Source organism: Macaca mulatta, chromosome 1, assembly GCF_049350105.2.
Source record: "Macaca mulatta isolate MMU2019108-1 chromosome 1, T2T-MMU8v2.0, whole genome shotgun sequence".
NCBI classification, from domain to species: Eukaryota; Metazoa; Chordata; class Mammalia; order Primates; family Cercopithecidae; genus Macaca; species Macaca mulatta.
The window spans coordinates 176,309,221-176,453,399 of record NC_133406.1 but is presented as its reverse complement, the minus strand read 5'-3'; the positions used below and the strand labels follow the sequence as shown (position 1 = coordinate 176,453,399).

The 144,179-nt window shown below is 40.6% G+C and overlaps 1 protein-coding gene across 5 annotated transcripts; it reads left to right on the top strand.

Moving 5' to 3' along the window:
* The first annotated feature begins 25,340 nt into the window (after positions 1 to 25,340).
* Positions 25,341 to 87,996, top strand: UBE2U (ubiquitin conjugating enzyme E2 U). 5 transcript variants are annotated; one of them, XM_077985305.1, is made up of 10 exons: positions 25,341 to 25,832; positions 27,349 to 27,430; positions 28,489 to 28,581; positions 32,445 to 32,539; positions 36,514 to 36,631; positions 42,252 to 42,300; positions 53,959 to 54,047; positions 62,652 to 62,733; positions 81,205 to 81,299; positions 87,642 to 87,996. In XM_077985305.1, exons 1-10 carry the CDS (start codon positions 25,767 to 25,769, stop codon positions 87,824 to 87,826), a joined length of 954 nt encoding a protein of 317 aa, XP_077841431.1. In that variant the 5' UTR covers positions 25,341 to 25,766; the 3' UTR covers positions 87,827 to 87,996. The 5 variants fall into 5 exon arrangements, 4 of the variants coding, with proteins under 4 accessions (XP_077841431.1, XP_077841421.1, XP_077841434.1 ...); XM_077985295.1 differs by having other exon boundaries at positions 32,442 to 32,539; XR_013411398.1 differs by lacking the exon at positions 53,959 to 54,047 and having other exon boundaries at positions 32,442 to 32,539.
* The last annotated feature ends 56,183 nt before the right edge of the window (positions 87,997 to 144,179 follow it).

Below are 144,179 nucleotides of genomic sequence, written 5' to 3'. Positions count from 1 at the left end.
AATAGTTATTGCCTGCTTTTTTGCCTATTTGGTCTATCAAGATTGTGAGAAATAAATTATAGTCCTCAATTAGAAGAGTATGTTCACAAAACTCACTCATAGTTCTGAAGGTTTTTACTTTCTATATTTAAATGCTATGTAACTTGGTACATAAAATGTCATGACAGTTTGGTTCTCCTTATCCCATGCCATGCTTTTTGTCTTATATGCTACTGAATCTGAAATTAATATTTGGCCCATGCTCTCCTTCTGATTTTATGTTCTGGTATGCTTTTTTTTTTTTTTTTTTTTTTGAGATGGAGTCTTGCTCTGTCACCCAGGCTGGAGTGCAGTGGTGTGATCCCGGTTCACTGCAACCTCTGCCTCCCCAGTTTAAGGGATTCTCCTTCTGCCTCAGCCTCCTGAGTAGCTGGGATTACAGGTGCCCACTATCCTGTCTGGATAATTTTTGTATTTTTAGTAGAGGCAGGGTTTCACCATGTTGGCCAGGCTGGTCTCGAACTCTTGACCTCAAGTGATCCACCCGTCTTGGCCTCCCAAAGTGCTAGGATTACAGGCGTGAGCCATTGCACCCAGCCATATTCTGGTATACTTTGATTTTTTAGAACTTTGCTTCAGAACATCTCTTACGAATAGTATTCGGCTTGATTTTGTTTTACTCAATATGAAAAGATGGACGTTAATAGGGCTTGCTTTAGACTTACTGTTAAACAAAAAGTTAAAAAACTATTGTAGTTAATAATTTCAAGCTTCCTTCTCTCATCTTTTCTGATTTTCTGCTTTTTGCCCCCTTCAGATTCTGTTGCCATTTCACCAGATTTTTATGTACGTCAAGGTTTTAGAAAGGTCGTGTATTCTATTCTTAGCTTTAACTAATTTCAGCTTTTTGGACACATTCTAACCCTTATGTTTCTGGCTGCCAGATTCAAGAGTAAAACATGGCATATATTGAAGTCCTCCTGTTTAAGACTACTATTAGGATATTTTGGTTGCAAGAGACAGAAGTTCCCGATGAAATGGCCTTAATTCCAAGTGGAATGCATCAGCTCCCTTAAGTGCCGAACCCAGGAGTATGTCAGCTTCTGACAAGGCCACTCTCGGGCTCACCTTTAGTGACGTGCATTTGTGATCGTATAATTATCTGCTTGGCTGTCTGTCCCCCACCGGTGGTGGGCTTGCTTGGTGAGCCTGTCAGGAATGCTTCTGGCTGACCAGCAGTGCACTCAGGTGTAGGCATATTTGATGGTCGTGTAATAGCTGTAAATCAGGAGCCAGGCAGTTGTGTGGGCCTGAGTGAAGGAACTGTTTACAGAGGCCTGGACAAGATGCCAAGGACTCACCAGGGACAAGGAGGCACCCAGAAGTTAGCAATGCTGCGAGCTGTTGCCACTCCAGGCCTGAAGGTCTAGGAAGGAAACAGTGTTGCCAGAGCTCAGGGGAGGGGCCTCAGACAGAAGGTGCCGCTAGGAGGGAGGGGTGCAGCCTCTCCAGATAAGGGTGCCCAGAGCAGGGAGGGATGCGAGCCAACACCCAAGCCTCTTTTACTTCCCTCCAATCTCTCTCCAGCACCCGCACTGGCCAGTGTCGCTGCGAGGCAGCCAAACTGGTTGGAGTCTGCAGGGGTCGGCCTTCTAAGCCCTGGGTGTCTGGATGGGTTATGGAGAGTAACCAGCCGGGGTGGCTTCAGAGAGCTGACAATATCAGAGTGCATGTGCCGGGTATGGTGGCTCATGCCAGCACTATGGGAGGCTGAGGTGGCCAGATCACTTGCGGCCAGGAGTTCAAGACCAGCCTGGCCAACATGGGGAGACCCCATCGCTACTAAAAATACAAAAATTAGCCAGGTACGATGGCACATGATTGTAATCCCATCTACTTGGGAGGCTGAAGTGGGAGGATCCCTTGAACCCAGGGGGCAGAGGTTGCATTGAGCCAAGATTGTGCTATTGCACTCCAGCTTGGGTGACAGAGCGAGACTCTATCCCTCCAGCACCCCTCTAAAAAAACCAGGGTCCATGTGAGTGTCTCTGCCTTCTCCTGCCTTCTCTCCATTGTGGGGGGAATGCCTGTCGCAGCTCCAAGCCTCCCACACTCCTGTGACACACTCGCACCCAGGGAGACGTAGGGTGGGCACGAAGTCCTGCCTGTGTTATTGTGTGTTGCACTAGGGGAGAAGCTTTCCCTGAGACCCCCAGCCAACTTCTCCAGGTAGCGTTGGCCACAGCTGGGTCACAAGCCCGCCACACTTTCCCAACTACAGGTCAATATGATGGAGTGCCCTGATCACCTTAGACCATGGTGATCCACACCAGGGCTCTTAAGCCACCCTCTCTGGCCCAGGCCCACCGAAGGGTGCTGCAGGGTTAGCAATTCTCAGGCCCCATCCCTTACTTGCCTGCAGGAGTTGACATGATCACTCTTGTCTGTTGTTTTTCTTAAATTGGTTTTATTGAGGTATAATTTACATACAGTAAAATGCTCTCATTGGAAATGTGCAATTTAATGAGTTTTTACAAAAGCACTCATACTTGTAACGACCACCATGGAGCCACAGAACACTCGCATCAGCCCAAAAAGTCCCCTAGAGCCCACCTGCAGTCAGTTCCCACCCCAAAACCACAGCCCTGGGGAACCAAAGATCTGCTTTCTGTCACTAGGATTATTTTGCATTTTCCAGAATTGCATATAAATGGAATCCTACGGTCTGTATTCTTTTGTGTAGAGCTTCTTTTGTCAGCACGATGGTGTGAGAGTCACTGGTGTTGTGGCTCGTATCAGTAGCTAATCCCTTCTTACTGCAGAGTGGTTTTCCACTGCACGAACCTGTCACTGTTGTTTATCCACTTCTTCCATTTTGATGCAGTTTCTTGGCTTCCAGAGAAACCCTCCTTTTCTCGTTTATCTCCTCTCCCTTACCTCTTAACTTGGGGGCTCCCAGGGTTCAGGCAGGTCCTTTTCTTGTACTCACCCAGTTTCAGGGCTTCACATGCCTCCTAGAGGCAGACCGCCAAATCTCAGCCTGCCACCGGTCCTCATAACTTGTGCACACAGATATCTTCTAACAGCTCCCACTGTACACGCCTGCATGAGTTTCTTCTCCCTGCTGTGACAAACGACCACAAATTTCACTGCTGAAGCAAAACAAATGTGTCCTTTCATAGTTCTGGAGGCCAGAAGTAGTGGCGTCAGGGTGTTGGCAGCTGGTTATTCTGGAGGGAGGACGAGCTTCTAGAGGCCTCCTCCGTCCTTGGCTTGTGGCCCCTGCCTCTTTCTTCAAAGCCAGCAGCGTAGGTCCCTTTCTGACTCTGACCCTCTGGCCTCCCTCTTATAAGGACCCACTTTGTAATCACATTGGGCCACCTGGATAATCTAGTTTAATTTCCCAATCTCAAGATCCGTAACTTTAAAAACCTGCAAAATCCCATCCCATTTGCCACAGAGGTGATATATTCTGGGGACTGGGATAGGGGTATCACTGGGACTTATGATTCCACCTGCAACCAGATAAAACCCTAGAAATCTGACCTTCCCTCCACCGTTTCTTCCCATCTAAGATATTGCCCCGGGCTGGCCTGACCTCCCCTCACCCTCACCAGCCCATCAGTGACATCTATTGGTCCTCTCTCTGAAATATACCCAGGACCCAGACACTCACTCCTCTCACTGGCGCTGGCCCAGGCCTGCACAACTTTCTCCTGGGCTAACGCGCTAGCCTTCGTTGGCCTCCCTGCATTCCACCTCCTGTCTCACTCAGGGTCAATGCCAGGGCCTCAGAGTGGCCTGTCCAGCCTCACAGGGGTGGCCTTTGCGCCTTTGGGGCCTTCTTTTCAGCTCCCTCCCATCCCCCACTGAACGGGGCAGGTGGCCCCTTGCTCCTGTCACATGGTGCTCCTTCTGCCTGGAGCCCCTCACCTCCTCTCAAAGGGGCCTTCCTACTCCACCCCCACCCCTGCCTGCTGGCGCTGGTCCCTCCCCTGCTCTGGACTGCTTTCCCCAGCACCAAGCTTCTCATGCACATGTCCTCTGCTCACTGCCCATCTTTCCCATTAGAAGGAAAGTCTCATGAAGGTGGGCTCTCCACCCGTGTTGTTCACCCATGTATCCTGAGTGGCCTGCAGCTCTACAACATGACAGGGGCTCAGCACACGTTCACTGAACCAGTGAACCAGGGGAGCCAGATCTCAGGGGAAGGCGGGCGGCACAGGCTTGCCTTCCTGGTAGGTGGGGTGAGGACAGGGCTTCCTGTGGGGAGGAGCTCAGTGAGTGGGACGGTGGTCCTCAGAGCTGGGCTTCTGCTGGGGTGGGGTCTGGATGGGAATGAGGTGAGACTGGAAGCAGGAGCTGGGAGAGGGAGGCTGCCCTAGGCAGCTGAGGAGGAGGGAGAACATGCTACAGGGCTGGGATATTGGGGGCTGGGGAGGGATCTCTTCACGACAGCTGTGCTGCCCACGGTGTGTGTGTGAATGGGTGCCTGTGGGTGCCTGTGTGGACATGCCTGTGGCGGGGGAGCGTCTGCTCACGGTGCCCTGAGGTGTGCTTCTGGCAGTGTGTGTCTGGAGGTATGATTTGTGTGCATGTGTGTGTCCTTGTATATTTATATGAGTATCTGTGTGTGTGAATGTGTGTCTATGTCCATGTTCATACGTGCATTCATACATGAATGTGTCTGAGTGTGCCTTCGTGTCTGGGAGTGAGTGCGTCACCATGCATCTTTCCATCTGGATATCTGTGCACATGTATAAATGTGTGTCTGTCTGCAAGTGAGCGTGTGAGCGGGTATGGCTCTGATTATCAGGTGTGCATGTCCTGCTGTGTCCCCGGGCTGGGCATCTGTATATGATGTGGTGGCTAGCCGTGCATGGTCATGTCTGGCCCCACGCGTGGCCCCGGAGGGTGCACACTTGTATCCATGCACGCGGTGCCTCTGCAGCCAGGCCCTGCCAGCCCGCTCCCCTCCCCCGTCGGGCTGACGGCTGCCTGGGGCGGGTCTGAGGAGCCAGAGAGCTCTTCGCCCTGTCAGTGTTAGGGAAATCTGCGTCATCAGGCGCAGGATTGGAAAACAGCCAGCGCAGGGGGGCCCTTGAGCCCGAGCCCGAGCCCTCCCCTCCCGCGCTGTCACCAGGGCCACTGGGCTCGGGTTAACTGATCGCAGGGAAAAACCCATTAAGCGCCTGCCTCTCCCAGTCATCCGTTATCGCGCGGACGGTCGCCGTCCCGGCTGGCACGCGCTCGCTCCCATTACCCGCTGTCTCTGCAAGGCGGCTCTCCCGCCCCCGCACCCTCCCCGCGGCCCCTTTGCCGTCACGCGGGTTCTTTTCCTCCTCCTTAAGAGGCTGACCTAATTTCCACTCTTTGTCATTTTCTCCCGACCAAACTCGGAGTCGGCTTTCTCCAGGAGCTGCTGGGAGCCTGGGCTCCCACCGAGCAATCCGGAGCAGGATCAGTTCGTCCGAGGTGCATACAAGATGAGAAACAGAGCGCCGGGTGCAGCGCCAGGCACCGAACTGGGCTCCTCAAAGGCAGGCTCCAGTCCCTCTTCCCTGCTTCTTTCCGTGGGAAGGCAGAGGTGACTGTGGTTTCCAGAGGGGCAGCAGCAAAAACGAAAACCTACTGTCCTCCTCCAGCGGCTGGGTCCTACCTGGGGAGGGCCTGTGCTCTTCATCAGCTCGGCCCCCAACCCCAGAGGGGAGCCCGGCTGGAGGTTTTCTCTTGCTGCCTGGGTGCCTGAAGTTGGCAGATTGGCCTCCCAGGTACCTTGCTGCACCCTCACCCTGCCTTGAGTCAGCCTCTGCACCTCTTAGCGTGCCTGAGAGGATCCCCCTTCCTGGCACCCATCGTGCACACCACAAACTGGACAATGTCCCAGCCACCCTCAGCTCTGCTCCCTGTGAAAGGCACGGAGCAGGCGCGGTCCTGACTGGGGCTGGGTTCCCTGGGGTATGCGAGTGCCCGTGGGGCCTGTGGGAGGGGGTGTCTCACCCAGTGCTTCAGGCCCAGAAGCCAGGGTAGAGCCTCAGTGGACACAGCCTCATGGCAGAGGAGCTGCAGGAATGCCCTTGGACCTTTCTGCTTCCCGAGGCAGGCAGACTTAAGGGGAACTGAGCTGGAGAAGGCCTCCATAGCTCAGTTCACCCCCTGATGCCAGCCTCCCAGGAGGCCCTGGTGGGTGAGACCCGAGAGTGCAGGTTGCCAGCAATTTGGGAGCTTTCTTGGGATTTCATTCCGCTTCCCCCTGACCTCCTAACCTTCTGATTCCCTGACCCTCTGACCCCTACCTCCTGGACCTTGGGTAACCATTGCCACAATCCCTGCCCTGCAGACCTCCACACCAGCCTCTTTCCACCCCTGTGCCCCGCTTCCCTGCACTGCCAGAATGATGCTCCTCGCCCTGGGCCAGGAGATGGCTTTGGCCATGTCCACTTGTGACTGGACTTGCTAGTGCCCCTGGATTCTGTCCCTCTGGGGAGGGTTAGTCACGGTTCCTCTGTCCCCCAGCTCATCCTCACCTGGTGCCACCTCATGCCCATTGGCACCCACAGTTTCATTCCTAAACTTGGAGCAGGAGGGCAAGCTGCCCCCTGTGGGTCCCAGCCCATTTGCAGATCACTTATTCTCTTTGGAGAATTGGTTTCAGCTTTGCTTTTTGACGTTTCTAAGTTCCATGTACTAAGCCTGCAATTTTTCATGCACATATCCACATGAGTGACATCATCCAGGCCCAGAGAGAGAACACTGTCTGCACCTGGGAGGTCACTTGTGGCACCGCTAGGGAAATATCTGCCCCTACAGGCCAACCACTATTCTGATTGGAGATTAGTGCTGCCTACCCTTGACTTTCATAGATGCGGAAGCAGCCAATAGAAGCTCATTTGTATCTGGCCCCTCTCACCACACCTCTTGCCTGTGAGCATCCCTTCTGGGTCGGTGCGTCAGCCATTGTGTGCTATGGTATTGTTATACAATATTGCAAGGTAAGCATACGCTCTGTAGCATTGTGGAAAATTTTAATTAGTTGACAACGCTTAAAATTCAAGAGATTTTACACAAAAATACAGATATCTGACTTCTATGGAAATATTAAGAGCTCTGGCATCAGGGTCTGCATTTCTGTGCTACGGCAGATGGTGGTGCTCAGTAGGGTGGCCTCCCAGGTGAGCCACAGTCCCCACCTTGCCCTATGGTGGGCCACAGCTGGGAAGGCTCACCCACATGCATTGCCAGTCCAGGCTCTAGTAAGCATCAAACAGGAAGCTGCTGCAAGGGCTCCCTTCCCTCCCTTGCACTTCCTGTGATGCCCTGACCCAGCTGGCTGGATGCAGACACCTGTGGCTTGTTCTGCTGTTTTCCTTGGCCAGCTGCAATCCATTATCAGTCCCTGGCTGGCCATGAGTGCTCCTCTGCTCGGACTTTGCTCTCCTCTGCCTTTAAAGGGCTGAAAGCTCTGAGGAAGGACAGAAAGAGGGATCCAAGTGAGGTTCTGGGGTGCAGTTCATACTCTTCTTAATTTATACGCATTTTTTTCAGCCAATAGCTCTAATGCTAAAGAGGAAATGCCAGATTAGAGGAGAAGGAACAAGGGAGCACACACAAGAAAGGGTTTTTGCAGCCAAAATATGACTGCACTGAAGTTTGTTACCATAAATGCCAATGGAATTAGGACACTGTTAGCTCAAGAAAAGGAGAGTCTTACAAACCATCAAATCATCAAGGTCAATGTAATCCTCTGGGAAATTAGGCTGGGAAGGCTTAAAAATATAGACATATAGAGGGAGAAGGTCTGCTGACATATTTATGGCTAGTTGAATCTTAAGCACATATGAATTGCTTACTCACAAATGAGTACCATAACATTTGCTGACCAGGATTGGCAAGATACCTTACCAAATGACTATGTTAGTAAATACAGTCATGCATTACTTAACGAAGGGGATACATTCTGAGAAATGTCTTTAGGTGATTTTGTCCCTGTACAAACATTATGGTGTACAATTACACACATTTAAATAGTACAGCCTACTACAAACCTAGGCTATATAGAGTATGGCCTACTGCTCCCAAGCTACAAACCTGTACAGCATGTTATAGTACTGAATACTGTAGGCAATTGTAATGCAATGGCAAGTATTTGTGAATCTAAGCACTTATCATGAATGGAGCTTGTAAAACTGGAAGTTGCTCTGGGTGAGTCAGTGAGTCAGTGGTGGGTGAAGTGATGGGTATTGTACGCTATAGTAGACTTTATAAACAGTGTACACTTAAACTACACTAAATTTATTTTAAAATCTTCATAAATTAACCTTTAGATTTATGAACTTTTTAACGTTTTGACTCTTGTAATAACACTTAGCTTCAAACACGCACAGCTGCACAAAAATATTTTCTTTATATCTTTATAAGCTTTTTTCTATTTTTGATTTTTGTAATTTACTTTTTAAACTTTTTTGTTAAAAACTGAGATACAAACAGACACTAGCCTAGGCCTACACAGGATTAGGATCATCAGTATTGCTGTCTTCCACCCCTACATCTTGTCCCACTGGAAGGTCTTCAAGGACAATAGCACACATGGAGCTGTCATCTCCTACAGCAGTGCCTTCTTCTGGAATGCCTCCTGAGGGATCTGCGTGAGGCTGTTTACAGTTAACTTTTTTTTTAATAACTAGAAGAAGTACAATCTAAAATGACAAAAGGATAGTACAGCAAGTACATAGTTGTTTATTATTATCAAGTATTATGTACTGTACATAATTGTATGTGCTATACTTTTATGCGACTGGCAGCACAGTACATTTGTTTACACCAGCATCACCACAAACGTGAGTAATGCGTTGCACTCACAATGTTATGATGGCTATGACATTACTAGGTGATAGGAATTCTTCAGCTCCATTAATATCTTTTGGGACCACTGTTTTAATTGTGGCCTGTTGTTGACTGGAATGTCATTATGCTGTGTGTTACTGAACTGAATTCTTACCTAACAATGCTTAAGAGAAAGGCCTCTCTTTAAAATTAGATGGGATGTTACTTACACTTTGAAAAAGGACACTATCTTGACATCCTGAAATAAAGATAATGCAGAGAATATTCAATTTGAAGGAAAGCAGTTTTAAATGTTTCATGGACTTGTGCTCCCAATTGTAAATCCAAACACACACAAAACAACAGAACTACCTACACAAAGCCATAGATTAATGCTTACGTTCTGCCCAACCTTATAGGCATAAGGGCCTTGCATCAGAAATAGGTCCAGGACAGACCCCATCCTATGGCAGGTGCTCCTTACCTACTGCAATCCTTGGGCATTAGAAAAAAATCAGTCCGGTTACCATTTGGGCCCATTTTAACACAATTCCCTGAAGGGCTTCTTTTGGGTCTACATGCATTAAAATCACTTAAAAGGGACTGGAACTCCCTAATGGCATAACCTAGGTAGTTTACCAACAGTCAGTCTAATAAGACTAAAACTAATATTCAGACAAAATGACAGTTTAGGACTTATTTTTTCTTTCCAGAGTTCACTGGAATTGATTTTAACTGATCGATTTCAGACAGATCAATTCCAAATTGGCCAACATTGATTGTATTGGTCAGCTTGGCTGCAGTAATAAACAACTCCAAAATCTCAGTGGCTTGCCTTTCAAGAGCAAATGTTTCTTTCTCACTCACGTCTATCAGCAGAGGTAGGTCTGCTGCAGTGGCCCTGTCTCCAGGTGTCTGAAGGACAAAGTGTTCTCATGACAGAGGGACACAGCAAGAGGCAGAACTGAAACACAATCATTCAAAAACTTCTGTGCATACAAGTCAGCTGTCACATCCTTTCAGTCAACACAAATTCTGAGGCCAAACCTGACTGCAGGACATGGACATATCTCCACCTGCGGAGAGGTGCAGCAAGTTGCATAGTCATAAGCAGGAATATAGAATCTTCTTGCAGGGAAGGAAGTGAATAGTTGGGAACAAGAATAAGATCCCCCAGGCAGCTGAATCCCTAAGTGAATAGAGGCTGTGTAGCAAACCCAGATGGAAGGGAAATGGCTGTGCTTTGGTCAGGAGTAGGCTAAGGCGGCCTTCCGGTGCAGCGTGAATCAGCAGGTTTGGAGCCCAGGTGCACAATCCCGCATGTCATGTAACCATGCCATGTGAGGCACATAAGATGATCACCCATGTGAGCTCGCACTTGGCTCAGAGCTGCTATTGTCTGTAAAACGTATAATTACCCTGCTAACGCTGTACATACAGCTCACTCGTGCCCAGAGAGAGAGTAAAGTCATGTCGAAACTGTCTAAAATTCCTCGAGTGTTTTTCCAGCTACCTGCCACTCACCCACCAACTCCCCTCGCACTTCAGTTAGAATGTGACAATTGGCATCACAAACAGGATCCTGAGGTGAGTGAGCCTTTGGTCCCCTCTGATTCTGGGTTGGCCATGTGGCCGCAACATGGGTTGTGGTAGCCGGTGGCAGCTGTGCTGCTCAGACAGGTTCCAGTGGAAACCTGGGAGGCAGTAGATGGGTCTGCCATGAGCATGGAAAAGGCACTGAAGCAGTGAAAGAGCAGAGCACCAAGAGGGAGCAAGCTTTTGCCTGCAGAGTTGGATGGGCATTTTTGACTGTGCTACGAGAAGTACACACCCAGTCCCTGAGGGATACAGCACTGGTAAGGGCCCTCCAGGCACAGGCAGGGCACCTAACACCTGGCTACACAGCTCAGAAAAAGAGTTAGAAGCTGCCATGAATAGGGACTTCCAGGTGCAGATGGAGCACTTGGAGGCCGGCTACAGAGCTTGGAAAAGTAATTAGAGGCTGCTGTGAATCCCCGCCTGGGTCTGTTGTCTTGGCTGAAGACCCCCCACTGAGTCTGATACTGAGGAGGAAGAATCCCCGTTGTGGGCTTGCCCAGTGGTTCATTAGAAGGTAGATCATGAAGAGCCGTTGCGGCCCCAAGGGCAGGCTCAGGGACCCCCCGCCATAACACAACATACTTCATATGCTGCCTGTACCCCAACTGAGTTGCAGGAATTAGGCAAGCAGTGTCACAGCATCCAGGGGAAACTGCCCACATGGATGCTTTGTTTGTGGAACGAGGGAGCAGATAGTATCTCCTATTCCACGTCTGAGATGGAAAAGCTGGTCTTTATCATTATTCACTCCTCTCTTTGTCAGCAGCTGCAAGCGAATAGGTGGTTGGCACAAGGGCAAGGTGGCCGCACCCTGACTGAGCAGCTAAGGGCAGCCATATGGACTGTGTGGAATGATGCCCGTGAAATACCCCAAACCAGGAGTAAATGGCAGTTGTATACCGATTTGGTGCAAGTCAACTGGGAGATGGGTGTGCGGCAGGCTGTGTTTGGCCTGAATGCTCAGGGGCCAGATGATGAATGTTTCACCTCCCACATGAGGGATCTCATATTGGGTTCTGCCCCCCTGAGTGCCTTTGGCTTCCTAGCTGCTGTCCTCACCCGGTACATAGGGCACAGCATACATGAAGTGACCACTGCTATGGCAGCTCTCAGGGAAGCTGAAGGCCATCCACAGGACTAAGGGGTCTGTGCCATAAAGAAGGGGAAGATGCTCCACCTGAAAGGCACCCCCCATAGGAGAAAAGGGGACCCCAATGAGCAACACACTCAGGGATGTGGATAGATTTGATTTTGGCCAGGGTTGACTGAGGGAAAATCCATAAGCAGCCCAATGAAGGACTCTTAACTTTGTGGAGACAGTTGTCTCCAGAGCAGCAATTCCAGAAAATGTCCAAGGGAGAGAAGGACATTGCTGTGTGACCCAGTCCCACCAGGTGCTTCAGCTTAAAGACTACTTGCTGCAGCCAGGCAGACATGTAGAGCCTTTTCTCTTCGACTAGGGAACCGGCCAAGGTGCCCAGCCTGGGGGGACACCAAACAACCGGAGGCCACATGTGGAATTAGTGATCCAATGTACAGCGGGTGCCAGCACTGGTGGATACTGGCGCAGATGGCAGCCTTGTTTATGGGAACCCGAATAAGTCTCTGGGCAAACCTGCTTACATTGATGGTTATGGAGGCTGGTCAGTGGCAGTGAAACCTGTATCTCTGTACCTTGGTGTTGGCCGTTTGGCTTTCCGTTTACATACTGTGTATGTCTCTCCCATACTTGAATACATTGTGGGGGTGGACATTTTACATGGCCTGGTGTTACAAAGTATGGCCGTGGAATTCAGACTCCGAGTGCATGTGGTGAAGCCAGTGCTGCATGGACATACGCATCACCAGCCTCAGGTCCTGCCACAACCCTGATGGGTTACTTCCACCTGTCAATACCATTTGCTGTGTGGGCATACAGAGATAACTGAGACAATTAAAATGCTGGAGGAGGTGCAGATAGTGTGTGGCACCCACAGCCCCTAGAATTGTCCAGTGTGGCCAGTTAGAAAGCCTGATGGAACTTGGCAGATGGCGGTGGACTATCAGGAACTGAATAAATTAACACCCCCTTTGCATGCAGCTGTACCATCAATCATGGATTTGATGGACCATTTGACAATGGAACTGGGACAGTACCACTAAGTAGTGGACTTGGCCAATGCATTTTTCTCCATAGAAATCTCTCCAGAGAACCAGGAACAGTTTGCCTTCACGTGGGAAGGGCAACAGTGGACTTTTACAGTGTTGCCACAGGGCCATGTGCACAGCCCCACCATATGTCATGGTCTAATTGCCACAGATTTAGCCACCTGACAATGTCCAGAGGAGGTCTGCCTATTACTGATATTAGGTTAACCTCTGATTCTCTTGCAGATTTACAAGTGGTGACGCCCCTCTTGCAGCAACATTTGGCAGCGTGCAGTTGGGCTGTCAATGAATCCAATGTCCAAGGGCCTGGATTATCTGCCAAATTCTAGGGAGTTATCTGGTTGGGTAAGACAAAGGCCATCCCAGAGGCTACTAGTGATAAGATTCAGGCATATCCCCGGCCCACCACGGTGAAGCAGCTGTAAACTTTTGTGGGTCTCCTAGGATATTGTTGGACATCTGTGCCCCATTCAGCTCAAATGACAAAACTGTTGCATGGTTAAAAAAAAAGAAACCTACTTGGGATTGGGATGATGCAGCTGAGACAGCCTTCCTGGCAGCCAAATGGGCTATTCAGCAAGCACAAGCCCTATGGGTAGTTGACCAGGGGTGCCTGTTTGAGCTGGATGTGCATGTGACCACAGATGGCTTCGACTGGGGCCTCTGGCAGCGCACGGAGTGCTTGAGAATGCCAGCAGGCTTTTAGTCCCAACTATGGAAGGGAGTTAAGCTCTGGTATTCCTTGATAAAGAAACAGCTAGCAGCTGTGTATGCCGTCCTTCAGGTTTGTGAGAATATGACAGGGCAGACTGCAGTCATCATGCAGATGACTTACCCAATAGCAGAATGGGTACGTTCATGGGTAATGACCTCCTGGACTGGGATGGCACAGATATCCACTTTGCCAAAGTGGGGTGCATACTTAGAGCAGTGGAGTACATTGAGTACAAGTCCCTTAGTAGCAGAGTTGCAAGAGGTCTTGGAAACTGTAGTCCTAATGTAAGATAAGGCCATGGGGCCTAAGGCGCCCCTAGACCCTGAGCCTTCACTATTTAGGGAAGGGTGTCCCCCTATTCCCAATGGGGCATGGTACACAGGTGGGCCTAGTCGAGGTGCTACTGCTGCTTGGACTGCTGTTGCAATTCAACCTAGTACTGACACCATATGGTTTGAAACCAGGTATGGACAAAGTAACCAATGGGCTGAACTTAGAGTGGTATGGATGGTGATCACCAGGGAGGTCACACCTGTAGTAATCTGTGTCAGTAGCTGGGCAGTCTATCAAGGCTTAACCTTATGGTTAACTACCTGGAAAATACAGAAAGGGTTAGTCAGCCACTGACCCATTTGGGGCCAAGTCATGTGGCAAGACCTTTGGGAAATGGGTCATCAGAAAGAGGTAACTATTGATCATACATCAGGCCATACGCCTTTGGCTACCCCTGCAATGATGAGGCAGATGCCTTGGTTAACGTCCGATGGTTAGTCGGCACCTACATGAGATGTAGCCTTGTGGCTACACTGGAAACTAGGACATGCGGGAGGTAAACTGATGCAATGGGTCAATAAGCATTGGAGTCTATTCCTGCCCAAGCAAGACATTTGGGAGGTTTGTCAGAAATGCCCAGCATGTGCTCATAATACCCTAAATGGAGGTAGCTACCCAATGTTACACAACAAGCGACGATAGGGTGACTGCCCACAAGTAGATTACATTAGGTGGCTGCTGAAGTTGCAAGGGTATACACATGTGTTAACAGCTGTGGACACAGTCATGAGCCTGTTGTTCACCTACCCTTGCAAGTGGCCAACCAACAGAACACCATCCATGCCTTGCAACACTTATGGGCCCTGTATGGTCACCCTCTGGCTGCTGAGAGTGATAAGGGAACACGTTTCACTGGACAACAGGCACAGAAATGGGCATAATAAATGGACATAAAGTGGGGATTCCATGTACTATACAACCCGCAAGCTGCACATATAATTGAGTGGTATAAGAGGCTCTTAAAGAATGGGTTACGCTTGCATGTCACACCCCCGTCTTTGTGGGGCTGGAGTTCCAGGCTGGACCTGGTACTTCAAATCTTGAATGAACAGTCACAGAAAGTTGACCCGGCCCTAGTGGAGGCTTTGTTACACTGGGCCGCCATCCCCATCCAGTTGCAGGTACATACCAAGGATGACCTCCTCCAACCAGGTATGGGGATGAATGGTAAACTGTTGTTACCAGCCCCAACGCCCTTGAAGGCAAGGCAACAGAAAACCTGGCTGTGGCCATGGACCCTCCAAGCCCCCTACTGCCAGTGGTTGGCCAGCGTGACTCCCTGGGGGTAGGGCATACACCATGACTTGCATGTCACTCCCTGGGTATTCAATACATGGCCCCCACGGTTGACTGTTTTGTAGGGGAATGGCCAGGGAAGGAACCCTCCTCCAGGGAATATATGTATTGCTTGTGTGACCTATTATGAGTTCCCCCATGACTTTGGCACAGATACAGGACTCAAAAGAACCATGGGGAGCTGAGAAGATGTGGTATTATTGCCCAGGGCAAAATCCCTTGATGGTTGCATTGTTATCCAGGGATGAAAGGTTAGCCTGTATTTTGCTTGAGAGATGTGATTTACCTCTGTTAGTACCTGTGCGTGCTCTGTCATTTCAACCATAGGTTAACATGCTCCAACTGCATCGTGAACTGGGCCCACACCTATGCTGTGGTGACCAATATTTCCAACTGTTGGATCTGCACCACCCTTCCAGCAGCAGTTGCAGACAACTTGCTTGGCACATGCATTCAGCATCTGCAGAGAACTGTACATGGCTGGAGACTTGGGGTCCCATGGATGACACCTGGAACGCCGTGTGGCAAGCTTCAGACAAAAGACACTACAAGACCCACGGCGCACCTACCTCTGGCTGGCCCATAGCATTTACGATGAGTGGGGCTAGCTAGTGGGGGAACATGTAGTACCCCTAGCCCAGGCGCCACGGTGCATGGAGCAACATTGGGATAACACCACTGTGGGATGGGTACCTGTCATGGCCTGTGTAAACATAACACATGTCATCCCACTGAAGTTATGGTGGGCATTCCTGGGCTCTGGCCTATGCTGGGCCCTAACAGTCATAAGTAGCATAACTGGGATTCTAGTAGTGAGCTGTTGCTCTCTGTATTGTTGCTGTGGGCTATGGATTCAGGGCTCTGCCCTATGGGCATGTGTCCCTGCCCAGAGGATGCCCTCAGCCTAGGGGGTGGAGTGTAAGGGAAATGGCTGCGCTTTACTCAGAAGTAGGCCGGGGTGGCCTTCCAGTGCCGCATGACTCATGGGTTTGGAGCACAGGCGTACAACCCTGCACATTATGTGATCACACCACATGAGGCATATTAGGTGATCACCCATGTGAGCTTGTGCTTGGCTTGGAGTGACTATTGTCTGTAAAACATATAATTACCCTGTTAATGCTGTATATATGGCTCGCTTCTGCCTAGAGAGAGAGTAAAGCCATATCAAAACTGTCTAAAATTCCTCAAGTGTTTTTCCAACTACCCACCACTCACCCACTGACTGCCCTTGGACCTCAGTTAGAACCTGACACTAGGGCACCCATGTCCTTCTCTTTCCTCAAATTCATGTCAGACATCACTAATTGGTACTCTTCCAAGCTGAACTCAGATTTAGCCTTAAAATTTTCAACATATTTGCCTATATAACCTACCACTCAGAAATGGCACTAGAAATAAAACTTGTTAGCCATCCCTGGGCTGGAGCAATAGTTGTCAAACCAGGTTATTATCACAATTGTCTGGGGGAGAACCTAAAAATCATAACTTCTCAGGACCATTCCAGAAAGTACCAGAAAACCTTAAAAATCTCCTATAAATCCCTGACAGATAGCATGTAGCACTGTAAAATCTAGTTCTTCCTCCTTCCTGGAACTTGGACAAAGAGAATGTGCGCGTACAGCATGTGTTTTTCAACTGCACTGGCAGACAAACTAGCTGACCTTGAGCAAGTAAGGCAATCTCTATTATCTTATGCGTCAAATGGGGTAAATATAGCATTTACACTATTCTGAACACCAAGGGTTCTGACGTCAGCCTGGCTTAAATCTCCCCTTCACCCTTTGGTAAACATGTGAACTCAGACAAGTTACTGAACTACTGTTTCTTCACCTGAAGTATCTATTTTACAGAGTTGTTATGAGATTTAAACAAGATAATTCATGTAATCTGAATAGAAGAGCACCTGACATAAAGTCCTCAAAAAACACAGTCTATCTAATTTTATCATTTTTTCTATAATACTTATCTCTCAGAATTGGTATGAGCATTTAATGAGAATATATGTGAGTATATGAGAGGTATCTGGGCACATAGTAGATGCTCAAAGAGTGGTAAGATTGTTATTATTCAATGTGTTTTAAACAACTTTTACCAAGGGATATATTATTTTCTAGTATGGTAAACAGAGCACAAAATATTCCATTTAATTATTCATGTATATGGCATCACATAGAACACCCAGAGGACTGGTGCTAAGGAGGTGCAGGGTGGGCTTAGCGAGCTCCTCATTCAGCTCTATTATCTCCCTTCAAACCACCCCTAATAAACATACGCTAACTAAAAACAGCTTCCAGACACATCCCTAAGCCATCCCTAAACCATATGTCATCCCTTAACCCCCTCTTCCAAGCTGATTGCCACCTCAAAGTCTCTCCATCGTCCAATTCCATAATTACCCTTGGGGGCAACTGAGAGCACTATAAAAAGTATATTAAATTGATATATATGAAAAGAACCTAGAATAATTACATCTTTTAAACACCTGTATACACACACTGAATAGTCACAATTAGATGTTATTGAATGCAGTATCCCTCAACCATTGAAATTCTCATGTGGGGAAATGAATGGAGAACTGATTTTTCTAAAACACTTCAGTGCATGTAAAGTACGCAAGCTGGTACTGCTTTCCTTCATCACAGACACCTTTAAAGGTGAATCATCTCGTAACACAATTCTGAGCAAGACTTTTTATAACTTTGATCACGGGCTTTGGGCACCAGCCTGCCATGGAAACCAAACTGGGTGCCTTTAAACACCAAGAACCCAAAACAAGTAAACAGCTCTTGCCAAGTTGTTTACACAATTCCCACCCTAGAAAGGTCCTTGATGCCCAAGTTAGTCCCAGCCAGTTTGCCAGGGACTGTCCCAGTTTCAGCACTGAAAAGTTCTTTGTCTCAGGCAAACCAAGACTGTTGGTCCCCCTAGCTAAAGCAGAGACAGCAAAGTAAAAGCCAGTAAGTATGATTCTGAATTCCTCCCCGTAAACACAAACACAGACACAAATAATGATTAAGTGGCCTCTGCATGTCAGGTGCCTTACAGAGAAAGGCCTAATTATTTTGTAATTAACATACTTCCGAAATGTGGGGGAGTATACAACTCCAACTTTAAAAAGAGGAACCAAGTATTTCTTGAGCCAAGGCTTTTATAAGCTAAAATAAAATTTTTAAATGAGAAATTTCAGGAATTCAAGTTACTGAACTATGCTGCCCACCTCTTTCTTCCTGTTTGATCTTTGAAGATTAGCGTTCAGTATTTTTCATGACATTTATATTGAGGAAGGAATATAAGATTATTAAAAGCAGAGAAACTCAATATTGGGAACTCACATCAAAAGGTCTTCAAGACAAAGAAGAGATCATAGGATTTGAAACCAGAGTTACTAGAAGCATGTGTGCTGCACTTCATTTTCTAGTTAACAACATAACCTACGTCAAAATATGATTTAAAACACTTCTCACAGCTGAGTTGACATTTGGCAATCCCCAGCCTTCTTTTGCTCTCGAGGATGGGGGTTCAAATCCACACGACGTTAGCACTTTGTACTGCTACATATTCCTGGTGAAGGAGGAAAACAGTTTTTTAGTTTAAGTAAAATGAAAACATCTGTTTGAGTCCTGAGGGAAAGAATTATTTTTACATAGTGGAGAGAGGATGCCTGGTTGTTAAAGCTGGAGTCAGCCTCAGTAACATTACAAAAGGGAAATAGTTACACTGTTAGTTGCCTTCCCTTACTCACTTGCCTTGCTCACTCTGTCCGTCTGAACCGGGCATGGCTTGACTAGATTCTCTGTACAGGGTCTTACAAGGTATTGGCTGGGTTCTGCTGTGATCTGGAATTCAGGTACCTTTTCCCGCTCATGTCGTTGTGGCAAAATTCAGTTCCTTAGAATTCTAGGACTAAGGCCCCAATTCTCTTGCTGGCTGTCAGCCAGTGGTCACTCTCAGCGCTTGGAGGCTACCGACATTCCTTGCCATGTGGCCCCTTCCATTTCCAAAGGTAGCAACAGAGAGTCTCCCTTACATAGAATCCCTCTCATGCTTTGAGTCACTGATTTCAGGAAGGGTCTAGTCCCATTTAAGGGCTCACCCGATTAGGTCAGACTTACCCAGAATAACCTCCCTTTCTTCAAGTCGAATGTGCTACATATAACTTAACCACAGCAGTAAAATCCATCATCTTCACAGTCCTAAGGATTGTACAGGGAGTAGGGATCCTGGAGGTCATCTTAGAATCCTGCCTACCATAAAAATACAATGCAAGATTTTTCTTTTCAAACTTGTAGTTCTATTTTTAGGGGGAAGAACTGGGAGAGAAAGTCCAAGAAAGCATATAGTAAGACTTAATTAAATCTACTTTCCCTTAAGGGTACAAATTTACTAAAAGTTAACATTTTAAAATTATTTTTATAAATAATAATAGTGGTATTTTCTGAGCTACATAGAGAGTACTATAAGTGTATTCATAAGTTGCAGAGGTCAAACTCAGTTCTCAAGATATTTACAATCTAAAAGAGAAGATAGGATACACGTTTAGTTAACAGATATGTATTTGGGCACTGTTTTTATTTTTTAAGTTTTCAGACTTTATTTCACAGGGTTCAACACAGAAATGTACTGGAGTTAGTAATGCGGTGCCCAGCCTTCCCGCCGCCTGCTTTATCTGATCCTGCTCCTAAGGTGACCGGGCTGGGCCTGGAGATGGGATGGGGCATTGCAGTTTAAGGCATTTCTGGCTCAGGAGCCATCCCTGTCACCCCTGCACCTGCCCCTTGACCTTGGTCAGACACGGGCTGGCCCTTGGTTATTCTGAGACAAGGACGACCATCACTGACACTGGAGGAGGGTTTGCAGTGAGGCAGCTCTCTGCCGCTCTTGGCCAAGACGGGAGAGATGAGACCCACCACTCCAGGGGTCAAATAAAATCAACACATGAAGAACACGGCTAGTGGCCAGGCCCAGATACCCAGGCAGGCAGCAGAGGTTAACGCCATGGTATAGTGGGCTCTTCTTGGGGACTCCTCACAGGGCCTGGGGTGTGACAGAGGGACAGAGCCGTGTCCAGGGTGGCTGGGTGGTTGGGCAGGGCCAGCTGAGGGTCAGGGTACCCAGACTGGCCCTGATGTGGCCTCTGTTCCCCAGCAGCCTGGGGCTGGCACAGGCAGCACGGGGAGGAACATAGAGCTGCCCAGCAGTAACATTGTTTCTAAGTCACAGTATTGGCATAGGAGGCTCAGCCAGGCCCCAGGGTCCAGCCAGCCTAGGAGAAGGCCGGCCAAGGATGGGCGCTATTTTATACAGCAGTGGTCTGGCTTTCTTGGGTTTACATTTTAACGGCAGGTAGAAATGCAGTCACAATAGTCAACAAAAACAAAAATAACAGCTGGACAAAAATATTCTCACAACTATTGAGAGCAGCAATAATTTACTGAAGAAGACCAGAGAGCTCACTTAGTAGAACATGAGTTCTACTCGTGAGGCAGGGTAGCTTAGTGGCTAAAAGTATGGACTCAGGTTTGCATCCTGGCTCTGTTGCATTCCAGCTGTGTAACCTTGGGCAAATCATCTAGTGTCTCTGTGCCTTGGTTTTCCTCATCTGTAAATTAGAATCCCAAGAGTGCCTACTGTACAGAGCTATTAGTGAGGATGAAATTAATTCCCATACAGCACTTAGAACAGCATGCTCAGCATGTGGAAAGTGCAGGTGTTGGCTATTACTTACTCTATGCCAGGTGTGACTGAGTCATTGGCAGGGATTATATCTTTTAATCCTCATATGATCCTGCAAAGTAAGTATTACTATTGGCTCCAAATTACAGATGAGAACATTTGTAGGTACAGGGAAGCTAAGTAACTTCTTCAAGATTATCTTTATAGGTTAATAAGACACAGAACAGAACTCAGGTCTGCCTGCAAGGCACATTCTATTTATCAACAGACTTACTAATAAATTAAAGCAGTAGAAGGACTGAAGATGGGAAGTTATTTTCCCATTTGAGTTGGTTTGTCTAACCTACAACCAAACACAACAAAGCTGATGAACAAGGCAGAGAAAGACAGGGCTCAGGAGTGAGAAGTGACAAGAAGATCATGACAGCAATGATATCATGTATGTGAAAAGTTTACTAAAACTAACATTTGTTGTAATAAATGGAAGGTGATACCATGCAGAGAAAATATTTTCAGATGGGCCTCTCCTTATAAATTTCCAATTTTGAGTGACTCAGATGGCTGAACAGCTGATGCTATTAGTCTTCAGCTCCTGCTGCTATAATATTAATTGTAGGAGGCAAAGCTGGCTGGTTGCTACACAGATGCTAGGCACACACACACATGCACACATAGGATAAGATATGCTATGATTGCGCCAAGGCACTCCAGCCTGAGCAACAGAGGAAAACTCTCTAAAAAACAAAAAGAGAGAGAGAGAGAAATACAAGATGCTGGCCAGCCAGTAAGTACATCTGTGATCTTGTTTAGTTAGCATCTCCAAACACAACAGTGCCAAACCCCCACATTGGCAGGAAGCTATTTATTTCTCAAAAAATCCATTCCCAAAATATTTCTGGAAACCTTAACCTGTTTGTCCCCTCAGCCCCTCCGGGTGCGGGACCTTCGTAAGTGTCTTTCCCTTCCTTTTTGGCGACCTGGGGATTTTGCTTATAATCTGTGTCCTGGCTGCAGCTCTGCAGCCCCTTCTGCTCTGGTGGCTCTTGCTCTCAAGGGTGCTTCTGCTTCACTGTCTACTCTGTCACTGTCCTCCAGATTTTAGCCTCCTATGTGTCATGGAGCTGGCTGAGCTTCTCTATATCACCCAGCTCTTCACATCTCTGCAACCCTCTTTCTTGGCTTATGCCTAGTTCTTTCATGGAAGGTCACTCTCCTGGCCTCAAAACTTTCTATTCTGCTAAGTTCAATTCAATCAGAATATACTGATACCGCCTCTGAGCCAGGTGCTTGGTGCTGGGAATGCAGCGATGAATAAACAGGTCTCCATGGCCTTAAGAAATGATATTCTAGTGAGGGAGAAAATCCCATAAACAAATAGTTTCAAAATAATGTGGTGATAATATACAAAGATGAACCCAGGTCAAATGAGAACACAACCCATTCTGGCAGTTCAGGATGGCTCCAAGGAGGCATTTATGTCTTTCAGGATGTGTTAACAGTTTTTAATTAGATTTAAAAAGAGGAAGAAAGGTCAGGGAGAAAAGATGATGAGCCTAGGCAAGATGGGTACATACAGGAAAAAAGATACACAGTTTAATGGAGTGAGTACCTCAAGTATGAAGCAGAATGAGTGTCAATAAAAGTAGGGATAAATAGGAAAATATTATGGAATGCTCTGCTTTGCCATGTTAAGAAACTTATATTTAATTCTGTAGTGTGTGGTTTATCAAGCAAAAAAAAAAAAAAAAAAAGTCCATTTGCATACACATACAAATGTACAGACAGACACATATAAAGTTGCCCGTGAGGCGGATCACGAGGTCAGGAGATCGAGACCATCCTGGTTAACACGGTGAAACCCCGTCTCTACTAAAAAATACAAAAAAAAAAACTAGCCGGGCGAGGTGGCGGGCGCCTGTAGTCCCAGCTACTCGGGAGGCTGAGGCAGGAGAATGGTCTAAACCCGGGAGGCAGAGCTTGCAGTGAGCTGAGATCCGGCCACTGCACCCCAGCCTGGGCGACAGAGCAAGACTCTGTCTCAAAAAAAAAAAAAAAAAAAAAAAAGTTGCCCGTGATTTCAGCCATCCCACCTACACCCCTGGAAGTAAATCCACATGTTGAAGATGGGATAAGCTGGGATGAAGGGAATCCCTTGAAGTATTTTAAGTAGAGAATTTCATGATCACATGTTAGTTTAAATACATTACCATCAAGTTTCATGACAGGCAAGTCTGGAGTCAGGGAGTACAATACAAAGATGTTCTGTATCTAGGCAAGAGATGACAAGGTTATGAAATTGTGCATTAGTGGTAAGGCTTGAGAAGAAGCTATGACAACAGCATGTCTTGTGAGTCATGGGGAAGAGGAGGAGTCAGAGATGACTTCAAATTTCCAACTGGGACAGAAGCTTGGTTGGGAGAAACAGTAATTAGTTGATTTCAAACGTTTGAGTTTGAAATGTCTTTGGGACAAGACAGCTGGGTGATAACCAGGCAATTGGATATAAATTAGGAGGCATACTAGTCAGAAGTCCCAAGAAGAGGTCAAAGCTATTAATATAGGTTTGTTGTGGGGAGAGACATATGAATATCTTCCAACTTGATTTTCATTGTGCTAAAGTATCATATAAATGCCATCTTCTAAAAATTCACAACAAAGAATGTTTTTCTTTACCTTAATTTTCTTTTCCTTTACTTACTTTTATCTTTCTCTTACTTTAACATAATTTTCCCTAGAATGAAATTTTAAACAAAAATGGAGGATTCTTATTGTATGACATGATGGCTACAGTTAATAAAAATGTGTTGTATCCTTGAAAATAGATGAAAATAGATTTTAGGTTTCCTCAGCATATGAGGTAATGCTTATGTTAGTTAGCTCAATTTAGCCATTCCATAATGTGTACATATTTCAAAATATCATATTTTCCATGATAAATAAATATATATATATATTTTTTTAAAAAATACAAAAGATTCTGAATTCATTATCACAATAATCCATTAGGGTGGAAGAAAGGACTGTGGGACCACAGTGATATGGACAAACCTAGTTAGGATCTCCAAACTGGGTCTATTCCCTTCTCACTGAAGATCTATTCCCTTTACTCACGTTCACCTGACATTTCCAGTCCTACACAAGACCATGTTAAAATCTGATGGGATGGAAAGAAGAGCCAAAAAATTCAATCCCAGATACTAGTTGATGTTTTCACAGGAAAAAATCCTTTACATTTAGTTATATGAAACATAGAATAATAGCATTTTATTGTGCCAACATTTTAGTACAGTTAACATGTTTTTGGTGATTTCTAAGCTACCATACCTGGAGATGAAATTTACTGTGGGATCCTTCCAGGTGGTCTCCCCAAAATTCATTCTTCGTAGAGCAGCCAGAGTAATCATGTAAATATAAATCAGGGCATGACACTCTCCTGTTTAAACCCATCCAATGGAATCCCATAGCTATTCAAATAAAGCCCAAACTTCCCACTGTGTAGTCCCCCAACTTTATCACACCCCTCCCAGGCTCCTCCACAACCTCCCCGACCTTCCTTTGTTCCCTTTTCAAGACAAGATCTTTCCTGACTCAAAAATATCCTGTTTTCCTCTTCCTAGAGCTCTCTGCCCTCAATATTTCATGTAACAGGCTCCTTCTCATCTTTCATGTATGAGTTCAAAACTCCATTCCTTACAGAGGCCTTCCCTGACCACCATTTCTAACCCTTAATGACCTACCCCACTCTCTATCATGTTACTGTTTTATTATTGTCCACATAACGTTTATCACGATCTGAAATCATGACTTTTGTTTTGTATACTTGTTTATTGTATATCGGAGCCATAAAGACAGTTACTTCATTTGAATCTTTCACGTAAAAGAAAGTATTTAATAAATATTTGTAAAATGAATGGACTAAAGGAACATCCGGATTCCATAAAATTATAAGTAAATAGTAAGTAAAAAAAGAAAGCACTCTGAACCAAGATGCCAGGCTCTGTAGTTGGCGCTGGCAATGGAACCGTGTCTTACAGTAGTTCTCACTTTGGTGAAAACAATAGACAATTGTGATGCCGTATGACAAATGCTAACTAGGAGGCAAATAGAAGGTCCTGTGGGATCACAAAAGAAAGGATCCCTTAAAGAGTCGTTAAAATCTGAAAGATGAGTGAGTGAAGGGGAAATGAGTGCTGAAGGAGTAGAAGGAATGTGGTAAAGGCCTAGGTAGCAGGAACAGCAAGTGCGAAACTCTGTGGGAAGAGATGGGAATCTGAGAAATTTTAAGGAGTTCCCTGTTTCTGGAGCACTTTCCTAGGATGATCGTAAGATTTGATGACATAATAGCATGCACCACTACTGTGAATGGTAACTCGCCATGTAAGTTAAGATATTGTTATGAATAAGGGCAGACCTGTACCTGCCAGACTGAATTCTGTAGACCTTCAATTTCGACTTCCCATTTCTTTTGATATTCAAAGAAAAAGGAAGGATAATTTCGAAGGGGGACATTGTGTGATGGCTTCTGTGACTTACACGCTGGGTCCTGGGAACTCAGCCCATCCTCTACATTAGTTGTGTAGAGTGCATGTTGGTGGGCTGAGAAGGCGTGGTGTCGCCCTGACCACGAATCTCATTGGCCTTTCAAAGGGGAAACTGTTGTAGGATTGGCTGTGGAGAAATCAAGAGGCCTGCCCCCTGCCGCTGATTGGGTGACAGCGGCCAACCCCCTGCCTCTGTCTCGCGGCTGCCCCACGGGGGCTCGTTGCTTGGCAACCGATTTGCTTCCTCCTGTGAGTGGCTGCGGGATTGCACCTGTGAAGCGGAGACAACCTGCTAGGATCTTGGTAGGCGTACACCTCTCACTCCCACTCAGGCGCCGACGACTCGGGCTTGTCTCCGTTGCTCATCCAAGTTTGTCTTGAGACTGGGCTTTGAGCTGGCACTGCAGTGAAACGCCGCAGATGAGGAAGTGCCCAAGTTTTCCTTCGGGAACTGCTCGTTTAGAGGAGTCAGGAGTAGAAGTCATCGTTATATCCCAAATTTAGAAGCCACTTATCTTGGGAGCGTTCCGAGTCTAAAAAGCAAGTAACTTATGTCAATTTACTAAGTGTGGGAAAGTGACCCATAACTTCAAATATCCGCCTCAGAGTAAACCTGAGGCATTTGGGGACAAGTGCCAGACACTCCGCTGCCTGTCATGCACGGCAGAGCTTACCTCTTGCTGCAAAGAGACTTCTATGATCTCAAGGAGAACAATTATAAGGTAAGTACTGGGCACGTAGAGGAATGTGTTTCATTGTGCAACAATTTTTAAGAGGCAGTTTAACCAATGTTTATTCTATAAGTGATAATTTAGTTAAACCTGATTTGCAACTACAGTATTGTTATTTAATGAATCCATTTCACTAAAGTAATGTATTTCATATTAATAACAATTATTATTACTTCAAAATAAGAATGCTTAACTTTATTGAACATATTTTGCGGAGTAATTTAGGTGGATCTAGGCACTGAATATCAGGGTCTGTCATGTAGCTAGTGACTAGTAGGTGCAGGCTTATGCTCATTGATTCTAATACTATACAATAAGTAGTATTTCATTTTACCTACCAAAAACCTAAGCCTCAGAAACATTCTGTAAAGATTTGACCCCATGATTCCATTATAGGGTTTTCGGACTTCAAAGCCCTAGTTCTTAATTCTTGTGTTCCACTACTTACTGTCTAGTGCACTTTTACCAGCATGACACATAAATGCCTTCCCTTTATAGTTTTAACACAAAAGAAGCAATGTCCTTGGCCTTAATGCCACCAATGAGGTTATCAATGTCCATGGGTGCCACAGGCTGATTTACGGAAAATGAAAAATGGAAGAGGGGGCGAAGAGGGAGTGCTTAAGGGAAATAATAGAAAGAAAGCTGTCCATGGAAGGTATAGAGTGCTTCCCACAGTTGCTTCAGATGTAGTTCAGTGGCATTGTTCAGTTTTTACCTTTGCTATAAAAGTACTGCCTTCACTGGAGATTTTAGGAACAATTATGGAGTCCAACAGCAAACATTCCAGGGGCATGGACCTAACATTTGATATTGTTTCTGCTCATCCTGAGCTTTGTAGTTCTTTGTTGAAAGAGAATCCAATGAAGGAATATGTAAATGTAGATAATAGAGAGACAGTGCTCACCCAGACAAGCACTAACATACTTAATAACTATGTGGGTGCTCAGAAGTGTTTTTGTGTGTATGTAAATGTGTTACTTAACATAGTTCATAAGGTTTTCTATGAAATACATTCTTGTCCCTCCATTGGAACAATTCCTCAAGTATAGTAAAACTTTGCTTTTATATACAAGTGTAATTTTGGATTTTTTCTTAATGAAAATGTTCCCACTTCATGCCTTTCATATAGCATTCATATAGCTATAAAATGTTTTGAAGAAACATGCACTTTCCAACTATTTCTTTCTTTTAAAATTTGAATCTTAAGTTGGTTATTGATTTATACAAACAGTATATAAGCCACACATCCTATTCTTGACTTTCTAGTCCCACTTGTGATTTCCACACTTATGATTTATTTTTATTTACTATTGTATATGTTTTCTTGGATCTATATTAACTTCTGTGTAATAAGACATATAACACTTCCCCAGAGCAGCAAATAAATAAAGTTATCAAGAAAATTAGAGTTTTTAGAATTCAGTGTGGCCTGGTATATGATTTTCAAAACTTCAATAAATACTTAATAAGTTTTACCTGATTTAATTTTGTTTTTAACTTCAAGGGCATCACTGCTAGGCCTGTAAGTGAAGACATGATGGAATGGGAAGTCGAAATTGAAGGTCTACAGAATTCAGTCTGGCAGGGTTTGTATTTTCAAAACCAATCTATTTTTTTAAAAGTCTTTATACCATTATTAGCCCATCCTCTTTTTATGTAAGATAAGATTGCATTATATAAATTTCCTGAAATTCTTCTTTGTATGCATAATAAGTTTGTATTATACCAGTTATCTAAAATTCTAAAAATATTCCCATTATTTTTTCATTATGTGACTTTTTTTTGCCATGTGTCAACATAGATGGAAATTTGGGGTATTTTTCTTTATGCCAAATCTTAATTTTATTACATTTTTAAGAAGCAGACACAATAAAACATATCAATTGAGAATATCTTCTGTCTTCCATTAGCTCAGGTACTAACTATCAAAATTCCTATTGGCTTCGAAACCCCGCAGTTACTTCTCATTTTTTCCTTTATGACTTTCCCCCAAATTTTCATAAATCGAAAAATCTCAAGAACACTAAGCCACTATAAACTTTAATGATCATGTTTTCTTTCAATCATGGATTAATAAGATAGATTCCTTGAGTGAGGTAGGGGAGAGAAGCACATCAGCTGATAATTACAATAAAATATACATTTTATGGATTTTGAACAGAATGCCAAAGAGGAAGAGGATTAGCTAATTATGCCTGAGGGAGTCAGGAATGTCTTCCCAAGGAGATCACATTTGAGTTGAGTCCTGAAGAATGTGTAAGAGTCTGCCAGGTTCAGAAGAAGGAAAAGGAAATTCGGGCAGAGTAAACAGCACAGCAAAGACTTGTAGACAAGAAAGGGTGTAGCAGATTCTGGGAATGTGAGTTCAGTCAATACGAGATACAATAGAAGGGGTGGATGTTAGAGGGACAAAGGTAGTAAATGGAAAGGACTAGTGGGAAAGAGACTGAAAACATATGATTATAATAGATTGTGAATTGTCTGTTATACTATCCAGAGGAGTCTGTGCACTCTATGAATCAATTTACTTAAAAATAAAACTGTGCAAAGACTAAACCATATGGAGAAACTCCAGTGTTAATCAGGTTACAGTTAATCAGTACAACATGACACTTTATTAAAAATGTTTATTTCTATATTATAGGTTTAGTCTTCCAACTGACAATACATTTTACATCGGAGTACAACTATGCTCCTCCAGTTGTGAAATTTGTAACAATTCCTTTTCACCCAAATGGTAAGAACTAAATGACATTTTTATCATTAGAGGCTTTGTCCCTATTATCCTTGTTTCTTATAATAATCATGTTTCTTTTTAAGAACTTTATTATGATTCTTAAAGTAACAACTCTCTTTGGGGAAAATATGAAAAGGCTGGAAAAAATTAACGATCACCTTAAATCCTAATGCAAACAGAAAATACTGTCAACATTCTGCCAAATTTATTTTCTTTTTTTCTATGTATGAGTTTTTTCTATACAGTTGAGGTATTACACATGAATTTTTGCCTCTAGGTTTTTAATTTTATTTATTTTATGATTTTTTTTGAGACAGAGTCTTGCTCTGTCGCCCAGGCTGGAATGCAGTAGTGTGATCTTGGCTCACTGCAACCTCCACCTCCCAGGTTCAATTGATTCTCCTGCCTCAGCCTCCCCAGTAGCTGGGACTACAGGCATGCACCACCACACCCGGATAGTTTTTGTATTTTTAGTAGAGACAGGGTTTCACCATGTTGGCCAAGCTGGTCTTGAACTCCTGACCATCCTCCCGCTTTGGCCTCCCAAAGTGCTGGGATTACAGCCATGAGCCACTTCACCTGGCCTAGGTTTTTAATTTTAAAACTACATGTCTTTTTGCTGCACTATTAAACATTCTTCAAAAGATCATCTTAAATGGTTCAACAATACACTTCACCATTCCTGTACTGTTCAATATTTTAGCTGGATCTAGTTTTTCATCATTATAAAAAAATGATGCACTGGATAGATTAACTTTTTTTTTTTTTTTAAAGGTAAGTTAGATTGCTACTTAAAGTTATACACAAAATGAATTCCTGAAGGATCAAAAATCTAAAAATTTTAAATGCTGGAAAAGAAGGAAATCTAATAGAATTTTTATGGGCTTGGTGAGGAAGACCTTTCTCTGCATGATAAAACCCAGTAACTGTTTGGAAAATATGACACATTAAACTGCAAAACCTGTTAAAACTTCTCTACAGCCCAGGACATTATACTCAGAGGTCAAAGACACTGACTTTTGCAAACTGAGGGAAAATATTTGCAATGCATATAACAGAATATGTATATCATATGAAGAACACTTGTCAATCAATAAAAAACATAAAGCAATAAAAAAATGGATAAAGGCTATAAACAAACACTGGATAGAATAAACAACAAAAATAAACATAAAAAGATTATCAGTCTCACTAGTAAGAAAATAAAAGCAAATTAAAACTAAAAATATTGTTATTTACCACATATTCCTAAAATGTCAAAAGATAACATACATATTTAGTAGGCATGGGTAGACATTGTTCCTCTGATATAATCATGACCTTTTGAGGAAGTAGTGTGACAGTTTCGAATCAGATACAAAATGCATATATCCCTAAATTCCCATAATACCATGTTTATAAACTGTTCTGTAGAAATATTGGCACAAGTGTGCAAGAGTATGTTATATTTAAAGATGTTTATTCCCACCAGGCTCAGTGGCTTATGCCTGTTATCCCAGTACTTTGGGTGGCCGGTGGGGAGTATTGCTTGGTGCCAGGAGTTTGACACCAGCCTGGGCAACATAGTGAGACCTGTCTCTGCAGAACATAAAAAAGTTAGCTTGGCATGGTAGCATGTGCCTGTAGTCCCAGCTACCTGGGGGGCTAAGGTAGGAGAATTGCTTGAGCCCACGAGGTCAAGGCTGCAGTGAACCATGATTGTCCCATTGCACTCCAGCCTGGGCAAGAGAGCAAGACCCTGTCTCAAAAAAAAAAATGTTGATTCTCAATAGCAATATGAGAAAAATGGAAATAACTTCAATCTCCATTAACATAGGAATTTTAAGTGAAATATCCTACAGTTACATGTATTGCTTCTAAACAGAATGAGGAAGGTCTACGAACCTTTTAGGTCTAGGTCATTGCTATATCTTTAGAATCTTCACTGCCTGGCATATAGTAGGTATTCAGATATTTTTTGAATAAATATTTATGTCCAGAAATATGTTGAAAATACATTGTTAAGTGAAGAAAGACTTTGAACAATAAAATTTAAAATATGCTTCCATTTAATAAACACACACATAAGGTTGTGTATACATATATATGTTTGTGTGTATATTTGTATAGACCAACTGGTAATATTGGTCTTAAATAGTAGAATTAGTAGGCAGGGGAACATTCACATTTTACATTAGATTTTTTATGTTATTTTTTCCCAAGTACATTATTTTATTGTAATTAAAACCTATTTTTGGCATCTACAACACAAAATTAATTACATACATGTGCTTTTATTTGTTTAAAATAGTTAGAATTATTGGATTAAATTTAATGCGGGGGATATTCTTATCCCCTAGTCCTCATCCCTCCCACTTCCATAAAGTAGAGGGAACTTTAGTCTCTAGGAGGGAAGGTATAGGAAACTTGTGACTGCTCTTTTTTTCCTCCATCACTCCTCCCAGAAGTCACTTATCTGATTAGGGAGATGAAGGAAAGAATTGAGCATGCGCGGCCCAGAATTTTCTCAACACTCTCTCTTTCTAACCATCCTGGGTACGGTCTCTTTTTCTCCAGGCAGGAAACTTAGGCAGGCCTTCGGTTTGGGAGTTAGGTTCAAATCAGGGGGACTTTTGTGGCACCTGATTAAAGCCATTCATCAAGTGCATTCTCCATTTCAGTCTTATGTACGATGTAGCTGATGTTTTTACTTCCACCTTTCAATACTTTGATCTATTTTATAATTACATATGAACTTGTGGGGAGAGAGGGGTTAGTTACTAGCTTTCAAACACCCCCCCCACCCCGCAAAAAAAGATGGCTATGTACAGTTTTAAGTCTTTATATAAAAAGCTAAATTGCCTTTCAGTGGTATTTATACTCCCACCAAAAACTATATTAAAGTTCTCATTTTAGCACCTTCCAATTCTGGCCATTGAAACTTTGAAGAACATTTGTTTGCCAATTTGATAAGAGTCTTGCTATTATTTTAATAAGCACTTCTTTGAATACTTGAGACGTAAACATTCCCCACATTTGTTGATTCTTATTTTGTGACTTATATGATACAGTTGACAATGTTACCACATTGTCCTAGATGTTGCAAATTTTCCTGTAATTTGTCATTAGAGATTTCCTCAAAATTGTCATTAATTTTCAATTTTGTTTATGCTGTTTTTTCACATCTGGGATTTAGAGACTTTTGTGATTTAAAATAAATTTATATTTAAGATATATTAGTCTTGTCCTTTGAGGTTTTTGCAATTGTCTTTCATCTTAGATGATCCTTTCCCAAAAGAAAATAAAAGTCATTTTAAGTTTCTTCATTCTAGAGTTTTTATTTTTCTTATTTAACTCTATTCTTTTATTTTTTCAAACACTAAATTGATTAACTGTGTTAGGGCATAAGTCAAGCTGCTGTATATCTTTCCAACTTAATATAACAGGCCAAGGCTGGAGGGAAGTTGTGCCCATCCTCAACGTGAGGATTTCATTTCTGGGACTAAGGCATTTACTGTTTGTCACCATTTTCAGTCAGGGGGAAGGGGGGAAAAAAGAAGGAAAACCAGCTTTCTTTAAAAAATGACTCAGAAATTGCACAATTATCCTTATATCCCACAACAAAAACTTAGTGCCACAAGGCCACATCTTGCTAGAGCAGAGGATAGGAAAAACAGTAGGGGCACATATGTATTCAGCTAAAACAACATGGTAATGGGTGGGAACCAAGGATGGGTATAGTGCTTCTCATTACAGAGAGAAGAACTAGGAAAAAGGAAGAGTAAATGCAGATAAATTTTCTGGCTTATCATTTTGATGTTTGTAAGTTTTAAATAATAATTTATTTTATATGCCAATATTAATGTATTATTTTAATACAGTAGACCCACACACTGGTCAGCCCTGTATAGACTTTTTGGACAACCCTAAGAAGTGGAATACAAACTATACATTGAGCAGCATCTTACTTGCCCTACAGGTAAGGATGGATTTCATATAATCCTCGCTTTAATACTTTTAATTACCCTAATTATTCAAACTATAAGGATTAAAATATACAATGAATATTTAAGTGTTTAAAGAATTTGAGACGCTTATTTAAATCCATACTTCTATATGAAGGCTACAAAGTGGAACTTACTTAAATTATAAAGACTATTATTTTAAAATGAAATAGATAATTAAGGTCCCTCAAGACCAAAGAATACATATCTTATAAAAGAAGAAAATAATTATTTAGATGGTTTCAATTCTGAAAAATATAACCTTAGGTTTTCTTTTGGCTCCTAACTTCACTTACTGGTGTTGAACAAGCCTCTTAGATTGTTCTTCATTTACAGGCCTTGCCTTCCTGAGAGAGGTGGATCCAGTGACTACAACTTAAAACGTTCACTTTTGTTTTTAGTTTCTGACAGCGCTAGTTAGCTACTTTCTGTCTCATTAGTGCTCATATCAAACCCAGTGAACAATTATACTAAGGATTTTCTCCTCTTCTCAGATGCCTGTTTCTCAAATGCCACATTTACCCACTGGACCCATGGTCCTTAAAAGCATACCTCAGTGTTGTACTATTTCTTTTCTTTTTCTTTCTTTCTTTTTTTTTTTTTTTTTTTGAGACAGGATCTTGCTCTGTCACCCAGGTTAGAGTACAGTGGCACAATCATGGCTCACTGCAGCCTCAACCTCCTGGGCTCAAGCGATTCTCCCACCTCAGCCTCTCAAGTAGCTGGGACCACAGGCATGTCCTACCATGGATGGCTAATTTTTTAAATTTTCTCTAGAGACAGGATCTCACTATGTTGCTCAGGCTGGCCCTGAACTCCTGGGCTCAAGTGATCTTCCCACCTCAGCCTCCCACAATGCTGGAATTACAGGCAGGAGCTACCACATCCACCCAGTGTTGTGTTGTTTCTGATCCTTAAAAAACTCTTCTTTCTCATCTGATGCTAAAATGAATTATTTCAGTGACACTTGCTTTGACCACTTAGATCTAGTGTAGCAATAATCTATCCATGGAACTACTTATCACTAATAATATCTGGAGATAGATAATTGCATTTTGATTATCTAGAATACTTGGAATATAAAATATTCTGGCATCATTGAAATTTTTAATATGGAATTATAATATAAATTGCATTTCTTCTATTTCTTATATTTGAAAATAAATAAAATAAAACTTTTCTGGCTAGTCATCTTAGCATACTAAGTAAAATATAATCTTTAGGAAAGATTCAATGTTCAGTTCATTCCTTCATTCTACAAATATGTATTGAGGATCTACTTGTGTGAGGCTGTGTTCTAGGAAAGAGACATTTGAGCAAAAGCTTTAAGGGAGTGAGTGAGTGTGATATGCAGAAATCTGGGGTTAATCCTTTGAATGCCTTTAAACTGAGACATACTCTGATTTCATCCACCTAAACTAGAGTCTGCCCTAAGAATAGCAAAATGATCCCAAAATGTAATGAGTAAGGGCAAACTAGAATGAGCTGGTGAAAATTTTGAATTGAAGAATATTTGATAAAAAGAAAGTGTGGGGCTCTGAGTTAAGATTGCCTGGCTTCACATCCTGGTTCTGTCACTTGATACCTTTGTACCATTGGACAAATTTTCCCACTTCTCAATGCCTCAATTTATTCATCAGTAAAACGGGGCTGTTGTTACCTCATGTAACCTGTGATGAGGAAATCAATTAATGCATGTAAAGAATTCGGAACTGTGACTGGTCCAAGAAAATAACTCAATACAGGTTGAGTATTTCTTATCTGAAATGCTTAGGAATTGGGAATTTTTCCAATTTTTGAATATTTGCATTATATATACTTACCATTTGAGCATCCCAAATTTGAAATTTTGACATCTGAAATGCTGCAGTGAGCATTTCCTTTGCACATCATGTCAGTGCTCAAAAAGTTTTGAATTTGGGAGTATTTAGGATTTCAGATTTTCAGATTTAGGATGCTGAACCTCTAGTTAGTTAATATTATGATTGTTCTTACTATTAAACAGTAATGCAAAGTGACACCAAAGGGTTACCAAATATATCATGGAAAGCCAGTACAGTTTTGTCTTTTTATTTTTCAGAAACATTAATAAAACAAATATGCCCACATTACAAAAGATTTTTAAGATAATGGGAAGGAAAGGAAAATCACTGATAATTATAAAGAAAACCCTTAACTCTACTGTTACTAGGAAAGAGCTTTCTGCTCTTTTCTCCTGTGTTTCTGTCTGAAATCTTTTGGTGGATCCCACCTTCTCCACAGGTGTAAGCTCTAGTTCTGTTGCACATCTAATCCTCACACCTAGACTCTCCCTAACACACCAGGAAATCCTGCTCATACTTATATCTTCATGCATTTCTGCACTCACATTGCTTGGTTCAATTCAGATCAAAAAACATCCATAGAATTCTAAAGTTACCTTAGAAATGGCCAGTCTCCAGCTCCTCTCTGCCTGGCAACTCATTTTCTCCTCCCCTCTTCCTCAGTCTGTTCAGCAAGCAGCTGTTCATGTTGTTGTGAGAGTTAGATCAAATGAGTCTTCCTCTAGGATACCTTTTCTGATTTATTTTCCTAGGCAGAATTAATAGCTTTGGTTTTGAGGGAGCTTCCTTTGCCACACACCCAACAGTACCCTAAGCAGATTTCTGTTAGAATGCTAATACTATAATGCACACACTGCTTACATATATGTCTTCCCCATTGGACTACAAGCTTCCCCAAATCAGGAAACAGGTCTAATTCATCCTTGATTTCCCAGAGCATACCAAGGACAATGCTGACATTTGGTAGATATTAAATAAAATGAATGAATGAATGAATGAATGGATGAACCTGAATTTTTACATCGTTGTGATTATGGTGTGGATATTGCCACATACTTAACAATAAGAATACATTCTGAGAAATGAGTTGTTAAACATTTAATCATTGTTTGAAAATCATGGAGTGTACTTACACGAACCAAGATGGTATCCCCTGATACATACCTAGGCTATGTTATAGCCTGTTGCTCCTAGGCTACAAACCTATATACAACATGTTACTGTACTAAACACTATAGGCCATGGTAACACAATGGTAAATATTTGCGTATCTAAATGTAGAAAAGGTACGGTAAAAATTTGGTATTATTATCTTACAGGACCACCATGATATATGCCGTCTGTTGTTGAGTGAAACATTATTATGTGGCACATGGCTATATAAACCATTTTTTTCACTTAACATTGTCTCTCAAGTAACTTCCATATGGTTATAATCAATACTTTAATATTGACCTTCAATATTCCTTTGAAGGTCATTGCTGCACAGTAGAACTTTCTGCATTGATGGAAATGTCCAATATATCTGCACTGTTCAATACAGTAGCCATTAGTCATATGTGGCTACTGAGCACTTGAAATATTGCTACAATGACTAAGGAACTGAATTTTTAATTTTATTTAATTTTAATTATTCTAAATTTAAATAGCCACCTGTGACTGTACCTACGGTGATGGGCAATGCAAGTTGAGACCATAATTACTAATTACTTCTTTCTCAATAACAAATGAGATACATTTTCAATTATCACAGTTATTCAAGGGGAATGTACTTGAAATGTTGTTTAAAATATTTTGAAGTTTAAGTACACTAACCACCATCAACTAAAATTTTTATAATCTTAATTTAAATTCAATTTAAATGTATATGATAGGAAGGAATAAGTTACAGAAAGGAGCTTGTAACTTTTTTTTGATCTATCATAGTTTTATACAGTACATTCATGAACCTAATGTTAGGTTTCTTGAGAGTACAGACTATGTCTCATGTTATTTTTTAATCTATCTCCAGATCCATACTAGTAAGCATTTAATAAATGCTTATTGAAAGTTGTATATATTGGTTTGTCTTTTTGCTCTAAAAAAGTTTACTTTTGAAATTATATGTTGTCTGTGTTTTCCTATAGGTTATGCTTTCCAATCCGGTGCTAGAGAATCCAGTGAATTTGGAAGCAGCCAGAATACTGACTAAAGATGAATCTCTGTACAGAACAATTCTAAAACTTTTCAACCGGCCATTACAAAGTAAGAAGTACCTACTTTGTCAGGTGCAGTGGCTCACGCCTGTAATCCCAACACTTTGGGAGGTCGAGGTGGGTGGATCACCTGAGGTCAGGAGTTTGAGACCAGCCTGACCAACATGGAGAAACCCTGTCTCTACTAAAATACAGAATTAGCCGGGCGTAGTGGCGCATGCCAGTAATCCCAGCTACTCAGGAGGCTGAGGCAGGAGAATCGCTTGAACCTGGGAGGCAGAGGTTGCGGTGAGCCCAGATCATGCCATTGCACTCCAGCCTGGGCAACAAGAGTGAAACTCCATCTCAAAAAAAAAAAAAAAAAAAAAAGTAACTAGTTTTTGTTATTTGGCAATTATCAATTATACATCAAACATTTATAGCATAGTGATCTAGGAAATAGTTGTTATATAAGGGAATATTTGAAATATTTTCTGTATCCATTTTCAGTAATGAAATGGTATTAAGATCTCTCGTACTGTAACTCTTTGTCAAACCAACCAATGCGATCCTTTTTTAAAGATCATCAAAGATCTTAAGCTGAGTGTCTTTGACTGCTATGGTCATATGTATGGATGGTGCCAAATGAAACTAGTCTACCCATCATAAAGATATGACATCTAATTTTAACTCTTCAATCTGTAATGAGCCTTTCCCAGACTTCACCTACAGTACTCCAGATCCTACTGATTTGCACCACTTTTCTTCTTGGTTAGCAAGATGTCAACTTTTTTTCTCCAGAGAGTTCCCTCCCCAGGAATTCCTTCTAAGAGTCCACGTGGAAATAGAGCCTGAAGCTCTTCAGTCTTTCCGCTCTACTGGGCAGTGTTTTCCTGATACCCTTGGTGTCCTGCCAGCAGCTTCGTTGTGACTCTTAACTCCATTGCCTCCATGGCCCCTGTGCTCTCTCTGTCTCTCTCTCCAGGTAGTAGAGCACTGCTTCTGGCTTCTTGTGCACAGAAGGGTTTCCCACAAATGAGAGCTGGGGCCCTAGTGACATAGTTATTTCCTTTATATCCTGCCCCATCTTCTTCTGGTAGCACACAGCAACCTTGCAGAGTAGCTGGTATCATTACCTTCCCAATCAACAGGACTTGATTTCTTACAGTACTTTTTCTCTCAGATTTCCATTGTTTCTTTTTCTATTTCCCTTCCAGGACTCCCAATCCATTAGCTAGGTCTGTATAATAGTGACCGAGCTCATTTGCTCCTCCTCCTCAAGGTTTTTGGGTCTGATACAAATCAAATGGTGTTGACCAAGCATCTTTCCAGTACCACAGAACTTTATTCTATGACAAAGTTCTTGAGGGAGCTATTTGATCACAAGCTTAATGCAAAGCAGTAATAGAAAATTCCTTTCTTCTAACTATGTGTTATATAATAATTTAACCCTTCTCTGACTTGGTAGGCTTTCATCTGGAATACAGTAGGCTCCACTTGGAGCCTCGCATTTCTAAAGGCTGAAGAAACTGTATATGTTTAGCCAATGGAAGAAAAGATAAAGGGCAGTTGTAAAAGCTGTTTTCAAATATTTGAAGGGATTTCCTATGGAAAAAGGAGACTTCTTTTGGGTTGCTTGAGAAAACTAACACAGGACAAACACTAGAGCTACAAGTCAGTCCATACTTTCCCAGGCCTGCTGGGATGTAGCAGAACTGAAGTTCAGAATACGCAGGCTTGGCCCTGCCTTGTGTCAGAACATACCTTAAATATATCAGGGACTTTACTACATAATCAGTTGTCTGGAATTAATTTTATTGTCCTATGTCTAAGCCTGGTATGTGATATGTAGACATGTAAATGTTGCTCATTACCCAAACTTTTCCCCAACATTTGTTATGTTTGCCTACCCTGAACAGCTAGGTCTTTGCCTCGGTGTGTTGGCAAGAAGACCAAGTTCTAAGCTCAAACCCAGTGTGGAGGTCCAATGACCTTCCCGTTTCCTGACAGCCTCCTTTCCTTGTGGCCTGGCCCCTTTTCCTTTCTTAGGGTGCTCACATACCCCAGACTGCCTGAGAACAGTCCTGGTATAATTATTTCCAGTATCTCCTTTCACTTACAATGTACCGGTTTGAACAAACAATTATATAGCCAGTTGGGTGCCCAGCTGATCTTTCCTAAAGGCAAATGACTCTATAGTTGTGCCATTCTCAATGGTAAAGTCCATCCAGGTCCCCAGTTGGCCAAATATGAGGAAGAATTGTTTTAAACAATTCAAGTTGCTTAAAAGAACGGACAAGGCCAGACTGGCAGTTAGTAAACTCTCTATTACTAAAGGTGTTCTTTTGTAACTAGTGTTTATTTGATAGAGCTAAATGACCATTTTTCAGAGATGTTATCAAAGGGCTCTGGTGCCAAGAATTGGATAAGGGGACCTTTTAAATACCTTCCAAAGTATTGTTCAACTAGTTTATGAAAACTCAGAGGAGGAAGGTCTGGAGACAATGTATAACAACTGTTTACCTCATAGATTCTGAGTATTGCTACTTACTTTCTAATTTGTTATGAGCTTTCATATGAGGTTTCATGTGAGCAATTATCTGCCCCTTTTTTCAGTTCATCCTTGTGAATTTTGATTTCTGTATAGTTGTATTATCAAGTAATATTTACCTTCTGTTTGTCATAGTTGTTTCCATAGTTTAAAACAGAAGTTTCATATAATTTTTAAAACCTTTGGTTGAAGAAAAATACAATAGTATAAAAAGAGTAAAGCTGAGTGATGGTAGCTAAGCCTGAGGTAATTTTTTCCTAGCCAAGTATATTCCTATAGTTTTTCATAAAAAGGAGGATCATCTAATATATTTCAGATGCTTATCTAAATAAGCTATAATTGACATGAGTCATAATACTACAATAAAGGAGAATATAGAAATATTAGGGAGATTATAATACTAATTTGTGTGATATACTTTTTAAAAACCTGATAATTCTACAAATACATCACCTTCTGCTTGTGATTAGGAGAATGTTATGACAGACATTTGATTCTTTTCCAATTCAAGCTCCCAATTCGTTCACTGGGTTTTAAAAAATCCTTTTAATAATAGAGCAATTTTAAAGCAAGTTGTCCCTACAATTGAAGCAGGTGGTGTCTCATAGGATTCCAGGCTGCCATTTCTTTTTAAAGTGAGTATATTTCTTTGGTTAGGTGTAGGAATACCCTTCCCCCGAGAAATACACTTTCTGGGTGTCAGGGGAAGACAAAATTTAGTCCAGTAGCATTGCTCACTTGTTACAGAACATGAGCTTTAGCACCACCATTCAGAACCAGTTTTGTTGTTGATGATTACAGTTTTGTTACAGATACTCTGTTACTTACAAATGTCATAAGATACTGAAAAACTGAGTTTAACAGCGTGGCAGAGTGTGGATCTATTTGCTTGGGTTACATACCTCTTTTTTCCTGTTGCATTTCGCTATACCAGATAGTCCAGTCACTTTTCAGCAACGTTTCTAAGTTGCTAGTTTTAACGAGAAATGTTAAGTATTTATTTTCTATCAAAAAATATATGTTTATAGTTTTAGAGGACACATAATAGGAATCGGTTTTTAATGAAATATGTCCTCTATCCCTGACTGTTGCCTGCCAGAGGCAACAATAGCTTTCAACACATTTAGCTGTTTGGTCTGGCATTTACCACCACATTTCTAAGTTGATTCTATACTAATATTTGTAGGCTTTTCGGTTTTAGATATTATTTATAGACTTCATCTTATAAAATACAAAGATTTTGCTTTTATACTACCATTCCTACGCACATTTCCTCTCCCCCATTCTCCTAATATGAGTTGGCTACATTAATATGACTTTATAAATACTTGTCACAGATGAACCATAAATGGTTATCTTTCTTTTCTTGTACAAAAGGTCTGATTTTACATTCCTTTGTTTTTTTGTGTATACACTATCTTCTCTTCTTCTAAACTTCCTGAGAAAGCTGGAACACAGCTCCTAGGCATTCAATCAGCATCGAGTCTGTTTTGTTTTTGGAGCCCTCTTTCCTGTGGCACTCCATCCTTCCTCTTCTTTTCTGAATTGGCAGTTCTCTTGCAGGTGTGCTGGGATGGCCTTTTTGGTGCCTGCTGGGTAGGAGCTCCTGCTGGCTGCTCAATCCCACATTTTCCTTGTGGTTGGTTTTGCTCCTTCGTTTTGTTGGAGCACATTTTCTAGGAGCTTCCTAGTACGTGGAAGCTTAACCTTTTATAACTTCACATGCCTAAAAATGTAATTACGTTACTCTCATATACTCATAGTTTGGTTAAATTTTAGTTTGGAAATAGTTTTCTTTCCAAATTGTAAATACTTTACTACATTTTAGTTTCTAGTGTTGCTCTTGAGAAGTCTAATTTCATTCCAATGTCCAATTTTTCACCTGTGATTTATTCTTTTTTTCTGGAAGCTTTTTAAACCTTCTTTTTATTCCCAGTGATTTGAAATTTTGGATAATATTTCTTTTTGTATTCTCCCCTTCCCTGCCTCCACATTACATAGGGCATTTGATAAACTATTGAAATCTCAATCTCTAATCGTTCAGTTCTGGAAAACTTTCTTATGTGATTTCTTTTATAATTTCTTCTCTCTTCATTTTCCCTATTGTCTCTTCTAGATCTGCTCTGATTTGAATGTTGGGTCTATTGATCTGATCCTCTAATTTTTTGAAACCAAATTTCTCCTATTATCCATCTCTTTGTTCATTGTATATTCTGGAAGATTTTAAGAAAAATGTTTCTGTTTCCTATTTTTCTCTTTTTTGTGGTTAGGATTGTTCCCTTTTATGGTATTGACCTTGCTCAAAATATCTAGTGATCTTTAACTATTCATTCTTATGATGGACATGTGATGAATGGACTATTAGAAAGACTGAAAGTTCTGAATACAGGCTGGGCTTGTTGACAGTTTTATTTCATTGTAGAATTATTCAGTGAGAACCTGGCCATTTCATTAGACTTAACTATTTCTCCTGAGAGGAATCTGTCAGTCCTGTGGGGGGAGGGAGAGAGAGAGAGAGAGAGAGAGAGAGAGAGCACAAGTACAAGCGAGAGAGAGAGAGAGCACTGCTAATACACTGACAGCTGGACAAGGGGAGAGAATTAGGAGTCTTGTCTGTTCAATATGATTTATTCCATTTTCGGTTTCTTATCATACTCCTGTCCTGTTTTGTTGCTACTGTCCTCCAGTCCTGAGTCTCTCTGGCCCAGTTTTTCCAGAGGTTAAATATCTTCCTTCCTGCCTGAGCAGTGGTCATCATCTGGTCGCACAGGATGAGGGTATAAGTCTTTGGTGTCTGTGCTCTGCCTCTCACCCCTCCTTCCAGAGGTATCTGGCACCTTCAATTCATGTACTGTTTCTCAGGTTCTGAAGTGTGAATCCATTTACTTTTTATTGGTCTCTTCTCATCATGCAGTTTTTTGTTTTCAAATTTCTATGGCCTGCTAAGACAGTTACCACTTGACATCTGCTTTCTATCTTGAAAAATTTTCTTGTCATCTTTCTTTTGCTCTCCTTGAGATTTTATACCTTATTTTTATTCCTTTATTACCATTTTACTGAGGCTTTGGAAATAGTGCACATAAAGCCATATATTCCATCTCCAAGTAAACCAGAATCTTTTCATATTTTTTCTTTACAGTGAAAGATGACAGCCAGGAGTTACCTAAAGACCCACATAAATGTATCGGGTAAGTTTTTCTTTATACAATTTTATGTTGCTTTATTTACCAAAAGGACTATGTAAACTATGTTTTTCATCATAATTAAATCTTTGTTTTTTAACTTAGAAATATCTTACAATATCTTTTTAAAATATTGTTTTCAGAAAGAATGTGGAAAATTTTGAATTCTTTCTAGTTGAATTAAAATTAAATGTAACTATATGATATATGATCTCACCTTTTTTTTTTTGAGATGGAGTTTTGCTCTTGTCGCCCAGGCTGGAGTGCAATGGCTCAATCTCAGCTCACTGCAACCTCGGCCTCCAGGGTTCAAGTGATTCTCCTGCCTCAGCCTCCCAAGTAGCTGGGATTATAGGCACACACCACCATACCTGGCTAATTTTTTGTATTTTTAGTAGAGACGGGGTTTCACCACGTTGATCAGGCTAGCCTTGAACTCCTGACCTCAGGTGATCCACCCGCCTCAGCCTCCCAAAGTGCTAGGATTATAGACATGAGCCACCGTGTATGGTCAATCTTGCCTTTTTTTTATTTTTGAAAAGAGAAGAATGTATTGTTAAGAAAATCAGCACAGATCATTATAGATCACAAAAATTCAAGCAGTTTAGGAGAAGATAAGGTCTAGATAAAAATGGTAAGAGTTAGGGCTGAAGCCATTGTACCTTTTGGGAGACAGCCTATAAATATGACATCGGTTCACCTTGAACACCTGAACAAGGTATAGGCCTAGAAACACACATATGGTTCTGCGGCATTTAATTTCTTGAGCATTTCCATCAGCTTTATCTTGATAGTTAATCAGATTTAGACAACAGCCAATTAACTAGTGTTGTAACAGTGTTTACTTTAGCTCCTATTTCCTTGACTAGCTCTGTATAAAAGTTGAGTAAAATTAGATAACATGGCCGGGAGTGGTTGCTCACGCCTGTAATCCCAGCACTTTGGGAAGCCAAGGTGGGCGGATCACGAGGTGAGGAGATCAAGACCATCCTGGCTAAAACGGTGAAACCCTGTCTCCACTAAAAATACAAAAAATTAGCCGGGCGTGGTGGCGGGCGCCTGTAGTCCCAGCTACTTGGGAGGTTGAGACAGGAGACTGGCATGAACCCAGGAGGCAGAGCTTACAGTGAGCTGAGATCACGCCACTGCACTCCAGCTTGGGTCACAGAGCGAGACTCCCTCTCAAACAAACAAACAAACAAAAACTTAAGTGGCTTATCTTCATGAAAATATGTTGAAAAATTGCAGAAAGGTAAGCATAATCTAGTTACTGGTACACTAAGTTGGTATTCAATAGAGGGCATTGCTGCCCCTTAAATGCTTCAATGTGTTTGACCATCCTGGCACAAAATAGGCCTATGATAAATAATCATTCAATGCATAAAGGCGGGTTTATCACCTAAAACATGAATGTCCCTAGATATCAAAAGTTATTACTCTTTTACTGCAAAAAGTTATTACTATTTGCAGTTCATAAAGATACAGTGCCTGTGTTTACTAATAAGGCAGCAAGAACACAGCAGAAGACCTTCTGTGGTCTCAGCTTCAGCAGGTCCTCTGAGCCAAACCAAGGATAAATGGTGCTAGAGTCAGGTCCGATTTGTGGTATTCACCTTGTGCCAGCCTGAACTTCCTAGAGAAGACTTACTAGTAGTACTTACTTGAGGCAATGCAGCCTAGATTTCAATGATGCTCTAGACTCATGCTGTGTATCAGGCTGCACTTTATTGTGTGTCCGTGAATTCTAATGTTTACCCCTGGTACATTTGCTCTGAAATAGAGCTCAGCTATGTCTCGTTCTCAGTTTTTAAATAATGCATTCACAATGAGGTCTTGCAGAAATTATTCAAAGAAAGATGCTGCTGTTAATATTGTGTATCTAGTGCCATATGCTTAGAACTTTGCGTTACTTCATTGGCTGGAAGAACTGGCATGGCTGTAGAAATGTATTCCAAAGATATATCCAGGCAGTTGGACGCCCTGTTTCTAAAAGACATAGTAAAACTCAGGCAAGGTCTATTCAACTGGGTGCAATATAGTTGGGGGAATCTAGTTGATGTTCAGGAATTCAGGGTGACTTGAATTTGTGCTAGTCATCTGGGATATTTGCAGGGTCTATAGGATACCACTTATAAGCAGGTTTTCAGTCCTTGGGAGAACAGCTACTTATCCATGTACTTAGAATGAATTCACTGAGCATATGCTGTATGCCGGGGACTGTGCCCCAGTGTGAGGATACACACCTGATTAATATGTTATCCCTAACCTCACAAGATTTATATTCTAGCATTGGAAGGCCTCTTCTTTTTTCCCCATTCCATAAATGCAAATTATTTGTTTTATTTTGTATTAATTGTTGCATGGTATAAGAAGATGTTCCTCTTCTGAAAGGGAGTCAGTGCAAGAAGTAGGCCTGTCGATCCATTAGGTCAATGTAGACAGTATTTGCCACCAGAGAATGTAGTTGGAAGACCACAGGGAAGGTATCAAGATCGTGGCTAAGGGAAGAATGCTGAGGGCAGATCGAATCATATCTAAAATGAGTCATATTTAGCAGAAACCTTTTCCCATGTGGCTTTTATTTTTTCTAGGCTTCCTTCAGAGGCCTTCAGTTTTTCACTAAGTCATCCATCTCTGGAACCACCTCTAATAAATAACAGCCTCTTTTCAATGCAATCAACATTTTATTGGGTCATGACTGTTTATTGTTGTGGTACATAAATATAATATAGTAAGTGCTGTGATAGAGGTAAGATCAAGATGCTGGGGGAGCACAGAGGAAGAAACATCTTACTCAGGCTTCCCAGGGATTGGGAGAGGAATACATAAAGACAAGCTTTCAGAGGAGGTCATGCCAAAGTGACTTCCAAAGGCAGAATAGGGATTCACCTATGCACTGTGAGGCCAGGGGATCCTAGACGGAGGGAACAGTACATTCAACAGGAATGGAACTACAACAGGACACCTTCCCAACAGCCTGACCCAGGGGAATGCACTTTGACAACCTCAATAAAAAGTTAAAATGAATCATGAATGCCAGGGGCAACCAAAATAAGATCATCAGGACCTGAGATAAAAACTAGAAGAGGAGAGGGAGGGGAGGATTGGTTGCTCGATAATCAAGAGAGGAGACGAAAATGAAACATAGCTGGTGAACATGCTAAATATACAACTGTGTGAGAGTGGCTAAATCATTTAAAGGGGCAGGCACAAGGCAAAACTTGAGGGACACAGACAGAAGAGTGTAACATTTGCATTTCCTATTAAAAATCCTAAGACAAATGTGTGCCTTCAACACAGCATTTCCACTTCTAGAAACTTTTCTTTAAAGATATATTTAAACAAATATAGAGATTCCAAAAATGTTCATCATACAATTACATATCATGAGAAATTGAAAACGAAATGTCCAACAAAACTGACTGATTAAATAAATATTGGTTTAGGCAATAATGTCCAAAAAGCAGCCTTTGGATATGATTCTGGAGACATATTTGCTAACATTAAAAGTAAGCGGGCCGGGTGCAGTGGCTCATGCCTGTAATCCCAGCACTTTGGGAGGCCAAGGCAGGCGGATCACCTGAGGTCAGCAGTTTAAAACCAGCATGGCCAACGTGATGAAACCCTGTCTCTACTAAAAATACAAAAATTATCTGGGCATGGTGGCGCATGCCAGTAATTCCAGCTATTAGGGAGGCTGAGTCAGGAGAATCGCTTGAACCCAGGAGACAGAGGTTGCAGTGAGATTTCGCCATTGCACTCCAGCCTGGGCAACAGAGCCAGACTCTGTCTCAAAAAAAAAAAAAAAAAAAAAAAGTAAGTGAAAAGTTGGACACAGAAATTCAGTGTTGCAAGATGAAAAAGTTCTAGAGATCTCTTGCACAATAACGTAACTACACTTAACACTACTATACACTTAGAAATGGTTAAGAGGATAAAGTTATGTGTTTTGCCACAATAAAAAAGTAAATGAAAAGAGTGCATTATAAAATACCGTATATGATATTATCTCTCTCTCTCTCACACACACACACACACACACACACAACTGAAAGGCATTTCTAGAATAACAAGCAAGAGAATCCCAATTCTTCCATTCACTATGTAACTAAGAAAAGTTAATTTCTCTGTGTCTCAATTTCTTTATATATTAAATGCTGGTAATAATAGTAGTGATTTCATAGAATTGCTATGAAGATTAAATTAGTTAAGTACATAGAAAGTAATTATAATAACTTCAGTCAAAGATAAGTCAAGAACCATTATGAAGTAAACTTGTAAATGGTATTATCTTGAAAAATCAAGTTTTGTGAAATTGAAAGGAAAAAGGAGTAAAAAATTGGGAGAGTAATGTGAAGACCCTAACTTGAGTATTTGCATGGTGTGGTAGAGAATCAGTAAGAAGGCTGCTGTTGCTAGAACACAGCAAGGGGGAAAAGAGAAGAGAGGTAGATGGAGGTAAGAGAAGTAGGCTGGGCCAAATCACTTAGGATTTTATAAACTGTGTAAGGAATTTAGATTAATTTTATTATACCAGGTAAGGAAATTGGGACACTCTTGAACAACTTTTAGGAAAGGGAGAGACAGAATCAAATTTAACTTTTAAAGGGAGTACTTTTAACTGCTATGAGAGCAATGGTTTGTGAAGGATCTAAGGTGGAAGCAAAGAGAAGAGTTATTAGGTTATTTTGGTTGATCAGGGGCAAGACAGTGGTGGTTTGGTCAAGAGTTTGGGCGTAGGTATGGAGGAGAAGAAATGAGTGGATTCAAGGCTTGCGGTGAAGGAGAATTACTGATTCAATGTGGGGTGTGAGAAAAAGTGGGACCAAGGATAATTACTAGATTTGGGGTTGAACTGGGTGGATTCTGCTGTTATTTACTGAGATGGAGAAGACTGAAAGAAGACACCATTGACTCAAATTAAGATGAATAATTCCATTTGTTGGTAAAGATATGGAGTCATTGGAGCTTTCATACATTGTTGCATATCTTGTTTTATCACTTTACATGCCCACAACCAGTTTGAAACACAGTTTAAGTTTCTTATAATGTCAAACATTACCTTTCCTATAATCCAGTAATTCTACTCCTATTTACCTAAAAGAAATGAAAAATATATGTTCATAAGAAGACTTGAACACAAATGTTCATAGCAGCTTTATTTATAATATCTCAAACTAGAAACAACCAAAATGTCCATCAACAGTAGAATGCATAAATAAATTGTGCTGTATTAATATATAGAATACTATCAACAAATAAAAATGAATTAATTATTGATGCATGCAACAATCAGGAATAAGTATGCAGGCATTAAGCTGAGTGGAAAAAAAACCCACAGTAACAAAAGAGTATATACTGTATGATTCAATTTATATGAAGTTCTAGGACAGGAAAAACTAATCTGTCAGACTAATCAGATCAGTGATTGCCCAGAATGTCAAGGGAGATTGACTGGGAAGGGGCAGTAGGAAACTTTCTGGAATAATGAAAATATTCTACATCTTATATGAGGTAATGGTTATGCAGATGTACACTTTCATATCAAAACTCATCAATCTGTACACTTAAAACATGTGTATTTTATTGAGTGTAAATTATGCTGCAATAACATTTATTTTAAAAAGCTATTCAAGCCAGGTGAGATGGCTTGGGCCTGTAATCCCAGCTATTTGGCCAAGGTAGAAGGATTGCTTGAGCCCAGGATTTCAAGACCAGCCTGGGCAATGTGGTGAAACCCATCTCTTAGAAAAAGAAGAAGATATTCAATTATCTTTAAAACTGTCTTATATTTCTAAAGTTGTTTCAAAATAAAACTTTTTTTTTTTTTTAAAAGGTATTCAAACCTTTTCAGTGAGTAGAGAAAATGACTATATTTCCAAACCTCCAAACTCAGATTCTAAAATCTGAGATTACTACAAGAAAGGAAATTATAGGTCAATACCTTTTATTAGCATAGGTGCATAAATTCTAATCAAAATATTAGTGAATTGAATTCACTGATAAAATGGGATAACAATGACCAAATGGGTCTGATTATAAGAAAGCAAGGTTGGTTTAATATTCAAAAATCAATTTGTGTAACACATTTACTAGCCAAATAAAGGGAAAAGCCATAAAATTATTTCAGTGAATCCGGTAAAAGTATTTGTTAAAATTTAACACCCATTCATGATAAAAATTCTTAGGAAACTGAAATAGAAATTCCCTTATTGCAGTAATAAGAATCTACAAAAGTCCAACAGCCAACCCCCTAAAATGTGAAATGTTGAATGCTTTTCTCCTCAGTTTAGGAATAAGGTAAGTATGTCTACTACCACCACTTCTATTCAACATTGTACTGGAGGTCCTAGCCAGTGCAATGAAGCAAGGAAAAGAAATAAAAATTTTAAAGTTTGAAAAGGATGAAGCAAATTATCTTTATTCATAGATAACATGCTTATGTGCATAGTGAAATCCAAATGAATATTTAAAAACTTGAAAATTCATTAGTGAATTTAGCAAAGACTCATGGTATAAGATTAAAGTTAAGATTAAAAATTAACTATGTTTCTATATACTCATAATCAATAGATAGAAACTGAAATTTAAAAAATACCACTTACGGCCGGGCGCCGTGGCTCATACCTGTAATCCCACCACTTTGGGAGGCCAAAGTGGGCAGATCTTCTGAGGTCAGGAGTTCGAGACCAGCCTGACCAACATGGAGAAACCCTGTCTCTACTAAAAATATAAAATTAGCCAGGCATGGGTGGTGCATGCCTGTGGTCCCAGCTACTCAGGAGACTGAGGCAGGAGAATCGCTTGAACCTGGGAGGCAGAGGTTGCTGCAGTGAGCCAAGATCGTGCCATTGCACTCTAGCCTGGGCAACAAGAGCGAAACTTCATCTCAAAAAAAAAAAAAAAAAAAAAAAAAACCATTTACAACAGCATCAAAATGTAACGAAACATGTACAAGACATCTATACTGAAAACCACAAATATTTCTGAGAGAAAATTTAAAAGACCTAAAGAAGTAGAAATATCCAATGTTTGTGGCTTGGGAAAAACTCAATATTATTATATTGTCAGTTCTTCCCAAATTAAACTGTAGATTAAATTCAATCTCAATCAAAATCTCAGCAGTTTTTTTTTTTCTGGAAATTTGTAAGCGGGCTCTAAATATATATCTAAAAGTGCAAAGGACATAGAAAAAGAAGGCAATTTTGAAGAACAAAGTTAGGGCATTGATGCCCCTAGATATTAAGATGTACTAGAAAACGACTATAGCTTTGCTCTAATTGGATCTTTTTAGGCCAAGTTCCTGTTCCTGAATTAGGCACCATGGTCAGACAGCCCTGAACCCATCAGGCTCTAATTTGGAGCCAGAGGTGGGGTCAGTCCCATCAGAGTGTATGGTATCTACATAATGGGGGAAGAATGCAAGAGCTGTTGAGGAGGCAACCACAGTGTCCACTATGACAACCTTCAGATGCAAAATATTTTTACTGGACCCAAACTTTGATGAATAAGAGTTTGACAGGCACAGAGGAGACGAGTCTCTAGAACAGCTTTCACGGAAAGAGGAGTGTAATACCATGGTATGCTTGGATTAGTAGGAAATTCTGTGTGATGGAGCCTCTGGATGTGGGGATGGATAACAGAAGAAAAGGATGGAAATGGCCAGATGGTGAAGAGCCTCAAGTTCTATTTGAAAGTATTTAGATGTTTTCATATAGAATTACATAACCAAATATGGTTTTCTTTTTCTCTCTCTCTTTTTTTAAGACAGAGTCTTGCTCTGTCGCCCAGGCTGGAGTGCAGTGGCATAATCTCAGCTCACGGCAACCTCCACCTCCCAGGTTCAAGCAATTCTCCTGCCTCAGCCTCCTGAGTAGCTGGGATTACAGGCATGTGCCACCATGCCCAGTTATTCTCTCTCTCTCTCTCTCTCTCTTTCTCTCTCTCTCTATCTCTCTTTCTGTTTGAGTCGGAATATCACTCTATCTCCAGGCTGGATTGCAGTGGCGCCATCTCGGCTCACTCCAAACTCTGACTCCCTGGTTCAAGCAATTCTCCTTCCTCAGCCTCCCAAGTACCTGGGATTACAGGCACATGCCACCATGCTCAGCTTATTTTTGTATTTTTAGAAGAGATGGGGTTTCCCCATGTTGGCCAGGATGGTCGCGATCTCCTGACCTCGTGATCCGCCCACCTCAGCTTCCCAAAGTGCTCAGCCTACAGGCGTGAGCCACCACACCCGGCCTAATTTTTGTGTTTTTAATAGAGACGGGATTTCACCATGTTGGCCAGGCTGGTCTCGAACTCCTGACCTCAGGTAATCCTCTCACCTCAGTACCAAATGTGGTTTTCAAGCAGAGGTATGATAACCTAGAATAGGGAGAGTCAGGGGTAGAAAAACTACAAGGAAGCCGTTTAGAGTTAACAGAGAAATGATGAGGTACTTATCAAGGCAATGGAGACCAGCTGACACTTAAGTGCTGAAGAGGCGCTAAACTTGGCTCTTTTCATGCATGATTTCATCGAATGCTCACAACAAGCACTTGAGAATGTTTTATCTCCTGATTTTATAGATGGGGAAACAGACCTTGAGAGTTTAGGTAACTTGCTCCAGACCCACACACCTAACAAGTCGAAGCGCCAGAGGGTTTTAACCCAGGCCAGCTGATTCCAGACCCTGCACTCTTATCCATGATACTAAACAACTAGGTCATGATAGACAGGAAGGTTCCAACCACAGATATTTAGGCGTTTAATTGTTAGGCTTTGGTTGTGGCTGGGATGTTGCTTCCATGAAATAGTACTGCCATGATTTTCTTCTTCCCCTAATGAACCTTTCTCTTTCCTTCACTGGCTCCTCTTAATTATAAGTTGGTTTCTGCTCTTTCTTTTCAAAATACTCACTAACTTTTTTGCAGGTGGATTTCTCTAGTAGCTTCCTCTATCAGTGATTTTGTTGATTTGACCCAAATCTCTTATTTCTAATCTCAGGTTCTTAATCACACTCCTGAAGATCATTTTGACTTGTCTGTACTATCATCACCTGAAATCTAGAGCTAAAATTAAACTCATCTTTTACTTCAGTTTCTCTTGATGCTTTCTATTAACAGCAAAACTAATCAGACTTCTGGGCTTTAGAAGAATATTTGACTGTAATATTCCTTCACTTTTTACACACTGTCAGGCAACCAACCAGTCCAGTCAATTTTTTAGCATTGCCTTCAACTCATCTCCTCCCTTTCATAACCTTTGCTGCCACTCTGCTATTAGCTCTCAGTAGCTCATCCCTGAATTACTGCGTTTGCTTCCTATCTGGTCCCCTGGCATTTAATCTTCCTTCTATACTCCACCCTGCGTATTACTTCCAAGGAAAAGTCTTGCTCCAACATAGATTTCATAATTTACTTGCCTTATTTGAGAATTCCTGATGGCTGTCTATTACCCAACAAATCAAGATCAAGATTACTAAATCAACTCTAACCCGTTCTCTGCCTAAATTTGTGGACCCTGCACTGCTCAGTTTCACTTATTTTATCAATTCCAACTCCTGTGAATTTGAAGTCTCCATTCTAGTCAATTGTCCTTTTACTATAATTTCTTCCCCCAACATCCTCTGTATGTACATACGCACACGCCATGCTCTCTCCCATCTGAACAATTACTAATACTCTTCCCATGGCCTACAGTGCCCCCTTATTTTTTTTTCCAGACCTGTATCCCAAATGACTGTTTCCCTGACGACTTAAAAAAAATTACATCTCCCTCCTCTGACTTCTTTGCTTATTACCACTGCCAGAGGAGAGAAGTATCTGTTCTTGTATTCTCCAAATGTCTCCATTAAACCATATGACACTTTATCGTGTTAATAAAGTTGTTTAATTCACTAGTCCAGGTATATATCTTATTTTTTCCAACAAGATAACAAATTCTAATGTTCATTTTAAACTTATGTCTTCTACCTTTTTGTATTCATAATGTCAATGATAATACTCAGTAAATTCCCATCACTGGTTGAAACTATAAACACATGTATTTTTATGCTGCATGTATCCCTGTAAGCTTACTTTATCTGAATAATAGTAAAATGTAGTTACTGTTCTCTTTTTTTAAGGGGCTGTTTCCTTTATAGAATTGAAAATTCAAATACTCCCAAATGTGTAAGACATTTTGCTTTGTATATTCAAACCGCACTAAAGTTATACCTTTTAGGGTAATATTTTTAATTATTATGGAGGAAAAAACAGAAAGCCCCTGAAGGCTAACAGTTTGAAATTGAACAGGACACCCTGGGAAGGGAAAAGGTCATGGGCCGTGGTCAAACAGACAAAAAACAATGGAGATGATTGTGCCTGAAGATGGTGTATTTTTTTTCACAAGACAGTGTGTTGACAGTTTCCTTCCTCTTGAGTCATTGTTGTCTGCTAAATGATCTGTGACAGCAAATTGATCACAAGCTTTTTCATGCAGGAGATATAATGCAGCCTTTCATTTTGTTACCTCTGTTGCCAAATGCTGAGACATTTCATTGGCAAATTCATGTTAGTTTAGTATATCATTTAGTCGTCTACAGCACAGCATGCGGCTCCGGAAACAATAATAGTAATGATTAATTTATCTTCCTCAAGTTTCAAATTTCTACTTAAGTGTGATTGTAAAAGTAATAATACATTCGAAAAATGTTAGTCTTAAAATTAGGTGTGCATAATTGTTATTTAAATAAATTAGTGAATTAACACATTTAGATAATGCCTCATTAATTTAAAAGTTGAGTCAAATAGTTAATTTAAGGTACCTATGATTTACCTATAAAAACTAATGCTAATATACTTGTTCTGACTGAAAACTTGCTCCTTCTTCCAAAGAGCTAAGAACTTAAATTGGAAAACAGGCATAAGGCATATTGCACTGGATGTTTAAGCATCTGTTACAGCCAGTTAATTAGTGATTTCACATGTCTGAAAAAATACGCTAAGTAATGTTTTGTTTATAGAGTGTTGAGAATCTCTGCATTTTAAAAGTTTGTGGGAAAAATGCTTGGAAATGCAGTTATTTAAGGGACTGCTTTATAGTTTTCATTTAACACCTTATAACAACCTTTGCTCTCCATTAGGACATAGTAATATTAGCACAGGGAGGGGAAAGTAGCAGCCAGGAGTATTAGAAAAGAGCTGTTTTTCTCCTCTTTGAAAATAGCCAGATTCTCTGTAAAAACTAAACTAATCTCAATTCTAATACTTGTATTCTGTCCTCATTATAAGAAATAAGGGTTTTTTTACTAGAATTTGGCATTGAATTTCAAGAAAAATGTTTATTGTTTCTTATAGAATGAGAAATTGAAAGGTATAATGCTTTGCTTAAAGTTCTTTTTTAATGTTAGTCATGAAAGGCAGATGTCTTAAACCCATATTTTTCTTTTTATAATATGCACATGGGTCCATATTTACATTTATTATTGAAAAGTGGTTGGGACATTTTCTTTTTCGTTATTTGTATTCATTATTGGTGGAATTAATATACTGGATACAATTGTTAAAAATACATGTTACGATTTGCAAGTCAGTTTAATATCTTGTGACAAGATGTTATGTGAACAGTCGGTATAGCAATACAATAATTTTAAAATTTACAAACTGCCCATTGTCTGATTTTTATTTGTATTTTCAGACCAACTAAAACAACCTCATTTAGTGATTACTACCAGGCATGGTCCAGAATAGCTACATCAAAAGCCACAGAATACTACAGAACTGCATGTAAGGTGAACTATCCTTATCCTATGTCCCTTTGGTATATGTTAATCTGTTAACATTTATCTTGCTTTCAAAGACTAATTGACACACATCTGCTATGTAAGAGTGATAAATTTCTCTGTAGGCTCTATATACTATTCATTCAACAACTATTACTTTAGTTCTTTTTTAAAAAATAATTTAATTTTAATTTTTTGTCTTAGAGACAGGGTCTAACTCCATCATCTGGGCTGGAGTGCAGTGGCACGATAATAGCTAACTACAGCCTCAAACTCCTGAACTCAAGTGATCTTCCTGCTTCAGCCTCCTAAGTAGCTAGGATTATAGGCAAAAGCCACCATGCATGGCTAATTTTTTTATTTTTACTTTTTAGAGATAGTGGTCTCACTATGTTGTCCAGGCTGGTTTGGAACTCTTGGCCTCAAGCAATCCTCCCGCCTCAGCCTCTCAAAGAAGAATACAAAGTTCTTTTGTATAGAGCCCTGGACTGAAGTCTGATTAAAAGCCAGAAAGAAAGATATTCAATTGGAAGAATAACAGAAAAGTTCTCAATCTTATGAGGTTCACTTTACTTCCTTTACCCTACAGAAAAGCTTTCACACCAGAAAGAACCTTTTTATTTCTCCTCTAAGCCACAGGAAATATTAGGTAGAAATTCAGCAAGAAAACCTAAGAACATAGGGCTGTTCAATTATACCCATCGAAAAGGAAAAATCATCTGTTACCATCATACATCAGGAACTAGAAAGACAGAATGAGAGAGCTGGACAACTTTCTGGCTCCATTTAATTGGATCTTTAGAGTACTATTTCATTATCTGGATGAAAGTAGGTTGTCCAGTCTGCATACACTTACTGAAATATGACTTTGCTTCAGCCATCCTTCTAAAATGGTGCATCCTGTAGTAGCAGAGACTTCTGAATTCCCAGATGCAGTGATTACGTTTTAGTCCTCTTCTTACTTGCACTCTCATTAACTGTGCTCTCCTTGATTTACATGATACCATACATCCATGGCTTTTCATTTCTCTTCCTAAGCACTCTGCTGCCTCTTCCCTTGGCAATATCTTCTTCCTTCAGTCCTCTCTACCTACTCTTTCTGAAAGACCTCTTCCACTACCATGGTTTTCATTTGCCTACAGGCCAGTGATTCCTAAAGCTGCATCTCTAGCCAGACCCCTCTTTTGAATTTTACATGCATATTTATAACTGTGCAGGGGACATCTCACCTATTTGTATTATAGGCTTCTCGTATTCAAGATGTCTCAAAGTGAATTCATCATCTTGCCCCCGAATCTATCCTTCTTCTTTTATTCCCTCTCTTGGTTAGTGGTAGATCACCATTTTTACATTTTCTTACTGAAACCAGAATCTTAGATGTTTCCTACATCTCTTTATCTCTCTCATTAAACTTTATTGATTTTATCTCCTGCAACATTATGAATGCTTCCACTCTACTACACCCCCATGACCACTGCCTTAATTTGAGGTCTCATTATATTTCATCTCATCATTATGATAGTTTCCTATCATGAAAAATAGTGTCAACTTTTAAGGTACAAATGAGGGCAAAAAATAGTACTAAGCTTAATAAATATCCTTAAAAGGTAAATTCAATCAATAACTTTTAAGAAATCACATGTTCTTTCAGGAGGTTGGCTATTAATTATTTTGTGATTATATATTACCATCCTAACTCACAGGTCAAAACAATTTAAGGTACATCGAGATCTACAATCTTTAGCAGCTCTCTCAGTATAAAATATTAATTATTTTTGATACCAGAGTATTTGAATGGTTAATTCAGATCAAAGATTTGTTGTTGAATGCTGCCTAGTCAATTCAGCAAACACATCTGCTATGTGTACCTACTATGTATGAGGCACCGAGCAGCTCATACAGGCTGCAGGGGCAATAACCCTTAATTACACAAACACTGCGTTGAGAGACATTAATTGGCACACTCTAGGGAACCACTCAGAATCAAACTCCTTCCACCAAAAAACAGATTGTTACAGGATGGTGCTTTCTAGAATAACATGTAAATATATAGGGCCACTTGGAAACTCCAAACTGCTAGAGGAAAAAAAAACAGAAGCATGTGCCAAAACTTAAAGAGATTTGGAAATAACTGTCTTGCAATAAAGAATAATTTTAAAATGGAAGGAAATAATAAGGCACCACTGACCACAGTTTCTTCCTCAAAAAGAGTTTGGCCCCCAAATGTTTAATTTTGTTGTTTCTACATCTTTCACTAACCTTGTATGTAATTCATCCCTGTTTGTAAAGGCAATAACTAGTCATCGTTATCTCTAGCCCAAATGAATTTCTGAGACTTTGAATCTAGCACTTGGTGAATGATTTCACAATTACCCTGCCTCTTCTTCCCCTAGGCAATTGTTATAAGAATGTTTCCAGAGCTTTCCTTGAATAATAACCAGCACTTAATTTTAAAAAATTAAATGTAAACTTTTACATGTGCTGCTGGCCATTTTATCTTTTGATAGTTCAGCTGGATGAGATCCAACACTATCTTTTTTAATGGCCTAATTTCCGGGCAATAATAAAGATGAAGCTTTTAGATTATAGAATGCTTCTTCAACAACTCAGAAATAAAAGAGAAACTTCTAATAACTTCATTTTCTACAGTTACATTCTTAGCATTGGAAAGATTATTAAACTCTTGTACATATTTTTAAGAGCTTTATCTTTTATGAGTAGTGGTAAGTAGTTAAATTTTGATTTGGGGCATTAACTCTTTTCCCTATCTTGTGCCACAAATCTATACATAGTCATTGGCATCATCATAATAGTAAGTTTATTCTTGTATAATGCAGTTTATGAAGTATGCTCATATATACTTTTAGGCATTCCAATCTATCATTGTTTTATTCATTTATTCAACCAATATTATTAAACACCTAATATATGTTGTGCACGGTGGTATGTCAACCCTACGTGCCAGGCACTATTGTTATTATCACTTTGTTTTAAGATGAGAAAACTAAGACCAAAAAAGCTAAGTAATTTGCCTAAGGTTACACATGTGAGGGGAATATCATATGTTGGTAAAGAATATACATCCTGGAGTCAGATTGACCAGAGTTTCATCCTGGCTCTGCCATTTACTAGCTGTGTGACTTTGGTTAAGTTTCTTAACCTCTCTGTGTCCCAGTTTTCTCATCCATAAAATGAGAATAATCATAGCACATGCTTTATAGGGTTGAAGCACTGTAGTGAGTTCTCAATAAGTGAACAATAAGTTCTCAATAAGTGTGTTATCAATTAATTCGGTAGGCTGTGGTCCAGAGACTTGAATCACATCCTCTCACTGCACGTTTGTTGCTCTTTCGCTGATACTCTACTGCCTCCATAATATGACATCAAATTGTTATCTCTGTATGTATGGGATTTAAATTCAAACTTGGAAGTACAGGCAGCATATTTGTAAATAATTATAATTTTTAGTTCATAAGCATAGGCAATCGTATGGAAAATGTACCAAGAATCCACTGTTCTCTCTCCATTGCTATAGAATGGCAAGTAAAATGTTTGGCAGAGAACAAGCCAATACATATGGTTGTGGGCAACAGAGCCTTAATGACAGAATATGATCCCCATAAGGAAATGTTTATGTTAGAGGAAAAGAATTCCTCCAGACCAGTGTACTTTGTAGTACTGAGCCTAGGCTTCCTGATGTTTGTTTGCTGTCATCAAGACAGACCAAACAGCCTGAAGCATGATGGGGATGTTTTCTTCACCCTAGGAGACTTTTATTCTTTGAGTCTTTAAGCCAGCAGTAAAGGCAAGTGTCTCCAAAACACATTTAGATGCAAGAAGCAGTATCATCTGACTCTAATGCAGTGGTTCTCAGTCTTGACTGCTCATTAGAACCACCTGAGGAGCCTGTAAAACTTTCAATATAGAGGGCTGACCCAAGACCAATTACATCAGGATCTCTGGGAGTAGGACCAGGCAGTAGTAGTTTTTAAAGCTCCCCAGGTGACTACAATGTGCAACCAAGGCTGGGAAGGTCCTAGTGGGAAGAGCATGATGTCAGAAGTTAGAAACTCCTTAGCCCTGTATCAGTTTTGCCACATGAAGATAAGTGAATTTAAGGTAGTCACCTAACCCTTTGTACTTTGGTTTTCATTTCTATTGATTGACAAAAATATTCCATCCTACTGTACGTTGCTCTGTGGTTAGCATGAGATAGCATGTGTGAAAATAGAACATGCTGAGGCAAGTTGGTGCTATTAATTTTTTTGGATGTGACCATCCTAGCAGTGGAAAAAAAAAATTCAGCGCAACCTCTACAGATGTTGGATGAGAGGTGTATCACAGGAAAAAAGAAGCAGAGTAGAAGCAATGCCCTGGAATCTGCAGATGGCACAACAGAAAAGGAAGAACTATATTGTGGATGCAATAGAGGATGCTTTCCTACCACAGATTACAAAACTGCCACGAATGCAAGATATCATCGTGATGAAGGAATTTCAGCATGCAAAACTTCTGCTAAAATTACATGATTCCTTTCTTCCCTCTGTCTCTCTCATGTCCCATTCTTTCATTGTTTCTCTCCAATCAGTGTCATTCGTTGAGCACCTTCTATATCTAGAGAATTGGCTGTGTGTGGGAGACAAGAAGACACATTGTGGTAAGCTCTTCAAGGAGTTTACGGACAAGTGATAAGAGAAGATGAGTGAAAAAAAATCATAGGGATAAAATATGAGAAGTGTTAAAAGTTTGTACAAAGTACTGTGGCATTTTCATCTCTCGGATGATGGAGAAAGCAATGAAGAAAATGAGTCCATGATATAAAACTAATGGGACTATTCAGGAAAGATGACCGTGTCATTTGGGGTTTCATAATGTATAAGGAAGAGACAGCCATACATATTCAAATGTAAAATGAGGAAAGGCAATCTCAAAAAGTTTAAGAAAAGATGTGAATTATCCTTAAATAGAAACCTCAAAAGGAAATAGCATTTGTGAGAGATTAAATTTTAAATTTTGGCTAAGAGTAATGAAGAGTCCCAATGAGAAGACATTACTCAACCTCTCTATGTCTGCTTGACCATCTGTACAGTGGGTATTCTAACAGTAACCATATCTATTTTACGTGTGCCCAGCGTATAAAAAAAATTCTGGCTGGACACAGCAGGCTCACGCCTGTAATCCCAGCACTTTGGGAGGCCAAGGCAGGTGGATCAATTGAGGCCAGGAGTTCGAGACCAGCCTGGCCCACATGGCAAAACCCCATCTCTACTGAAAATACAAAAATTAGCCTGGCATGATGGCGCATGCCTGTAATTCCAGCTACTCGCTGGTTGAGGCATGAGAATCACTTGAACCTGGAAGGTGGAGGTTGCAGTGAGCCAAGATTGCACCACTGCACTCCAGCCTGGGTGACAGAGTGAGACTATCTAAAAAAAAAAAAAAAAAAAAAAAAAAGAAAGAAAGAAAAGAAAAATCTGCTAATGTTAATTATTATAATAATCTAAAGGGCATAATAAGGCCTCACAAGAACTCTGGGGAGCTAAGATTTACTTTTTTAGTGGAAGGGAGGAGCATATATCCAAATACCAATAAAAAGTATTAATAAAGTCTATAAGAATATGTATGTATATATATGTGCTTACATGTGTTTGAAGCAAGAAAATTAAGGAACAGACAAAAACATTGCTGGTGAAAATCATGTAAAAAAGGAAACTATTCAGTTAAAAAAATTTTTTTCTATCAATGGCAAATGTCATCAAGCTAAAAGGGGTAAATTCATCATTATTAAGAAGAAACCCCAGGCTGGGCACAGTGGTTCACGTCTGTAATCCCAACACTCTGGGAGGCCAAAGCAGGAGGATTTCTTGAGCCCAGGAGTTTGAGACCAGCCTGGGCAAAATGGCGAGACCCTATCTCTACAAAAAAATTTAAAATTAGCCAGGCATGGTGTTGTTTGCCCATAGTCCCAGCTACTTGGGAGGCTTGAGTGGGAAGATCCCTTGAACTCAGGAACTGGAGGTGGCAGTGAGCTATGATCATGCCACTGCACTCCAGCCTAGGTGACAAAGTGAGACCCCCATCTCAAAAAAAAAAAAAAAAAAAAAGAAGAAGAAGAAAAAGAAGAAAGCCCCAGACAAGGGCAAGACTGGTGGACAGCATCTAGCTGGTTAAATAGTTCAAGACTATAAGCTAAGCCCAGAACAATAATAAGAAATAGGAAAATAGATAAAGTATGTATGGGCATATGATCTGGCTTAATAATATTTCATGTAAAAATTACCAGTGCCTTAAACATAGTATGTTTTTATAAATTATTATACTTTAAGTTCTAGGGTACATGTGCACAACGTGCCGGTTAGTTACATATGTATACATGTGCCATGTTGGTGTGCTACACCTATTAACTCGTCATTTACATTAGGTATATCTCCTAATGCTATCCCTCCCCCCTCCCCCCTCCCCCCACCCCTCGACAGGCCCCCATGTGTGATGTTCCCCACCCTGTGTCCAAGTGTTCTCATTGTTCAATTCCAACCTATGAGTGAGAACATGCGGTGTTTGGTTTTCTGTCCTTGTGATAGTTTGCTCAGAATGATTGTTTCCAGCTTCATCCATGTCCCTACAAAGGACATGAACTCATCCTTTTTTATGGCTGCATAGTATTCCGTGTTGTATATGTGCCACATTTTCTTAATCCAATCTATCATTGATGGACATTTGGGTTGGTTCCAAGTCTTTGCTATTGTGAATAGTGCCGCAATAAACACATGTGTGCATGTGTCTTTGTAGCAGCAGGATTTATAATCCTTTGGGTGTATACCCAGCAATGGGATGGCTGGGTCAAATGGTATTTCTAGTTCTGGATCCTTGAGGAATCGCCACAGTGTTTTCCACAGTGGTTGAACTAGTTTACAGTCCCACCAACAGTGTAAAAGTGTTCCTATTTCTCCACATCCTCTCCAGCACCTGTTGTTAAACATAGTAGATTTTTAATAAATCTTACGTGAATTTGATTGAAGGTGTAGGCTTGTAATTAACCACAAAGTTAAGAGCCAGTGGTGATGTAATGTGAGTTCCAGAAAATACTAATGCAGGTCTGAGCTGAATTGATAGTGCACAGAGCAAGGGAGGTAGTAAGCCCATTTGCATCTTTGCTTCAAACCAATTCAAGGTCCTGATGCAGTTCTGGACACAAACTTTTATAGGAACATCAAAACAGTTTATCACCAGGACATTAAGGATGGTTAAGTATCTAGAAAATCATATCCTAAGAAAAAGTTGAAAGAACTGAGGCTTCCCCATGAGCTGTTAGAGGGCTCTCTCTCGTGGGAAAGGGATGAACTTAATATTGCTCCAAAGGTTAGAACTAAGGCCAGTGGAAACTCACAGCAATCAGATTAAGGAAGGACAATGTAACCCTTATCTGCCAATGGAATGGGCAGTCTCCCAACTACAAAGTGGTGCATTTTCTGTAGTTGGCAAGTAATTGGATGATCATCTATTGGAGATTCTTGCTTTGTGGAGGATCAAGCAAGGTCTTTAATGTCATTTCCAACTTCAAAATTTCAATTTTCTACTTGAAAAGTGCTGAATTAGAATTTTGTTAAACTATGATGTCTGGGTTTTATATGAGTTATTTCAATACTTTCTTCATTATTGTTGCTAAAAACAAAATTTCTCTTTTTAAATTTTTATTTATTTATTTTTGAGACAGGGTCTTACTCTGTCACCCAGGCTGGAGTGCAGTGGCGCAATCTCAGCTCACTGCAACCTCTGACTCCTGGGTTCAGATAACCCTTGTGCCTCAGCCACCTGAGTAGCTGGGATTACAGGCATGTGCCACCATGCCTAGCTAATTTTTGTAATTTTAGTGGAGATGGAGTTTCACCATGTTGGCCAGGCTATGTTTCAACAAATTTAAAGATCTAATTGGCTTGCATTAGTGATTCATGAATCAGGCAGCATGTCATCTTAAAAATAGATAAGTGGTCTACTGAGCATGGCAGAACAGTTAGTTTTTATAAGGTAGCTAGAGCAGGAATAAGAAAACAGAATAATACAAAAAATGGACTGGTTAACATAAGGTACTTCAGTTACTTTCCTTGTAAGGGTTAAAGCACAGGGGACTTCCTTATCATGCCACTTCAGGTTGACTGGGCCCCTTCTGACTGGTGGCTGTGAATCTCTTCTTTTGAAAAAACTGATCTGTTTAAGATTGTCCTGCTTCCTTAAAGTTTCAATTTTATTGCATGCCACTTAGCATGACTGACTCCATTTTGGTTTGGTCTGTTAATGCCTAGGGTAGGCGCTCAGTCCAAAACAATGGTCTCCTATAAATTTTATTTAACATGATAAAGGATATATAATGTTTTTCATTATAATGAAAATAACTTCCAAGTCACAATCTACTGTTTCAAACAATATCTAATATTATGATGTTCCAATAAAAGCAAGTAATTTGGAAAGTTTCTAAGCATTGTAATAGGACTTGAATTATATAGTGTATGTTATTGCCACATATCAACTTAGTGAGAAGTGAATGATTTTTAACTTTTAACTATTATTAAAGAATGTATGCATAGCTTCTTTTTTAATATTCTAATTTCAGTGCTCAAAGATCCAAATTTCATTGGACAGTATTACAAATGGAAGAAAATGGATCTACAGCATCATAAAGAATGGAATTTAAAGTAAGAAACATTAAGTGCCTTGAATGTGTACATTAACTTGAATTGTCTATTATTGCACTTTCTACTATCCAACTTGGAAATAACAGAAGAAACCCTTGGAAATAACAACTTACACCCTTTTATCAGTATAAGAACAAGAACAAAAGAAACGATCATTCCTTGCTTTCACATGAACCCAGGTAGGCAATATCTCTGCTACATATTTGCTGCCAAAGATGGAGATAGAACATGATCCACAGTGGAGAAATCTCATAATGTCCTCCCCATTATTTCTCTTACTCTCGTTTCCATCATCCTTATCAACATGTGACTTAGAAATGGCTTTCTTTAAAAAAGAAAAAAAGCAGTAAACTATATATCATCAATTAGCTTTTCATCCTTTTTTTTTCATCCTTTTTGTAGCTCCAAACATTGTTTCTTCTCCCACAGATTTCTCATTCAAGAACCAAATATATTAAATGTAATGAGGAAGGATATAGTAAAATACAAACAAAAATTAGTATATCTTTAGAAGTCATTGAGTCTTAGACTACATTAAGGAAGGAACCTTAATCTCATCTTTGGTCTCTTGACCCCTGAAGGCAGTTTTTCTGCTTCATCATGTTAGAGCAAAGATGCCATTTCAGTTCTGTGGTATTGGCTGTGTTGTGCTAGTCATTTGTTCTGGTGTGCTTATTCCAAGGTACTCAATGAGTGTGCTACCATAAAGATAGGGGAATTAAAGATCCTATTCTTTGCATTTGTCTCATTTATCTCAATTTTTAACTCTTCAATTTACTGTTAACCATGTGCCCTCTTTTCTAGATGGAAATACATGATGAATAAAGATAATGTGCTGTATTTTGAATTTGTGAAGCAATTGAGGAATTGATATATTACTTTCACTGAGTATATTAAAATATACTTCCCTATCCTTTAACATCATATAGTTCAGGCTGAGTTTTTCAGTTGTATTTTCTTTCTTCTGTTGATTCTGTAACAACTTTCAAGCTAAAGTAGAGAAGAGCTTTTGCATTGGATATACTTTTCTGCTTTCAGGGTAAATTACAGGGAGTAGGAAGTTTTTATCAAGCAAAATTTGAAGGAGTATAAGCATTTTTTTTCTTGAAGGCATGTTTTAAGTTTCTTTTAGAGTTGAAGAAACCTACTTAGAATATAAGGTTAATTTTGCTTTGACGTGACTTTCTTTTTTATTTCCTTTAACAGAACTGTTTTATTTGTTTGATCATCGATTCATTATGTAATGCCAACATCCCGCAGAACCCCAAAATTTAGAAAAAGTAGAATCATGTCATTTTCAATTTATCCATCCACTTCTACATATGGCTAAAATAATTGTGAGCTGTTTGAGTGCTGGAACATTTTTCCAAATACATTATTTCAAAGTTACAGGTCAAATTATCATGTGCATAGTGACCCTGTCAAAATAAAACCCTCACACCTTATGCCATCTGGTGGTTGATGAGAATATATTTAGATCAAATGGTATTTGCTGCTTCAAAACGCTGGTGTTGATTAGTCAAAAACCCCACTATTTAAATAGTTTTAAATTTATATTACATGTATCTGCATTTTATTGTGGCACAAATATTGACTATGCAAATGTTAGAGGTATAGTAAAATCTAAAAAAATCTAAAGAATGGCAAAATTAAACTTCTTTTCAAATTATCAAAAGTCGTGTTTGTCAAAATACATGGGATATGATAAAGAGGACAATTCATAGAGAATCAAGTAGAAAATGTCTAGGGATCTATGCACATGAGTAATACTCTGCATGCCATATTATGCATCTCTCAGTTTTTAATCTTTGAAAATGCTTTTCTGATGCTGCAATTTCCTATTTCACAAAAACAGGAAATGTAAATTGAGAACCCTTTCTTTGCATAGCATTGAAGAAAAAGAGAAACCTGTCTCTCCTGCTACTTCCTTCCCTACCCTCATCAATCAATACCCTGTTCTTGAGCCGCACTGAATTCTCTTTTCTCACAATTACTTGGGGACCTAACACGTCTTTACCACTTTGTACCTTCTGCCTCGGATCAGCGAGGTCTTTGCTGCTGGTCTAGAGCTAGGATTTGGTTAGTTAAAAGGTGGAATGTGGAGCTCTTAAGCGCAGGGGCACTGGAGCCAGACTGTCTGGATTTGAATTTTGGCTCTGCCAATTACCAGCTCTGTGACCTTGAGCAAGGTCACTGATTTTTTTGTGCCCCAGATTTATCTGTTAAGTGGCAGTAATAAGTGTACCTACCTCCCAGGGAAGGTGTGAGGATTAAATAAATTAATATATGTAAAATGCATCAAACAGTATCTGGTGCACGGTAAGCACTCATAAAGTTCGTTATTATTCATGCTTTTAAAACTTTACTGTGGCCCTCATTCAATTTTCAGATGAAAAATCTTTCTTTGGAAGTAGGATAGGGGAAGAGCATGAGCTTCAGAGTCAGACAGATCTTGGAGAAATTCTTTCCCAATCTGTTTTCTTATCTGTTAAATGGAGATAACCTTACCTACCTTGCAAAGTTGTTTTGCATTTGACACTTATTATTTTATATATAGATTTCATTCAAGAGATATAAATATGTGATTTCATTCAAGAGATATAAATAAAAAATTATATATAAATATATAGAATATATAGAATATATAAGTTATATATATAAAATAAAAATTAATATAGCATCACACATAGGCATTCGATACATTTTAGTTCCTAGGAAGAGGAGATGAAAGTTCATGCCACCCAACTTTTCAGAGAATAAAAACAATCTGTTGGAAACATGTAAAATTTGTCTTTTGTCAGGTTAGAAAACAACACCTATCATAACCACGTTTATTGTAGTTCCTATGTGCCTCTGGTTCTTTTTCCTTCTCTACTCCACCTCCATCATTTCTTCTGCCTGGTGAAATACTTCACAAAGGTGGTGTGAAGAGCTGAACCAAATGTCTTTCTGTGGAGACAGTCACTGACAAGCTCAGGCATTCACAGTTACCCCATCCTCTCTCTCCATATTCTCTGTTCCCACGTCTTTCAGCATGTGTGATGTGGAAATTCATCTGTTCATGAAGAGGGACCAGGGCAAGGATGTTAGTGTCCCTTTGCATTCTCTGTACCTAGCATGGTGCCTGGCAAATAGTAGGCACTCAATTAATGTTAGTCGAAAGATGCGTCCTCACCCTGTTTTTTCAATTAGTATTAGGATTAAATGTGAAGGCAGTTAATTTTAGTAAAACAAAATTTAGTTGCAGACTTTTAAGGTTTATCATAATGTAAAGATTTAGGGTTCTATTTTGGGAGTTCTAAGGTGTAATTGGAAACAGCGATTGAAAACTGCAAATGTAAATGGCTGTCATGAATGTTTTATGCAAAATCTCTAATTTGGCAAGTGTTTGTTACTATTAATAGAAACTGTCATTATAAGCAGCTCATAAATATTCATTAATCAATTATTTGGTTTGGTGTTCCTTTCTAAGGCCTTTTTTCTTTCCTATTGCCTTGAGGGTCTTTTGTATTTATGAAAATGCTTTATTTCCGCTAAAGGATATGAATCTGTAATCTAATCAGTAGTTTGTATTTAAGTTCTCCAGAGAAATAGTAAAAGATATAAAATCAGAAAGCAATGAAGCTGTTCTTTTGAGTGTTCTTGGTTATGCACATATAAAACTATGTTTGTGCCATACTCTAGCTAATGATTGCTTCTGTGACAACAGAAAAATCTTTATCAGTATTCTAAGCTTTGGCAGCTAGCAAGTTGTTTAAATAAAACTTATCAGTTCTGGTGGTGGTTTACATTCGGTGTCGCTTTAGAAAAGAATATTGATTCTTGTTTATACCGAGGAGGTATGGAAGGAACCGGAACTAATATGGCTGAGCACTTCCTGTTTGCCAGGTATTCTCCCTTCATTTCGTAATTCATGCTGGCCATCCTGTGGAGTTGACAGTCACGTGTGTAAGTGTAACCCACAATAATACCCATCAGCCTCCTTCAAAGCCACAACAAATCAACCTGTACTCCAAGTCAGACCACTTTGCTTGCCTTGCTGACAGCCCAAGACCTGATTCCTAACCTCCTTTTCAATGGATGACCGCCCCTAAGACCATCCCCCAACCCCTGATGCCCCAGACATTCTGTAAAGGTAGAGACAGATATTATCCCCTGTTTACCAGGAGAGAAATGGAGGCACAGAGATTAGCGAGTTTTCCTCAGGTTATTGATAAACATAAATTTTATTTGCAAATTTAAACTGTTTCTTACTTGCCTCCTAATATATACTTATTAAAAGTTTAAATTGTTCAGGTAAGTGTAAAAATATTGCGTACCCAATTGCAAGTACAATCAAGTCTACCTTTTGTGAAAAAGTCGTGTTTTTTCTCAATATTAAATTCTATTATGAAATAATGTTAGTTCTTTTTTTCTTATATGTAAAAAAAGAACATCTGTGCAATATCAAATACCAATAAAAAACTTTCTTATATTTGTAAATAATACTCTGGACTTAGTTGTCCTGTCTTTTAAATTAAGGGGCTATTCCATATTTTTTCTACATTTCTTTGGTGTCTGATTTTGTGAGCATGTTTTAATTCACAAAAGATAAGTAATCTTTCTTTTGGTATACCTATGTTTGATCCCCTTTATATGGAAAACATTCATGCTGAGTAGATTCTTTTAATATATGTTTGTGTTGTCCTTTCTGGGTTATTGAATTTAAACATGGTTTTTGTAAGTTTACATAATTATATATTTAATGCATTTTTAAGTAGTGCTCCTTGTTTTATTCCCCAAAATTAAACCTTGACTGCCATCTTGTGGTTAACAAGTGAATTAGCATTAGAATGGACATTGCCTGTATTTTTAAATACAGACGTGGGAAAAATTATAAACAAAGCGGGGAAAATCCTTTAGGAAAAAATGACTTTTGCCAAGCAACTATTTAGTCTCTGCTTGGATGTTTTTAAAGATAGGAAGCTTGGTAATTCAAGAAGCATTAAATAGCTCTAATCCTCTTCAGTTCTAGCTTCTAACACCTTTTGATAGTCAACCATTCCAGAAATGAGAAATTATCTCCATTTCATAAAGAAGGTGTGCAGAAAAGGTTAAAGAAAATTCCCTAAGGTTATATATTTAGTAACAAAGCTGAAATTCAAAGGCAGGCCTGCCATATACCACAAGCCACGCTTTTTTCCTTAAATCAAGCTGGCATTAGTATACCAGTCACCATATCAGACACTGAGGACCTGGAGATGGCTTTGGGGATTGGTGGAAGGCAGGATTCAAAGGAGGCTATTAAGGCAGAAAAGAAAATATTGCCACTTTTCCTTGGAAACAACACAAATAAGGCCATTTCTGCTTTGTGAAAATGCCCTGGAAGCCTCAGAAGATAGTTATCGTGTCTTTCTCCTACCTCCTCTTCCATCTCTTTTTTAGAATAAACACACTCCGTTCTTTCAGCTGATTTTTATGAATTCAATATTCTTTATTGGTTCCCTCTTATGGATATAATTCATTCCATCAATTTCTCTCTCCAGTGTAGCCTCAAAATGTTACCACCGATTTCTGGTTGTAGCACAAAATCCAGTGGAACCACCCCTACTATAAACACCGTGGCTTAGGGCTTCTCCCTTCCTCGCTCCTTAAAAAGAGGAATTTTAGTATGAGTCACAAACATATATGGTGCTAGTTTAGATGTTCCCCAAATCTCATGTTGATATTTGATCACCAGTGTTGGAAAATAGGAGGTGTTGGGTCACGGGGGCAGATCCCTTATGAAGAGACTAATGCCTTCCCTTGGGCAGGGAAGGAGGGCGGAGGAGTAAGTTCTCCGTTAGTTCCCGGGAGTACCAGTTGTTCAAAAGAGCTTGGCAGCTGGGAATGGAGGCTCAAGCCTGTAATTCCAGCACTTTGGGAGGCCAAGGCAGGAACAATGCTTGAAGCCAGTATTTGAGACCGGCCTGAGCAATATAGTGAGACCCCTATCTCTTCAAAAAATAAAAAAATTAGCCAAGCATAGTGGCACATGCCTGTGGTCCTAGCTAAGTGGGAGGCTGAGGTGAGAGGAACATTTGAGCCCAGTAGGTCCAGGCTGCAGTGAGCCATCGTTGTGTCACTGCACTCCAGCCTGGGTGCAGAGCAAGACCTGTCTCACAAAAAAAAAAAAAAAAAACAACTTGGCATTTCCCCTCCCTCTCTTGCCTCCTCTCTCGCCATGTGACCTCTGCACACACGGGCTCCCCTTCATCTCTGCCTTGAGTGGAAACAGCTTTTACCAGATGCCTAGTCTTCCAGTCAGCAGAATTGTAAGCTAAATAAACCTGTTTTCCTTGTAAATTACCCACTCTCAGGTATTTGTAGCAACACTAAATGAACTAAGACAGTTTTAATATGAGTCACAAATACATATGATTTTTTCTTAAGAGAACTCTTTCTTTGGTGTTGTGCTCCCACATTTTAAGGGGTTCTTTCTCCCTCTATGGCCTTCGTCCCTCTCCTGTCCCTCTTTCTCTCCCCTCAGTCCCCCTCCCTGTGACCAGAGAAATCCGATACATGGGTTGGCTTAGGTCCTGCTCAGGTTCCCTGTCTGAGCAGGGTTGAGGCGGGAAGGGCTATATTCCCCAGAGTCATAAGAGATTGCATTTTATCAGAAAAAGGCAGGAATGAGAAGGAAGCAAAAAAGTTCCCTTATAAAATGTTGCCAAAAGTCAAATTACTAATGGAAGGATACAGTTAAGTTTCATTCTTCTTCTTATACATGTAAAGCTCCTTTTCAAGAATATGTTGCAATTTATGGTGCACCAATCCATGTGACAAATTTAAAAATGAACAAGCATTAGGGTTTTTCATTTTACTTTTCTTTTTTACTTAATATTATGACATTTTACTTCACAGTCATTTGATTTGCATGTTTTAGTAATATTAAAAATTTTTGTTTTTATAGTTTGTGGTTTTAATTATATAAAAGCAAATGGTTGAATAAAGAAGGAAATACTGTTTATATATTTTTTGAAGACAAAGATTTGTCAACAGGGAAGAAAAGGTATAAATCAAGTTCTGTTGTTTTCTAAAGTCACATTTGCCCTGAGGAAAATAAAATCCTAACGGTTTTTTTAAGCTTGCACAAGCCTCACAAAGAGCTGGAAATCCTGCCAGCTAGAGTGGAGAGACATTATAATTTAACAGACATTGACTAGAATTTAGAAGAGCTATGCTTTATAGTAGGGCCATATTAAGCGTCAAACTGATTTTCACAGAAAAACTGAACTGTGTGCTAGAATGAAGAACAATCAGATTTAAAGAAACATAACAAAATTTAGCACCTAACAACCTAAAATTTACAATGTCCAGCATCCCATTAAAAAATCACCAGTCGGTGGGTGCAGTGGCTCACGCCTATAATCCTAGCACTTTGGGAGGCCGAGGCAGGCGGATGGTCATGAGTTCAAGACCAGCTTGGCCAACATGGTGAAACCCCATCTCTACTAAAAATACAAAAAATTAGCCAGGCAAGGTGGTGGGCACCTGTAATCCCAGTTACTCGGGAGGCTGAGGCAGGAGAATCGCTTGAACCCAGGAGGCAGAGGTTTCAGTGAGCCAAGATCATGCCACTGCACTCTAGCCTAGGTGACAGAGTGAGACTCTGTCTCAAAAACAAACAAACAAAATCACCAGTCATACAAATAAACAGAAAAATATGACCCATAACCAAAAGAAATTAAATCAATACAAATGGATCCATAAGTGATAAAGAGGATAGAATTAACAGATATAGACTTTAAAGCAGCTACTATACATCTTATAAAATATACTCGAGTATCTAAAGACAAACATGTATATGATGAAAGAAATGGAAGATATACAAAAGACCAGTGGAATATCTAGAGATAAAAATAAATCAAATATTTAAAAATATATATACTTAAGGGGAAGAACAGCAAGTTAGACACTGCAGAAGAAATGACCCATGAACTTGAACGAGTAGCAATATAATCTCTTTTTAAAAGGATAGAAAAAAAGACTGAAAAGAAACAAAAGAGCCTCAGTGAGCTGTGGGACAATATCAAGTGGTATAAGATACATATAAATGGGGTTCCAGAGGAGGGGAGAGATATTTGAAGATAATTATTTGAAGAAATAATTATAACTGAAAATTTTCCAAATATGAAGAAGCCTGCAAATTTACAGACCAAGAAGTTCAATGAATCCCAAGAAACAGAAATATAAAGAAGCCATACCAAAGCACATCATAATCGAATTGTTGAAACTGAGAAATGAAGAGAAAAATCTTAAAAGTAACAAAGGATAAAAAGAAACCCCACATGTTACACATAAAGGAGCAAAGATAAGAATAAGCAAAAACTTCATGTCAGAAGCCTTGCAAGTCAAAATATAATAAATGACAACTTCAAAGTGCTTGAAAGAAATTATTAAACATATAATTTTATAACCAGTGAAAAGATCTCTCTAAAATGAAGGTAAAATAAAAACTTTTTTTGACTAATAAATCCAACCACATAGTTGAAATGAACACATTTCTTGAAAGGCAACAGCTACCAAGGCTCACTTAAAAAGAACCTGAGTAATCCTATATCTAATAAAGGAATTTATCATTAAAAGCCTTCACACAAAGACAATTTTAAACCCAGATGGCTTCACTGGAGAATTTTCCCAGACATTTAAGGAAAACATTAATATACGCAAACTCAGAAAATAGAAGGAAACATTTCCCAGCACATGTTACAGAGTCAGCATTACCTCAATAACAAAACCAAAGACATTACATGAAAACTACAGATCAATACGCCTCACAGACATATATGCAAAAATTTTAGTATATTTAATCTAAATATATATGTAACATATATAATATTGTCTTAAAATTTGTTAGTTTTTTGAATGTTAAATCAAGATTACATTCCTGATATAAACTATAGTTGATCATGATTAATTATGATAAATAATTATAAATAACTATGGTAATTCATCATGACTATATGGAGTTTATACTAGAAATGTAACCTTGGTTTAACACTTGAAAAATGCAAACAATGTAAATTAGTATAAGAAAGAAGAACCATATGATCCTCTCAATAGATGAAAAGAAATTCAGTATCCATTCCCAATCTAAAAAAGAAAAAAACTCAGAGCAGGGAGTGAATTTGGTACCTTCAAGTGAAGTATCGAGGTTCTCACATTGGGACTGACTAGGCAATCAGTGCAACCTATGGAGAGCAAAGAAAAGCACGGTGAGGCAAGAGCCCACCCGGGAGCAGCGTGAAGCCAACAAAATCCCCACCCCAAGATAAGGCAGGCAGTGAGTGAATGTGTGACCCCACCCAGGAAACCATGCTTCTCCCATGGATCTTTGCAACTCGCAGATCAGGAGATCCCCTCCTGAGCTCCTGCTACCAGGGCCTTGGGTCCAATATACAGAGCTGTATGTAATCTCAGCAGAACAGCCGTGCACACACACAGAGACCCAGGTGTTTTACATAATCTGGTCCTAGAATCCCCCAGTGAGGCACCAGATCCATCCATACATTCCCCTAGGGAGGGGGTTGAATCCAGGGAGCCAAGCAGCACCGTCCTGGGGGTCCCACTTTCACAGCACCTCACAAGTTGGGACCCACTAGCTTGGAGCTCCAGCCAACCAGCAGCAATAGGCTGAGTCTGCTTAAGACAGGAGGGAGTTCCTGGGGAAAATACAGTCACTATTTCTGCAGTTCTGTTGACTCAGCGTTCCAGTCTGCCAGCTCTGGAGAGTCCAGGCATTCCAGACGAGAAGGGGTCTCCCCACCAACACAACACACCTGCTTTGCCAGACTGTGTCCAGACCTCTTCTTTAAGCAGGATTCCAGTCCATTCCTTTCCACTACCTCCTGTAGGGGACTTTCAGTCACTCTAGCCAGGCTCATATGGACAGAACTCTAATCTCACCCTGGGATGGAGCTCCTGGGGGGAGGAGTGGCCACCATCTCTGTGGCTCAGTTGACTCAGCTGTTCCAGCCTGCTGGCTCTGGAGAGGCCAGGTGGTCTGGATGAGGAAGGGCCCCCCCAGCACAGCACACCTTCTCTACCAAAAAGCAGCCAGATGGCTTCTGTAAGTGGGTCCCTGACCTGTTCCTCCTGACTGGGTAAGACCTTCCAACAGGGGTCTCCAGACACCTCCTACAGGAGTGCTTGGGCCTGCAATTGGTCAGTACCCCTCCAGGATGGAGCTTCTGGAGAAAGGAGCAGGCTGCCATTTTTGCTGTTTTGCAGCCTGCACTGGTGATACTTCCAAGTACAGGAAAAGTGGAGGCAACTAGGCTCTGGAGTGGACCTCCAGCAAACCATAGCAGCCCTACATTTGCTAACAGTCAGTGGCCTACCTGTTAAAAGAAAAACAAACAAATAGAAAACAACAAGACCCAACAAAAACCTCATTCAAAGGTAAGTAACCTCAAAGATTGAAAGTAGATAAGCCCATAAAGATGAGAAAAAGTCAACGCAAAAATGCTGAAAACTCAAAAAGCCAGAGTGCCTTTTCTCCTCCACATGACTGCAACACCTCCAGCAAGGGTACAGAACTGGGCTGAGGCTGAGATAGTTGAATTGACAGAAGTAAGCTTCAGAAGGTGGGTAATAACAAACTTCACTGAGCTAAAGGAACAGGTTGTAAATCAATGCAAAGAAGCTGAGAATCATGATAAAACAATACAGGAGCTTATAATCAGAATACCCAGTTTAGAGAGGAACATAACCAACCTGATATAGCTGAAAAACACAACATGAGAACTTCACAATGCAATCACAAGTATCAATAGCAGAATAGATCAAGTAGAGGATAGAATTTCAGAGCTTGAAGACTATCTTTCTGAAATAAGATAGGCAGACAATAGAGAAGAAAGAATGAAAAGGAATGAACAAAACCTCCTAGATATATGGAATTATGTAAGAAGACCAAACTTACCACTGATTGGGGTTACTGAAAGAGATGGGGAGAATGGAACCAAGTTGGAAAACATACTTCAGGATATCATCCAGGAGAACTTCCCCAACCTAGCAAGACAGGCAAATATTCAAATTCAGGAAATCCAGAGAACCCAGTAAGATACTCCACAAGAAGATCAACCCCAAGACACATAATCATCAGATTCTCCAAGGTTGAAATGAAGGAAAAAATGTTAAGAGAAGACAGAGAGAAAGTCCAAGGCACCTGTAGGGAAGCCCAGCAGACTAACAGTGGACCTCTCAGCAGAAACCCTACAAGCTGGAAAAGATTGGGGACCAATATTCAACATTCTTAAAGAAAATAATTTCCAACCCAGAATTTCATATCTGCCTAAACTTATCTTCATAACAGAAGGAGAAACAAGATCCTTTTCAGACAAGCAAATGCTGAGGGAATTCATCACCACCAGACCTGCCTTGCAAGAGCTCCTGAAGGAAGCACTAAATATGGAAAGGAAAAATCATTACTAGCCACTACAAAAACATAATGAAGTGTACAGACCAGTGACACTATGAAGCAATATCACAAACAAGTCTGCAAAATAACCAGCTAGCATCATGATGGCAGGATCAAAATCACATATAATAATGGTAATCTTAAATGCAAATGTGCTAAATGCCCCAAATAGAAGACATAGAGTGGCAAGCTGAATAAAGAACCAAGACCCATCAGTTCTGTCTACAAGAGACCCATCTTAACGCAAAGATCCACATAGGCTCAAAATAAAGGGATGGAAGAAAATTTACCAAGCAAATGGAAAACAGAAAAAAGCAGGGGTTGCAATCCTAGTTTCTGAAAACAGACTTTAAACCAACAAAGATCAAAAAACACAAAGAGGGGCATTACACAATGGTAAAGGGTTCAATTCAACAACAAGAGCTAACTATCCTAAATATATATGCACCCAATACAGGAGCACCCAGATTCATAAAGCAAGTTCTTAGAGGCCTAGAAAAAGATTTAGACTCCCACACAGTAATAGTGGGGGACTTTAACACCCCACTGACAATATTAGACAGATCATCAAGAAAGAGAAATAACAAAGATACTCAGAACCTGAATTCAGCTCTGGGTCAGGTGGGCCTGATAGATGTCTACACAACTCTCCACCCCAAAACAACAAAATATACATTCTTCTCATGGCCACACAGCACTTGCTCAAAAATCCATCACATAATCAGAAGTAAAACACTGCTCAGAAATGCAAAAGAACTGAAGTCATAACAGACTCTCAAACCACAGCACAATCAAATTAGAACTCAAAATTAAGAAATTTACTCAAAACCACACAACTAAATGGAAATTGAACAACTTACTCCTGAATGACTCCTGAGTAGATAATGAAATTAAGGCAGAAATCAAGAAGTTCTTTGAAGCAAATGAGAACCAAGAGATGATGTACCAGAGTCTCTGGGATACAACTAAAGTGGTGTTGAGAGGGAAATTTATAGCACTAAATGCCTGCAGGAAAAAGCTAGAAAGATCTCAAGTTAACATTCTAACATCCTAACTAAAAGAACTAGAGAACCAAGAGCAAACAAACCCCAAAGCTAGTAGAAGACAAGAAATAACCAAGGTCAGAGTGGAACTGAATGAGATAGAGACACAAAAAACCCTTAAAAAAATCGACCAATTCAGAAGCTGTGTTTTTGAAAAAAAATTAATAAAATAGACCACTAGCTAGACAAAGAAGAAAAGAGAAGAATCAAATAAACACAGTCAGAAATGATAAGGGAGATATCACCACTGATCCCACAGAAATACAAACAACCACCAGATAATACTATAAACACCTCTATGCACATAAACTGGAAAATCTAGAAGAAATTGATAAATTTCTGGACACACACACCCTCTCAAGACTGAACTGGGAAGAAATCGAATCCCTGAATTGGCCAATGAGTTCTATCATTAGTAGAACAAAAAAAAAAAAAAAAAAAAAAGCTCAGAACCAGACAGATTCACAGCTGAATTCTACAAGAGGTACAGAGAAGAGCTGGTACCATTTCTACTGAAACTATTCCAAAAAAATTTGAAGAGACTCCTCCTTAACTCATTTTATGAGGCCAGCATCATCCTGATACCAAAACCTGGCAGAGATACGACAAGAAACAATAAAACTTCAGGCCAATATCCCTAATGAACATTGATGTAAAAATCCTCAATAAAATACTGGCCAACTGAATCTAGCAGCACATCAAAAAACTTATCCACCATGATCAAGTTGGCTTCATCCTTAGGATGCAAGGTTGGCTCAGCATACACAAATCAGTAAATGTGGTTCATCACCTAAACAGAACTACTGAATAGGCAAAAGCTGGAAGCATTCCCCTTGAAAACTGGCACGAGACAAGGATGCCTTTTCTCACCTCTCCTATTCAACATAGTATTGGAAGTTCTGGCCAGGGCAATTAGGCAAGAGAAAGAAATAAAGGGTATTCAAATAGGAAGAGAGGAAGTTATCTCCAAATTATCTTTGTTTGCTGATGACATGATCCTATGTCTAGAAAACCCCATCCTCTCAGCCCAAAAGCTTCTTTTTTTTTTTTTTTTTTTGAGACGGAGTCTCGCTGTGTCGCCCGGGCTGGAGTGCAGTGGCCGGATCTCAGCTCACTGCAAGCTCCGCCTCCGGGGTTTACGCCATTCTCCTGCCTCAGCCTCCTGAGTAGCTGGGACTACAGGCGCCCGCCACCTCGCCCGGCTAGTTTTTTGTATTTTTTAGTAGAGACGGGGTTTCACCGTGTTAGCCAGGATGGCCTCGATCTCCTGACCTCGTGATCCACCCGTCTCGGCCTCCCAAAGTGCTGGGATTACAAGCTTCTTAAACTGATAAGCAACTTCAGTAAAGTCTCAGGATTCAAAATCAATGAATCAATGTGCAAAAATTGCTATCATTCCTATACACCAATCAACAGGCAAGCAGAGAGCCAAATCATGAATGAACTCCTATTCACAATTGCTACAAAAAAAAAAAAAAATACCGAGGAATACAGCTAACAAGGGAAGTGAAGGACCTCTTCACAGAGAACCACAAACCGCTGCTCAAAAAAATCAGAGGACACAAACAAATGGAAAAACATTCATGCTCACGGATAGACAGAATCAATATTGTGAAGATGGCCATACTGCCCAAAGTGATTTATAGATTCAATGCTATTCCCTTTAAATTACCATCGACATTCTTCACAGAATTAGAATAAACTATTTTAAAATTTGTATGGACCAAAAAAGAGCCCAAATAGCCAAGACAATCCCAAGCAAATAGAACAAAGCTGGAGGCATCATGCTACCCAACTTCAAACTACACTGTAAAGCTACTGTAACCAAAACAGCATGATACTAGTACAAGAATGGAGACATAGACCAATGGAACAGAATAGAGAACTCAGAAATAAGACTGCACACCTACAACTGTCTGATCTTCAACAAACCTGACAAAAACAAGCAATGGGGAAAGGATTCCCTATTTAATAAATGGTGCTGGGAAAACTGGCTAGCCATATGCAGATAATTGAAAGTGGATCCCTTCCTTCCACCTTACACAAAAATTAACTCAAGATGGATTAGAGACTTAAATGTAAAACTCAACACTATAAAAACGCTAGATGAAAATCTAGGCAATAGCCTTCAGGACATAGGCACGGGCAAAGATTTCATGATGAAAATGCCAAAAGTGATTGCAACAAAAGCAAAAATTGGCAAATGGGATCTAATTAAAGAGCTTCTGCACAGTGAAAGAAACTATCATCAGAGTGAACAGACAACCTAAAGAAAGGGAGAAAATTTTTGCCATCTATCCATCTGACATCTATCCAGCATCTACAAGGAACTTAAACAAATTTACAAGAAAAAAAAAACATTAAAAAATGTGCAAAGGACATGAACAGAAGCTTCTCAAAAGAAGACATACATGCGGCCAACAAACATATGAAAAAAAGCTAAACTTGTCTGATCATTAGAGAAATGTAAATCAAAACCACAATGAGATACCATCTCATGCCAGTCAGAATGGCTATTATTAAAAAGTCAAAAAACAACAGATGCTGGTGAGGTTGCAGAGAAAAAGGAACGCTTTTACACTGTTGGTAGGTTTGTAAATTAGTTCAACCATTGTGGAAGACAGTGTGGGTGATTCCTCAAAGACCTAGAGGCAGAAATACTATTTGACTCAGCAATTCAAATCCTGAGTATATACCCAAAGGAATATAAATCATTGTGTTATAAGGACACATGCATGCCTATGTTCATTGCAGCACCATTCACAATACCAAAGACATGGAATCAACCCAAATGCCCTTCAATGATAAACTGGATAAAGAAAATGTGGTACATATACACATGGAATACTATGCGGCCATAAAAAGGAACGAGATCATATCCTTTGCAGGGTCATGGATGGAGTTGGAAGCCATTATCCTCAGCAAACTAACACAGGAACAGAAAACCAAACACCTTGTATTCTCACTTAGAAGTGGGAGCTGAATGATGAGAACTCATGGACACATGACAGGGAACAACACACACTGAGGCCTGTTGGTGATGGGGGTGTGTTGGGGGAGGGAGAGCATCATGAAGAATAGGTAATGGATGCTGGGCTTAGTACCTAGATGATGGGATGACCTGTGCAGCAAATCACTATGGCACACGTTTACCTGTGTAACAAACCTGCACTTCCTGTACATGTACCCCTGAACTTAAAATAAAAGTTGAAGATAAAAAAGGTTAATTGTTTGTTATGTGAATTTCACCCAAACAAACTTTTCATGTAAAATTAAAATTAAAATCTCTCAAAGATGGGAGAGAGTTAAATAAAAGATCAAGGAGATTTTCATACACTGAAAAAAAAAAACCTCTCAGTAAATTAAGAATAGGAAAGAACTTCCTCAACCTGATAAAGCATATTTATGAAAAAACTATAGCCAGAATCATATATAATGCTAAAAAAACTGAATGTTTGCCCCAAATGTCAGGAACAAGGCAAGGATGTCTGCTGTCACTACTTTCCCACAATATTTTATTGGAGGCTTTGTTTTCATTATAGCATGTATCACTACTGATTTATCTTGATTTTTATATTTGTTCATTTTTGTCTCTTCCATGAAGTCAGAGACCTTGTCTGTCTTGTTCTTCCTATATTATTAGCTCCTAAAATAGTGTCTAGCACAAGGTTGGTGTTCAATGAATATTTATTAAATGAATGAACTTTTGGGTAGTACTGTATAAGTGAGGTACACTTGTGTGACAAAAACATTTCTTTTTTTTATATACTTTTAAGTTCTAGTGTACTTGTGCACAGCATGCAGGTTTGTTACATAGGTATACATGTACCATGTTGGTTTGCTGCACCCATTAACTAGTCATTTACATTAGGTATTTCTCTTAATGCTATCCCTCCCCCTGCCCCCTACCCCATGACAGGCCACTGTGTGTGATGTTCCCTACCCTGTGTCCAAGTGTTCTCATTGTTCAATTCCCACCTATGAGTGAGAACATGCGGTGTTTGGTTTTCTGTTCTTGTGATAGTTTGCTCAGAATGATGGTTTCCAGCTTCATCCATGTCACTGCAAAGGACATGAACTCATCCTTTTTTATGGTTGCATAGTGTTCCATGGTATATATGTGCCACATTTTCTTAATCCAGTCTATAATAGATGGACATTTAAGTTGGTTCCAAGTCTTTGCTATTGCAAATAGTGCCACAATAAACGTACGTGTGCCTGTGTCTTTATAGTAGCATGATTTATAATCCTTTGGGTATATACCCAGTAATGGGATGGCTGGGTCAAATGGTATTTCTAGTTCTAGATCCTTGAGGAATTGCCACACTGTCTTCCACAATGGTTGAACTAGTTTACAGTCCCACCAACAGTGTAAAAGTGTTTCTATTTCCCCACATCCTCTCCAGCACCTGTTGTTTCCTCACTTTTTAATGATCGCCATTCTAACTGGTGTGAGATGGTATCTCATTGTGGTTTTGATTTGCATTTCTCTGATGATGACCAGTGATGGTGAGCATTTTTTCATGTGTCTGTTGGCTGCATAAATGTCTTCTTTTGAGAAGTGTCTGTTCATATCCTTTGCTCACTTTTTGATGGGGTTGTTTTTTTCTTGTAAATTTGTTTAAGTTCTTTGTAAATTCTGGATATTAGTCCTTTGTCTAACAGATTAGGGTAGATTGCAAAATTTTTCGCCTATTCTGTAGGTTCCCTGTTCACTCTGATGGCAGTTTCTTTTGCTGTGCAGAAGCTCTTTAGTTTAACTAGATCCCATTTGTCAGTTTTGGCTTTTGTTGCCATTGCTTTTGGTGTTTTAGTCATGAAGTCCTTGCACATGCCTATGTCCTGAATGGTATTGTGTAGGTTTTCTTCTAGGGCTTTTATGGTTTTAGGTCTAACATTTAAGTCTTTAATCCATCTCAAATTAATTTTTGTATAAGGTGTAAGGAAGGGATCCAGTTTCAGCTTTCTACATATGGCTAGCCAGTTTTCCCAGCACCATTTACTAAATAGGGAATCCTTTCCCCATTTCTTGTTTTTGACAAAAACATTTCTCTGCCACCTACTTTTCATCAAGAAAACTTTGTTACCAAAAGTAGTCGTCCCCCAAAAAAATTTTGTAAAACTTTTCATTTCCATATGTAAACTCCTTCTCCAAGGAAATGCTCTAAGAGCTTGACTTCCGCTCATTGATGTCTCCCATAAGCCTGTTGTTTTATCCAGGATAAGTCATTAATTTTTCTGATAGAATTTCTCCCTTGTGTAGTGGGTTGAATCATGTCCCCACAAAACAAACACCTGTCCCCCCAGAACCTCAGCATATGACCTTATTTCAAAACAGGGTCTTTGCAGATATAAATAGTCATTAGTTAAGATGAGGTTATACTAGATTCAGGTGGACCCTGAGTCCAGTGACTGTTGTCCTTATAAGAGGAGCAGAATGACAGAGACACATCTGGAAAAGGTCATGTGACATTGGAGGCAGAGACTGGAGTGATGCAGCGATAAGCCATGTGACGTAAAGGATTGCTGACAGCCAGCAGAGGCTCGGAAGAGGCAATAGAAGATTCTTCCCTAGGGCTTTCCAAGGGAGGGAGGCCCTGCTGCCACCTTGATCCCCAACATCTAGCCTCCAGAACTATGAGAGAATACATTTCTGTTATTTTAAGTCACCAAGTTTATGGTCATTTGTTAAGGTGGCCCAAGGAAACTAATATACCTTGCTATACCACATGATGTTTTTACTACTTTTACAATAGTAAACTTATGTCATATTCATTTGCTTTTCCAACTTCTATTCTGTTGGAAAGCACATACTGAAATAATTTTACTTTACCATTAAATTAGTCAACACTCAGAATGGTTCCATATTCAAAGCCTATTGTTCTACTTTTATGTTTCATTTCATTTGTTTCATGTATTTTTCTCGGAAGTAAATATACTCTTACCGAAATTCATTTGGGAATTTAATTTTTCTTTTTCTCTTTCTAGGTATTCTGTTATCAAGTGTTGGCTTGCTAGAAAAAATAGAATGCCTGATGAAGTCAGACACTCAATGGAAGGAATTAAGCCCTGCCCAACTCAAAGTAAATCGATTCACTCTATTTGTTTTGCTTTTGTAACTAACATGTTATGCATAATATGCATAACTTTAAACTTTTTTCCCTTTAAATAAGTTGGAATATATGAGAGCTAATCCTTGTGTTCTCCTTTTAAGGTTGCTTTAATTTTTTCTGACTTTCCAAATTAATTTGGTAAATTACTCACATAGGAATTGGACCTTTGACAAAATTGAGTTACTTATATTTCCAAGCTTACTACCCTTTAATAGGTTAATATACAATTTGAAATTTTAAGGTTAAGTTTCAAAATATGAAAAAGCAGCCAAAACACACAGAGCACTAATAAACTGATCCCTAAAACTCATTGTATATTCAAAGATATATGCAATATGGCTGAAAAGAAAGAAACAGTGCTGAGTTGTTTTTTGTGCTCTTTTAAAAATTACCATTTACTTGTTGGGATAGGTTGAGAGTGAATCTTCAGCGGGGTGAGCTGGTAACTTACCATGAAAGTCAGCTGGTATAGAGGGGAAAGCATGACATTTGGGGTTAGAGAACTTAGGTTCAGATCTCAGTTCTTTGCTATTATGGAAAGGTCACTCAACCTCTGAATTTAGTTTTTTTCATCTTCAGCTACTTCTATGTACGTGGAAGATGTTCAACAACTGCTAGTTGCTAAAATTCTGCCCTAACTCACAGGATTCTTATGACTAAATGACTCCATGTATATACAATTTCTTTGTGAACTGAAAAGTACAAAAAGCAATAGTTACTATTTTTTCCTGTCATCTGGCCACTAAACGTAACAGCATATACATGCCAGGCACAGGCAATCACCTTCATTCAGTGATTCTCCAAGGGCCCTGCCCCCATATCTCCAAGTTTCTTTTCCCTGCTCAATATCGACCTTTCTCCCTCCTGTTTGGTGTGCCACGCAGATTTCCTCCTCTATATTAGCAGCCTCAGCCTTCTGCATTCAACTCTGCCTTCTTCCAGATTTCAGGGTACCTGCGAGGTAGGAAATGTTGCCTTCTCCAGCCTTACTCTTTGCTTTCTCCATGATTTCCCTACTCCTCTCTGCAATCTGTGTCTTTCAACATCCCCACCATCTTCACCAGTGGAAGAGATCACTTGGTTAAGTTGTTGTGATTACAGTAATTTCTGTCTGTGCTTTGTCAGACTGGTGACAAAGCTATGTCTCTATAGCTCAGCTCTGCTTATGTTTTTACCAGGTCTAAAATACTTTAATTGTGTCCCATTTTCCTTCAGGATAAAATTTAGACTCTTTGACACAGAAAATCCTTAATGCTCTAATACTTGTCTGTGTCTTTGCAGTGACATTCCCTACCACTCCCCTTCACACCCTAAATGTTATACTAAGCTAGTGGGTCATGATCGTTTGTTCCCTATCTCATTTCATTAAAAAGCTTGAGCAGCACACTGCGTTTTCTCATACCCCTACTCTAAATGCTCTTCTCTCCCCTTCTTTACTTTCTAATGCCTAGCATCCTTTGAGATTCAGTTCAAGTATTACCTTCTCTAGGAAACTTTCTCTGTGGGTTATCATAGCATTTCTACCATAGCTGTATCATGCTCTATTTGTTTTCTATTGCTGTGTCACAAATTAGCACACATTGAATGGTTTAAAACAACACACATTTATTATTTTACTGTTTCTGTGGGCCTGGAGTACAGGCACAGCTTAGCTGGATCCTCTGCTTAGAGTCTCAGAAAGCTGCAATCAAGGCATCGGCTGGGCTGCATTCTCATCCCAGTGGTTTGAATGGGAGAGTAATCTGCTTCCCAGTCCAGTGAGGTTGTCGACAGAATTTGTTTTCTTCTGTCTTTAGGAATGAGGGCCCTGGCTTCTGGCTGGGTATATGCTGGAAGCCTCCCTCACCTGCCGAGGGCTGCACACGGTTCCTCCCAGCATGGCCTCCTACTTTATCCAGCAAGAGTCTTTAGAGCAAGTCTGATAGCAAGATGGAGTTGTATGTGATGTAACATCATCATGCAAATGAGACCTTATCACTTGCATCATATTTTATTGGTTAGAAGTCATGGGTCCTATCCTCACTCAGAAAAGAGGAGTTTACACTAAGGTGTAAATACCAGGATGCAGGGATTCTGGGGGCCACCTTGGAGTCTGTCCAGCACGCATGCTGTGTTATTATTCTTTTTACTGCCTGTCTCCTTTGAAAAAGAGTGAGCTTCTTAAGGGAAGGGACTGCTCACCTCAGTCTTCCACAGCACAGTGGTTGGCATACAGTAGCTATCAATGCTCATTAAAAAAATGAGTAAGTAAATAGTAGGATGAAGTAAAATTGTCATGTTTTTGTCTGCCTTGTGATTATGGGAAAAAAGGGTGAAAACCCATGATGAGTGGGAAAAAGAAAGGCAAGCTGGAAGAGGCAACATTTTAAGTTTAATGTCCAGAAACTGGTTAGCTCTTCAGTGCTGAGCCTTGTTCTCTTTGAACATGGAATAGACTCTTCTTTCTGTCTACTCCGGAAGAGGCTATACCTGAGAGGTTGTGGTAAATTTGATTATTGTTCAGAAATATTCATTCCTGCTCCACCTACATGAACAAGATATATTTCCTTGCACCTTGACTTTGAGCTTTTCCCTGTGACATGTTTTCATCAATGGAATATTAGTGGGTGCAGTGTGCCCCCAGGGTTTGGAAAGGGTTTGCATGATTTGGCTTGCTCTTTTTCTCTTCTGCCATCATCACAAGAGCGTGCCTGGACTGGCCCTCTGATCACAGAGAAAGATTCAAGGCATAGATCTAAGCTTGCCCAGCCACATTTCCCAGCCATTCCCCAGCCAAAGAAGCCAACCACCTATTGACCTGCTGATATGTGACCGAAACTAATACTTATTGCTGTATGTCACTAAGATTTTGTGGTTGTTTATTATGTAGCAAGAGAGTTATTATGTAGCAAGAGTGAACTTATATACCATATCGAAGGGAAGTGTGACTCAGAAAAGGAAAGAACCGTGTGCCCCTCTTTTGCAAAAAAGGATGGCATGTCATAGTTTGCCAATGGGAGAAACTCACCAGAGATTTGGCAGGTGGGAGGGAAGTCAAGGCCATTATGCTTGGGAAGTTGTTCATATCAGGCATGGTGGGTTCCTCAGATACGGCATTTTCACACGTCTCTCCACAGCCTCACTTCACAGACACGGTGGCTGCACAGACATCCCCATGAACTCCTCGTTTTTGTCGCAATTTGGGTGGCTAAATGTGTGCAGCTTCTTGTACTCCATGAGCTTCTGGTTTCCCACTCATGTCAGTGCATCAGGATCATGACTGTTTTTTCAATTCTCCAGCTGTAGCTTCCAGATCTTCACTCCCCTGGGTCCTCCCACACCTGGATAATCCCAAATTCCTGTGTTAGATTCTCACTCTTGTGTTACTTGTAGTGGCTCTGTTTTCCTAACTGAATCCAGACTGAAAACAGGACTGAATAGAGATAAACCATTTGTTAATCATCAGAGCCCATCAGTCAGCACAGGTTTTACTATCTTTACTAGCTAACCTATTTTCAGATTAAAAAATAAATTATCAGAGGCAGAGTTTCCGTGATCCAACCCAAGAAAGGCATGGAAAATATAAGGCAGTTAGAATTTGTGCTTCCATAACTTATTTTGTTAACATAGTAACAAAATCCCCTCCTTTATTACTGATTCCAACCACCAAATCCAAGGTGTCTCAGAGGGATTTATAAAGCTTAAGATTTCCTGGAGAAGAAATTCAAAATAATCTTTTTTTTATGTTCTAAAGAAACATTTCTATATTTATTTCGCATTATACTCTGCTGATCTAGCCAGGTTTCTTTTTATGCTTCCTGGGAGATTTTAACAGGGCAGGAACTAAGAGGGCAAATAGTCAAGGTGGTTGATTCCCAACTTTCATTCCACGCCAGCAACTCATGTCAGCCAATCATGGTGATCTCATTTCCCTTACCAGTAACTAGTTTAGAGATGGGGTGGGGTGCAGTAGCTCACACCTGTAATCCCAACACTTTGGGAGGCCAAGGTGGGCAGATCACCTGAGATCAGGAGTTAGAGACCAGCCTAGCCAACATGATAAAACCCCATCCCTACTAAAAATAATAATAATAATTAATTAATTAATGTTTAAAAAATAGCTGGGTGTAGTGGTGAACTCCTGTAGTCCCAGTTACTTGGGAGGCTGAGGTGGGAGAATCACTTGATCCCAGGAGGCGGAGGTTGCAGTGAGCTAAGAGCCCGCCACTGCACTCCAGCCTGGGCAACAGGAGTGAAACCCTGCCTCAAAAAGAATAAAATTAAATTAAAATAAAAGAAAGGGCATGTGACAGGATCCTGCTTGAGGGGAAATATGCTGGGTGCTTCAGGGGATGGTTTTCCCATCCACTCTTAAAAATGAGCTCTTGGTGAGAAGTCCGCTTTTTCCTCTGGATGTTGCTGTGCCCGGTGTGGTTACTAGAATGGCTGTAGCTCTCTTGCTGTGCACTGTGAAGATGAAGACAACACCTCAGTTAGCAAAGCAAGCAGTGAAAAGAATTGTGTCCTTCGTGACATTGTGGAGTCACCGCAATATTCAATCCTGCCCTCCACTCTGGCTTTTATCTTATGTGAGATAAAACATTCTCCTATTGTTTAAACTGGGTTGACTTGGCTCTATATTTCTTGTAATCAAAAGCATGTGGAATCAGAAAGGCCCAAACATGGTTAGAAAGAACTGGAGTTAGTCCATCAATAATATGTTCATGGAAAATAAAGGAGATGCTTTTCTCAAGGCACAGACAGAATTTAGTTTTAAATTAGTTACAACTAAATATTAGCATCGAAAGTATGAAAATTAAAAATCACTGGGGGCCTCAGGATACCCATAGGATAATGGTGACTGTGTAAACTCAAATCTCTCTATGTATCTTTCTCTCTTTGTTTTGTTTTGAGATGGAGTCTCACTCTGTCACCCAGGCTGGAGTGCAGTGGGTCAATCTCAGCTCACTGCAACCTCTGCCTTCTGAGTTCAAACGATTCTCCTGCCTCAGCCTCCAGAACAGCTGAGATTACAGGCTCCTGCCACCACACCCGGCTAATTTTCGTATTTTAGTAGAGACAGGGTTTCACCATGTTGGCCAGGCTGGTCTCGAACCCCTGACCTCAAGTGATCCACCTGCCTTGGCTTCCCAAAATGCTGGGATTACAGGTGGAAGCCACCATGCCTGGCCTCTCTGTGTATCTTTCTATAAACCAAAGAGAGAAGGAAAACAAGTCACTTGTAGCCTATGTCTATAACATTAGAAGACAACAAGTATTATAGGGTTTATTTCATATGTAAGTGAGGGAAATAAACATATAAGGCAAACAAAATTTGTCCTGGAATCCATAATCGGCAGTGAATCTGGTGACAGCTAGGAAAAAGGGGAGAGAATGCAGTGAGGTTTTAGAGTTAACAGAACATAAATAGCACCAGCTAGAGTTCATCCCCAGAAAGCGAGGTCCCCATGCTGTGTGGAAATATAGATCTAGAAATATAGACATTATATCTATATTCTTCTTTTGAAAAGTATAATCAGTTTATTTCCCTGTTTGCAAGGCCTGTAAGATAAAGATGAAAGTCCTTTGCATGACATGTGAGGCTTTCCTGATCTGGCTTCAGCCTCCCTTCCAGCTCCACGAAACTTTCTGTATACTATAACATTGTGGTTTTGGATAGACAGATCTGGGACGAGTCTTGTTATTAGCTGGATATCTTTGGTTAAGTTACTATAGGTCATTCAGCCTTAGTTTCCTCATCTGTAAAATAAGAATACTAATACCTGCCCATCACAAGGGTTGTGTCTGAGTTAAATAATATTATAGCTGTCGACTGCTGAGCACCGCACCTGGCACAGTGGAAGTGCGGGAGAATCCACTCTGATCACACCTAACCCTGTCAAGTCCTCTCATACCTTTGTGCTTATATGATGCATGCTGTTTCTTCTAACATGTTCTGACCTCCCTTCTCTGTCTAACAAACTGCTCCTCCTGTTTCAAAGCCCGAGTCTGTTTTCACTTAGACATAGTGATTCCCTCCCTGTGCTCCCAAAGCAGCTTTTCCCTTGCACATCAACCGGCCGTTAGCAGGGACCCAGTAAATATATATGTTAAATGAATGAACTAACAAAGCATCAAAAGATTGAGCAAGATGGAAGAATGATTTATGACAAATAAAGTTACTTATAAAACATGAAGTTTAGAAAGTGTAAAAAAGGTTGCTCGCATTCATTCAGATGGTCTTTGGCATTATCCTACAAATGCAGGAACACTCTTTTCATTGTTTTTCCTGTATGTCTATTAAATTTCTGTTTTTTATAGTTCCCACCACAGATGAAATTTTTCTTGAGTCACCAACTGCAATAAATAGCATCACAAACATTTACGAAACAGAAGAGGAGGGGTGGAAGAGTGACACTTCATTATATGAAAATAACACAGATGAGCCCTGGGAAGAGGAAGTGGAAGATCTAATCTCCTGGATCAACACTCTCAATACAAATACTTTAGAAGATTAAGCAGAACATTATCAGGTTAAAAAACTGAACAGCCTCCACCATAGCCCAGTGTTGTGGAGCAATTTTGGAAGACTCTCAGAACTTGGATTTCATTTTTTTCAGGCTGTTCTCACCCGCTCACTGCAAGTACAAGCAAGTACAAATTAGAAATATAAGTACAAATCAGTAAAGATGTTGCTTTGACTTTCTTTAGAACTAAGTTACCGAAGTTAGGGATGTTCATTGCCATATGCCAATCAATGGTGTGACACTCCCACAGTTTTTAGGCTACTGGACACAAGTTTTTGCAGGCAGAGAATGGGTCAGAAAGAGGCTGGGATAGGAGGGGAGCAATTAAGAGCTTCAGAGGCTGGACATGACCTCAAATAGCAGGATCTATACATGGACCTACATCTGCCTGCTTTCTTGTCTTGTTTCCTCCATATTCAAGGAATGAGATGTCACTATTTACTAATGTTTCTCTTCTGTTTTATCCCAGAGTACATGGGAACATATCTGTCACCCCAAAAGTTTCCCCTGCTTCATGGTAATACGTCTCTCCTGCTCCTATTTCCTGCCCTTACTTTTCATAAGATCAGTCAGTATCACTGATCTGCTTTCTGTCACTGCAGATTAGTGTGCAATTTCTAGTTTTATATAAACTAGACCTTCTATCTCCTTGTATTCTTATAACTTTATTTTCTCTGTCTCTTTTTGCCATGTTGTCTCAACCTATACGTATGCTTGGGTCTCTCCTATTCTAAAATATGTCTCTGCCTTTGACCCCTATCTCTGCTTACCTCACCATTATTCACTCATTTTTCTCAATCAGATTTATTGATGGTGGTCTATCATTCTCTCTTTATTTCTTTCATTCATTTCACATTTGCATCCACTGCACAATGAAATCTATCTTCCATTCATTCTACTTCACTAAAATTTGCTGGGATCACCGTGATTTTCTTACTGCCAAAACTCATGTTTGATATTATTGATCATCTTCTTATTTTGAAGTGTTTATTGCCGTGGCTTCAGAGAGACCTATTTTGAGGCCTACATACCTACACACATATGTCTTCTCAAAAATGCCATACCGATCTATATGTCTGACCTTGGATGTAGTTATCAAATAGGTCTCTCCCTCATTTTTAGGGAAACTGATTTTAGTTCCCATGAAAAAAAGAAAGCTCTACTACATGTATCTGGTCTCTTTGCACTCTCCTGGCTGGCTAAATATTTCCAAGTCTCCCTCTGGTAGTTCAGACAGTAGGGCCCCAACTGATTGTAGTACCTACACTTTTGCTATCCCCCTGTGACCAGAACCACAACATTCTGAGTCTCTCTTAGACCTCTTTTATAAGAGCACAGATTCCATTTATGAGGGCTTCACTCTCGTGACAAAATAATTTCCCAAAGGCCATACCTCCAAATACCATTCCCTTGGGGGTTAGGGTGTCAATATGTGAATTTGGGGAGGGGAAACAAACATTCAGACTACAACATTGTGTCTAATATTACTGAACTCCTTGTACTTCCCCACACATAACAGCATTTTCCTGCTTCCCTGCCTTTGCTTATGCCATTTCCTCTACCGAGAATTCCTTTTCCCCTCTTCAGTTGGCTAACACCTATTCAGCCCCTAAAACTCTGCTCAGGCATCACCTCCAGAGTTTTCTCTGCACTCCACATACCCTTCTCCAGGCTGGGTCTCTCTCTGGCTCTCTGGCTCTCACTCTGTGGGCACCATATAGTATGTGTATGTGTCTGCTCAATTTTATTGAAATTGTCTGTTTGCACATTTGCCTCTCCCATTAAACCTTCAAAGAAGAAGCCAACCAACCAGACTCCATCCTAACGATACTCAATAATATAGACTACATTCCAACAGCTGCCACGATGTCTCAAACAAAAGCTCCTGTTTCGCTGTGTTAGAGTTTACTGTTAAAAAATAAACTTGGAAATTTTAGCAAATGAGTGAATTCAAAAGTAACAAAAAAGGAACTTTTAATAACAAGCAGGAATACCTTGAGAGAGTTGATTCTGGAAGAAGGCACTAGGTTTTTAAAAACAGCTTTATTGAGGTATGATTGACATAGAAGAAGTTGAGCAATTTAAAGTGTACAGTGTAAGTTTTTATATATGATGCCTTCATGTAATCCTACTACTATCAACATTGGGAACATATCTGTCACCCCAAAAGTTTCCCCCTGCTTCATGGTAATATGTCTCTTCTGCTCCTATTTCCTGCCGTTACTTTTCATAAGATCAGTCAGTATCACTGATCTGCTTTCTGTCACTGCAGATTAGTGTGCAATTTCTAGTTTTATATAAATGAAATTATGCAGGCTGGGCGCAGTGGCTTGCGCCTGTAATCCCAGCACTTTGGGAGGCCAAGACGGGCAGATTACGAAGTCAGGAGTTCGAGACCAGCCTGGCTAACATAGTGAAACCCCGTCTCTACTAAAAATACAAAAATTAGCTGGGCGTGGTGGCGATTGTCTGTAATCCCAGCTATTCAGGAGGCTGAGGCAGGAGAATCGCTTGAATCCGGGAGGCAAAAGTTGCAGTGAGCCAAGACTGTGCCATTGCAGTCCAGCCTGGGTGACAGAGTGAGATTCCATCTCAAAAAAGAAAGAAAGAAAGAAAGAAAAGAAAGAAAGAAAGAAAGAAAGAAAGAAAGAAAGAAAGAAAGAAAGAAAGAAAGAAAGAAAGAAAGAAAGAGAGAAAGAAAGAAAGAAGGAAAGAAGGAAGGAAGGAAGGAGAAAGAAAGAGAGAGAGAAAGAAGGAAGGAAGGAAGGAAGGAGAAAGAAAGAAAGAGAAAGAGAGAAAGAAAAGCAGGAAAACAAGAAAGCAAGCTGTGTGGCTGATTTCACTCAGCACAATTATGTTGAGATTTCTTTGTCTTTTGTATATCCATATTCATTTTTATTGCTGAGTAGTGTTCTACTGTATGGATATACCACAATTTGTTTATACATTCACCTGTTGGTGGACATTTGTGTTGTTTTCAGTGTGAGACTATTACAAATATAAAAGTTGCTGTGGCAAATCCATCCTAAGATGACCGACAACGAGTCAAACCCTTACACAATCCTTGAGTGTAAATAGAACCTGTGTCTTCTAGTCAATAGAATATAGCAAAGTGATGTGATGACGCTGCTGTCATTACATTATGTCGTATTAAGACTCCATCTTAAGCAAACTAGAGAGGGATTCTCCTGCTAGCTTTGAAGAAGTAAGCTGTCATGTGGGAAGGCCACCTAACAGGAATTGCTGGCAACTGCAGGAGGTGAGAGGAGTCATTGGCTGACAGTCAACCAGAAAATAGGGACCTTGGTCCTACAAACTCAAGAAATTGAATTCTGTCAACAACCATGTAAGCTGTTTTAACCTGCTAACTTTGGGGTAATTTGTTGTGTAGTGATAGAAAATTAATACAGCTTATACGAACAATGTGTTTAAGTCTTTATATGGATTTATGTTTTATTTTCTCTTGGGTAAATAGAACTGAAATGGCTGGATCATATGGTAGGTATATGTTTAAGTTTTTAAGAAATTGTCAGGGCTGGATATGGTAGCTCACACCTGTAATCCCCACACTTTGGGAGTCCGAGGCATGAGGATTGCTTGAGTTCAGGAGTTCAAGACTAGCCCTGATCAACATAGTGAAACCCCTGTCCCTATTTAAAAGAGGAAAGGAAGGAAGAAGGGAGGAAAGAAAAAGGGAAGAAGTTTTTTTGTTTTTTTGTTTTTTGTTTTTGTTTTTTAGACAGGGTCTCGCTCTGTCACCAGGCTGGAGTGCAGTGGTGCAATCATAGCTCACTATAGCCTCAACCTTCCGGGTTCAAATGATCATCCCACCTCCGCTTCCCAAGTAGCTAGGACAACAGGCACCCACTGCTGTTCCTGGCTAATTAAAAAAAATATATATTTATTTATTTTTATTTTTTTGTAGATACGGGCTCTCACTATGTTGCCCAGACTGGTCTCGAACTTTTAGGCTCAAGCAATCCTCCTGCCTCAGCCTCCCGAAGTGCTAGGATTACACGTGTGAGCCACTGCGCCTGGCTTAGTCAATCTTTTAAATGTTAGCCATTCTAAGATACGTAGAAGAATCTCATTTTAATTTATATTTCCCCAAAGACTATGATGATGAGCATTTTCTCATGTGCTTATTTGCAGTCCTTGTATCTTCTTTAACGAAATGTTTTGTCCAAATCTTTTGCCTATTTTTTTTACTGGGATGTTTGTTTTCCTATTATTAAGTTTTGAGAGTTCTTCTATATCCTGGATATAAGTTCTTTATCAGATAAATGACTTACAGATACATAATTTGGAAATTAGTGATAAGTCTGTTTTTGCCTTTTCATTACTTTATTTTTGAGACAGAGTCTCACTCTGTTGTCCAGGGTGGAATGCAGTGGTGCAATCTCAGCTCACTGCAACCTCCACCTCCCAGGTTCAAGCAATTCTCCTGCCTCAGCCTCCTGAGTAGCTGGGATTACAGGTGTGCACCACCACACTTAGCTAATTTTTATCTTTTTTTAGTAGAGACAGGGTTTCACCATGTTGGCCAGGCTGGTTTCGAACTCCTGACCTCAAGTGATCTGCCCTCTTAAGCCTCCCAAAGTGCTAGGACTACAGGCATGAGCCACCATGCCTAGCCTGATTACCTTAATAGTGTTTTTCAAAGAGCAGAAGTTTTGAATTTTGATAAAGTCCAACTTATCAAATTGTTTCTTTTATAGATTGTTCTTTTGATGTTATATCTCATAAATCATTGCCTAATCCAAAGTTACAAAGATTTTTATTGTAGACATTTTTTAATTTTAGGTTTTACATTTAGGTCTGTGATCCATTAAGAATTAATTTTTATATGGGTGCAAAGAACCACCCATATACATTTTTATATGGGTGCCAGGATTGGTGTTCATGTAGATTTTTTGCCCTCCCTCTCCAGCTTTTTTTTTTTTACTTCCTTCCCTCTCCTCTTTTTTTGCATATTTAATTGTCCCAACACCACTTGCTTAAAAGACTATCCTTTCTCCACTGAATTGTCTTAATACCTTTATTGAAAATCAATTATTCATATATGTGTGTGTCTATTTCTGGACTATCTACACTGTTCTACTGATATGTTTGTCTGTCTTTATGCCAGTACTGCATTGTCTTGATTACTGTAGCTTTATTATGTATCTTAAAATAAGGTAATGCTAACCCTCTAGCTTTGTTCTTCTTTTTAAAAATAGTTTTAGCTATTCTACATCTTTTACATTATGATATAAATTTTAGAATCAGTCCTTCAGTGCCTACAAAAAATCACGTGGAGATTTTGATTGGGATTGCATTGAATCTATGGCTCAATCTGGGGAGGAGTGACATTTTATAGACTCACTATGTTGAGTCTTCCCACTCATGAAGTCTTCATTTATTTGGGTCTTCTATAATATCTTTTAGCAATGCTTTCTAATGTTCAGTTGTCCACATGTTGCGTACCATTTGTCAGATTTTTCTGTAAGTATTTTTTGGTACTGTTCTAGATAGTGTTACTCTTAAATGTCAAATTATTATTTGCTAATATATAGATATACAATTGATTTCTGCTTATTGATCTTGTATCTTGCAATATTGCCAGTCTCGTTAGTTCTAGTATCTATGTTGTAGATTTAAAGACAGTTTTGCTTCTTCCTTTTCAATCTAGATGCACTTATTTCTTTTTGTTGACTTACTGAACTGGTTAGAATCCCTAATATGATATTGAAAAGAATCAGTGTAAATTAATGCCCTTGTCTTGTTCTTGAACTGAGGAGGAAAGCTTGTGGTCTTTTATCGTTAAGTACAATGTTAGCTGTAGATTTTTCAAAGAAGTCCTTTATCCAATTGAGGAGGTTTCCTGCAACTTCTAATCTGCTATGAGTTTTTATCAGAAATAGAAGTTAGATTCTGTTTAATACTTTTTCTACATCTATTAAGATAAACATGTTTTCTTTTTTAATTTATTAATATGGTAACTTACATTGATTTATTTCTTTTAGAATGTTTACATCTCTGTTCTTGAGAGAAATTGGCTGTAGTTTTTTCTTGAAGTGTCTTTGTCTAGGTTTGGTATCAGAGTAATGTGAGCCTCATAGAAAGAATTGGGAAAAATTCTGTCCTCTTTAGTTTTGTGAAAGAGTTTTTGTAGAACTGGTATAATTTCACCCTTATATTTTTGGTAAAATTCAACAAAATGTCATAGAAATTTTTCATTACCAGGCTGTAGTTATATTTTCCATTTTTAGGTTCAAACAGAAAAAAAAATAATAAATGAAGACCAAAATAGAAGTTTCTTTTTAATTCCAATTAAGAATATTTCCAACTCTTTAACATAGGAGAGGCGGCATGGGAGGGTGTTTAGGAGCCCAGATTCTACAGCCAGACTGCCTGGATCTGCCCCCTGCTGACTAGCTGTGTGACTTTGGGCAAGTTACTTCACCTTCCTTCACCTTGGCTTTCCTCATCAAGTCAAGAATAGATAATAGCCAGGCATGGTGGCTCATGCCTGTAATCCCAACGCTTTGGCAGAATGAGTTGGAAAGATCTCTTGAACCCAGGAGCTCAAGACCAACCTGGGCAACATAGTGAGATCCCTGTCTCTACAAAAATTTTTTTTGATTAGCCAAATGTGGTGGCACATGCTCATAGTCCTAGCTACTCAGGAGGCTGTGGTGGGCGGATTGCTTGAGCCTGGGAGATTGAGGCTGCAGTGATCTGTGATCATGTCACTGCACTCCACCCTGGGCAACAGAGCAAGACTTTGTTTCAAAAAACAAAACAAAATAAACACACCTAGGTTGTTGAGAAAACCAAATAAATGCATCAATATATCAATATTTGTAAAGTGCTAAGAATAGCGCCTGACCTATAGTAAGCACTATTTATGTGTTTGATAAAATAAAAAACAAATTTTACTTCTATTTAGTTAATTGATCCCATGCACTATGAAAGAAATTCAGATTCAGAGGGCCTGAACTGAAGTCTATAAACCTGCAGTTTTAAAAATTACCCCAGCTGGCCAGGCGCGGTGGCTCACGCCTGTAATCCCAGCACTTTGGGAGACGGAGGCGGGAGGATCACGAGGTCAGGAGTTGGAGACCATCCTGGCTAACATGGTGAAACCCTGTTTCTACTAAAAATACAAAAAATTAGCCAGGAGTGGTGGCGGGCGCCTGTAGTCCCTGCTACTCGGGAGGCTGAGGCAGGAGAATGGCGTGAACCCGGGCGGAGCTTGCAGTGAGCCGAGATCTGGCCACTGCACTCCAGCCTGGGCGACAGAGCGAGACTCCGTCTCAACAACAACAACAACAACAACAACAACAACAACAACAACAAAAATTACCCCAGCTGATTCTGATGAAGATGATCAATGGATGACACTTGGAGACACAATGTAATTCTGAGATTAATTTCAAATGTGATTAACATGGCATGCCAAATCGTGCCATTTGATAACGGAGTGTGTCATGTATAGTAAAGCTCCACAACTGACTCATACCCTCCGTTGGATATGATGTCAGATCTGAAGTTAAGGTTCTATAGGAACGTGAGGCCCCAGCCCCTTTGTGATCAGTCTGAATGGATTCTGAAAAGAGAGGAGAAGAGAGAAGCAGGAAATTTCATTTTTAAAAACGTTCTAGATTAGCCGGGCGTGGTGGCGCATTCCTGTAGTCCCAGGTGCTACGCAGGCCTGGGGCATGAGAATCGCTTGAACCCGGGAGGCGGAGGTTGCAGTGAGTAGAGACCCCGTCACTGCACTCCAGACTGGGCGACAGAGCAGGACTCCATCTTAAAATTATAAAATAAAAATAAAAATAAGTAAAATAAATATTCTAAAATTTTGCATATACGTCATTGTCAAACAACATTTTTTAAACTTGCGTTGTTGTTTAGACTCCACTTCCCCTCCAGATGGCGCCAGTTAGCTATTTCTTGCACTTCAGAGACCTTCACTGGAAGCCAGGCATCAAGCCTCCTTATGCTTTTAAAGGCTCGTATGGCATACGACCACTTTATAAGAGCGGAATACTTTGTTTTTCCTCTCAAGAAAGATGTTTACTCAGTACTAGGAAAGGTTTACTAAAAGAAAAATAGCCCAGAGCTTACAAATTATCCACGTTGATAAAATCATAGAGCCAACTTGGAGAAATCAGTCAGTCTTCACCACTGGCTTCAGGCAGGACCACACAGAAACCACCCTCTTGTACATGAGAATGAGCCTGGTTTTTGTTTAATGACTTCCAGACATCAGTGCATCCACTGAGAGCTGCTCCTCCTCCTACCTGAGGGAGGGAGGAACTTCCCTAGGGCCTGACAGACAGTTAGAAGGCTCCAGGGCCTGCCCGCCACCTAGGTCTCCTTTGCTTCCCTGCTGCTCCTTTACACCCCATGGATGCCCCTAACGAGGAAATGGAGCGATGGTGTCGGCTGGGAGATGACGGGGGGATCCTGTGCATCTCTGTTATGTGGAAGCTTAACCAAGAATATACAGAGACCCAGAGTTAAATTTAAGCCAATCTATCCAGAGAGTGAGATCTCAAACCTTATCTAAATATTCAACTCCAGTATTTAACCACCTCCCAGGAGAGAGTTCTCTTTGGCTAATCTGATTCCCAGATGCAAAAGTATAAGCCCACTTGATTTGGGGTTTTCATCATAAAAGATGGAGCGCAGCTGGCTCTCATTTTCTGAGCAATATCCCTTAATAGATCTGAAGGCTAATTTTAAATGTTCTATACCCTTCTGCGATCTGTACTAACCAACCCCAGACCTTTTCATTCTTTGTTATGGCCTCTCAATGTTCAAACCCTCTCCCCGACTCTTCATCTCACTTTCAAGTTCTAGGGACCAGACTGGAATCCAAATGAAAAGCGATCACTTGAAGAGCCAAGGGTAATTATATTTACAAGTTGAATTCTGTTTCAACAAATACAATTACAGCATCCATCCTGATCTCCTGAGGCTTTTTGCATGTCTTAACAACTAGCTCATGTTAACAATGCTTCACTGATAGAAAAAAAATGTTTTCTGTAGAGGAGAAAATTATATATACTAGATGTGTTCACAAGTTGCCATCCATTTTTAAATAAAACTTCGTAACTAAGATATTGTTCTCATTAAGTGTATGTATAATAATTAACTTAGAGTAGGTCCAACATAAACCTCAAAGTCACCAGTGAAGGCTACAAATAAGATATTACTTTAGTGTTCAAAATTGTTTAAATAACTCTGAGTTCCCATATTGTGTCATATGAGTCAACTTTTTCCTATGTTCCGTGGCACATAACATTTGGATTAAAGAGGTGGGGACTCATTTTTTTTTCACAAAATAAGGAGCCCTTAGGTGGGCAGTTGCTGGCATTGGTTCAGCTAGTTGTGCAATGAAGCCATCAAAGACCAAGCTTTTTCTCTTTCCACGCTACCATTTTTAGGATAATGGCTTTTGTCTCCATGCCTCTTGCTTCTTGATTACAAGATGGCTGCTAGAAGGCTGGGCATGGTGGCTCATGCCTGTAATCCCAGCACTTTGGAAAACCAAGGCAGAAGGATTGCTTGAGCCAGAGTTTGAGAACAACCTAGGCAATACAGTGAGCTCCTGTTTCTACTAAAAACATTTTTTACAGTTAGCCTCACCTCAGGAAGGTGAGGCAGGAGGATAGCTTGAGCCGAAGAGCTCTAGGTTGCAGTAAGTTATGGTCATACACCACTGCACTCCAGGCAACAGAGTAAGACTGTCTTAAAAAAAAAAAAAGGCGATAGGGTTCCAGAATTCATCTGTTTATTCAAGATAGGAAGAAGGGGAGAAGAGGGAAGGGAAGCGATGCTGGCTGCTACTTCTGTTCTAGAGCAAAGGGTGACTCAGTGTCCTCAATGCTAGAAACCAAACTGGTAGCAAAATTTTAAAAAGTCAGTTCTGTTAATAATATAGTTTATCCATACTCAGGTAGTCATTCATTGATGATTCAATGGGTAGTTTACAATAGCCTTTACCACATTTTAATATGCATTAATAATTGATAAATGAGAGAAAGGATAATTTTATATATTTTAAAAATATTTTACATTATTGTGTTTTTGCACTTGCAGAAATGTCTGACTCACTTTGAAGAGGACTGGAGACAGAGAATTCTAGGCATTTACATCTTGGTTAGGTGACCAAATATCCTGGGTGGGCTAGGACAGGGGTTTCTACGATTTTCTGTGAAATCAATCGACATAAAAGGGGACCTAATCCTGAGTTTTCCTTTAAGTATTTTCTTCCAGTCTTAAAATAGATTAGCATAAATGAACTGTGGGATGATTAGGCCCACACTGCATTTCAGAATTTGTAGGCTTCAGTGGTATAAACAGTCCATTAACACCTCATAAATTAGGATGTTCCTAGGTCATAGCACAGTGGAACACAGGTAGCAGCAGTCCGGCTGGTCAGTCCAGGTGGTCGCAGAAAGAGATGGCCTAATGTCAGCCTTCAATGTAACATGCAGGTCTAGAATCCAAGAGACCTAGATAGGGCCTGGGAGAACAGGTGCTCTGTGATCAAGAGCAATTTGGTTAATATCTAAGGGCAGTAAACTATAGTGTTCTGGACCTGGAGGTTTGGTGGGGAATAAGATTCAACATTCAAGACTTTGCCGTGTTAGAAAAGCTCTGAGTTGCACAGTTGATTACACTCTATCAATCAGAACATTCCGAGACTTAAGTATCCAGTTCCTCTAGACCTGGGGACCCCCAGTTGATAGCCTTATTGATAAAATTTTAAGTCCTGTGCCACTGTCCCACATAAAACATTTACTTCTCACAAAGAATCAGAAAAGTTCAATAATTCTTTTTTTCTTTAACTTGGGGTTGAATATGTTAATTTTATTAATTTGACCAAAAGCGAGAAGAGAGCCATATCAAGGGAAATCTAAAGAACGTTCTCAGACTTTCAAGGAAGCTTAAATGGACGTGAACCCCAGGAGCATGCTGTATTGTTTGGTTTGAGCGTCTAAATGATATCCTGTCTCATTCTGGCAAATAAATAAATAAATACACAATTAATTATGAATAAAATATTTGGACTTTTTTATAGTCTGAATTTTATTACAAAGCTTGGGAAACTTAGATCCAAGTAGATGGAATCTTCCAAACTCAATTTGTCTTTCAGTTTAAAAAGAGATCATTCGAATTTAAAGAAAAACATTAATTTCTATGCTTTAAAAAACCAGCTCACGATTTTCCCCAAATCTGAATTTTCCCCACATTCAGTTTGTTCTAAAGTTAAGTTGTAAGTACAATCTTTCTGTGAACAAGGGTTCTCTGGTTTTAGATACACACAAATCCTCATTAATCCATCCTAACATCTACAAGGGCATGGCAGTGGATTTGTTGATCACAAAAGCTAACTTTTGCTGTGTAACAAACCACCCTCAAATTTTGTGACTCAAACAACAGTCATTTATTTAACTTACAATCCTTCATATCAGCAATTTGGGTCAGAGTCAGCTTCTCAGATTGTAGCACTGGGGCTTGTCCATGTATCTGCAGTCAGCATCCAGCTTAGCTGAAGTCTGTCTGGTTTAGGGGGACTCAACTGGGACAGCTTGTCTTTGTTCGTCTTGGTCTTTCATCCTTCAAAAGACTAGCACAGGCTTGGTCATGGGGCAACTGGACTGGTATCCAGAGGGAGAGAGGAAATGTTCAAGGTCTCTTGAGGCCTGGGTTCAGAACTGGCACATCATTACTTCTGCTAAATTATTGGCCAAAACAGGTCCAGACTAGACTTGAGGGGAGGGTGAATTGAGTCTTTATAGGAAGACTCTTTATAGGAAGGACCACAAAGCCGTATTACCAAGGACATAAATGCAAGGAGGAGTGAAGAATTTTGTTCACTTTTGCAACCTAGTACAGAAAGCATAGATAAATCAATATAAACCTCTCTCTACTACTAGAGTGAAAAAAAGTCTCCAGTTGTTCATTTATGTGCCAGGCCTGTACTACGCAATAGGGATGGTCCAGGAGATACTTCAATAATAGATCATTACTATGCAATGTGAATTGTGAAAGGGTAGGCCTGTCCTGGATAACTAGAAGTAACTTGCTCCCAAATTTTATGCCAGGACAGGTTCTTTGTCTATTTGGTAAAAAGTAAGACACTTCTAATTTTTAATGTGTATAGATCATTTTTAAAAAATTGATCATTATAACCATATTTGGAGATCTGCCTTCTTTTCTCCTGGCTCTAGAATTTATGTTCCACACAGACTGGAATTCTGTTTTCCTCACTGCTGCAGCCCTTATGCCTTCAACAGTGTCTGACATGTATTAGGTACTCAATAATTATTTAAATGCTGCTTTAAAGTCCCTTTGTAATGCAGCTACATGGACAGCAGACAAGAGAGGCAATGACAATGGTGCTTTGGTGGTGGAGGTAGAATCATTCTATGTGTTCTCATTGGTATACACAAGTACCTTTGTTCTTTTTTGTTGCTTACTTAATCTTTTCTTCTGGTGTTATGATTTAATAAGAGGAAGTATAGCAGAGTAAATATTACTCATCTGATGCAGTGATCACCATTCCCAGCTGTGGTTGGCAGTGAGGTGAGATTGATGTAGGATAAGGGATTGGCCTCATACATTTTTGGTGTTTGAATCAATGTGTTTGTAAATTGGAGAATAGGCAGTCATAGCAGAGAACGAACAGAAGAGCGGACACTCCATTTCTATTCTTCAGGAACTTCAAGTCTAGGTTTTACTTTCTCACTCCTGACCAATGGCAGTGACTTTGGAGGGGACATGGGACCATTGGCTCATTCTTTTTTTTATTCACTCGTTTATGTACATATTCAACATATATTTATTCAGTTGAAATAAAGAGAAGTGATATGATGGGCGAAGTTCAAGCTGGGTTGGGAGTCGTGGGGGCAGGACGACACTTAATCTAGATTTAAGAGCTCAGGAAAAGCTTCCTGCATGAAGCACCACCTAATCTGAGTTCTGAAGAATAAGTGGAGCTAACCAGGCAATAAAGAGAATTGGGGAAGAGTGCAAGGGCCAAGGGAACAGCTTGCCTTGCAACCTACCAGACATAGGTGAGGGGATACAACACCTGAGAAGACCTGAAAATAGTTGGCTATAACTGTGTTGCAGAATTGATAGGCAAGAGATGAGAGAAATGAGGTAAGAGAAAGAGGCAGCAGCCAGACCAAGCTTGAGACAGGAACCCAGGTGAGAAGTGATGGAGAACTGCCAAGGGCAGAGCAGAGAGAAGACAAAAAGCAGATGGATTTCAGGTTGTGTAAAGGTGAAATTAACAAGATTTGGTAATGAATTGGACTCCAGGAGAGAGGGGTCAGGGATTCTGGTTGACAAGAGGGATGATGGAGCCATTTACTAAAATAAAGGATTAAGAAATTTTGAATGGGGTAAGATATTGCTGATAAGCTGAGATCCCCACAGACAGGCTATTTTTTCCTTCCAGGGTCAGACTTAATATCTATCTTAATCTGATCGTAAATGGAAAAAGCTGGGTTCTGGATTCAGCCAGACTCAGTTCAGACCTGTGCACCAGGCTATGTGATGTGGCTCTGGACAAAGGGTTCTCTCTGAGCCTTACCTCCCTCATTGTGAAATGGAGAAAATAATAGTACTTATTTCACAGAGTCATTATTGGAGTTAAATAATAAAATGCATATAAAGTGCTTCACACAGTGTCAGGTTCAGTGAATGCCAGCTAGAATTATTGTGTCTGAAGATGGTGGAAAGAAGAGGCAAGAGGATTAGGCACAGAGGCTGCTCAGAAAACTTAAGAGGGGTGGAGCTAGGCGGGAAGCTTGGGAAGTGGGGAAGAGGCCAGGCCTGGGGAAATGTAGTGGGCTCTGACCCCAAGGTTTTTGCCAAGGCACTTCATCCCAATGACAGTCTGATCGCAAGATATGCTTGCTCCCCACCCCAGAACAATCTGAGCTGCTTCTCCTCCCCAGTCCCTTATTACTCCTGCAGTATCTGTCTTTTATCTGTTTCCCAAATTCCCAGCACTGCATTAGATGCTGATGCTCTGAAAAGTACACATTAAAAACTTCCTTCTTGGCCAGGCAAGGTGGCTCAAGCCTGTAATCCCAGCACTTTGGGAGGCCGAGACGGGTGGATCACGAGGTCAGTAGATCGAGACCATCCTGGCTAATATGGTGAAACCCCGTCTCTACTAAAAAATACAAAAAACTAGCCGGGCGAGGTGGCGGGCGCCTGTAGTCCCAGCTACTCGGGAGGCTGAGGCAGGAGAATGGCGTAAACCCGGGAGTCAGAGCTTGCAGTGAGCTGAGATCCGGCCACTGCACTCCAGCCTGGGCGACAGAGCAAGACTCCGTCTCAAAAAAAAAAAAAAAAGAAAAGAAAAAAAACTTCCTTCTTTCAACAAGAAAGAGTTTGGGTTCTACAGCACTGCATTCATGTGCAGCTCTGGAGCCACACTGCCTGGACTCCCCTCTGAGCACCACCAAACATTGGCCATGGGTGAGCAGCACCTCTCTGTGGCCTGGTTCCTAATCTGATAAGAGTAGTAACCACTAAGAAGTTTTATGTGAGGATTAAATGACTTAATAGTTCTAAAGCACCTAGAGCAATTGTTGGTCCAAATTCAAGTAAGCCCTGAGTACGTGTTAGCTATTATCACAGAGTCAGAAGAAACCCAGGAGAGCCAGGGCAGTGCCTCTTTAGGCCTTGTGCTCTGAACCAAAGCAGCATCCAAACCAGTGGTTAATGAGAGGCAGCAGTTGCCTGGCTTAGCCCATCCTGTGGTGGAAGGAGATAACAATGGCAATTCTTATCAGTTCTCAGTTGTTATTTCATTTAAGTTCATAATTCATGGGGTGGGTATTATTCCCCTTGTAGAGATGAGGTAACTGAGGCTCAAAGAGGTTAAGGCTCTTTGCTGACATTAGAACCCAAGACTCTGTAAGGGTATTAACATTTTATTCTGCTGGGAAAAATCAGAGATTTTGAAATATAGTTTGGGAGCCCATGAATGGCCAGAATCCAAATGGCACACCCCAGAAAACCTAAAAATGTCAGGGAGTGGGAAACCACAATTCTGATGTTCTTGATGGAGATTCTTTTGTTTGTATGATAGTTACTTCTCTAGGATCCTGCAGTGCTCCCCGCCCCCCGCCTGGCTTGGGTAGGGGCTGCAGGATCACATCTGCTCATCTCCTTCTCTTCCAGCCCAGCTGACCTGGCAGGCTGCCAGTCTAACAGCCAGGGCATTTGAGGAGGCCTAATTTTAATAAATTCTATTTCCTGTGGAAAACCGGTTTTTTCAGTGGCTTTGTAACCCAACCATTTTTGATCACATCAGGACTAAACCTGGCAGCCAGCTTGGCAGCTTGTGCACAAATTGCATACAAAGGCAGATTGTTTAGCCTTTATTGTAATTCAAAGCAACTTAAGGAAAAGGGAGGGGCAAAAAGAAAAGAAAAAAGTGAAAGAAAAGAAATAAATCCAATCATATTATATAATTACGTAACACAGTGAACTCCTCATTCTCTTTAAGGAAAATACAGAATCAATTAACCTTTCTGTCTCTCTGTTTCCTTTTTCTCTCTGTCTCTCTCAATGTTTCTCACACATGCACACACACGCGCGTGCGTGCACACACACACCACACACACACAACAGTAGAGCAGACAAATAATGAATTCCAACTTGAAGTCTTTTTCCCCTGTCTTTTTTTTTTTTTTTTCTTTACCCACACATCTCACATTCAAGCAGAGTTGGAGAAGTAGAAATCAGGAATATCCTGAGGGGAAAGAGCATGTTTAAAAGATTCTAGAGACAAGGAAAAGAAATAAGAGTGGGTCTGAGAGAGTGAATGAGAGGATGAAAAAAACTAAATGAGTAGCAGTAAGAGTCGGCATCTTAAAATCATTAGATTAAGAGAGTTTGTGAAGTTAGAAATTATATAAATCAAATGATTAGAAAGTGTTAGACTTCTAATTCTCAGAAAGTGTTACATGGCAAGCTATGTTTTGGGTCTTCCTTTCTCAACTTGACCAAATATCTCTGCCCTTTTCTATGTCCTTCTTGGGTCATGAATGCTTGTATCTCAGAGTGCCTATTAGAGTCTCTGCCTATGTGCCAGACAGGCCACCTGACTAGAGCCATGTTTTACACTTATGGCCTTCTTCTCAGCTACCTGGATAAACCAGTGTGTTCATGAGGATGTTAATATGCTCCCATGTCAAGTTCGCATTGTTCTGGAGAGAAGATGTACAGCCATCGTATCAGAAATTCTAGGCACCTGGGCAGGTCTGTTGGGGAGATGTTTGCTGCATGAGCACTCCGTGTGTTTGGTCATATCATAGGGTGATCCATGATTCATTGATAGCCGAATAGACCTTGTTGGGTATGTATCATTAAGAAGGGCAGTGACCAGGTGCAGTAGCTCATGCCTGTAATCCCAGCACTTTAGAAGGCCAAGGTGGGAAGATTACTTAAGCCTAGGAATTCAAGGCCAGCCTGGGTGACACAGCAAGACTCCATCTCTACTTTTATTAAAACAAATAAATTAAATTTTTTAAAAAGAAAGACAAGCGTAGAGGCTTATTGGCATTGAGAGTCAATGAATGGCCTGAATTATTAGGGTGTGCAAATTGAAATAATGTAGGATTCCAATGAGGGTGGGTTTTGAAGGCACTGACTATAGATTCCAGGGTAGAGAGATAGCTAAGCGGGCAAAAGACACAAGTGAATTAAACCAAAAGATTGGACGCATGGCCAGGTCGAAGGGTAGTTAGGCAGAAAATGAGTAACTAAGTTATAAAATGAGTAAATAAGATATCTAAATGAGCTAATCATAGTTTAAACTTGAACCCAGGGATGGATAAGGGAATAAAACAGAAATTTTAATTCAACTGAACGACCATTATGCCATTATGTCCTTGGCATGTGTTGGATTCAGAATTATAAGACACAGTACTTACCGTCCATATTTTGTTTTCTTTCTTTTCTTTTCTTTCTTTTCTTTTCTTTTTTTTTTTCTTTTTTTTTTTTTTTTTTTTTGAGATAGAGTCTCGCTCTGTGGCCCAGGCTGGAGTGCAGTGGAGCCATCTCGGCTAGCTGCAAGCTCCGCCTCCCAGGTTCACACCATTCTCCTGCCTCAGCCTCCCGAGTGTCTGGGACTACAGGCGTCCACCACCACGCCCGGCTAATTTTTTGTATTTTTTAGTAGAGACAGGGTTTTGCCATGTTAGTCAGGATGGTCTCAATCTCCTGACCTTGTGATCTGCCTGCTCTGGCCTCCCAAAGCATCCATATTTCAGTCTCGTTTGGGGTGAAGTGTGAAGTTGTGGACCACAGTGTATACATTATACATGAAACAAGTAGAAGTGAGTTTTTAACTGAGGCAGGGATGGGAAAGGGAAGCATAAGAATCACCCAAGAAGCTTTTTCAATATATATCCTAGACTTAATCAGGATCTCTGAAGGGAGGTGGAGATAAAAATGGGTTTGCCTGATTTGAAAAGCTTCCCGGGAGATTCAGATGTGTTGAATTAGACTGGTACTTGCCAGCCTTACCTGATTAAAAGAATCACCTGAGGACCTTATAAAACTCTAGATCTATGTAGTTCCACCCACCTCCAGAGTTACCGATTCAGCTGGTCTCAGAGCACAGAAATGCATATTTTTATTTTTCTAAAAATGACAAATAAAATTATATATATTTATTGCATACAGAATGGCATTTTGGTATACGTATACACTGTGGAATGGCTAAATCAAGCTAATTAACATATGTATTTCCTCACATATTTATCATTTTTTGTGTGTGGTGAGAACACGTAAAATCTAACCACTTGACAATTTTCAAGTAGACAAAATATGTCAGTAACTATAGTCACCATGATGTACGATCTTTCTTGAACTTAGTCCTCCTCTCTACCTGAAGTTCTGTACCTTTTGATCCACATCCCCTCAGGTGCCCCCACCCCCTAGCATGTGGTGACTGCCATTCTGCTCTCAGCTTCTGAGTTCAGCATTTTTAGATTCCCATGAAAATGAGATCATGCAGCATTTGACTTTCTGTGCCTGACTTATTTCACTTTTTTTTTTTTTTTGAGACCGAGTTTCACTCTTGTTGCCCAGACTGGTGTGCAGTGGCACGATTTCTGCTCGCTGCAACCTCTGCCTCCCAGGTTCAAGTGATTCTCCTGCCTCAGCCTCCCAAGTATCTGGAATTACAGGCATGTGCCACCACCCCTGGCTAATCTTTGTATTTTAGTAGAGAGGGGTTTCACCATGTTGGCCAGGCTGGTCTCGAACCCCTGACCTCAGGTGATCCACCCGCCTTGGTGTCCCAAAGTGCTGGGATTACAGGCATGAGCCACCGTGCCCAGCCTTCATTTATGTTCTTTATGTTCACTTATGTTGTTTTAAATGACAAGATTTCTTTCTTTTTAAGGCTGAATTGTATTCCATTGTGTATGTATCCCACATTTTCTTCATTCATTCATCCCTGATAAACACTTAGGTTGATTTTAAATCGTGGCTATTGTGACTAGTGCTGTAATGAACACGGGAGTGCAGATCTCTTCAACAAACTGATTTCATATTCTTTAAATATATACCCAGAAGTGGAATTCCTGGATTACATGGTGGTTCTGTTTTTAGTGTTTTGAAGAAACTCCATACTGTTTTCCCTAATTGCTGTACTAACTTCTGTTCCCTCCAACAGTGTACAAGGGTTTTCTTTTCTCCACATCCTTGCCAACATTTGTTATCTTCAGTCTTCTTAATCATAGCCATTCTAAGAGGTGAGAGGAGTGATACCTCATTGTGGTTTTAATGTGCAAGAAATGTGTATTTTTAACAAGTGTCCAGGGTGATTCTTATAAATGGGTAAGTTTGAAGAATACGAAATTAGATAATACTCACTTATTCAAGAAATGATCATTGAGCACTGTCTATCCTGTTGAATGCTGGAAAACAGAGGAATTATTAATAGATCCATCTAATGAGTGTGTATGCTGCAAAAGATTGAGAACAGAGAACTGGCATGGGAGACTGAATGAATGCCTCTTTTTTAGGAAGGTGCAGTCATCACGTCCAGTGACAGTGCCACAGAGTGGTGAGAGCATGGGCTCTGGGCCACACTGCCTGGGTTTGACATCTAGCTGTGCCACTGCATGACTGTGTAACCAGGATGCCTTATTAAACCCAAGTGTACCTCAGTTTTTTATAAAATGGAAATGGTAATAAGTCTTCTAGGTTGCTGTGAGGTTTGGATTCATACAAGTACTCAATAAATGTTAGTACTTTTATTGTATTTTACAGTGCCTACTATCTAGAGAGCTTTCACAAGCATGGATTCATTCACAATAACATTGAAAGATAGGCATTGCTATTAATCTCATTATACAAATGAGACAATTGAAGCTAAAAGACTTCAAGAAATCCAAACAAGCTAATCATAGTTTAAACTTGAACCCAGGTCTGTTAACACCACGAACTCTACTCTTTCTCTTATGACAAAATGAGGGAAACAGATTACAGAAGAAGCCTTGAGTACCAATTTTAAAAAGTTAAACTTTATTCTGCATCTATTAGGAAACACTTAAGCAGAAGACGGACATGTTGAAATTAGTGATGTGGAAAGTCGAATCTTCTGGGGATACATGGAAAATGGATACCAGCGAGGACCTTGAAAGGGAGAGCTCAGCAGTTGATTCTGAGAGTAAACAGGGTGAGGTTGGTGAGTGCAAATGGAAACAGAGAGACAGAGACTGAAAAGCAAAGGAAACATGCCCTAATAAACAATGACAATTGGTATATAAAATGCTTGCCAGGTGATTGTCCAACACTCAAAATTACAGCTGCTGTTTTTACTTCTAATTTTTAGGATCGAAAACTGAGAGAGTTATATTGTATATATTATCTTGTTTATTCTGCATGCTTGAGTATTCTTTCTACAACTTTGCCTAGAGCTTTATATTTGCCAAGTGCTGTAGTCTTTATTATTTATTGTTTCTCACATCAAGGGCCCAAGGTCTCAGCACTTAACTCTAAAAAGTGATGTTAGAATGCCTTAGGGACCTGACTGTGGAGAAAGCTTTTCAGCATCCTAAGCATAAATATTTTCCAAGTAAAAGCATTGATTGGGAAGCTTGAATGGATAAAATTAACTGCTGCAATCTTAAAGATGTCTGGTTCACATCCTGGGTAAAAAGGGAAGAAGCTTTATGGAGCCTATTAATGTCAATATTAAATGACATGAAACAGCATTATGCTAACCTCCTCTCCAAAATCTCATCTATTCAGTTATCTACTATCCCTTAGTGTGGTTCAGTGTCCAAAAAGGTTCCCCATTGTACAGCCAGGTGGGAGTCATATGCTGCCTGCCTCCTTGTCAAGTAATGGATGTGATTTCTAGAGAGATTAAATTGATAGCTAAAGGTCACATAGCTAGTAAGTTAGAGCCAATATTCAAACCAAGTCCTCATATCGATCTTTATTGCTCTTTTAGGCTTTCTGAGAAACTTGACATTGAAAAATAATTTTAAAATAAAGTAAAAATGTTTAATTTCCATCATTTAAAATAATGATGAAAAAACTCAAATAGCTAAGAAGTGCTCAAATCAGAAAGCAAAATCCTTTCCCACGTCCCCCAGAGATAATCACCGTTCCAAACTGATGACATCCTACCAGGTACCATCTAATGTGTGTAAGCATGTGTACACATAAATCTATGTAATGTTCTCTTTGAAAAAAATAAGAAGGACCATTCTATTCATACGCTTCTACAACCTGCTATTTTTTTCCTCAACACCAGATCCGAGGCAGCATTAACATAGAGATCTGCCTTGTTTACTTTCAAAGTTGTTTTCCAATACAACAAAATCTATTTAACTAATTCCCTATTGATAGGCATTAAAGTTATTGTTATTTATTTTATTCTTGAAAAAAAAATACCTCTGTTACTGTTGTTGGCCATATTTCTTTGTGAACTAGTATTGTTATGATGGAAACTCCTAGAAATTGAGTTGCTGGAGCAAAGGGAATGTTTGTGTTTTATTTTGATGGATATTTCCAAGTGTCAATTAGCTATCTAAAATAATTCATCCTCCAACTGAGTATAATGCTAGTTCTCCATATCCTCACCATTATGAAGTATTATTAATCTTTTCAAGTTTTTCAGTATGATAAGTAATTTGTTCATTTATTCATTCATACATATGTACTGAGTGCCTATCATGTGCCAGGTACATTTTAGTTCCTCCAGATACTTCAGGGTAAAATACTAAGTTTCTGTCCACACCGATATTAATTTTGCTTTAGTGGTAAAAGAGGTGATAAATGTAATAACAAATCTATTATGTACTGTGTATATAATAGATCAGGTGGTAATAAGAGTTGTAAAGAAAAATACAACTAGATAAGCTCTGAAATTGTTCCAAACACTTACATAGTTCGCTACATGAGTGACAACTTTTGCTGTGATAAGAACTTGAAGTGTACTCTCCTTCCCCTTGAGAATGTTATGTCACAACTTATCAGACCACATGCATGAGTTACTGACTCCAAAATACATATAAACTCAAGAGCTTGGCAGACATTGAATGCTCAGCCTTTGGCAGTACACACTCTCGTCAGTTGCTTCTTCAAGATTGCCGGCTCAGGCTATAACAAGGCCATGCTTAGTTAGCCTTTGAGCTTTAAAGCCTCCTCAGTTAACACTAGCACTGCCCTCTAGCATTGCAAGATCTTAGGTGCCTTCATGGATCTCTCCTGTGTTGTTCAAGTCATGTCTCCTGAGAACCTCTCTTATGACAGTATGCCTCAAATTTCACTCAGACTTTACTTTCCACAGAGGCCTGCTTCTATCCTAATTGAGCAACTAGACTAATAACTGGATTCTAACAAAATTGGAACTCACTATGTGGTTAATGTACGTCATCTATCAAGTGTATTCCCTCTAGATTTGTTCTTATTATTCTTCCCTTCTTTAGGCGATACAAAAAGAAACAAAACATCTTTGTATGGCAATACTCTATGTGATTTGTGAAATCATACTTTGATTATCCCTTATTTTAACTATACAAAATAAAGTTATAGGAAATGTAGGGAAAGAAGGCTGGAACTTAGTAGGCTATGCACAGGACACTCATCTTAGGTGCTTGAACAGAAACCCAAAGAAAAAGAATGGTCCAAGCATATGTCTATGGGAAGATCCTTCCTGGCCTAGAGAAGAGCAGGAAGGAAAACCATGGGGCAGGAGTCTATCCATGTGTTTTATAATAGAACAAGGAAAAGGCCCACATGGCTGAGGCAGAATGAACACAGTGAGGTCAGTGGCAGGAGGTCATGTAAAAACCCTGTACATTTTTAAAATTTTAACCAAGTGAAATGAAAACCTTTGGAATGTTTTGAGCTGAGGTAGGACATGATCTGACATAGTTTAAAGGATCCCTCCAGCTGCTGGGTAGTGAACAGGCTGTAGAGGCAAAGCTGTGAGATGAGTTAGGAGACTAGTGTAAAAATCTAAGGGAAGGATGGTAATGGCTTCAACCAGGGTAGTAGCAGTGAAGATGAGGACAGTGGTCAGATATGCAGAGTTTACAAGATTTCTAATGGTTTGGATGTGGGATATGAGAAAAATAAGCAAGTCAAGAATGACCACAAGGTTTTTGTCCTGAACAATTAAAAAGAATTGTTGTTTACTGAGATAGGGATTGCTGGAGGAACAGGTTGAGAATTGGGGAGAAATCAAGTTTAGCTTGGGTCATGGTAAGTTTGGGAGAAGATGAAAAATATGGTGAGCCAGATGGCCTCAGAGGTTCTCTTTGGGTTGCCTAGTGACTCAGGTGGCACAACGGACCCCCATTCCTGAACAGGGATTCTAGGTGCTACTATCAGTACAACACCCCTTTTCTCAATGAAGTAGGAAAAAATAAAAGGAAAAGGTACTAATTGACCATCTAGGAGAAAGGAAGGGTAACTGCTGGAATAGAGAAATATAGTAATAGGATTCCTGTGTTACTCTTTTTCACATTGTTTGCATTAGTAGTGAAATTCAGCATCATGTATGAGTGTGTATGTAATAATTACACCTTAGGACTGACCTAGACAATTGTTTGTGTTTCATCTACCTCTAATTATCTGATTCTAGGAATAAAGCATCTTTGATTTAAACTTTTTATAATATTACTATTCTCTTTTAATAAACGTATAATTTGCTTATTTCAACATTTCAGGCTACCTCTATTTAGTTGCCTCTTCTTTACCAGGAAGATTTTACTGTATTCTGTCTTTACTACATCCTCCAGTCTAGACTAAGGGGGATGGCAGACAGACTGATGTAACCAGTGAGCACTTCTCTTATCTACCAATTGCAACCCTTAAAATATAAAAGACCTGTAATTGTCTGTTATATATTGTCCTGAGCCTCACTTCAGGGGTGATTATGTTTTTAATGAACCTGGTCATTTGTACAGCCCTCAGCACTTTCTATGTAAGAGGTACCAGAGAAAAATAAAACCTAGTTCCTGCCCTCATTTGACTTATAGTTTAATAAAAGAAAGAGGCTCATAAACATGAGTATACTAAAATGAGGAAAATACAATTAGCATATTATGGAAACATGCAGGATGAAAACCTAACTGATTCTGGTAGAGTCTGAAAAACTCCAATAGGAAGTAGAATAGCCGAGTCTTAAAGATGACAGGAGGTTGTCCGGTTAGATGGGACAAAAGTACATTCCAGGCAGAGAAGACAACTTGGGCAAAGGCAAGAAACTATGTGAAGTGCATGAGGAACTGCAAGTGCCAATGTACTGCGGGAGCTCAAGGATGAGAATGGCAGACATAAAGCCAAAGTTTCCAGCAAAAACCACCAGTGATGGAGGGCCTCATCTAATAGGTCCAGGAATTTGGACTTCATCGAGGGCTTGAGAAGCCAATAAAATGATTTGGATGTGACATAAGCAGGTCAGCCTTCCCTGACAGGACAAATGCATATGTTCTTGGACTTAACGTTTGCTTTAGTGAGTTTGGGCTGCTGTAACAAAATACCATAGACTGCATGGCTCCAATAACTGGCATTTATTCTCATAGTCCTCGATGCTGGGAAATCTAAGATCAAAGTGCTGACAGATTAGGCACCTGCTGAGGACCCTCTTCCTAGTTCGTAGATGGCCACCTTCTTGCTGTATCCTCACATGGTGGAGAGAAAGGGCTCTGGTCTCTTCTTCTTTTATTAGGGCACAAATCTTATCATGGGGCTCTACCCTCATGGAGATAAACTTAATTATCTCCCAAAGGTTCCCAATGGGTCCCAAAGGTCCCACTTTGAAATACCATCACATTGGAAATTAGGGCTTCAACACAAGAATTTTGGAGAAACAAAAATTCAGTCCATAGCATTACTTAAAGAGAACTCACTAATGCCCTGTCCTTTCATGTTATATACAAAAAGCAGAATAATATAGAGAATTGAGTGAAAGACTTGGAACCTGACTCTCCTTATTTGTTATATAATCTTAGGGTAGTCAACAACTCTGAACCACAATGTTCTCTTCTGTAAAACTGAGATAACAATCTTCATATACTTCGTGGATTTTTGTGGGATCTAAATGAATAAGAATGGAACATAAAAGTCCTCTGTAGACTGTATTAGTTCGCTCTCACACTGCTATAAAGATAGTACCTGAGACTTGGGAATTTATGAAGAAAAGAGGTTTAATCGACTCACAGCTCTGCATGGCTATGGAGGCCTCAGGAAACTTACAATCATGGCAAAAGGCGAAGGGGAAGCAAGGCACATCTTACACGGTGGCAGTGAGTTGGTGGCAGAGGGGGTGAGGGTGAGCAGGGGAACTGCCAAACACTTTTAAAGCATCAGATTTCATGAGAACAACAGTATGGGGGAAATCGCCCCATGATCTAATTACCTCCCACCAGGTTTCTCCTTAACACATGAGGATTACAATTCAAGATGAGATTTGGGTAGGGACACAGAGCCAAACCATATCATGAACCATAAAAGCATAATTGAAATGAAAGTTATTATATTTTCACAGGTGCCCATATATCAATACCATTTTTGTATGCATTTGTCTCTATCATATTATGAGATCACAGAACCATTTATCTATCTTTGTATCCTCATGTGCTGCATCTTGTTCTGTCTTCACTGAATAGGTGCTTAAATAATGTTTATCGAATTAAATAAATGTTGGTGGTCACTTATCCTCCTTGTTGCTAAATTTTATAATGTGTATATAAGAAAAATACTTAGCTCATTGAAGGGTAAGTCTAGTTAGTCATATACAGAACAATACTCAGATGTTTTCAGGGAAAATGAGTCATATGAATTTGTTTGTTTGGCTTTCTGCTTAGAATTAATTCTCTCCCTTTTTCAAAAAACCTAGAGACATTTTGCACAATTAAACAAAATATTTAAGGACAATTAACATCAAAACAAAATTAGTCCCATTAAGATGAACAAAGGACCCCAAAGAGCAGAGGAATATTGTTAAGCACCTGAAATAAGTTAGTTACTACATTGAAAGCAAATAGTGCTGAAAGCATTAATATTTTTCTTTATTTCTTCCTTAATGAACAGTAGTTTTCAGGGAGGGGGAACCGTTGTTTCATCTCACATGCCAGAATCTCAGATTTGTCTTTGTTCTAAGCATTGATCAATTAAATCTCTATATTCCACAGCAACTATGTATAACGTGTTTGAGACTTCTCATTCCTGTCCCTGAACATACCATCTCTGTTGGTATCAAGCTATACTCATTCTTGAGGCAATAGTGCCTTAAAGTCATGGTATGATAATTGTTAAAGCACCCAGAATTCCCTTGGAAAAGCATATTAGAGCTTTATTAAAACCACATTAGTTTATCATGATTTTCAGTAAGAGGACTAGGAAATGAATTACTGAGTAACTTCTTGTTAACACAAAAGAAGCCAGTCACACTACATTATATACTGTAATGTAAGACATTAATTGTAGGCTTTTCAAGTAGAGTATACAACAATGCTCTTCAATACAAATGCCCCACTACCCAAGAATGGTCATAGGCTTCCTGAGTGTTAGTGTCTGCAGAAAGATGTACTTCCCAGTTAGGCTCTTCACAAATTATTTATACATAAATGAGATTTACACAAAGTTGTTATAATAAATATAAAAATATGTGCAGGGCCTGGTATGTTTCTATGGATGGGAACCAGTGAGGTTTCAGTCTGCTTAACATTTCCAAGGATCAAGTTCGTATTGGCACAAGTAAAAATCTCATGAAAAGAAAAGAAGCCAACAGCTATAGAGAACCTACCAGCACAGCATATACATCTGATTTACTCTTCAAAACTACTTACTCAGTGTATTAGTCTGTTCTTGCATTGCTCTAAAGAAATATCTGAGACTGGGTATGGGTTTAATTGGCTCATGGTTCTGCAGGCTGTACAGGAAGCATGTTGCTGGCATCTGCTCAGCTTCTGGGGAGGCCTCAGGAAACTTACAATCATGGCAGAGGCGGAAAGCAGAGGGGGAGCAGGCACATCACATGGTGAAAGCAGGTACGAGAGAGAGAAGGCAAGGTGCCGCACTTTCCAACAGCCAGATCTTGTGAGAAGTCACAGCACCAAGTGGGTGGTGCTAAACCATTCATAAGAAGTCTACCTCCATTACCTAATCACCTCCAAACAGGCCCCACCTCCAATACGGTAGATGGGATTTCAACATGAAATGTAGATGCGGCAAATATCCAAACTATCTCACTCAGCAACCTATTTTTAGAGACAAAGAAACTGAAGCACAGAGGGGTTAAAAATTGGCCTTTGGCCAGGTATGGTGGCTCATGCCTGTAATCCCAGCACTTTGGGAGGCCGAGGTGGGTGGATCAGCTGAGGTCAGGAGTTCGAGACCAGACTGACCAACATGGTGAAACCTCATCTCTACTAAAAATACAAAATTAGCTGGGCATGGTAGTACACGCTTGCAATCCAACTCGGGAGGCTGAAGCTGGAGAATCACTTGACGGAGGTTGCAGTGAGCCAACATCACGCCATTGCACTCCAGCCTGGGCAACAAAAGTGAAACTCCATCTCAAAAAAAAAAGAAAAGAAAAAAAATTGACTTCATTAGGGACAAAGTTGAGAAATTCAGCTTGATCTCTGTCTGATTCCAAAGAACGTCCTTTCTCCACTTTCCCATATAGCTTTTATACTGCAACACTTCCTTCACCCATGATGCTTGGAAGGAGAGGTGTATAAGATCAAGTTTCCCCTTTAGGCACAGAGAATTAAAAATGGAAATATTTTTAAAATATGTTGCTTTTCTACCATAATAAACAGGATATATTGAACTTAGTTTAGCTTTTTTTTTTTTTTTTAACTAGAAGACAATTTTGCTTATTATACTGTAGATGTAGATTGACTGGAACTTCATGCAGACCTCATGGTGAGCCTGGACTATGAAGACAAAAGCAACATCTTACAGAAGGTTAAATGACAAGATAGAAAGATCCTAGGGCCCTGAGGACTTCACAAAGCAGAGCCCCTACAACTGCTCATGTTTACACAAGAGAAATGGCTATACCAGGGGTTGGCAACTTTTTTCTGTAAAAGATCAGATGGTAAATATTTTAGGCTTTGCAGCCCATACAATCTCTATCACAGCTACTAACTCTACAACAGCTACAGACAATTCATAAAAGAATGGGTGTGGCTATATTCCAATAAAAATTTATTTATTTATTTATTTATTTATTTATTTATTTATTTATTTTTTGAGACGGAGTCTTGCTCTGTCGCCCAGGCTGGGGTGCAGTGGCCGGATCTCAGCTCACTGCAAGCTCCACCTCCCGGGTTTACGCCATTCTCCTGCCTCAGCCTCCCGAGTAGCTGGGACTACAGGCGCCCGCCACCTCGCCCGGCTAGTTTTTTTTTGTATTTTTTAGTAGAGATGGGGTTTCACCGTGTTAGCCAGGATGGTCTCGATCTCCTGACCTCGTGATCCACCCGTCTCGGCCTCCCAAAGTGCTGGGATTACAGGCTTGAGCCACCGCGCCCGGCCTTCCAATAAAAATTTATTTACAAAAACAGGTAGTGGTCCAGATTTGTTCCCAAAACCATGGTTTGCAGACTCCTGATCTATATAATTGAAAGCATGTTATTTTAGGTCTGTCAAAGTAGTTGAATCTATATTCTGAGTTATTTAAGTGCTAATCTGAAGTTTGTTAAACCTGTTTTTCTTACCATCTGGTTGCTATCTTGCCATTTTTTTCCTTATAAAAGTAGAGAGAAATTTCAGTTGCAGGACCTTTTGTGTGGAGTAACATGACCATCTTTCTGTAAAATTATTCATTGAATGAAACATAAAAGTAGCTTGTTCTTTCACTCAAAGGAATCATCATCTTCACAGTCCTTATCAGTTTCTTTTTTTATTTTGACAGAACTCAAGCATTATGTTTTTTCAGTATCAGAATCCCCTTTACAAGCTTGTCAGCTCCAACCCATTTTCTTTTATTTATTTTATAAACATTTTTAGGCACACATATGTCAGGCACTGGGCTAATCCTCTTTCTTTCACTTACTGCTCTGTAAAGTGAGATTAATTTTCATGGTAAAATTTTACCCCTTATGGATTTTTTAAAAAGATTTTGCCCTAAAACCATCAGAGCCATTTTTGGAAGTGTATTATTAAGACTTCCCATCTTAGGGAACATTTATAGTGTCTAGTTATTTGAACCTCTTTGGTTATATCCAAGTTCATTCTGGTAACCTGAGAATCTAAGATTTCTATATATATATTTGAGGTTTTATTGTAAGACAGAACTAATAGATTGCTTTATGAGGGAATATATGAGTCATGTATGTAGAATCTTTCTACATTTAAAATTAAATTAACTGTGGTTATAATGGAGTAACTTGCAGCAACACAATCAGATAAGGAAAAAAGCTATATTTAAAAATATTCATGAAGTCATAAGAGTTGAAGAGGCATCCAGGATATGAAGGATCAAGATCCTAGAAAGAAGGAAATATTACTGACTTGAACCTGACAATTGGATCAGGATTTTCTCCTATTTGATAAATATTAAAGAGTGAGATGAGAGGCTAAGAAGATGGGTGGAAGACAGCTAATAATAGAAAGATAACACAACAAAGCTTCCAGCAATGTCATGAGACTGAAGAAGTAAAAGTTGGGTTCACATGTCTATGGGAATTGACACCTGAGGAGCTCAATGCCATATGGAAAGGGTAGGTGGGAGTGCTTCTCTGTTCCCCTCACTCCTCTGACATTCTGCTGACTGCTAAACTGTTGGGGAGCTCCTCTGCCCTCATGACCCAGGGCAACACTGTCAGTGGCAATTTGAGGATTTCCCAAGGACAGGACCAGGTGTCCAGCTCACTCTGGTGGGTTCACACTCCCCTCAGACCCAAACTGAGATGGTGGGTGCTATACTGGTGGTGTCACTGCCCCACCTGGGGATTTTACACCCTTAAGCCACCACACCACCAGATTCTCCACAAACATACCCCACAACCTGCTCTGACTTTGGCAAGCATGGTGGGGCGCTGGGGAGTTGTGAGATCTAACCTTTGGTATGGGCTGTCCCTAAGGGAGGAAGGAGTGCAGCTCACCAAAGCCCCCTTTAAACAAAGGAAATATGAATGCACTTTACCAAATAGACCTAATAAATAGACATCTATAGAACTGTCCACCCAACAATCAAAGAAGATAAATTCTTCTCATCTGCACGTAGAACATTCTCTAAGATTGACCACGTGTTTGGTCATAAAGCAAATCCCAATAAATTCAATAAGATTGAAATCATCTCAAACATCTTCTCGGACTGCAGTGGAATAAAATTAGAAATTAATGCCAAGAGGAAGTCTCCAAACCACACAAATACACGGAAACTAAACAACTTGCTCTCGAATGATTTTTGGGGAAACAAATTAAGGCAGAAATCAAACGATTCTTTGAAACAAATGAAAAAAAAAGACACAACATACCAAAAACTTTGGGATATAACAACAGCAAGGTTAAGAGGAAAGTTTTTGGTGCTAGATGCCTACATAAAAAATAAAGATAAAAAATTAACAATCTAATGTTGCACCTAAAAGAACTAGAAAAACAAGAACAAACTAAATGCAAACCTAGCAGAAGAAAAGAACTAAGACCAGAGCAATATGGAATGAAATTGAGACAAAAAAAAAAACAAAAAACAAAAAAAATAGAATCTTTGAAAAAGAAATTTGGTTATTTGAAAGCACAAACAAGATTGAAAGACTGGCAGCTAAATTAATCAAGAAAACAATAGGGAAGATCCAAATAAGCACAATCAGAAATGACAAAGGTAACATTACAACTAATACCACAGATACGCAAATGATCCTCAGAGACTACTATGAACATCTCTATGTACACAAAGTAGGACATGGATAGGTTTCAGGAAACATACAACCTCCCAAGATTGAGCCAGGAAGAAACTGAATTGCAACTTTTTTCTGAGACAGTGTCTCACTCTGTCGCCCAGGCTGGGGTGCAGTGGTGCAATCTTAGCTCATTGCAACCTCTGCCTCCTGGGCTCAAGTGACCCTCCCACCTCAGCCTCTTGAGTAGCTGGGATTACAGGAGTGTGCCACCATGCCTGGCTAATTTCTGTACCCAGGTTGAGATAATTTCTGTACCCAGGTTGAGACAATTTCTGTACCCAGGTTGCAGCTATTGTTGAGGTATTATTAGAGCCTGAAATGCATATACTAGAAATAAAGGGTGAAAACAATCAATAATCTAATTTTTAACTTTAAGAATATAAAGGGGCTAGGGGAGGGATAGTGTTAGGAGAAATACCTAATGTAAATGATGAGGTGATGGGTGCAGCAAACCAACATGGCACATGTACACCTATGTAACAAACCTGCACTTTGTGCACATTGTACCCTAGAACTTAAAGTATAATAACAATTAAAAAAGAATATAAAAACACAACAAAGTAAACCTAAAGAAAATAGAAGACAACAATAATAATCAGAGAATGGATTAAATAGAAAACAAACACAAAATAGAGAAAATCAAGAAAACCAAATATTCTTTGAAAACCTTTAGCAATGTAATCAAGAAAAGACAAATTACCAAATCTGAAATGAAAAGGGGATCATTACAGATTCGGTAGACATTATAAAGATAATATGATAAGTACCTGATACCATCAAATTTGAAATTTTAAATAAAATGGCCAACATCTTTGAAAAACACAGCCTAGCAAATTGACACAAGAGGAAATAAAAAATCTGAATAGTTCTATTCCTAATAAAGAAATTAATTTTTTACTTAGAAACATTCTCACAATTAAATATCCAGGACCAGCTGGCTTCACTGGTAAATTATTCAATTATTAAAGGAAGAAATTATATCATTTTGCACCAAGTTTCCTATATAATAATAATAAAGTGGAATACTTTCCAAGTCATCTTATGATGCCAACTTAGCCTTGAGATAAAAAACTACAAGAACATTACTTTTAAGACCAGAAAATTCAGGCCAGTCTCTCTCCTGAACATAAATATAAAAAATCTTAAAATGTTAGCGGATCAAATCCAGCAGCATATTAAAAGTTGTAATTATCAAATCAGATTTATTCCAGGATTGTGAAGGTGGTTTAATATTGAAAATCAATGTAATTAATTACATTAATAGAATAAAGGAAAAAAGTCATATCATACCTATAAATACAGAAAAAGCATTTGACAAAATTCAACACTCATTCAAGATTAAATATATTAAGAAATAGAAGGGGATTTCCTTAGTTTGATATGGTATTTATAAAACAAAAATGAAAACAAAAACCTCATCCTCTACAGTATTTAAAACTTTTACTCTGAGATTAGAAATGAGACAAGGATATCTTGTATTCCTACCTCTAGTCAACATTTTCTTGTCAGAAGCTGAGGACTAGAAGAAATAGTAGGTAGCAGCCGGGTGTGGTGGCTCACACCTGCAGTCCCAGCACCTTGGGAGGCCGAGGCGGGTGGATCACACTTGAGGTGAGGAGTTCAAGACCAGTCTGGCCAACATGGTGAAACCTCATCTTTACTAAAAATACAAAAATTACCCGGATATGGTGGTGGGCACCTGTAATGCCAGCTACTTAAGAGGCTGAGGCAGGAGGCTCACTTGAACCTGGGACGTAGAGATTGCAGTGAGCTAAGATCGTGCCACTGAACTCAGGCCTGGGTGACAAAGTGAGATTTGTCAAGAAAAGAAAAAAGAAGAGAAGAGGAAAGGAAAGGAGAGGAGAGGATAAGAGAAGAGAGGAAGGGAAGAAGGGAGGGAAGGGGAGAGACAGAGAGAAAGAAAAAGAGAAAGGAAAGAGAGAGACAGTGAGAAGAAAGAGAAAGAAGAAAGAAAAGAAAAAGAAAGAAGGAAGGAAAGAAAAAGAAAGAAAGAAAGAGAAAGAGAAAGAAAGAAAGAAAGAAAGACAGAGAGAGAGAAAGAAAGAAAGAAAGAAAGAAAGACAGAGAGAGAGAGAGAAAGAAAGAAAGAAGAAGAAAGAAAGGAAGGAAGGAAGAAAAGGTAGCAAAACTTCCGGAATACTGAGTGATTAAGTTGTTTCCTATTCCTACTTTATGCCCCCCGATATTATTTCATATACATTTCTACCATAGCACCAATAAAATTATTTGATTGTGTTTATCTTGTCTGCAAGTTGACTTCCATTAAGTGATCTGGAAGCTCCTTGCAAATAGGGGTCTCATCTGACTGTTTTTCTCTAAGAAACAGACTATAAAATCAGCATTTTTTTTTTTTCGAGACAGAGTCTCATTCTGTCGCCCAGGATGGGGTGCAGTGGTGTGATCTTGGCTCACTGCAACCTCTGCTCCCAGGGTTCAAGCAATTATCCTGCTTCAGCCTCCTGAGTGGCTGGGATTACAGGCATCTGCCACCAAGGCTGGCTAATTTTTCTGTATTTCTAGTAGAGAAGGGGTTTCACCATGTTGGCCAGGCTGGTCTCGAACTCCTGACCTCAGGTGATCTACCCACCTCAGCCTCCCAAAGTGCTAGGATTACAGGCATGAGCCACCGTGCCCGGCAAAATCAGCATATTTTAATCAATACACCTTCTGTATGAGGAACTTGACTTAGCACCAATAAAATGAAAGCTGATTCCTTTCTTTGCTCACTTCCAAATCAAAGTCGCATGTTGTTGTGTCTGATATCAGTGTATGGAAACAGAAATTATAAGCTTAAAATATTTCTTTCAGCCTTCACTAAAATTAAATGAAAATATAGGCCATAAGGCATAATGGCATTTAATCAGAAGGCTTGAGAGGAAATCATCGTATTGACACAGGTACTGGGCTAGTCAGTCCCCTCCTCAGTGAGATAAGGAAAGGCAGCTGGAAGACATTTACATTTTGGTGTCCTCAGAAGCACAAGGACCCAGAGTCTAGACAGGTGGGCAAGAGAATGTATTTAACGCTAATACAGCCTGTTTACTTGTGTGTGCATGATATGTCTCTGAAAGAACGGGTAACAAAAATTAACATGAGTGATTTCTTGTAAGAAGGGAGAGTGGGTGACTTCTACACAGGTAGAAAGGAGACCTATCATTGCTCTGACATTTATACTTTTGATTTTTTTAATCATGTGCCTATACTACCCACATAGCAATGATAGATTTAGAATTATACATTTAAATAAATATGACTTTTTAAAATATTACATTATCAAGAAGTATCAAGAAGCTTCTAGGGCCGGTTGCAGTGGCTCATGCCTGTAATCTAAGCACTTTGGGAGGCCAAGGTGGGAAGACTGCTTGAGCCCAGTAGTTGGAGACCAGCCTAGGCAACATGGTGAGACCCCATCTCTACAAAAATTTTAAAAATGAGCTGAGTGTGGTAGTACACAACTGTGGCCCTGCCACTCTGGAGGCTGAGGCAAGAGGATCCCCTGAGCTCAAGAGGTTGAGGCTGCAGTGAGCCACGATCACACCACTGCACTCCAGCCTGGGCAACAGGGTGAGACCATGTTTGTTTTTTTTTTTTTTCAAAAAAACAGAAGGTTCTAATGATATTCAAGATTTCAAAAAATTCTTCTAAAACTCTTCATTTCAGACTTCCTGTTTAATCTAACAGGAAAATAACTTCCAACTATAAAATATGGAATGACCACAAAAGCTGATAAGCATCTTATTGTTCATTAATCTCCTAGAATGATTGTTGTAGGGAAAAAAATTGTTCTCTGAAACTGCAAATCAACCATCCATTCTTATGTTAAACCAACCCATCACTATATAAATCAGGAAAGCCCTTCTCTTTGTTAGAAAATGGCTAAGAGACCTTAGACCTTAGACCCTTCGATCTATATTCCTTTCTCTATCTTTTTCTCTCTCTCTTTTTATTGTACAACGGAGACAGCTATATTTCAGTAAATCAACAAATTGACATTTGGGTTTATATTTCAGCCTTCTATGAGCTTGACAAATATAAATAAATTTCTGAGAGATTGATAATGCTAGCACTTAGCAGCCAGACAGCCAGTGCCTCCCAGTGTCAAAAATTCTATATGGGCCAGGCATGGTGGCTCAGGCCTATAATCCCAGCACTTTGGGAGGCTGAGGTGGACAGATCACTCGAGGTCAGGAGTTTGAGACCAGTCTGGCCAACATGGCAAAACCTCGTCTCTACTAAAAATACAAAAATTAGCCAGTGTGGTAGTATGCACCTATAATTCCAGCTACTCAGGAGGCTGAGGCAGGAGAATTGCTTGAGCCTGGGAGGTGGAAGCTTCACTAAGCCAAGATCGCGCCACTGCACTCTAGCCTGAGTGACAGAGTGAGACTTCGTCTAAAAAAAATTTTTTTTTAAGAATTCTATATGTAAGTAAACCATTCTTTCGGCTATTTAGAAATTTGGATGTCTATAAACAAGGGCTGAAGGATAATAGGGAAATATAATAGTGATGATAATAATATTAATAGCTTCCATTAATTGAGAATGTACTTTGTGCTAGACATCACGAAGAGCTATATTATGTTCTCATTTTCAAAACAACATTAAGCAAGAATTGTCACCTTATAGATAAGGAAAATGAGGCACAGAGAGATTGTGATTTTCCACACTCACATAGTTAGCAAGTGTCAGAGCTGGGATTCCAACCTGTGCCTGTCCAAAGACAGTGACCTCAACCAGTAAAAACAGAAAAACAGAGGGTTAGGATGAAGGGGTTGTGGGAAATGTTTTGTGTTTTACAAAAAACTTTAAAAACTTTTTTTTTTTTTGAGACGGAGTCTCGCTCTGTCGCCCAGGCTGGAGTGCAGTGGTGCGATCTCGGCTCACTGCAAGCTCCGCCTCCCGGGTTCAAGCCATTCTCCTGCCTCAGCCTCCCGAGTAGCTGGGACTACAGGCGCCTGCCACCTCGCCCGGCTAGTGTTTTGTATTTTTTAATAGAGACGGGGTTTCACCGTGTTAGCCAGGATGGTCTCCATCTCCTGACCTCGTGATCCGCCCGTCTCAGCCTCCCAAAGTGCTGGGATTACAGGCTTGAGCCACCGCGCCCGGCCTAAAAACTTTTCAACATATATTCAGGCTTAAAATTGAAAAGGAAAGAAACGTTAACTGCGAGATTTCTAGTAGAATTTTGTAAATACATCTGAAGGAGGAGTATCAGTAAATCCAGCGGAAGCTGTAATAGACTAGTAAAGCAGGGCTATTCTGAGAAGTCACTGTCAGCATCAGAGGCCAGGATAGGGCTTCTGAGGACCGGAGCCCAGTGAGGTTAGAGCTGAAATGGGTGTCCGCGAGACAGTCCCTGAGAAAGGGCCCATGTCCAGGGCGGGCCAGCTCTTCCATGGGGCTTCCACACTTAGGGAAGGCAGACAGGGGCGAGGAGACATGAGACAGCACGGGAATCAAACTGTAGTCAGCCGGGGCAGTGACTCACGCCTGTGATCCTAGCACTTTGGGAGGCCGAAGCAGGCAGATCACCTGAGGTCAGGAGTTTGAGACCAGCCTGGCCAACATGGTGAAACCCCGTCTCTACTAAAAATACAAAAATAAAATTAGCCGGACATGGTGGTAGGCACCTAATCCCAGCTACTCAGGAGGCTGAGGCAGGAGAATTCCTTGAACCTGGGAGGTGGAGGTTGCAGTGAGCCAAGATCACGCCACTGCATTCCAGCCTGGATGACAGAGCGAGACTCCATCTCAAAAAAAAAAAAGGAAAAGAAAAAAGAAAAAAAAATTGTAGCATTTTGGAGCACGACCCAATGAGTCTTCGCTTTGTCCTCCCCTCTGCCCCTTGCCATGCCACCCCTATACACCATGACCACAGACATGGCACCAAAGTGGCGTCAGCCACAGCCCAGCAGCACTTGCCCAGGAGTTCACTGGTTAGAGTAAGAAGAGGAAGTCTTGATGCCTGTACGTACCCTCAGACAGGGTCTCTGGCCTCTGGATACTTTATCTTGTTTACTTTATATTTCATTCTACCAGAGATTAAATATTTTTATTAGTAGTATAAAAAATTCAAACATACAGTAAAGTGAAATAATGTTACAATGAACACCCATACACCACAACTTAGATACCATTATTAACATTTTGCTATGTTTACCACTTATCTATTCATTTCTCTATTTACCCACAATTGAGTCTTTTTTGTTTTTTTGAAACAGAGTCCTGTTCTGTCACCCAGGCTGGAGTGCAGTGGCCTGATTTCGGTCCACTGGAACCTCCGCCTCCTGGGTTCTAGCGATTCTCCTGCCTCAGTCTCCCAAGTAGCTGGGACTACAGGTATGTGCCACCACACACAGCTAATTTTTGTATTTTTTTGTAGAGATGGATTTTCACCATGTTGGTCAGGCTGGTCTTGAACTCCTGACCTCAGGTGATCTGCCCGCCTCGGGCTCCCAAAGTGCTGGGATAACAGGCATGAGCCACCACACCCGGCCAAAACTGAGTCTTGATTCTGGAAGTTTGGGATGGAGCAGAAGAGAGACCCATCCTCAGAAAGGAAGCAGCCTCCCATCAGAACATCTGTCGAACCACTCGGTCCTGTTGGTTGTCTTGGGGTCTTAGCCCCTTCCCAACTCTTCAGCTCTGGCTACTCTCAGCCTTTCTTTCCTTTTCCCATCATCAACAATGGTTCTCAGCATCTTCACTTGTAAGATGTTGAATCCATAAAATCCTAAGCAATAAAAAGGATTTTCAAGGTCAATAAGGTCCAATTTCTAGAGAGTAAAGATACCTGTCCTTGTGTATTTACATTCTCAGAGGGACAGGTCTGTACCATAATAACAGCTTGCATTTGTACAATGCCTTGGAGTACAAAAGGCTTTCATGTACAATCTGGCACTCAGAGAAAATGACGACATCTATGAAGTACCCTGGGTAAACTAAGATAACTAGTCCATGGGTCTGGCACACCAGGCTCTGCCAGCTACCCCTAAGTTTAGAAAACTGGTATCTCAGCATATCAGTAACCTATTCCAGGTGTGATCGGGAAGTTCCTTTGCTCTAGGAATTAACATCATAGGCCACTTACTAATTATGGAAGTCATCCAATGTCCCTACATTTCAATTTTCTCTTCCGAAGAATGGGGATATAGTTATTAACCACCTCAAACAATTACTGTGAAAACAAAATAAGATAATTCCTTAAGCCTCTCGTTTTTTTCCTTTTTTTTTTTTTTTTTTTGAGACGGAATCTCGCTCTGTCACCCAGGCTGGAGTGTAGTGGCGTGATCTCAGCTCACTGCAACCTCCGCCTCCCAGGTTCAAGCAATTATCTGCCTCAGCTTCCGGAGTAGATGGGATTACAGGCGCCTGCCACCATGCCCAGCTAAATTTTTTGTATTTTTAGTGGAGATGGGGTTTCAACATCTTGGCCAGGCTGGTCTTGAACTCCTGACCTCATGATCCCCCTGCCTCGGCCTCCCAAAGCGCTGGGATTATAGGCGTGAGCCACTGTGCCCAGCCTGAGTCTCTTGTTAACCAATGTACTTCCCTCATAATATTTAATCCTCTTATCAACCCCTCGTGATAGAAATAATTACTTTCCACATTGTAAAGATGGGGAAGTTAAGGACCAAGAATGTTCAAATAACTTTGCTAAGGTCACATAGGTAAACCAGGGTCAGTGCCAGTACTTGAACTCAGACTGGTCTGGCTGCAATGCTCACCCTGTTAACCTCTACCCCAGTGGTTCTCAATCGGGGGTGACATTGCTTGCCAGGGACATTTGGCAAATGTCTGGAGATATTTTTGGTTGTCACACTGAGGGGCATACTATTGGCATCTAGTGGATAGACACCAGGATGCTTCTAAGTGTCCAGCAATGCACAAAAGCCCCTCACAACGAAGAATTACGCAGTGCAAATGTCAATAGTGTCAAGGTTGAGAAATCATGTGCTATTTTTATTCCCTCCAACTAGAGGAAAAACAAAAATCCAAAGAGGAAGCATAGGTTTGGAAACACTGATTGCTGTTTTGGGACAAGCCACCGAGGAGGAAGTTAGGCCCCCATTAGGACAAACATTCCAGTGGGGATGCCAACAGCAGCACCCCCATCAGGCATATCCCCTGTGAATCAGGCACCCCTCCTCACGATGAGGAGCCACAGCTCTCATCTGCGAAGCCACATTCATCCATTTTCTATAGTGTCTAAATTCCCTTGACAAGTGGTTGGAAGCATCGCTTTGCTCTGAAGCTCTGGGTGCTAGATAATTAGAGACAAACCAAGAATTCCATAAAGAAGGAACAAGACAAGGCAGCCAAGGAGCCAAAAGAAATTTCCGTTGTCACTTTCTTTCAGTGTGATTTTCCAGCAGCCGGTTTCTGCAAAGCCTCAGCAGGAAGGTTGTGGCAGAGAAGGGCTGAGCAGCCTCTGGGCAGTGGGCAGCCACCTTGGTGCCCGACCCCAAGTTTGTGGAGGCTTTTGTTCAATTATTGATGTCTCAGGGAAGGAAGCCCTCCTGACTGGCTGGGCTAGACAGGCAATCCACATGAAGCAGGAAAATCATCAGGAAGTGAGAAGAGGGGGAAGTGAATGTCAGGGCTGTCTGTGTTTATCGACATATAAAAACATGTCTGGGAGAGGTGATTAAGTGAAAAAGCAGGTTACACAACAGCTCCAAGGATGAGATCATTAAATGAGAGATGTGTGTGAGAGAGGGGCTTTGGGTTCACCAAAAAAGTGAGTAGTAGCTAGTTCTGAGAGGTAGGAGTTTGAATCATTTCTATTTTCTTTAGGCTTTTTAGAATGTCTTTACTAAGAAGTCATTATTGCTTTTAGAACCTGAGACAGCTATGATATTTGAGGGGATGGAGAGAAGGAGAATATGTATGCAAGGGTGTGTGGAGTCCCAGAAGCCAGCGATCAGGCTCTCAGACGCTACTGGGACTTAATTGCCCTTCAGGGCCAGAGGAGCAGTGTCCTATGCTGTGTCTCTGACTGTCACCAGAGAGAAGCTCATTAACATGCCCAAGGAACTGGCCAGCTCAACATGGCAGGTGGGAGGAATAAACACTGTTTATTGAAACAGGAACGGCCCTGGTTCCTGCCTCCACACTGACAGTGCAGGGCCCACGCAGCCAGCGTCTTCTCACAGCCACTCTCATGCATAGGTAGCTGGTACAACTGTGTGTTCTAAACCACGCATGCCTTCCTCACCAGAAACAAAGAGCTGGCTGAAAACTGTCCAGGCCCCAATCCAGAGTCACAGGATCACAAAACCTCAGGGTAGAAGCCACACCAGAAGTCATCCCTGGTCACTCCTGCTCCTCCTGAAGCTTGAATTTCCTCTGTCATGTGGTTGATTATTCTGGGCTTGCACCAAGCAAGTGCCAGGGAATCTTACAATTCAGGAATCAAGTTGTTCTGATTTTAGACAGCATTAATTTAGGAAGTTCTTGTTTTTTCTGAGCCCAGGTTGCCTCCCTGTAATCTCCGCCCTTTCGTACAGACAAGACAGTTTTGTCCCCTCTTTCTCTTACCTGCTTTTAAATCGTTCTGAGAGCCCCTGTCACCTTCAAATACAGTTTAAGCTCATGCTCTGGGTGGACAAAATCCCTAGGAGTTTGGAGCAAGTACCACATATCAATGGGCCCTAATATAAGAAGGAAATGGGGGAATTGGGAGGCCCTCACAGACCTGAAGGCTGGAATGCAGGGATCTGCTGGGACCTAGAACAGAAGGAGCCTCATCGTCAATCTTCCCTGCTCTCTCCTGCACTTATAGTTCTTTTTCTGTCAAGACCAGGTGTCTCAAGGCCACAGGTGGGTGGAATGTGGCTCCCACCATTCCTGAATGTACTCCCTTTGGTTGTGACAGTCCCATCCAGACCAATCCAGAACTTCTCAGTACTAATTCAAAATTCCTGAAAGATGACTATTGGCCCAAGTTGGATCCAGTTCAACAAACTGGGCCAGGGGAGAGGGGTAAATGTGCACATCCATAGATCCTGAGAGTCTCTGTTGGAAAGAAACACTTAAAGGGGTTACGTGAACTTTGCAGACACATGAAATTCGTTATGATCTGGGCGCTGAAGACCTCCCTTGTATCATCCGTTAGCTCTTCCCTGTCTTGCTCATTCCCCCACCACCTCCTTTCCTTTTGAGAAAGTCAGTAAAGCATAGTGGTTACATCACAAGTTCTACAGTCAGACTACCTGGGTGCAAACTCAGACCTTTCATTGGTGGCTGTGTGGCCTTGGGCAAGTTACTTACCTGCTTCTGTATCTCCAATTCATCTTTTTTAACTGGTTACAATAAAAATGCCTACACTGTAGAATTGTTATGGTAATTAAATAAGTTAATAGCAGTAAGGCCCTTAAAACAGTGCCTGGGGTGTAATCACTTGATCAATGTTAAGCATTATGATGATTCCCTGTAACCATCCCACAGCTCCAGCAATACTGGAAGTATTAGTCAGTGTTCTCCAGGGAACAGAACCAAAAGAATATATAGGAGCGGGGTGTGGTGGCTCAAGCCTGTAATCCCAGCACTTTGGGAGGCCGAGGCGGGCGGATCACGAGGTCAGGAGATGGAGACCATCCTGACTAACACGGTGAAACCCCGTCTCTACTAAAAAATACAAAAAACTAGCCAGGTGAGGTGGCGGGCGCCTGTAGTCCCAGCTACTCAGGAGGCTGAGGCAGGAGAATGGCGTAAACCCCGGAGGCGGAGCTTGCCGTGAGCTGAGATCGCGCCACTGCGCTCCAGCCTGGGCGACAGAGTGAGACTCCGTCTCAAAAAAAAAAAAAAAAAAAAGGAATATATAGGAATATGCATATGCATACCCAAACATGTATAAATGTGCATGGACCAACCAGGTCCATATGTTTTATATACTATAAAACATATAACGTATAACGTGAAAATACATGTGTATATATGGAAATAACTTTATTAATTGGCTCACATAAATATGGAGGCTGAGAAGTCCCAAGAGCTGCAGCTGGCAAGCTGGAGACCCAGGAGAGCTCATGGTGTAGTTACAATCTGAGTCCCAAAACCTGAGAACCAAGAGAGCCAATGTTGTAAGTTCCACTCCAAATCTGAAGGCCTGAGAACGAGAAACGCTGGTAGCATAAGTTTCAATTCAACGGCAGGAAAAGACGGATGTTCCACCTTAAAGAGAGGCAGAAGTTCTCTCTTATTCAGCCACACCAGGGTTTGTTCTATTCAGGTTTTCAGGATACAGTGTCACAGAAGCCTAATCTCAAAATACCTATGAGTAAGCCAAGAAAGAAAGGTCTGCCTTGCAAAGAAGGTTGAGTGTAGTTTTTGTCTAATGGAGTGTGCTATACTCTTGTACAAAGTTTCCAAGGGAGTTATATTAGCATGAACTAAAACAGACAGTGGACAATTCAAAATAAAGGGAAGTTTCTTTGCTCCTGAGTTTTTAGGAATGAGAAGCAGTTTGAGGACACTGCTCAGCTGTAGACGTGGCTATTTCTTATAGAAAAGAACGTCACAGAGGGCTCTCGGTCATGAACCCAGGGTTAGCAGCTGAGAGTGAGTGCTTCCCTGAACGGTGCATCTTGGTTGCCTTGCTCACCCTACCCTAACCCTGGCCCTGGGTTCTAGCACCACTTCTGTCACTAACTATTGTATGTCCATAGCAAGTGACTATCTTCCTGGGCCTCTCTTTTGTCAACAGTAAAATCAGAGATGTGGACTAGTGAATCTTAAAGTTCTCTGGGAAATCTTTAAAATAATGGGGTCCTCTCTGCCACAGTCTTACTCTAGAGCTCTGATGATGGAAAAGTCAGACATAAACAAAAGAGGGAGAACATGTGGCCAAAAGGCAGGGAGAAAATGGCTAAATCAATTTAAGCTCTCTTCTAAGCAAGAGTGGAGAGAATGCTTCGCAGTTATCAATTTGGCTGTAAGTAGAAAACAAATGATTAGGGTGATAACAGAGTTGGGATGGTGGCAGCCAAAGGTTCCTAATCACTACATACAGGTAAATGAGGTCTTGGACCAGGTTTCAGAATATTATGGTGTGAGCCTCGTTGTGAAGCAAGGCCTGGTTCAAACACGGGCCTTTTATTTATAAACAAGTTCCAGCAGGAGGGGGAGAATATGCTGTGAATTAACTAGGAAATTTCATTGATTCAAGCAAAGTTTAATTGGTAAAGGGCATGAGGATGGGCGTTCTGCCTCACGGGATCTTTCAGGGACGGAGACTGATGGAGGCTCTGCCATTGTCAACATGTGGCTTCTGAGGTCCCCCTTGGGGCAGATATCCAGCCAGCAGACAGGGAAGAGAGAAAGCGAAGGACTGGAACTGATGTGGCACACATCATTCTCTCTGCCTCAGAGAGAACAATTGGGAGAGGCCACCTGCCAGCACTCAGTTACATGGCCACTCATAAGCACACGGAGGGTGGGGACAGGTGGTCTAGCCGGATGCCTGGGAAGAAGGGGAAATAGGTGGATGTGGTACTGAGAAACAACTGGGAGAAATTCTGAATGACAATGGAGTGGAGTGCATTTCAAAGTCATTATCACAATCGATATGGTTTGGGTATTTGTCCCCTCCAAATCTCACATTGAATTGTAATCCCCAGTGTTGAAGGTGGGGTCTGGTGGGAAGTGCTCAGATTATGGGGGCAGATTCCTCACGAATGGCTTGGTGCCATCCCCTGGGTGATGAGTGGGTTCTCACTCTGAGTTCACCTGAGCTCTGGTTGTTTAAAAGTGTATGGCACCTCCCCCTCTCTCTCACTCCCATTCTCTCCATGTGACACGTCTGCACCCGCTTTGCCTTCTGCCATGATTGTAAGCTTCTGAGGGCCCCACCAGAAGCAGATGCCTGTGCCATGCTTCCTGTACAGCCTGAGAGCCATAAGCCAGTTAAACCTCTTTTCTTTATAAATTACCCAGCCTCGGGTACTTCTTTATAGCAATGCTAGAACAGCTTAATACAACAATTATTATAGTTTTTGCTTTGAAGCTTTAAAAAAAAATGTTATGTAGAACCTAAATTTATAAAGCATATGAAAGCAGAGTGTTCTCTTTGAAGCACAGGTTTTGGAATATGTAAAACTGGGTTCATAGCTAGCTTTTGCTCCATATGTCCACTCCAGGCTTAGGAGACCCTGAACCTAATGGTTAAGAGCATTCACTTCGGGGCCAACCAAATCTGGGTTAACTGATTATATGACAGTTCTGCTATTTATTATCTGTGGGATCTTGCTCTATTTTTGTAGATCTCAGTGACCCTAAATGGGGACTATAAAATGGGGACTGTTACTCTATCTCATGGGGTTGTGAGGAAAATTAAATGAATATTATTATATAAATTGTTTACTACCTGCCTGACACATTGCAGGGTAATCAATAAATAATAATATGTGTATTATTGCTCTTAAAAGGCAGTAACTCTGAAAGAATGCGATTCTCCAGGCAGCAGTGCCCCAGGGATGAAAGCTGAAAGCCTTGGTCAGGATTTACTCAAACACTACCAAGTCAGTCAAGGACATGGCCTATACCAGTAAATGAAATAAAAGGCATTCCTGACATTTCAATAGTAGAGGGCTACTCATGCAGGTGCCTGGGGCTGCCTGTGACTACAGTTATACTGGAAACCTCAGTCAGATTCCCAGCCCCCACCCCAGATGGCCTCAATAGTGGAGTCTGCTGCTTCTCATTAAAGACTAGCCAGACCACACTTCATGAGCCTTCCTCTTTTTTATTGTGAGGGTCTTAATTCCTCTCCATTCTCCCCACTTTCAAGTGAAATATATCTTCGAGGATAAAAGGAGATCTGATGTGGTATGCTTTTTAGAAGTACAACATCTTATTGGCCATATAATGAAACAAAGCTAACATTGGGAGATGGAAATAATTACCAAGACAGATGGGAATGTGGAGTTTTTTGTTTTTTGTTTTTCAAATGCAATGATATAAATGTCTTTGCATTGGTTGATGTTAGGACCAGAGACTCCTTGGTACCATCTAGTTGGATGCTGGGATTTCAAGCCATGAGATTGAGAGTTGAGTCCTGATTCCACCACTTAATGGTAATGTGACTTTGAGCTAGCTTTATTTTCCTCAGATGTAAACCGAGGTAATAATACCTACTTCTCGCAGTTCTATGAGAGTCCAATGAGATCACGCACATCAAAACTGCAATGTAAACTGTAAAGAGCTATGTGGACATTCAATGTTGTTTTTATTTTGTATCCTTTCAGTTCCACAAGTACTGTGATTTCTGAGACCCTCTGTTGGGCACAGGAGATGCGAAGATGAAGGAGGAACTCACAGTCTGGTGTGGGAGCAATGGAACTGAAGTTGATCCAATGTCAGGAAAGGATGAGTACCAAAATGGTTTTCCCATTCTACCCCTACTGCACTCTGCCAAAGGACAGGGACTGGCCTCCACTGTGGGATCATTACTCACAGATGGTCAGACCAAGCAGCTTCCCCTGGCCACAGGTGGGCCAATCATATTTCCCTCCCAAGACTGTGGAATTGGGGCACAAATTGAGTTAGTGAGCGGTGGGAGATGCACCTGTGAAGTTATGGGAACCAAGGCAGGGTTGTTTTTTGGTGGGTGGGCTGCATGTTTTGGGGCTTTGTATATTAAAGAGCAAGTAGAGAGATCTTGTTTGCAAAGAGAAGTGAGAGGCAAGCAGACATGTAGCAAGAAAAATCAACGATAGAGCCAAACAGAGAGAGACACAAAGAGAGAGAGAGACAGAGAGAGATAATTCTCCCTGGGCTTTTCCAGTTATGAAGCCAGAATGCTTTTCTGTTCTTGGGTAAAAGTGAGGTATATATTCCTAGAGTCGCGTAATATATACTTCCCCTCACCTCTCTAAACTTTTTTTTTAAGACAGTCTCGCTCTGTCACCCAAACTGGAATGCAGAGACATGATCACTGCTTACTGCAGCCTTGACCTCCTAGGCTCAAGTGATTCTCCCACCTCAGCCTCCAGAGTAGCTGAGACAACAGACATATGCAACCATGTCTGCCTGGCTAATTTTTTTTTTTTTTTTTTTTTTTTTTGGAGAGACAGGGTCTTGCTGTGTTGCCAGGGCTGATCTCAAACTCCTGGGCTCAAGTGATCCTCCCACCTCGGCTGTCCTAAGTGCAGGGATTGTAGGCATGAGCCACCACACCTGGCCTCTAAACTGATTTTGATTGGGTTTCTCTTACTCAAAATCAACAAACCCAAAGTAAAACAAGATAACCCTACAAAATATCGTGGGACCATGAAAATAGCACTACATTCTTCCAGGACAAGCTGAAGTTGAGAGCCGCTTAAGGAGTCTAACTCCCTCTTCTTATTAAACTGGATACCGAGACCCAGACTGAGGTGAAGTGAGGCCCCAAGTTCACATACCCGGTAAGTGCGAAGCCAGGACTTCAACCTAAGTCTGCACCCCTAGTTCAAGAGAAAGATTCGGCTCCAGGATGTCCGTCAATTAAGGGAATAAGTACAAAAAAGAAGCCGCCTGCTCCCTCCTGTCTGCTTATCAAATCTCAAGTTAAACCTAATTTAAGCCTCCCCTCATCTCTGTGTTACCCTGGTACTTCCTTTTCCTCTTATTAGGCCTCTTATCACTTGCTTCCTTTCATTGCTCTTTGGGGTCTGGTTTATTCCCCCACCTCACCTGTTGGAGGAAAATAACTAAATCTTTGTTCTTTTTCTGGCTGGCAAGTATGTAAAGCAAAGAAACAAGTCTTGAATCTTTCACCCAGCTGGAAGGCAGAATTATATGTAGAAAGGGCAGAGGGTTTTTTAGTCTTTTCTGGGGTCAAGTCTTTTTTTTTTTGCTTCTTTCTTATTTATAACTATTTTATTTACATTATAGAATATTTGAAAATCCATCAAACAAAATTATTATTATCCCACCATCAAGCAATAACTATTTTTAACAGAGTGGTATCTACTTCCCCATATGCATCTCTTTCCCCAGCTGCATATTATGCATGTATGTGTGCATATCATTTGTATTGTTTTTCCAGATTTATTGAGGTACAATTGACAAATAAAAATTGTAGCTTGGGCATGGTGGCTCATGCCTGTGATCCCAGCTACTTGGGAAGCTGAGGTATGAAACTAGCTTGAACCCAGGAGGCGGAGGTTGCTGTGAGGCAAGATCGTGCCACTGCACTCCAGCCTGGGCAACAGAGCAGGACTCTGTCTCAAAAAGAAAAAAAATTGTATATATTTAAGGTACACAATGTGATGTTTTGATACATGTATACATTGTAAAATCATTGCCACAATCAGGCTAATTAACATATCTATCACCTTACAGAGTTACCATTTCTGTGTGTGCATGGTGAGAATTCTTAAGATCTATTCCCTTAGCAAATTTTGCGTATATGATATGTTATTATTAACCTTAATCATCATACTGGACAGTAGGTCTCCAGAACTTATTCATGTTACGACTGAAAGTTTTTACACTTTGACCAACATCTCCCTATTTTCCCCACCCCCTGACTCCTAGTAACCACCTTTCTACTCTCTGCTTCTATGAGTTCAACATTTTTAGATTCTACATTTGTGAGATTATAAAGTGTTTGTCTTTCTGCGTCTGGCTTATTTCACTTGGCATAATGTTCTCCAGGTTTATCCATGTTGTCGCAAGTGGCGACATTTTTAAGATTGAAAAATATTCCGTGATCTATATCACATTTTCTTTAATCATTCACCAATGAACACTTAGGTTGTCTTCATATCTTGGCTATTGTAAATAATACTGCAATAAACATGGGAGTGCAAATATCTCTTTGGGGTAGTGATCTTATTTTCTTTGGATATATACACAGGAATGAGATTGCCGGATCAATCTCATGGTAGTTCTACTTTTTACTTTTTGCGGAACCTCTGTACTGTTTTCCATAATGGCTATACCAATCAACATTCTCATCAACAGTGTATAGATGTTTCCTTTTTCTCTACATCCTTGTCAACCCTTTGACTTTTGATAACAGTCATCCTAACAGGTGCAAGATGGTATCTCATTGTGGTGTTGATTTGCATTTCCCTGATGATTAATTATGTTGAATGCTTTTTCATATATCTGTAGGTCATTTGTATATCTTTTTTGGAAAAATGTCTGTTTGTTATGGTTCTTCTCCCATTAAAAACTTTTTTTTTTTTTTTGCTATTGAGTTATTTGAGTACCTAATATATTTTGGACATTAACCCCTAATTGGATTTATGGTTTGCAAACATTTTCTCCCATTCCATGGTTTGCCTTTATGTTTTGTTGATTGTTTCCTTTGCTGTGCAGAAATGTCTTAGGTTGATGTATACGATCAAATTTTGATTCTGCCTTTTACTAATTGTATGATGTTGGGACTAATGCTGGTTAGCTATGATGATAATTATTTACTAAGCATTTTCTATTTGTCAAATAACATGCTGTGTGCTTTATATGTTACCTATTTAATATCCATAACAACTGCGAGAAATAGGGGTGGTTATTCCATGTTCACAGAAGAAGAAACTGAAGCCTACAGAAGTGACATAGATAACTATACAGTTAACAAGAGGCAGAGCTGTGATGAAAAGCACCAGCTCCTCAATTTCTATTCGGGATCAGGGGTTGCAGCCTAGTTGAAAAGGAAATTGGCTTAAATCCAAATGTGTGTAACACATTACTTTAAGTTAGAAGGTGTTACAAATTAATAAAAATTGCAAAACTTATTTCTACAAATGCTTTGACTTGACTGAGAAAATACCGAGTTCCCATATCAAAAACTAAGGACACCCAAATGGGTGGCTTTGGGGGTGCTGAAGACCACGATGTAGCCCTCTCAGAAGTGTGGCCCTGAATTCCTGCTCTCCTTGGGGCAGCATGGTGCTTCTCCAAGACCGCCCGAGATGTGCATGATGGAGTGTCTGTTCCCAAAGTAAAAGACAGGAACAGAAAAGTGTGTATGTTTGCTCCGGAAACAGTAAGGGAAAAAAATCATGAGGTCAGTTGAAATATTTCATCTGTGATTAATCACTGGCAAAAAAACATTTCCCAATAATTAAACCAAGTTAATGGGCCTAGCAAAGCCCACAGTCTCTGCTCTTCATCTGTTAGTTATAAATAGAGCCACAGAAGCCTCCGGGGCTGGAGCTGCGGCCTGAGAAAAGCCTCAGTGTTTACATTATTGTTTTAATATTTAACAACAACAAAAAAAGTATCTCAATCTTTGGTCATCATTCAGATGTTAGCATTCAGAGCCTTTATAGACTCTGCACTTGTTTCTATTTCTGGTCCTGCAATTTAAACAAAGACATCAGGAGGGAGGCTGTTGACAAGATGATGGTTATTCCAAGTCCAAGCCTAGTATTCTCCTGGGGCCTGCCAGGCCACCCCCACTGTAGCCCTTCACCTGGGATCCTGCATCTCGGCCTTTCCCTCTAACCTTCTAGACCCTTCCTTGAATTCATGTATCTTACTCTTCTCTTCCTCCTCATGTTTCCCCTCCCAATTGGGCTAGTCACATGTCACCACGTATGTTGAAGTATTTTGTGATTGGTATTGAATAAAAAGAGTCCCCACTTCTTAAGTATTTTCTGGGTATTTTATAGGTTTTACTTAATTTAATCCTCACCACAAGCCTATGAGGAAGATTCTATTACCTCCATCCTGAGGAGAAATCTTCATCCTGGTCAGGAGGCTAAATAACTTCCCCAAAGTCACAGATCAGACATTCACACCTAGGTTTTTAGAATTCTAAAACTCATGGTCATACTGATTGACTTATGCTGCTGTTGTCACTACGAATAATAGTTACTGTTAACAGTTACTGTTATTAAAGACAAGACTAATAATTCTTTCGAAGATCTTAGCTATCTGTGATGTGAATTGTTAGCCCTCCAAAGAATATCATATCATAATAAGCAAATGCAAGTTCCCTTTAAGATTAGCTATAAGAATCTGAAAGCATCGATCACCTATACCAGATAATGTCTTTTGACGGTCAGTATGCTCCCCATCACTGTCTTTTGTACAACAAACACTGAAAATCTAGAAATTACATTTCCCAGAGTTCCCTGCCAGCAGGGCCTCTTCCAGTGAGAGATATTCACATGAAATTTGGAAGATGAATAAGAGGAAGACATTTGTTTTCTGGAGGCAGCTGTGGGGTTTCTAGGTACCATCCTGAGGATCATCCCTAGGTGCTGCAGGTAGCCTAGATCCTGGTGGTGGCTTTGCCAGGATTACTGGTAATCAGATTCCTTGGTAGTGAGCAGCAGTCTTCCCAATCATTGCTCCCCAGCCCTTCCAAGGTTTGTGTAAGCCGCTATCTCCTCATACTAAATTCACCTCCAACCTGAAATGCCTACAGTAACTTCTATTTGCCTGACAACCCTGACTGATACATTGTCCAAGGTAATGAATCATTAATAATAAAATTAAAGCAATCAAAAATTAAGATATATGGATTACCTACTATGTTCAAGACATTGTTTTTGATGTTGGAATAGCAACATTAATACGAAAGAATCTTTTCCCTTGAAGAAGTTGTTTTTATGCTTCTAAAATATTCATTGAATAAATGAATACAGTGAAAGAAAGAGAAATTTAGAAACTCTATCGTCCAGAACAATAGACTGAGTTTGGACTAGAGGGCAAGAAATAACTGGGATCACATCCTGGTTCTGCAATCCACTTACTGGTTAACTATGGACTGTCACTGCAGAGCCTCTTAACATGTTTTACTATCTTTAGTCTCACCCTGTGGAGGCTACGTGGGTTTCGGATTTGGGTGGACCAAGATCATACTCATGTCATGTCATACTCCGTGACATTGAGTAATATTTTCCACCTGCAAAATAGGGTTTAAAGGTACCAAAATGAGCACATAAAGACAGAAGTCAAAATTGTTCAGTTTTTGAGCAGCAGAGCATTTAATGAATGTGGCCTAGAGTGAAAAGTTTTAATTCTTTCTTCAGGTCTTCCTCAAACATTTAAGGATCTCTGTGACGGCTGGCCTCCAATGTCCCAGGTGAGTCTCACTTCCTGGCATTCATGCCCTTGTATAGGTCCCTTCTGCCAACACCAGAGAGGACTGAATTCAGAGATTGCTGAAATGACTGTGTATGACTTCTGACATTGCCACATCCATCTTGCTATTTCCCGGGTTACTCTATCTGGGGGGGTGCCAGTTACCATGCCATGAGGACGCCCAGTGGAGAGATCCATGAGGCCTCTTGCCCACAGCCATGTGAAATCATCATGAAAGTGGCTCTTCTCAGCCTAGTCAAGCCTGGCCAACACCTCCCTGCGTGATGGACTCTGAGCCAGAACTTCCCAGCCAAGCTACTACCAAAGCCCTGACCCACTGAAACTGTGTGTGAGATAAATATTTATATTATTTTAGGCCAAGTTTTGTAATACTTAGGTACATATAGATAATGAATACAGGGTCCAAAAATTCAATTCACAGAAATGCACTAAATCTCTTGCCCTGTCCTCTGCTCTAGCGCTCCATTTTTGGGAGCCTCTTACCCTTCTGCCCTAACGGAATCTTCTCACCAGCTTTCCCTGTTCCAGCAGGTTATACTCACATCCATCCCCTTTATCCTTGCCACAGCCACTCCCACATGACAAGTGCCTGAGAAATCACATCTTCTCACAGAGAACCGCCTGTCCAGGGATTGTATTTCTTCTGTTTTCATTGCTTTTCCCCTAAAAAAATCTGTTTCTGCCACTTTTATCTTTTCTATACTTAGAGACGGTGGGGGGATGGAGAGTGGAGAATGATGCCAAGTGGACTAAGGAGGAGTAACAGCTGTGAAGTGGCTTATCCACGACAGAACACATCAGGTCATTGTAGGAGTTAACAGTGGTTTATCCGTCACAGAACACATTGGGTCATTGTGGGAATTAACAGTGGTTTATCCATCACAGAACACATCGGGTCATTGTAAGAACTAAACAGGGTGGTGCGTTTACCATGCCCGGTAGCGTGTCTGACAAACACCCAGTCTGTCTTAGTTCCATCCTGTCTCGCCAGGCCCTATCACAGAGTCTCTTACAGCCATACAGAACCACTTGGAGTTCACCTCCATCTTTCACATCTGCTTGCATTGGGATTTTCTGTTCCTTCTGAAAGGAATGCTGTGTCTGTTCTTGACTATTTGGTGACCTCTTAGGCAATCTCAAAATCAGCTCAAGTTCTAACAGTTTTGGAAAGCCTTCTTTGTCCTCCCCAGGCCAATAATACTGTGCACCTCTCTGCTGTGTTCCCATTTCTGAATTATTAGCTTTTAACCATTGCTATAATTACTGTTCTTACATGTCACCCCTTGACTGGCCCAGGAGGGCCTCAGGGGCAGGAAATATATTCTCATGTTTATAGCCTCTGCTCCTCACACAGAACTTGTCACAGAGGGGAGAGGTAGAGAAGATGATAAAGAAAGAGAGGAAGGAAGAGAAGGAGGTAGTATACATTGGTTGGTTGCTTTCCAGCATCCATTTCCCCTTCTCTCTCCAGCCTTCCCATGTCAGCCCTGGTGATTGAATGTGATTGATGCCACCCCCAGGAGTGGGTTTGATTGGCCCAAAAAATTCGCTGGGCATGGTGGCGGGCGCCTGTAGTCCCAGGCTGAGGCAGAGAATCGCTTGAACCCGAGAGGCAGAGGTTGCAGTGAACCGAGATCCCGCCATTGCACTCCAGCCTGGGTGACAGAGCAAGACTCCATCTCAAAAAAAAGAAAGAAAGAAAGAAAGAAAGAAAGAAAGAAAGAAAGAAAGAAAGAAAGAAAGAAAGAAAGAAAGAAAGAAAAGAAAAAAGAAAGCACAGTATTCCAATTTCCTTACTACCGATCGGTTCAGAGAGGGGTATGTAAACCAGTCAGGGACATTTTCTGAGGCTGCAGGTAAAGATGAGCCTCCTTCTTTTATGAAAGCTAACAGAGATACTCTTCTCTTCCTACTGAATATGAATAAGGCAGAGGGTAGCCCTGGGAGCTGCTGGCACCATTTTGTACTTCAAAGGGAAACCTGTCTGAGAATGAAGCAAACATTTAGCAAGAAAAGACAAGGATGGAGAGGGGAAAAAAAACCAACTATGTTCTGATGAGATTGTCTGGGCTCCGAAACAAACCATACCTGTAAATGTGAACCCAATGCTTTCAGATAAGAAAATTCTCTTATTATTAAAGCCAGTTTCAATTAAGTTTTCTACTACCAGGAACATAAAGAGTCCTAACTGATATAAAAAGAAATTAAAAAAAAAGAAGTTAAATTTTCTCATCTAAAATGTCTAAGAAGTATAATTAGATATTTAAAGGAATAAATTTCATTTAACTGGGAAATTCACTTATCTAGAATTTTTTTAATCCCCCAGTGATGTCCAATGAGAAAGACATGCTGTACCTATCTGCCCACCTAGATGGTAAGCCTGTTGAAGGCAGAAATTATTTCTTCATTCATTCATTCATTCAGCAAGTACAGAGCATCTTCCAAAAGTTAGGTATAGAGCATCTTCTAAAAGTTAGGCACTATGCTGACACAAAAAGAAGATAAGGTCCTTGTCCAGTGCAGGAGACAGACATATCTGCCCATCCTCTGTGGTGTCTGGGAGGGACATCAGGGTGGCAATTAAGATCAATGGATCGTTTCATGACTGCTTAGGTGCAGCTGCACCTCAGCTAAGAGTGGGTTACCAGGAATAGGAAGACCAAAGAAGAGAATAGGAAATTGGGGCCTGGAAAGAATGCTAATTTGGTCCAGGTTGAAGATACTATAAAGGGAGTTATGAAAGAGAATGCCAGGCCGGGCGCGGTGGCTCAAGCCTGTAATCCCAGCACTTTGGGAGGCCGAGGCGGGCGGATCACAAGGTCAGGAGATCGAGACCACAGTGAAACCCCGTCTCTACTAAAAATACAAAAAAAAATTAGCCGGGCGCGGTGGCGGGCGCCTGTAGTCCCAGCTACTCAGGAGGCTGAGGCAGGAGAATGGCGTGAACCCAGGAGGCGGAGCTTGCAGTGAGCCGAGATCGCGCCACTGCACTCCAGCCTGGGCAACAGCGTGAGACTCCGTCTCAAAAAAAAAAAAAAAAAAAGAAAGAGAATGCCAGTTGAGAGACCTGGTCAGTTAGGAAAGAAGTGCATTCAGGGATCAGCTGAAAGAAAGGCTGACTCATTAGGAACTTGACAAGAGAGTGAGAGGAGCCCAGAAAGAAAGGACAGTGGGTTCCCAATGGTCGGAGTGAAGAATGTGTTTGGGAGGCTTAGGTGGGTGGATCACCTGAGGTCAGGAATTCGAGACCAGCCTGACCAACATGGTGAAACCCCATCTCTACTAAAAATACAAAAATTAGCTGGGTGTGGTGGCATGTGCCTATAATCCTGGCTACTTAGGAGGCTAAGGTACGAGAATCCCTTGAACCTAGGAAGCGGAGGTTTCAGTGAGCCAAGATTATGCCACTGCACTCCAGCTTGGGTGACAGAGTGAGACTCCATCTCGAAAAGAAAAGAAAAAAAAAAAAAAAGAAAGAAAGAAAGAAAGTGTGAGGGTACCAGGCTAGGGAGGCAATAGCCAGACAGCTGTTAACCCCTAAGCATCCTCAGAAACCAAGTCAGATGGAGACAAAGAAGATTCTGTCTGCATTCCCTACCCCCAGCTCTCCTTGAGGCCCCATCCATCAGGCACCCTGCTGCCAGGATGCCCTTTCTTCAGAGTCCTGCCTACAAGCTTTCTGTGGCCCTCCCCTGCCTGCAGAATAACCTCCTTCATCTGGCATTAATGCCTGCACACATTGGTCTCCAACCAATATCTAGACTTGTTTCCGACCTTCGATCCATGTAGAATTTGGTTAATCATATTATATATTTTTTGCATATTTTATCTCTCCCACTGTCCTGTGGGCAGGGTCTGTATTGTATTCATCCCTGTGGCCCAGCACCTAACTCAGCACTTGCTAAGTGACCTGCGAGGCAGTGTGGTCACATGACCAAGTGGTTAGTGAGGGCGCCCAGGTTTGACACCTGGTTCCCGCACTTAGTCACTGTAGAATCTAGGTTAAGTTATCTGACTTCTCCGCATTCAAAATTCAGGGTCTTAGCTGCATGTACCTCTTGGTTGTTATGATGTCATATGAAATAACACATGTAAAGCAGAAAGATCAGATGCTGAGCACAAAGATCTTAATTAAAAGCTTGATGTTATTACTAACTGAATTCGGGAAATTCAAGATTAAACTCTGACAACTTTCAAAATCCCAGCCCAACTTTAAGAGTCAGATTCTATAAAACCAGTCATCATAACAGCTAATAATAGACATTTCTATGTAGAGCATTTTGTGATTAACAAGGCATGTTTTATCCTTTTTCAGCATCTCTAGTCCAACACCAGCAAGTGGGGAAGAGACTTTTAATAAATGTCTGTGCAACGGGATACAGAAAGCTGATGGCCTCTTCTCAGTGTGGGTGGACACCAGGTATTAGCTTCCTAGGGCCGCTCTAACAAAACACACAAACCGAGTGGCTTAAAACAACAGAAATTATTCTCTCACATTCCGGAGGCCAGAAGTCCGAAATCAAGTTGTTGACAGAGCTTTAATCTTTCCAGAGGCTCTAGAGGAGAACTCCCTCCTCACTTCTTCCAGCTTCTTGTGGCTTCAAGTGATTCTTGGCTTGTGACAGCTTAACTCCAATCTCTGCCCCTGTCTTCACATGTCTGTGTCTTATTGTCTTTTACAAGGACACTTGTCATCGGATTTAGGGCTTACTCAGGTAATTCATGATGATTTCATCTCAAGATCTTTAAATTAATTATATCTGCAAAGGCCCTTTTTCCAAATAAGGTCACATTCACGGGTTCCAGATGGACATATCTTTATGAGGTAAATAATATTATCCCATCTTGCATGTGAGCAAAGTGAGGTAACAGAGAGTAACTTGCCCAAGGTCATGTAGCTAGTAGGTAAGCCTGAGATCTGAATTTGAACCCAGGCAGTCTGGTTCCAGAGTTTGGGCTTGTCTCCACTACACAGTCGCTGCCAGTCATGCTGGTTATGATGGAGAAAATGAGGGAATCTCATTTGTGGTTTTCATTTTTCTTTTTGAGACAAGGTCTGACTCTTTCCAGGTTGGAGTGCAGTGACGCCATCTCAGCTCACTGCAACCTCTGCCTCCTGGGCTCAAGCGATCCTCACACCTCAGCCTCCCAAGTAGCTGGGACTACAGGCACACACCATCACCCCTGGCTAATTTTTGTATTTTTTTGTAGAAGCAAGGTTTCGCCATGTTGCCCAGTCTGGTCTCAAACTCCTGAGTTCAAGTGACCCACCTGCCTCAGCCTCCCAAAGTGCTGGAATGACAGGTGTGAGCCTCTGCAACTGGCCTAAGGGAACCTTATTTAATCCTGATAGCTTCCCTGTAAAATAAGCAAAGCCAGGGCTTATTGCTCCCTTTGCAGATTAGAAAACTGATGCTCAGAGAAAGTGAATGACGGTTAATATCAATCAGCTAGGCTATAGCAGAACCACTATTTGGACTTGAATCTCTGGGCCCAGGCCAGGGCCATTTCTACTTCTCTATGCTGCCTTCCCTTGAAACAGCTGCTTTCCTCACACCATGTTGAAATGCTTTCATGTCCTGTGCACATATCCAGCAGCTGACTTCCCTTAGAAGGGCATATCCAAGAAAAAGAAAGAGGGAAGGCTGGGTTTAAGGCATTGCTGTATCTAATGCTGACACCCTCACATCTTCTTGGCATCCTGAGTCACCAATCAATTGAATGAACATTTATCGGGCTGCTGCTCCACACCAGGAATGTGGAGGAATTGGAAGCTCCATGTCTGGGAATGTCCTGGTCACCAGACCCCCTACCACAGAACCAGCCTATGAATGCTTTCAAAAGCCTGTAAATCCTCA

Bases quoted from the DNA above. Each gene is read 5' to 3' on its own strand.
- UBE2U (XM_077985295.1), top strand. From the start codon at position 25,767: ATGCACGGCAGAGCTTACCTCTTGCTGCAAAGAGACTTCTATGATCTC. The intron at 28,582-32,441 runs GTAAGAACTAAA...ATTTTAATACAG, and splicing joins AATTCCTTTTCACCCAAATG to TAGACCCACACACTGGTCAG. The intron at 42,301-53,958 runs GTAAGTTTTTCT...TTGTATTTTCAG, and splicing joins GACCCACATAAATGTATCGG to ACCAACTAAAACAACCTCAT.